This window comes from Homo sapiens, chromosome 1 (genome assembly GCF_000001405.40).
Source record: "Homo sapiens chromosome 1, GRCh38.p14 Primary Assembly".
NCBI lineage: Eukaryota > Metazoa > Chordata > Mammalia > Primates > Hominidae > Homo > Homo sapiens.
Window position 1 is genome coordinate 144,388,049 of NC_000001.11, and position 129,696 is coordinate 144,517,744.

General features: G+C 41.5%; 1 protein-coding gene, 1 long non-coding RNA gene, 2 other non-coding genes and 1 pseudogene across 58 annotated transcripts, besides 13 other annotated features; 3 read left to right on the forward strand and 2 right to left on the reverse strand.

Annotated features, from left to right (window-relative positions):
* Positions 24,427–25,135: an enhancer, noted in NCBI's record as "NANOG-H3K27ac hESC enhancer chr1:148766495-148767201 (GRCh37/hg19 assembly coordinates)". NCBI's record gives its function as "activates a minimal SCP1, AML or CMV promoter by ChIP-STARR-seq in primed H9 embryonic stem cells {active_cell/tissue: H9 hESC(primed)}" and the evidence as "EXISTENCE:reporter gene assay evidence [ECO:0000049][PMID:30033119]".
* Positions 24,427–25,689: a biological region, named in NCBI's record as "hESC enhancers GRCh37_chr1:148603911-148604598 and GRCh37_chr1:148766495-148767201".
* Positions 24,453–24,802: a silencer, noted in NCBI's record as "silent region_1256". NCBI's record gives its function as "represses an Ori minimal core promoter by ATAC-STARR-seq in GM12878 lymphoblastoid cells {active_cell/tissue: GM12878}" and the evidence as "EXISTENCE:reporter gene assay evidence [ECO:0000049][PMID:35858748]".
* Positions 24,528–24,692, forward strand: RNVU1-15 (RNA, variant U1 small nuclear 15). The gene has a single exon (NR_104076.1). It is a non-coding gene; the product is annotated as an RNA, variant U1 small nuclear 15 (small nuclear RNA).
* Positions 24,627–24,921: a silencer, noted in NCBI's record as "tiled region #7263; K562 Repressive non-DNase unmatched - State 24:Quies". NCBI's record gives its function as "represses a minimal TATA promoter and a strong SV40 promoter by Sharpr-MPRA in K562 cells {active_cell/tissue: K562}" and the evidence as "EXISTENCE:reporter gene assay evidence [ECO:0000049][PMID:27701403]".
* Positions 25,002–25,689: an enhancer, noted in NCBI's record as "NANOG-H3K27ac-H3K4me1 hESC enhancer chr1:148603911-148604598 (GRCh37/hg19 assembly coordinates)". NCBI's record gives its function as "activates a minimal SCP1, AML or CMV promoter by ChIP-STARR-seq in naive H9 embryonic stem cells {active_cell/tissue: H9 hESC(naive)}" and the evidence as "EXISTENCE:reporter gene assay evidence [ECO:0000049][PMID:30033119]".
* Positions 25,690–26,379: an enhancer, noted in NCBI's record as "H3K4me1 hESC enhancer chr1:148603221-148603910 (GRCh37/hg19 assembly coordinates)". NCBI's record gives its function as "activates a minimal SCP1, AML or CMV promoter by ChIP-STARR-seq in naive H9 embryonic stem cells {active_cell/tissue: H9 hESC(naive)}" and the evidence as "EXISTENCE:reporter gene assay evidence [ECO:0000049][PMID:30033119]".
* Positions 30,458–30,959: an enhancer, noted in NCBI's record as "H3K27ac hESC enhancer chr1:148760689-148761190 (GRCh37/hg19 assembly coordinates)". NCBI's record gives its function as "activates a minimal SCP1, AML or CMV promoter by ChIP-STARR-seq in naive H9 embryonic stem cells {active_cell/tissue: H9 hESC(naive)}" and the evidence as "EXISTENCE:reporter gene assay evidence [ECO:0000049][PMID:30033119]".
* TRN-GTT3-1 (tRNA-Asn (anticodon GTT) 3-1) lies at positions 31,219–31,292 on the forward strand. Its single transcript has one exon. It is a non-coding gene; the product is annotated as a tRNA-Asn (tRNA).
* Positions 31,268–31,327: a silencer, noted in NCBI's record as "silent region_1257". NCBI's record gives its function as "represses an Ori minimal core promoter by ATAC-STARR-seq in GM12878 lymphoblastoid cells {active_cell/tissue: GM12878}" and the evidence as "EXISTENCE:reporter gene assay evidence [ECO:0000049][PMID:35858748]".
* On the reverse strand, positions 33,342–73,621 carry NBPF15 (NBPF member 15). Of its 55 annotated transcripts, none has more exons than NM_001170755.3 (24): positions 73,333–73,621; positions 72,795–72,913; positions 71,318–71,435; positions 68,489–68,757; positions 62,724–62,754; positions 60,727–60,868; positions 54,622–54,872; positions 52,354–52,533; positions 52,093–52,247; positions 51,781–51,990; positions 49,897–49,999; positions 48,847–49,061; positions 47,733–47,805; positions 47,063–47,268; positions 45,725–45,776; positions 41,652–41,815; positions 40,558–40,609; positions 39,770–39,942; positions 38,999–39,050; positions 38,230–38,402; positions 37,469–37,520; positions 36,642–36,814; positions 35,822–35,927; positions 33,342–35,208 (listed from the first exon to the last, which is right to left on the reverse strand). In NM_001170755.3, exons 10-24 carry the CDS (start codon positions 51,953–51,955, stop codon positions 34,965–34,967), a joined length of 2,013 nt encoding a protein of 670 aa, NP_001164226.1. In that variant the 5' UTR covers positions 51,956–51,990; positions 52,093–52,247; positions 52,354–52,533; positions 54,622–54,872; positions 60,727–60,868; positions 62,724–62,754; positions 68,489–68,757; positions 71,318–71,435; positions 72,795–72,913; positions 73,333–73,621; the 3' UTR covers positions 33,342–34,964. The 55 variants fall into 55 exon arrangements, with proteins under 55 accessions (NP_001164226.1, NP_001372355.1, NP_001372350.1 ...); NM_001385426.1 differs by lacking the exon at positions 52,354–52,533 and adding an exon at positions 70,799–70,988 and having other exon boundaries at positions 54,769–54,872; positions 71,318–71,440; NM_001385421.1 differs by lacking the exons at positions 52,354–52,533; positions 72,795–72,913 and adding an exon at positions 63,911–64,101 and having other exon boundaries at positions 54,769–54,872; positions 62,724–62,822; positions 71,318–71,416.
* On the forward strand, positions 54,421–55,202 carry PFN1P6 (profilin 1 pseudogene 6; annotated as a pseudogene).
* Positions 63,440–63,940: an enhancer, noted in NCBI's record as "OCT4-NANOG-H3K27ac hESC enhancer chr1:148565664-148566164 (GRCh37/hg19 assembly coordinates)". NCBI's record gives its function as "activates a minimal SCP1, AML or CMV promoter by ChIP-STARR-seq in primed H9 embryonic stem cells {active_cell/tissue: H9 hESC(primed)}" and the evidence as "EXISTENCE:reporter gene assay evidence [ECO:0000049][PMID:30033119]".
* Positions 72,915–73,648: an enhancer, noted in NCBI's record as "H3K27ac-H3K4me1 hESC enhancer chr1:148555957-148556690 (GRCh37/hg19 assembly coordinates)". NCBI's record gives its function as "activates a minimal SCP1, AML or CMV promoter by ChIP-STARR-seq in primed H9 embryonic stem cells {active_cell/tissue: H9 hESC(primed)}" and the evidence as "EXISTENCE:reporter gene assay evidence [ECO:0000049][PMID:30033119]".
* Positions 73,649–74,382: an enhancer, noted in NCBI's record as "H3K27ac-H3K4me1 hESC enhancer chr1:148555223-148555956 (GRCh37/hg19 assembly coordinates)". NCBI's record gives its function as "activates a minimal SCP1, AML or CMV promoter by ChIP-STARR-seq in primed H9 embryonic stem cells {active_cell/tissue: H9 hESC(primed)}" and the evidence as "EXISTENCE:reporter gene assay evidence [ECO:0000049][PMID:30033119]".
* Positions 77,002–77,237: a silencer, noted in NCBI's record as "fragment chr1:148552383-148552618 (GRCh37/hg19 assembly coordinates)". NCBI's record gives its function as "represses an EF-1alpha promoter that drives an FKBP-Casp9 reporter gene in an ReSE screen in HepG2 liver carcinoma cells {active_cell/tissue: HepG2}" and the evidence as "EXISTENCE:reporter gene assay evidence [ECO:0000049][PMID:32094911]".
* Positions 80,309–81,033: an enhancer, noted in NCBI's record as "OCT4-NANOG hESC enhancer chr1:148548587-148549311 (GRCh37/hg19 assembly coordinates)". NCBI's record gives its function as "activates a minimal SCP1, AML or CMV promoter by ChIP-STARR-seq in naive and primed H9 embryonic stem cells {active_cell/tissue: H9 hESC(naive and primed)}" and the evidence as "EXISTENCE:reporter gene assay evidence [ECO:0000049][PMID:30033119]".
* Positions 84,155–97,731, reverse strand: LOC105371211 (uncharacterized). Its single transcript, XR_007066572.1, has 6 exons — positions 97,654–97,731; positions 95,120–95,229; positions 94,815–94,975; positions 93,936–93,992; positions 86,499–86,735; positions 84,155–84,537 (listed from the first exon to the last, which is right to left on the reverse strand). It is a non-coding gene; the product is annotated as an uncharacterized LOC105371211 (long non-coding RNA).
* Positions 97,732–129,696: the final 31,965 nt, after the last annotated feature.

Genomic DNA, 129,696 nt, shown 5'->3' on the forward strand with positions numbered 1-129,696 from the left:
TAATTCCAATAGAAAAATACTGTACTCGAGCCACTTTCCAGGGTTTTCTTATTCTTAGTGCTGGTATAAGGTACCAGTGATATTATATTTTCAGATATGTTTGGCTTTTCTGCCTTATGGTTGAAGATGAGCTTAGGAAGTATTGCTGCCTAATTTTCAGGCTTTTGAGCCAATGCTTGGTGCACAAAAAGCACCACATCAACTTTAAACAGAATATTCTGCTTCTTTAGACTGTATTTCCTACTTTTTATAGTATTTATTAGCGCCAGAACTCTGTGACTGTTTCCCAAAGAACAAGAGAGAAGGATCAAGGAAAGTGAGAAGCAATGAAACTAGATTTAATTAATACTCTGGCTTGTCAGCAGCTTTCATGAAAGATTTGTTTGTTGAAGAAGTTGAACCTATTAGCTTAAACAGGGATTAACTCTGCCAACTCTGACAGAGCATGGACAATTAAGAGTTTATTGGAAATTAATTGAAAATAATACAGTGTTGTGAGGTGGGATGAAGATGATTTCCTTTAAGGAAATTATGCCAAGTGTTTTGAATCAGCCAAGGATAAACAAATGCAGACTATCATTTGATGGAGGTATTATAAACTGATAACATGATTCGAAGTATAAGAATGGCAAATTGTGAAGAATGAATAAAATTACAGAGATAAATAGCAAAAATGTGAAACTAAAATAAAGAGGAACAGTGAGTAAACGGGGTTAGCTGAGAATATGGTTTAACAGGGCATACTCTATTCATTTATGAAGAAATTTTAATCCTCAAAATGCTACTTGTCTTAGTCTGTGTAGGCTGCTGTAACAAAATACCACAAGCTGAGTAACTTATAAACAACAGAAATTTCTTACAGTTGTGCAGGCTGGGAAGTCCAATATCAAGGCAGATTCAGCATCTGGGGTGAGGTTCACCCTTCTGGCTCATAGATGGCAACTTCCTGCTGTATCCCCATACTTTGGAAGGGGCCAATGAGCTCTCTGGGATCTCTTTTATAAGGGCACAAATTCCATTCATGAGAATCTTGTCCTCATGGCCTAATCACCTCCCCAAGGCTCTATCTCCTAACACGAGTAGCTTGGGGGTTAGGATTTCAATATACAAATTTGGGGGGACATAAACAGTCAGTCTGTGACATTGCCATTTCATCAGTAAGAATTTTCATGAACTCACTATTAAGATTTATGTTTAGGTTTTTTATGCGGATGTTCTCACTTTATAATATTGTTTGTCTGCATAGTTTAAAGAAAAGGACAATGCCCAATTAGAACAGGAGGTGTCTTTTGTTGGCCAGCAAAATATTTTAAGATGCCTTGAGTGTGACCCTACATAGAGATCATCAAGGTAACATCATTTTGTTCTTGTTCTAGATCCACATGTTTCACTCAAGATCCCAGAAAGAAAATGTATGAAAACACATTGGAAGACAATAATCCATCCTTACAATGCTAGCCAATGTTTATTATTGCTTTCTATGTGTGAGGAATTGTGTTAAACACTTAAAAAGATGTTATCCCTCATAATTATCATAACACCTGAAGAAGTAGGTGGGGTGATTTTCTCCAATTTAGATATTATAGGAACTGAAACACTTGCCCACTAAACAGGCAATTGAAAGAGATAGGATTTCTATAGAAAGTTACCAGCTCCACAGCTAGTGTTCCTATTCTCATCATTAGTGTTCCCTTAGTGGTTTTGATATTACACCTAATACTATTTAATACAAAATTAAAGCATCCACCCTATTCTGGGATTTACCATCAAGAATAGAGCACTGAGCCTGATAAACAGTATCCACTTTGGAATGCATGTTTCTATCCAGCTACTTAATATGACATAAGTTCATTGGACATTAAGGCCAGATTTCTTGACATGCTTTACCTTCAAATTAACAAGTTTGGCTTATTCAATTGTGGACCTTTAACCCTTAGGCCAGATAGTATATGAGGCCTAGAGTAGTGGAAAAAGGTAACTGGATTTACAAAATTTGACTCTTCAAATTCTGTAAGAATTCAATATATTGAGGAACGTTTAGGTGCATAGTAAAATTATAATTTCATATTGTTGCACAGACTCAGGCAGATGAAAGAGACTCCAATAGTGGTCAGGTAGTACCCAGACAGTCAGTTGATTGTCTCTGTGCTGAAAGGATTTAAAAATGAAGAAGAGTTTGCTCCAATGTATGTTTCAATATCTCATTGTTTTACAATAATATTTGAAATAATACCTAGGAACCCAACTTACAAGGGATGTGAAGGACCTATTCAAGGAGAACTACAAACCACTGCTCAAGGAAATAAAAGAGGACACAAACAAATGGAAGAACATTCCATGCTCATGGATAGGAAGAATCAATATCGTGAAAATGGCCATACTGCCCAAGGTAATTTATAGATTCAATGCCATCCCCATCAAGCTACCAATGACTTTCTTTACAGAATTGGAAAAAAACTACTTTAAAGTTCACACGGAAACAAAAAAGAGTCCGCATTGCCAAGTCAATCCTAAGCAAAAAGAACAAAGCTGGAGGCATCACGCTACCTGACTTCAAACTAGACTATGAGGCTACAATAACCAAAACAGCATGGTACTTGTACCAAAACAGAGATATAGACCAATGGAACAGAACAGAGCCCTCAGAAATAACACCACACATCTACAACCATCTGATCTTTGACAAACCTGACAAAAGCAAGAAATGGGGAAAGGATTCCCTGTTTAATAAATGGTGCTGGGAAAACTGGCTAGCCATATGTAGAAAGCTGAAACTGGGTCCCTTCCTTACACCTTATACAAAAATTAATTCAAGATGGATTAAAGACTTACATGTTAGACCTAAAACCATAAAAACCCTAGAAGAAAACCTAGGCAATACCATTCAGGACACAGGCATGGCAAGGACTTCATGTCTAAAACACTGAAAGCAATGGCAATAAAAGCCAAAATTGACAAATGGGATCTAATTAAACTAAAGGGCTCCTACACAGCAAAAGAAACTACCATCAGAGTGAACAGGCAGCCTACAGAATGGGAGAACATTTTTGCAATCTACTCATCTGACAAAGGGCTAATATCCAGAATCTACAATGAACTCAAACAAATTTACAAGAAAAAACAAACAACCCCATCAACAAGTGGGCGAAGTATATGAACAGACACTTCTCAAAAGAAGACATTTATGCAGCCAACAGACACATGAAAAAATGCTCATCATCATTGGCCATCAGAGAAATGCAAATCAAAACCACAATGAGATACCATCTCACACCAGTTAGAATGGCGATCATTAAAAAGTCAGGAAACAACAGGTGCTGGAGAGGATGTGGAGAAATAGGAACACTTTCACACTGTTGGTGGGACTGTAAACTGGTTAAATCATTGTGGAAGACAGTGTGGTGATTCCTCAAGGAACTAGAACTAGAAATACCATTTGACCCAGCCATCCCATTACTGGGTATATACCCAAAGGATTATAAATCATGCTGCTATAAAGACACACGCACACGTATGTTTATTGCGGCACTATTCACAATAGCAAAGACTTGGAACCAACCCAAATGTCCAACAATGATAGACTGTATTAAGAAAATGTGGCACATATACACCATGGAATACTATGCAGCCATAAAAAAGGATGAGTTCATGTCCTTTGTAGGGACATGGATGAAGCTGGAAACCATCATTCTCAGCAAACTATCACAAGGACAAAAAACCAAACACCGCATGTTCTCACTCACAGGTGGGAATTGAACAATGAGAACACATGGATACAGGAAAGGGAACATCACACACTGGGGCCTGCTCTGTGGTGGGGGGCTGGGGGAGGGATAGCATTAGGAGATATACCTAATGTAAAAGATGAGTTAATGGGTGCAGCACACCAACATGGCACATGTATACATATGTAACAAACCTGCACGTTGTTCACATGTACCCTAGAACTTAAAGTATAATAAAAAAAAATTAAAATATTCTGCAGTCACAGTGACTGTCTTGGCTTCTCTTAATTTATGAGGACCTTTGTCTTATAGACTCTTTTCTTTAAAAAAAGATGGGGTCTTGCTATGTTGTCCATGCTGGAGTGCAGTGGCTATTCACAGGCTTGATCATTGCATACTACAGTCTGGAACTCCTGGACTCAAGTCTCCCAGTGGCTGGGAATACAGGTGAGTGCCTACCACACCTAGCCTGATTTACAGATTTTTGACATCTATTATAGTTAAATGTATTTTCAGCATTTGCATATTAAAGGAATAATATTGATGCTTAACTTCATTAGTGATCAGGGAATTCCAAATTTTAAAAAAATTTTTTCATCTCTTATAGTATATTTAAAAATTCATTGCTGATAAGGATTCAGGGATGCCAACATTGTACATTGGTAGTGAAAATGTAAATTGGAAACTTTCTGTAATCTGACAGTAATTATTTTTTTAAAAATCCTTTTGAACTTGCAGTTCTACTTTTGGGATTTGAATTTATGGAAAGTAAAGTGCCAGTGAGAAAGAATATTGTTGCCCCTTGAACAATATAGGGTTAGGGGAGCTGGCCTCCCACACAGTGAAAAATCTGCATACAAATTTTGATTCCCCCCAAACTACTAATAACCTATTGTTGACCAGAAGGCTTACTGATAACATGCGTTACATTTAAGACATATTTTGCATGCTATGTGTATTATATACTGTATTCTTACAATAAACTAAGCTACAGAAAAGAAATTATAGTCAAGAAAATTGTAAGGAAGAGAAAATATATGACCCATTCATTAAGTGGAAGTGGATCATCCTAAAGGTCTTCATCATTGTTGTGTTCATGTTGAGTAGGCAGAGGAGGAGGAGGAGGAGCTGGTCTTTGTGTCTTAGGGTAGCAGAGGTGGAAGAGGGTGAAGGGATGGAAGGGGAAGCAAAAGAGGCAAGCACACTTGGTGAGACTTTACAAAAATACATCATTATTTCTGTCTATTTTGCTTTTTCATTTCTCTAAAAACATTTCAGTGTAGTACCTATCCGTCTTCCACCATTTGCTTTAGTTTCAGTTCCTGTATCATGGAACGGTCTATGTCATAAAAGAAGTCAAAAGTAGTCTTGAATAATCAAAGTTCTTTTGCCAGATTGTTGAATGCCAATTTGTTTTCTGGCACTGCTTTTCCTATGTCTTCTTCCTCATTATCTGGCACTGGTTAGGAAGCACTCATCTCCATGAAGTCATCTTTTGTTAATTCCTCTGGTGTGGTGTGTATTAGCTCTTAAATTCCTCCAAGATCCATATCTTACAACCCTTCACTCCACACCTTTTTTTCCCTTCATATCCATACTTCTTTCCATGGTTTTCTCTAAATTGGGTTTGTCGTAATTCTGTAGCTATGCACAACATCTGGACACAAATTGTACTTTTGTCCAGCAGGAATTTATTGTTTTGAGTTTCATGGTTTTCTATATCAACTGATGACATCTTGAAAGGTGTAAGCCTCCCAGACTTCCATGATGTTCTCTCTATTGGGTTTCTCTTTTGGAATGTTGACAAATCTTTCCATAGAGTGCCATATGTAGAGCCTTAAAGGTCCTTATGACTCCCTTATCTAGAAGCTGAAGTAGAGATGTGTTTGGGGGAAAAGGAGAACACTTCAGTGCCTTTGGTGTTGAACTCATGGGGTTCTGGGTGGCCAGGGGGCATTTTCCAATTAAACAACAACAACAACAAAAAACTTTAAAAAGCAGTCCCTTATTGGCAAGGTACTTCTGACTTCAGGGACAAAGCATTGATGGAACTAATCCAGAAAAAGCATTCTCATAGTCCAGGCCTTCTTGTTGTACAACCAAAAGACTGGCAACTAGTGTTTCTCTTTTCCCTTTCAAGACTCAGGGGTTAGCAGCTTTATAGTTAAGGGCAGCCCTGATCATAAACCCGACTACATTTGCACAAAGCAGTAGAGTTAGCCTATCCCTTCCTGCCTTAAATCTTGGTGCTTGCTTCTCTTCCTTACTAATAAATGACCTTTGTGGCTTTTATTTTTCCCCCTGGAATAGGGCACTTTCAGCTGCATTAATACCTATTCAGGCAGATATCCTTTCTCCTCAATGTTTTTCTTAACGGCATTTGAGAATTCACTTGCTGGTTCTTGGTTGGCAGAAGTTGCTACTCCCATTATCCTGACATTTTTAAAACCAAACCACTTTCTAAAATTATCAAATCATCCTTTGCTGCCATTAAATTCTCCAGCTTTAGATCTTTCACCTTGCTTTTACTTTAAGTTGTCAAATAATGACTTCGCTATTTCTTGAATCAAATAAGAGTCTATAGGTATGTCTTTCTTATAGCAATTCTGTACCCCACATAAAAGCTGCATTTTGAATATGAGATAAGAAAGGACAAGGTTTTCATGCCTGTTGGCACAAAATGAGGCCTTATGAATTTCTCTTTTTTTTTTTAAGGGATCTTACACTGGATTCATTTATTTTGAAATGGCAGGCAGCTGAAAAACTCAATCTATAGGAAGCAATCTAACTTTTTCTCATAATGTCACAACTTTTCTCTGCTTCTTGGGAGCACTCCCAGCATCACTTGTGGCACTTTGTATTGGTCTCATGGTGTTATTCAAGATTTATAGTATTACACTAAGCACAATGAAAAGAGAACTGTGAGAGAACACACTATTTACGTAGATACAGAATTTACTGAAGAGACCAAGTGCTCATGGCAGATACTGGCAACATGAGCTCACCACAGTAGCAACAGGGGGTGGCTACAAAATTATTATAATAGTACATACACTGGAAAGTAGACGCTGGAGAATATTCCAAAAGATGCCAGGGTTGGAGGGGAGTGAGGGTTGAAAAATTATTATTGGGTACAATGTTCACTATTGGGGTGATGAGTACAGTAAAAGCTCAGACTTCACCACTAGCAATATATCCAAATAACAAAACAATCATATAATAAAAGTATGCTTGTACCTAGCACATTTATAAAAATAAAATAAAAGTAATTATTTGGGTAGTACAGTATGTGCTATTGTTAATTGTATGCAGTTGTGGTTTAATACAGCATCTTTATGTTTGTTTATGTTTCTCTTGACTGCAAATAGTGACTTGTACGGTTTGTGTGCATACATTTTGATAAGTTTTAACTTTTTATAATAGATTTGTGTATATTTTATGGTAGTAAATGATAAAATAGATTAATATATACATATACTTTATGCATTCAGGATGTACATAGCTTTTTCTTAATTTTTTTTTTTTATATTCTAGGCTATGCAGTTAGTCTGCTAGTTTTTTCAATTGCAATTCTCCAAAACTTTTTCTGATATATTTTTTTTTTAAAAAAATACCAGTGTAGGCGGACCTGCACAGTTGAAACCCATGTTGTTCCAAGGTCAACTAAAAAATCTGAAATCTGAAATGCTTCAAAATTGGAAACATTTTGAGCACTGATATGATGCCACAGGTGAAAAATTTCACATATGACATTATATGACTGGTCACAGCCAAAAGACAGTCAAAATTTTGTTTCTTGCACAAAATTTTACAAATACATAAAATTACCTTCAGGCTACATGTATACTATATGTAGGGAATGTAAATAAATTTAGATTGGGTCTCATTCCTAACATATCATGTTATGATATGAAAATATTTCAAAATTTGAAAAAATCCAAAATCTACAATATTTTTGGTCCCAAGCATTTCATATAAGGGATACCATACTCCAGAATGTTAGAATGTTTATGGCTACTTTGTTTGTAGTACAGGGGGAAAAAAACCATGATGAGTCTCCATCAGTAAAAAGATAGTTTAAAAACTTGTAGAATTTAGTCATATACATATATTTACACATGCATATATGCACACATATTATTTTTCTCTATATAGAGAAACTGTGCATTCATTTAAAGTGATATTTCCTCTTTTTGTTAATTGACTTGGAGAAATGTTCATACTGTATTGATAAGTTGGAAAATCAGTTTGTTTACATGAGGTGAAGTGGAAAAGTTAAACTACATTATAAAGTACATTATAGGCTTTTCAAAGGGCAAAGAAGTGTCACCTGAGATGAGGCAATGAAGTGCTCATGGCCATTCATCCCTGTTTTACACCAATAGAAAGAAAAGTTTGGAAAATGATGGATTTCTCAATAAAATTTCAAGGAAGTAGAAATAAATATGTTACTGTACTAATGTATTCATGTCTTCTTAAGAGAAATGGAACTCCAAATTTTTAGAATTTTTGAATAGGAATGATAGAGGAAAGAAAACAGAACACTAGTGACTCCGGCATTGTCTGAAGCTGAGGACTGGGCTGTGGGTAACCCACAGGTGATATTACTTTATCCTGAATAATCCAGATGTTATGATGTTTTGGCCTCTGTGTCCAAGACTCTTGTAGATTTCTTGTCAGGCCACAATTCTTTGAGTGAGAGTAATATTTTTTCAGTAGGCAAAAATCCCTTGAAAGATCAATCCAGGGACATTTGTAATAAGATAGGATTAGAAGGTAGACTTTAGGCTAGGGTTAGGGTTGGAAAAATCAAAACACGTTGTTCTCTTTAGAGTGAGAAATTGGTTTATCCCAGACTTTGAAGGATAATATAATCTATAACCCTCTGGTTACGGGAAAGAAGAGACCTACATGTGGCCATCTTGGGAGCAAGGCAGAGAGCAGGCTGGAAGACCTTCTAGGATGGATATGGACTTGTGAAATGCAGTAGTTAAACCAAGTTTTCTCAGAGTTACATTTGCCTTCCATCATTCCTGAACACTCATGTCATCATGAAATTAGAAGAGCTGATCCAATAGTATTGATAAGGAAAGAGACCTCCTTTCCCCAAAGCGAGAGATAGCAGCAATAATCAGATAATGGCCCAGAAGATGGATGATCATACACACGGCTTGTGTGAGGTTTATGGAAGATAAAACAACCACAATATTTCAGAAATGTTTATATGTTGTTTACAGTTCTACCACTACAAAGCCTTCTAGAATGTGAGACAGAATGGTGTGATGATTATTCTCAGTATAACCAGATTAAGTAAGATTTCACAGGTGGAGTTAAGAATTAAGAATTTTTGATTCAAGAGTCTCATTCACCCTCTTCCTTCTTTGTTAATAGTTCTGTTAGGATCTGCCTTTAATTTGTCTTTTCCTTTAGGGCGCTCAAAACAACACAAGGATTAAATGCCTTTCTATTGTCAAAGTTCTCTCCTTATTTGCCAGTTCTTTTTTTCATGTCCCAATCATAATCTTAATGGTATCGTTGATCACTCAAGCAACTAACCCTGAAGACTGCCCAGTCGCAGGAGCCAATACATCTTTTTATGTTTAAACTCAATCACTTCAAATGTTGATCTTACCTTGTATAATAGAAATTAGTCGTAGAGACTGTGGTGGGATGAGATAGCATTGCGGGTAATCTGGCTCAGCTATGGCTGAGTGGAAGAAACTTGCATCAATTATTTATGGTTAATACAGAGTATCCTAGATCGTAGTTGTGGACTGAATACAGACATTCAGCTCCCTCCCCCACTGAGCTCTCATAACAATGCAGGGACTGGAAAGAATGTCAGCATATGGGATGGGAGAATGAGAAGACGGGAGCTTCTTGGGCAGATATTACGTAGTGAGGAAGCAGTGGGTGAGAACATTCAGTGAGAGACCACAATGTAAGGAGAGAGTCTATCTGACCAGTGGAAGCAGAGACTCCAGACTCAGAACCTTTGGTACAAAGAGTAACTACAGCAAACGGGCAAAGAATAGATTGTGAATTTGGAGGTTATGTGCTTCCTTCTGGCACATGAAAAAACTCCTAAAGCTTTTTGTGGGTGCAAAATGAAATAAAAATCTTTCCCCATTGGTATGAAAATAAGTTAATTAGCCTTTACAATGGTTTGTTTTTGTGTTACTAGTTTCCAGTTGTGGCTGTTTCTCTCAGTTTCTCTCTGTTTTGGTTTGTTTGTTTGTTTGTTGTTGTTGTTTTCCTTCTCTTAGGAAACTTTGGCAGATAATTGGGCACAGAAATTGGTCATTTTTTAAACACTCTAGGTTAGTGATTCTCATAGTCCCTAGACATCGGTATCAGTATTACCCGACAACTTGTTAGATATGCAAATTCTCAAATCTTACCTACTGAGTCATATACTGCCAAGTGAGCCAAGGAATCCGTTTAATTAGGCTTTGCAGGTGGTTCTGATGCACACTCAAGCTGAACCACTGCTGAAGCCATAACTATTGGAGACAATCTTGCATAGCTTGAAAAATGGAGAGCTCTAACTGTTGATAGGGCTTTGCTTTATTTGTCTTAAGAAAGCATTAATGAGAATAGCTTTGTGTTTCTTTGAAGTTCTGGGTGCTTCTGAAAACTCTAAAGGTTTTCAAGCATTTAAATTTCTCTAGCCCTTTTCTCAAACAAACAAAAAACCCCAAACAAGGAAAATCTCATAGAAATATAAAAATGAGTTAAAATAAGTTGTGAGGAATATTCTATACATCAACAGTAAAGTATTACTCAACCTCAAAAATTACGTCTCTACCATAATCTATAATCTGACTGGATAAGGACTATAAATAAATAGCATATGAAAGTCTACAATAAAGCAGGGAGAAAATCATCACTGGCTCCGAATTTGATAATGACTTCTTGTTGTATGTATGTAAATATCTTCTGAACAAATTATTGTACATTTTCCTATCTCTGGAGAAAATTAATGAATTAGGTTAAACAATTTCTTAAGTTTAATGGAGCTTCTGTTTTCCTTGGCTTATGTATACTAGCACAGGTAACTTGCTGAACTGCAGCTCAGAAGAAAAAATCTATAGAGAGGTTTAGTTCTGAGGTGAATTAATGGACTTTGTTGCTATGTCAGAAGGCGAGAAGCAAGGGAAGGCAGGCGGGTAAGAGAATCGCATAACGCAAAGGACTTCAGTGCTTCAGAACAAAATTGAAGCGTTTTAAAAATTTGACTGAAGTAAAGTTCAGTAATATTTTTAATCATGGGAAATCCTTGGATAAATGTATATGGTTTGATAATTTTGGTTTAAATTAATTATGTTTTTTCTCTGATTTTATCACAATCTTAGAATTAATGTTAGCATATTTTTCTGGTTTATAAAATATTTTAACTTACCAGAGCTTTCTAGATGTCCCCTACTGGATTTATGGCTCAGCTGAATTGAATTATTAAACTAGTATTTTTTAAAACATTTGTTCCTGTAACTTGAGATGGGGCTACAAATAATTATACTGTATAGGTAAAACCACACATACCCTACATGGTAAAAAATTCAAATTTCATATGTAACACAATTTTCATGTAAATTTTTATATTTTAGTATAAATTCTCTGCAGTGTGTCAGTTTAAAATGAATTTTAACATACTAGTTAGCTTTATGAGCTTGGCTAATATTTCATTGAGATAATTAGTGAAAAATCTTTGGATGAGTCTCATAAAATTTTTAACATATCCTTGCTGCATATTTTTACACATTATAGAGTGGCTATCAAGTAGGAGAATGAACAGTATGTAAAAGTACCCTTAGTTCTGATTAATGCACATGTTCTTTTATACTACTTTAAGAAATTAAGTCAGTTTGAGTATTTAGAAAAGTGCATGCAATATAATTAATGTGTTTTTGCTTATCAAGGCAAAGAGAGTAATTTTGTCTAAAAGGCAAATTGTAGAGTTTTGCTAGAATATAAAACTGAATTTTAAAATACAAATTTAAGGGCATACAATAATTGTAGAATATCTGAGGGAAGTAAACTTCATTTGCTATAGCTTATAATAGCTGCAAATAATGAGTTTAAATGAGCAATAAAACGTTTATAATTTTTGGACTAACTTTACTCAATGTTAATTAGTTTGGGCATAAAACATAAAAGAACTTTTGAGTCTTTTAGTCCAATTTGTTAAATGGATGGTCTCAAAAAAGTCATATTAGTATTTGGGTTACCTTTTTGATAAAATGATAAATCAATCTCCATATATTAGCCTTTTTTTTTTTTTTGAGACAAAGTCTTGCTCTTGTCCCTCAGGCTGGAGTGCAATGGTGCCATCTTGGCTCACTGCAGCCTCTGCCTCCTGGGTTCCAGTGATTCTCCTGCCTCAGCCTCCTGAGTAGCTGGGATTACAGGTGCCTGCCACCATGCCTGGCTAATTTTTGTATTTTTAGTAGAAATGGGATTTCACCATGTTGGCCAGGCTGGTCTCGAACCCCTGACCTCAGGTGATCCACCCTCCTCGGCCTCCCGAAGTGTTGGGATTACAGGCGTGAGCCACCACTCCCGGCCATATATTAGTTTTTTAGCAAAAATTTAACACTTGTATTCTCCACAGTGTCCTACCGGATTAGATATAGCTCTCCTGGACTAAATTGTTTCTCACCCACAACAATATTGCCATCCGGGAGAAAAGAGATTTATAGTAGTTTACTTTGTACTCCTAGAAATCCTTTCAAGAAGTATAAAAGTGAATACATACATATTTAAATGATAAACATTTATCTTTGTGATAAAATAGTTAAGTTTCCATGTGAGTCAGGTTTACCACATGAGTGATGAACCAGCTTTAATTAACAATATAACCATTCTCCTCTGTCACTGTAGGCTGTTCTAAAAAAAGAAAAAAGTTTACAAAAGCCTTAATTACCTTATGCTATTTGGGGAGAATTAAGCAATGAATGGAGTGTTGCATTTAACAGGTTATAGAAAATTTTTCTGTGTCCAGCATATAATCAACTACTAATTTTCAGACTGGTTTGGCACAATACAGATTTTCTGCCACTGAATAGAAACTAAAAAATTTGAAAGTCAGAAAATTATTTCCCAGGTTCTGAAAGATATCAACAAAGATATTTTTAATTGACTATGTATGATTATTGATTTGAGATTTAATATACCATGTCTATGAGAATTCTTTGTAATACTTCTGCAGTGTAATTTGCTACATAATGAAAATTCATTTTTCATAATAAATAGTTTCCAGAAGTCATGTTGTCTTTCTTGTTCCCAGCAAGTAGCTCTATTTCTTGGCCACATTGAGGAATCAAAATCTAATGTAATTCTTCTAAATAGAATAGAGAACACCTAGAGTCGCTGCTCCTATGACAAATCTTTGGATAACAACTCTCATGTGCGTAAGACATTTTCTGATCTCTTCTGTACTTCAACTTGTAAAGAACTTTGGACATTACAGTCAGAAAGTCTGCTATTCCTACAAAGACAAAAGGGGAAGCCTCTAAATTCCCTGAGTAGTGGGGATAATTAGCTTTCATACTCATCTGCTGACCCCTGATTATCAGAAGACATTTTTATCTCTTTGGCATGCCCCATCACCTGCTGTCTGTCTCCAAAAGACCTGTAGATCAGAGCAGGCATTGTAAGGCAGGGACAGTTCCTGAAATTTCCAATTAACTGATGATGGGAAAGCTCAGAAACACAAACTCTGGGGAGTGGCTGCCTGGTACTGCTAATACTCCTGCTGGAAACAGGGGCACCTGGGCTACAAACAAACGTAAGACTTTGGAAGAAGGTGCATTAACTTAATTCTGCCTTTCACATGTGAGCTCCCAATTTCCCTTGTGGCTATGAGCCACAAGGGCCCAAATTCAATGGGAGGGTGGTTCGGGTCTACCATGACAAGCCAGGATGGAGGAGACAGAGGTCAGTTATTGGGAGCCCAGATTCTTGCCCTTTAGAAACATGTGCTGTAGCAGAGAGGAACCCACTACAGCTGGGATCCTGGACTGACACAGGGAGTGGGTAGTCCATCCAGGGTCACCTGATTGATAGCAGGCCCTTCACATCTGCAGCCCCCACCTGTGACACTGTTTTTGATACCATATTCCCCAAATTTAACCCTCAAATCCAAAATAGTAAAACTACTGAGATGTTACTTATGAATACAGTATCTCTGGGTTTCTCAGATGGCTGCTGGGAAACTCCAGAGATCCTCCTCCTAGCTCTTAACATGAAGATATATTAGAAATAAAGGTAATGTTTTGCATTCTCCAGATGTTTAATTTGCTCAAAACTATGCTCAATATAGTGGAAGCTGCTGTGTTTTTCAAGGCCATATTCTGAGAAAATAGCAATAAAATCATCTTAAATTAATTAAATGCAATAATTATGTATGATTACTGTGGCTATGTTATAATAATTGTGCACTTCTCAGGTTGGATTCAGGCATATTTATGTTCATGTACAAAGACTGGTGCAATAAATGTCAACCAACTGATTAAAAAAAGTAAACTTATCAGTTGGTGACAAATAATAATATCTACTTTGTGGGGAAAATTAAAGGCCCTGGAGAGGTATCGGGATGCACTAATTGTTCTTCATGTGTTCTGTCTTTTACGGTAATCACTGATTAAAATTTCATTAGATGAGTATGTATTACACCTCAACAGAGAATGCCACTGTCCCCCATTGTGATGTTGTTTGCTATGGCAAAAAATTAACCAAACTTTACAGTTTTATTATTAGCAACATCTCCTCCCCCTATCCCCGCTGCTTTTTTTTTTTTTTTTTAGATGGAATCTCGCTCTGTTGCCCAGGCTGGAGTGCAGTGGTATGACCTCAGCTCACTGCAAACTCTACCTCTCAGGTTCAAGCTGTCCTCCTACCTCAGCCTCCCGAGTAGCTATATTCAGGTGCCCGCCACCATGCATGGCTAATTTTTCTATTTTCAGTAGACACAGGGTTTCACCATGTTGGCCAGGCTGGTCTCAAACTCCGGACCTCAAGTGATCTGCCTGCCTCAGCCTCCTAAAGTGTTGGGATTACAGACATGAGCCACTGTGCCCAGCCCTCCTTTCCCTTTAAGCATACCTAAAAGCCTCTCTACAAAGCGCCAATCAGAATTTGAGTCATCTGGAAGAAGTATCAAAAGAGCTCCAGTAATAACGGTAGCAGACACTGTTGATACTATTGATACCACAGGAAATTGACTCATGGATATAGGCCTCCAAGAATAGGCTGACCTTGTCCCCACAGACAATATTCCAACTATACGAAGTAAATGAGTCAGGAGTTCCAAGACACTCACAGTGTAGAAGCCGATGAATTCATGAAAGTAGACTGCTTAACTCAAGACCAGCACGACAAGAGGTTGTTATTTAGGATTAAAGGGCCTCAGTAAGGCAATTTAATTGAGGCTAGTTTAATTTTCTACTTTAATGAACATGAGAGAAACCCATTTTCTTTCTTCTTAATCTACCTTTAATCTCCAATTAAATGTACAAATTATTAAATTTGTAAAAACTAAATAAAACACTCTGAATTCTTAGTGTTGAGGAAAAAAATACCTTGCAGAAATTCTTAATATAAAAACAAAGCTAATAAGTTGCCAAGAAAAACATACAAATAATTATTTTGTAAAGAATTGTGACATACAATATTTGGTTTTGTCTATTAACATACACTTAATTAGCAATATTGCTTAAATCTTGCACAAAGTTTCTTTAATAAAAACATTTACTTTATGTGACTATGTAGTTATTTGTATTGGTTCAATAAGAATTTGTCCTCCCTTCTACCTGAATATATTACTGATTAGAAATTTTTTTTTTTTTTTTTTTTTTTTGAGATGGAGTCTTGCTCTGTTGCCCAGGCTGGAGTGCAATGGCGTGATCTCAACTCACTGCAACCTCTCAATCTTGGGCTCAAACACTTCTCCCACCTCAGCCTCCCAGGTAGCTGGGATTACAGGCACCCACCATCATGCTAGGCTACTATTTGTGTTTTTATAGAGACGGGGTTTCACCATGTTGGCCTGGCTGGTCTTAAACTCCTGACCTCAGGTGATCTGCCGGCCTCAGCCTTTCAAAATGCTGGGATTACAGGCATCAGCCACCTTGCCCAGCCAGGAAGAATCAATTTTTTAATAAAAAATTTATAGCTGTGCTACAAATTCAATTTAATTAGACAAGACAAATCCAGTAATAAGAATAATTTCTATGTTTTTCATGCAGAAGCGATGCCTATAACATCCTTCTAGGAAACCAATCTGGTGCTTGCTCTATGGACTATGCAATCTCAGGCTTGGAGGTAAGAAAGAATGTCCTTTCTTGGCAGAGCAGGGACACCGAGACATTGGATAACTTTTATTAAAAAGGATACATTTGCATTATAAATACTGCAGATGAAATCAGGTAGAGGTGAACGGACTGGTTTGGTCTGCTCTAAACTGAGCTGTTAAACATGTAAAAGTAAATTTAAAGCACAAGGGCTTTATAAATCTATAGATAGACGTAAACTTGTGAGCCTTAGTTTATTGTTTCATCAAAAAAATACTAGGAGGTCATTAAATATTAATCAACACTTCTTAGATCTGTGCAAATAAAATGGATCAAATTAAAATGTAAAATCAATAGTACTGATTAGGAACATTGTTCAGCAAATGGAGGTAGACAAACATGTCCTGTAGAGAAGGAAACATGACCGCAAGATGAAGTGTAAAAACCAAAGTGACATCGGGGCCTGACACCATTGTCGGCCCGTTCATCATGTCCCACTGCTGAAGAAACAGAGAAAAAAAAACTCTGCACTCTGACATAAAGAAACAATAAAAGGGTCTCTCTGTCTACCTGCAGTCCTCCAAATGAATAAAACCTTGAGCATTTCCTGAGAGTTGCTAACTCCTTAATGAAAATCACTTTATCCTTGACTTTACAATGCTGTTTATTGTCTGAAGATATGTCATGAACTTTCTGAATACAATAACCATGATAAAATTGCAGTTTTCTGCCATGAAGAGATTAATATAAGCCCTATTGTCTTCATAATATTGTTTGTCTTAAAAAGTTCTATTTTTTTAATTTTTTGGGCAGTTCTTTTGAAGAATGACTTCCTCACATTTCTTTGCAAGTAAATGTCTCCTTCTGCTTATTTTTCCAACATGCTTTTGTTTCTGAGCCTTTCTTTCATGCTCTATACACACAAATCAGCAGGAGATAGTACCTGCAGCTGTATTTGGAGTTTACTGCCTCAATGTTCACTTTCAATGAAAGAGCGTATTTCTTAACAGAAGACCAGAAATTCATGCTGAACCAATAAATTGTCCTCTATAGTTTTCATCTGCAAGGAGGATTTAAATATTTCTAGCTCAGTAGTTCAGCCCTGAAGATTATTTCACCCCCACTGCTAATCCCGACCTAATCTGTTTTTGTGTTGTTAATGCTCCTATATACTAGCCAGGTCCGTAATTCTGTAACAGGCATAATTTCTTAATATTTTAGGCCATGTGTTAATTTTACTATTTCTTAGCCATTTTTCCTCAATAGTTTTAAATTGCATCCCTGCTTACTCTCCCTTTTACTGGACGGGCTTCCTCTGTTTACTAATACAATTCCCCAAATTGATTCATCCACTTGTTGAAATACCTAATTTTAGGCCCTGCACTGACAGCTTGCCTAGGCTTATACTTGTTGTGTTTGGTGTTGCAGTCTTCAGATTCTAAAAACACCATCTAGACCTTACATTACCTCCAGCCAGGGCTATTCCCCCAGGGCCTGCCTTAAGAAGCAGATTTCTTTTCATGTTTCATCTTCTTCCCATTTATTTCATTTCATGACAGTTAGAGAAGCTGTATACTAACGTGACAAATGCTAAGTTAGCAGAGAAAAACGTTATTTCAGGATAAGTTCAGGGAAAGCTTTTTGGAGGAAAGTCAGCTCACATTAGTCCTGATGATGGATAGTGTATAGAGACTACAGATGATGGAACGATGAAGTGGAAACTCGAGTGGCTACATACGGACATTCCACATAGAAGCAGTGTGAGCAAAACCACCAAGACAGGAAATGAGATGGAATTGATAAGGCAATGCAAATAATTCAGGTTATTTAGATCATCAGTGTTGGGGGAAGCTGGGTTTATGGGAATCAATCGTTAATCAGAATGTGAGCACCATTGGTTTGGTAATTCATGGAAGAGGTTATCATTCAACAGGGGGAGTGGCTTCTCGATTATAAACATGTCTGAAGGTCACTGAACATCAAGGCTAGCCTTCAGTTAAAATCTTATTAAAATTATACTGACCTCTGATGACCTTCAGAGAGCTCCAGCTAGATGGATTGATGATAAGAGAAATTTGAGAAGGCAATGGGGCAAATCTTTGTGCAAATCTCTGTTATGTCATATATCTAAGGCTTCTGCTGGATCCAGTGATTTGTTTGTTCTGACTGTAGTACAAATCTATTAGAACAATATATCTAGTTATAATAAATGACAGAGGGCATTGAAGCAGATGCAAGAAGCAAAATATACAGGTGTAAAGACAAACTATATTAGGCCTCCCATCAAGCTTCTCTAATATTTTCACAGCACAGCCCTGCCTGACTTCTCTCTATCTGGGTAGGCCCCTTCTGTTTGCTAAACCAGTTCTCTGATGTTGACTACCTGATTCTCTAGTCCTCAAGTTGACTCATCCTGTTTATTGAGAGTGACATTTTTAGACTACTAATAATATTTATATGTAAGAAAGAAACTGGGTTTTTATATAAATATATAATCTTTTCAAATAAAAGATTATAATCAAGGAACTGTAAATAATAGAAAAATTACATAACGTTTCCCTATTTGGGGATTGGTTAAATGCAATATTATAGAAGTCTGAAAAAATAATGACTGTATTACAAAAGAATATAAAAATAATTGAAGACTAGGAATTATGTCTACCAACTAATTCAGTCATTTGGCTGTTTATTCTCATTTGAACAGTAGTGGATTAAGAAAAAAACAAAAAGACTTTCGACTTCCATCACAGGGAGAAAAGGATCAAGTACACATTAGAGAAAGCTGATGGCAATGATTTCTAGTTTCCGTTTCTATTTTCTGTCAATTAACCATCATTTTGGTAAACAGCCTTTTTAAATGTCTTTTCTTTTAATTTTTAAATTTTTACTTTAAAGACAGGGTCTCACTATGTTGCGAAGGCATTGGCCTCAAACTCATGGACTCAAGTGATCTTCCTGCCATAGCCTCCCTAGGTGCACATCACCATACCCAGCTATTAATGTCTTTATAAAAGCATTTTTAACCCTACTGGTCTAGCTATTGCATCAAATAAATAGCTAATTCCATTGACGAAGGATTAGGGACTCACGAGTGAAAATAAATGTTTTATTTGGATAATGGCTACAAAATCTCAACAGTCAAAATAAATAAGAGATTAAAGCCATGATGATGACTTAAAAGATAAAGTTAGGTAGAAATGTGAACTAAGGGAAATGACTCAACACATTCAGCAACACAAAACTGTGGCCTAAATTCACTCTGACAGTTGTTATGCTATCTCCTGCTGCCCGAGTAAAGTAAGTTATGAACAAGACACATGAAGGAGATCAGGCAGACATATGGTCAAATGCTTTCTGTGCAATATGTCTGTCTCCATATTATCTTCTCTGTCTCATTGCACTTTGGACATTTTTATTCTTCCTGCAGATCTATTTTTATGAAGCAATGTGATTTAAATGAAAAAAGCACTGAATTCTCAGTCAGATATTTGAGTTCTAGTTGAAGATTTATCACCTAGTGGTTATGAGATTTGGGGCAAATTGCTTAATCTCTCTCTTTCTTTACCACTTCGTTTGTAAGTTTTCTTGCCTCCCTACAGGACTGTATAGGGGATCAATCAATGTTGAGTTGAAGGCAACATGGTTTAAGTTGGCTTAATGGAGAAGTGGTAAATCACTTAAACGGGTAGAACAACACAGTGTAGAGGATGTTGGGCTGCATGAGGAAGTGTGGAAAAAAAGCATGCCATGAAAATATCATCACAATCTCACATTTCTTCGTTTATTTGCACACTCTGAACACCTGCATGTGATAAGGACTGTGCAAGGTTCTCAGGATACCCAGGTAAAAATCACCACTTCTGCCAGTCTTGACTTTGCAAGCTTGAGGAGCAGACCTGGAGGAATTTGGCTATTACCACACCAAAGTTGTTACTCACATTCCCTTTGACATATGGTCTCAGGAAAAAATGAAAAGAGTAAAAAAAAAAAAAAGTCCTTCATTTTTGAAAGGAAAAGTCATAATTAATTTCTAGAAGGAGAAAGAAAAAAAGAGATAACAGTGTGTGAAAATGCTTAGAAAATGCTAGAGCACTACAGAAAGACAACGTGAGATTATGTCTAAGAGTAGCTTGGTTATTTTGCTTTTGTTGACAAAGTATACCTCCTTCATTTTCATAGTTGTCATAATTCTTTCCATGATTTTCTTAGTGGGTTTGTTTAGGAGAAACTGTATTCTTTCTTTATTCATCTAACTCTCCTTAACTCCAAAAGATGCTTCTTAGGATAACATTTTAAAAGGATATACATTACGCACATTTTTAATGCTTCTATACAGGACTGAAGGCCAATATTACCATGATAATAAGGCATGTAACAAAAATTTGTTCTGCAAAGAGTGAGAAAGCGTGAGGGAAAACACAGTGCAGGATTCTATGCTGTTGCCCAAGAACCCAGACAGGCAAGTGAAATAATAGAGCAGACATTTCCTGAGGCTGTGGTCGATATGATTAGGAAATAGTGGGTAAAAATGGCCTCTAAACTATATACACATGAGAAGATAGATGTGAAAGCCCATTGCAAAGGCAATAAAATTATGCAAATATAAAATATCACTATTAAAATGTATGATGAATTGACGTGCCATGAAAACAGTTCCAGTGCTGGGCCAGAAATCAGGAAACGTGGGCTTTTGGTTTCTCACCATTAAAATGAAGAAGTTGGATTTATACCCAAGGGCACCTTGTGGGCTGTATGGCTTCTAAGTAACTGGTCATAACAAAAGGGACACAATCAGGTCAGTTTCAAACCAAGAATAAAATGGGAAATTAAAGAACTGAATTGGCTACTTTCTGCTCAAATGATTGTTAAAAATAAAGTTTAAAAAAAGCCCCAAGGACTATGCAGTGCAGTGAGCAGAGGCTCCCGATATTAAAAAGAAAACAAGGAAAATGGATTCCTGGTGATAGAAGTGGTGTGGGGGAAGACAAATAGTGTGGCTGCAAATGGAACAATATGCAAAAGAAAAGTAGCTAAATATAGCTCTTTTTTGGGAAAGAGATTGTGTCTAAGTCCATCAGTGGAAAGGCAACTTAATTGTTGTATAAGTCTGTTCAGGTTGCCATAACAAGATACCATACACCAAGTGGCTTAAACTATAGAAATGTATTTCTCACACTTCTGGAAGTTGGGAAGTCCAAGATAAAGGTGGTAGCAAAGCGGATTTCTTTCTAAGGTCTCTTCCTATGGCCTGTAAGTGGCTGTAGATTCACTGTGTGCCCATGTGACCATTTCTTCGTGCACCAGGGGGAAGGCGGACAAGCAAGCTTTCTAGTGTCTGTCTTCTTGTAATGGCATTAATCTCAGCATGAGGACACCACTCTCATAACCTCTTTTAATCCTGATTACCTCTCAAAGGCCCCAGCTGCATAAATCATCACAGTAGGTGTTAGGGCTTCAACGTTTAAGTGCGGGAGTTGGTGTTCACATTTCAGTCAATTGAGGTGGCAATTGAAATGAGAAAGGAAAACCATAGTTACTAGAGAGAACGGTTGTCTTGGGGAGGATCACTGGACAGAACTACGGTCCTGTCCAGGTTGTTATGGCAACCTGAACAGACTTATACAACAATCCAGTCCTAGAGGCAATACAACTTCTCTGCTGATTCCAGATTCTGAGCGCCTCTCAGTCCTTGGTTGGGTTGTTTTGATCCTGTCCATATTATATTTATAAATATTCTCTTCATAAAACTCTCTTTAGGCCGGGCGCGGTGGCTCACGCCTGTAATCCCAGCACTTTGGGAGGTCAAGAGATCGAGACCATCCTGGCCAACGTGGTGAAACCCGCTCTCTACTAAAAATACAAAAAATTAGCCGGGTGTGGTAGCGGGCGCCTGTAGTCCCAGCTACTCGGGAGGCTGAGGCAGGAGAATGGCGTGAACCCGGGAGGCGGAGCTTGCAGTGAGCCGAGATGGCACCACTGCACTCCATCCTGGGCGGCAGAGCGAGACTCCGTCTCAAAAAAAAAAAAAAAAAAAAAACACAACTCTCTTTAAATCACACATCCGAGTGTGCCCCTTGTTTCCCACCAGAGCCAAGACTGAATGAGATGATTTCTTAAGGTCAGGTTGATGTCCTAATCCAGTTGTGCTGCTATAACAAAATACCACAGAGTGAGTAACTTATAAACAACAAAAATTTATTGCTCACAGTTATGGAGGATGGTCAGTCCAAGATCAAGTTGCCAGCAGGTTCAGTGTCTAGTGAAGGTCCATTCCTCTGTCATCCAGGCTGAAGTGCAGTGTTGCAAGCTTGGGTCACTGCAACCTTCACCTCCCAGGCTCAAGTAACCCTCCCACCTCAGCCTCCTGAGTAGCTGGGACCACAGGTGCTCACCACCATGCCTGGCTAATTTTTTTTTTTTTTTTTTTTTTTTGTAGAGATGGGGTTTCACCATGTTTCCCAGGCTGGTCTCAAACTCCTGGACTCAGGCAATCTGCCAGCCTCCTGAGGGAGTGCTGGGATTACAGGCATGAGCCACTGTGTCCACCCCCAAAATTCTACTCATATATATGCATAATTACATAGTTACCAGCCGTTATTTTCTGATACTTTGACTGGCAATTGGTTGAAAGAGTTTATCTAAAGACCTGGAATCCATAGAAGGCAGTCTCTGTGTTAAGGGGTTGTTCTTATTATGCAGATGAAGCCTCCAGGTAGCAGGCTTCAGAGAGAATTGATTGTAAATGTTTCTTATCAGACTTAAAAAGGTGCCTAGATTAGGGAAAAGGCCTGGAAAGGGATTCCCTATAGCATGTAGACTTTCCCCACAAGAGACAACTTTGTAGGGACATTTCAAAATATGATAAAAAATGTATTTTAGGGTAAAATATTTTCATTTCTTTCAGGGCCTGCTATCTGTCATGTAATGCTACACTAGAGTCAGCCTGGAGTTTGGTGTCTTATTGCTACAAAAAGTCTTGAGATCGCTGTTGTAATGTCAGTTGGGCCTGGTCGGATGTGCTGGTCAGTTGTGCCTGAATTCCAAAGGAAGGAGGGTATAATGAGGCATATCTGACCCCTACTTCCCATCATGGTCTGAACCAGTTTTTCAGGTTAACTTTGGAATGACCCTGGCTGAGAGGAGGGGTGCATTCAAATAGTTGAGGGGCTTGGAATTTTATTTGTGGTTTACACTATAGAAAGTATTTTTCCAGTATTACCTGGACAATGTGTCTCCCTGTCAGTATCCAGGAATGGCACCTGGATCAAGCATTTAGTGTTCAGTTGCTACACTCTCACCTAATCCCTCATTTTCAATATTTTGCCATGTTTTCCAGTGACCCAACTGGCCACCATGTCACAGACTTTATGGTCTCCAAGGGAGACCCCTCCATTTCATGTTTTGTGATTTGAGCAACAGACTGGAATCTACTTGAAATTTGCAAATGGTCTTTGACTTGGGCTTTCCAATTTTGCTCTACTTCACAGTGTTTTCTGGGTTATATACAAGGGAGATGATCCAGTCATTTGTTAAGCGCCTCAAATAAGACATGCCCTAGATGTTTTTTTGTTTGTTTTGTCAAATTGGGATTATTTTTGTGTCTTTGGAGAATATAAAATACTAACATGAGGTAAGCACTAAGGTTCTGAGATGGCCGTGGAAGAGATGACAAACTCCATCACCATGCCTGAGAGTGTCCAATCGTCTCTGCGGGGGCCACATATTTTTGTATTACACTGTATTTGAAATAACAACAACAACAAAAAACCCTTCAAGATTCATAAAATTGGACAACTGTCTTTGTAACACTTCTAGTGGTAAAACCAGTAAGGATGGCTAGTTTGCAACCCATCTGAGCAGCCTCTCTGGTTTCATAGATATGTTTTCTCTCTGACATTGAATGGCTTTCAACTTGAAACGGAATGCTACATCACAAAGATAAACAGGTTTGAAAGGAACCGGTTTTCCTTGTAATCCTAAACGTTCAAGTCTGCGCATTAAAAGACATTATCTGAAGAAGGGTGCACAAGCTTCCTGTTGGCCGCCAGAAGGGTTCTCTGCAGGACACAGATCAAGTACCACAGTCTTAGGGGGAGACCAGACGTGGGATCTCTGCGCACCTCCCCAAAGGACAATGGCAGGAGGAAAAGGAGAAAGAGACAGACGTCACTTCCTCCGCCAGCTCCGGCAGCGGGTTGATCGGCTGAGTCGGCGGAGGGTGGGGCGGAAGAGCAGACGGTGTCTGGGAAAGGCGCTGTCGGTGACATCACGGATAGGGCGATTTCTATGTAGATGAGGCAGCGCAGGGGCTGCTGCTTCGCCACTAAGGAGTTCCCGTGCCGTGGGAGCGGGTTCAGGACCGCTGGTCGGACCTGAGAGTCCCAGCTATGTGTCAGGGCTAGGAGGGCTGGGGGCGGGGGGGGTGGGGGGGGGGGGCGTGCGCGGGGCAAGTGACCGTGCGTGTAAAGGGTGAAGCGTGTGAGGCTGTGGCGGGGCGGAGGTGCAAAAGCTCATACTTACTTGGCGGGGGAGATACCATGATCACGAAGGTGGTTTTCTCAGGGCGAGGCTTATCCGTTATGTTCCGGGTGTACTGACCCCTGCCATTTTCCCCCAATGTGAGGAACTCGACTGCATAACTTGTGATAGTAGGGGACTGCGTTCGCGCTTTCCCCTGGTGCTTCTGTGGTGCGAATAGTAGGTGAGCCGTAAGTGTTTTTGTAACTCAGGGTGCGGGCTCGTGTTTTGTGGCTGTGTTCTGTCCGGTCAGTTGTTTCCGTTCGCAACGGTTAGTTTTCCTTTGTGAGGCCATGTTTGGGGACAGCTTAGAACTATCCACTTACTCTCTTGGGAGGCGAATTTCAGTCTCTGTTGGTTGGGGTGTTCTCCCAGGTTAGCTGCCGCGGTACTTGCTAGGTGGAGCTCAGGGATCAAGGGTCGGGAGCTTTCTGGTTTGTTCAGTGCTCCCAGGGCTTCTAACATCTCTTAAAAACTCTGGTGTTTTCTGTCATCCTCGGAGTTACCTCTTAGCCTCTGTTTTTTTTGTTGTTTTTTCCCCCCCTCCCTAAGACAAGTCTCGCTGTACCGTCCAGGCTGGAGAACTGGCGCGATCTTCCCATCTCAGGCTCCCGAGTAGGACAACCGCACGCCACCACACCCGGCTAGTTTTTTCTCTTTTTTTTTTTATTTTCTTTTCTTTCTCTTTCCTTTCTTTTTCTTTTTTCGTAGCAGTTTCACCATTCTGCTCAGGCTGGGCTCCACCTCCTGGGCTCAAGTGGTCCGCCCAGCCTTCTGAAGTGCTGGGATTGCAGGTGCGATCCATCTTGCCCTGGCAGCTCCTGCTTTTCACCACAGCATTCACGGGAGTTTGTAGGATTTCTGTGCTGGGGAAACGTGTACTCAGTTAATAGAGCCAGGTGGAAGTTGTACTCAGAACTGGTGGTTTTCTTTGGAATGAAAACCGTGCATGTTGGGGGCTCTTAGTGTCCCCGTTCGGTTGTAGGCATAACACCCTTGCTTTGTGTAGGGGGAGGGCTTTGCCCGTGCCCTGGTGCCCCGGCGCAGGGCATCGAGGCCTGCAGATCAGAACCGCAGTCTAACCTATGTCTTGGCGGAATACCCTGCTAAGTCTCCCTGGAATGTAAGATGGGAGGTCTTGTGAGGAGGTTTCTACAAGTAAGAAAACAAATTTCCATTCGGTTTTTATTGACAAAATTGAAAATTATAATAACTGAGTCCAGCCTCTCAGATGACAAATGTCTTTTGCACTGAGAGCTGGGAACCGCCGCTTGCCTCAGCTCCTGCGTGCAGGTGCAGCCCTCGCTTCCCTCCACACTTTCTCCAGCGGGTGTCAGTTCCTCCACAAGAGACAGACAGCGTTCTGCAGAACCACAGCGCTCAAGGCCTTCGAGAGCCAAAAATCTCGGAGCGAGCTGCCCTGTCCTGGCTGTACCTCACGACTGACCTAGAAATGGCCTTTGCTGGGAGCAAAGGGTAGGGGGGAGATGGTCGTCGGAGCTGGGGCCTGTGCACTGGACCAGGTTGACCCACGGGAGGGGAGGTACCCAGAGTTAGAAGGGGGCCAAGCACTGAGACCTCACCATCCTCAATCTCCAAAAGGACTCAGAGAGATGCAGAGACTGAGACAAGCTTCCTTTTTTAAGGAAAGAGAAAACTACTGAGGAAGGCCCCAGGGACTCTGAACCAAAATCCAGACTTTTTTTTTTCCACCTGCAGCTTTTTGTTTTTATTTTTGCTTGAGAAGGTGTCTCGGTCTGTTGCCCGGGCTGGAGGGCAGTGGCGCAATTTCGGCTCATTAAAACCTCCATCTCCCGGGTTCAAGCAATTCTCCTGCCTCGGCCTCCCTAGTAGCTGGGACTGCAGGTGCCCGCCATGACGCCCGGCTAATTTTTGTATTTTTATTAGAGACGAGGTTTCACCATGTTGGTCAGGCTGGTCTCAAACTCCTGATCTCAAGTGATCCACCCACCTCAGCCTCCCAGAGTGCTGGGATTACAGGTGTGAGCTACCGCGCCCAGCCCGCACCTGCAGCTTAATCCCATTTCGCTGGTGCAACTTCATCCTTCCGTATGCTCAGGCCAATAAACAGTACTGTAGGCTGGTCGTTCTTTGACCCCCATACATCCTATTGGTCGGAAAATTATGTTTTCTCTTTGGTTAACCGCAGACTTTGATATGCACACTCTTTCTTGGTCTGAAACCCACCCAATAGTCCCATACGTAGATTTTTGGATAAACATAGAAATGGACCCTTCTGATCTGAAAGTTTGAAACTCGATATTTGTTTTATTTGAGTTCCTTCCTTCAGGCCTCTCAAAAAAGATATCAAAGAACTGAAAGTCACCCAGACAATGAGACGCCGGACCCCTCATTCATCCTGATTGCTTCCTTGCCCCTCCCTAGTTCCTGTTTTCTTTCTTTTCTTTCTTTTTTTTTTTTTCTTTTTGAGACAGAGTCTCCCTCTGCCTCCCAGGCTGGAGTGCAGTGGCGCTATCTTGGCTCACTGCAAGCTCCGCCTCCCGGGTTCACGCCATTCTCCTGCCTCATCCTCCCGAGTAGCTGGGACTACAGGCGCCCGCCACCACGCCCGGCTAATTTCTTTTCGTATTTCTAGTAGAGACGGGGTTTCACCGTGTTAGCCAGGATGGTCTCGATCTCCTGACCTCGTGATCCGCCCGCCTCGGCCTCCCAAAGTGCTGGGATTACAGGCGTGAGCCACCGCGCCTGGTCTAGTTCCTGTTTTCTTACACATTGTCACATTCTTTCCCTGCCATCTAAGCCTCTAATTTTGGTTGGTCAGGGAGATGGATTTGAGACTGAGTTCTCATCTCCTCCGCTGCAGCACCCTATTAAAGCCTCTTCCTTGGCAATAACCGTCTCAGTGATCGGTTTTCTGTGTGGCAAGCAGCGGGAACCCCAGTTCTCTGAACTTTGGCAAAGGAATCTCCTGATAAAGGCGGGATCGATTTTACTGACCAAGCTGAAAACGATCAGACGTTTGAAAGCCTTAATCTCGGAGCCTGTCGGAGTTTGGTCTGCCCTTGAGGCTTTTCTTTGGGCCTACCAGTCAAAATCAGCCTGGCCAAACCTGTCTTCAAGGACCAGGGGCAGGGCCGGCTTCTCCCGCCGGGTCGGCAGCCACCTTCCCCTTCCCTGTGACTTGAAGAGAAGCTTCAGGGGGCGTTTATTCAATTTGCGAGGAGCCCGCGAGGCGCAGGTGCGCGGTGACTCTGTGGTTCCCACCACACCCGCTGCCCTCTTTGGTCCTCTTTGGTCCTCTCGCTGTCACCGGCGGGCAGTAACGTTCCGGGTGAGCTAGGGCTCCGAAGACACCAGGCAGGGAGGGACCAGTGGGTAAGGGCACCGCCCGTTTAGGTCCTGCGCAGGAGGGATCCGAAAAAGGTCTTGAAGAAATAGAAAGGGAGGGCCAGATGCGGTGGCTCACGCCTGTAATCCCAGCACTTTGGGAGGCCGAGGTGGGTGGATCACGAGGTCACGAGTTCGAGACCAGCCTGTCCAAGATGGTGAAACCCTGTCTCTACTAAAAATACAACAAGTAGCCGGGCGCGGTGACAGGCGCCTGTAATCCCAGCTACTCAGGAGGCTGAGGCAGGAGAATCTCTAGAACCCAGGAGGCGGAGGTTGCAGTGAGCTGAGACTGCCCCGTTGCACTCTAGCCTGGGCAACACAGCAAGACTCTGTCTCAAATAAATAAATAAATAAATAAATAAATAAATAAATAAATAAATAAATAGAAAGGGAGAGTTGGAAGTAGATCAAAGAGAAGAAAAGAAATCCTAGATTTCCTATCTGAAGGCACCATGAAGATGAAGGCCACCTCTTCTGGGCCAGGTCCTCCCGTTGCAGGTGAACCGAGTTCTGGCCTCCATTGGAGACCAAAGGAGATGACTTTGGCCTGACTCCTAGTGAGGAAGCCATGCCTAGTCCTGTTCTGTTTGGGCTTGATCCTGTAGCACTTGATTGTCTCTCCTGGACTTTCCATGGATTCCAGGGATGCAACTGAGAAGTTTGTTTTTAATGCACTTACTTGAAGTAAGAGTTATTTTAAAACATTTTAGCAAAGGAAATGAATTCTGACAGGTTTTGCACTGAAGACATTCACATGTGAGGAAAACAGGAAAACCACTATGCTAGAAAAAGCAAATGCTGTTGAGATTGTCTCACAAACACAAATTGCGTGCCAGCAGGTAGGTTTGAGCCTCAGGTTGGGCACATTTTACTTTAAGTGCACTGTTGGTGGAACTTAAGGTGACTGTAGGACTTATATATACATACATACATATAATATATATACATATTTATGTGTATATACACACACACACACACACACACACACACAGGGTCTTGCTATCTTGCCCAGGGTGGTCTCCAACTCTGGGTCTCAAGCGATCCTCTGCCTCCCCTTCCCAAAGTGCTGGGATTACAGGTGTGAGCCACCTCGCCCAGGCCATTTTAATTTTAATTTAATACTTTTAATTTGAATACACAATCCAAAAATCATATAACAAGTACAGGAAACCCACTTTATGCCAAGTTTACAAAAACAGGAAAGATATGTCAATGACAAAGCGTCAAAGTGGCAACATCCTAAAGTACTGAGAGAAAAAAAGTTATTCTAGAATTCTATGCCAAATTGAAATATCTTTCAAAAATGTGACTGAAATCAGGACATTTAAAGACATACAAAAAAATGACAGAATTCACCGAACCACACTACAAGAAATATTAAAGGAGTCCTCCAGGCCTAAGGATAAGGATACCAAACAGAAATCTGAACCTACACAAAGAAATGGAGACGACTGAAAATCGCTATGTACGTACTTGGATGTTGGGGTTTATAACATGTCCAAAATCAAATTCCCTGACAACACTAACATAAAGGCCAGAAGGGGAGGTATAATGTCACTTGATGGCAGACGGATAAAGATGTATTCTAGGGACCCTAAAGCCATCACTGACATAACAAAAGAAAGAGTTACAGCTAATAAGCCAAATAAGGAAAGAAAATAGAATGATATATAAAAAAAAAACATGTAATCGCTGGGTGCGGTGGCTCATGCCTGTAATCCCAGCACTTTGAGAGGCCAAGGCAGGCAGATCACTTGAGGTCAGGAGTTTGAGACCGGCCTGGCCAAAACGATGAAACCCCGTCTCTACTAAAAATACAAAAATTAGCCCGATGTGGTGGCTCGCGCGGACCTGTAATCTCAGCTACTTGGGAGGCTGAAGCAGGAGATTCGCTTGAACCCGGGAGGCGGAGGTTGCAGTGAGAGCTGAGATGGCGCCACTGCACTCCAGCCTGGGTGACAGAGCGAGACTCTGTCTCAAAAATAAATAAATAAATAAATAAACAAACAAACAAACAAACAAAAACTGTGTAATCCCTATGCTGGAGCAACTGCTCTCCAGGCCTCTACCCTATAGAAATACACAAATGGCCAATGAGAAGTGTACAAGAATGATCACTGCCGAATTATTTGCAATCATAAAATAGTAGCGCCAAAGTAATTTCAAAGATACATGAAAATCGTTTTATTTATTTAACAAACACAAACAATTGAACAAACAATGGAAGCAAGTCCTTTTGCCTAAAGGAACACAGAGGGTCATGCGGATGTTGCTCCTCCAAGGATTTCGGTGTTCCCCAACGGCTAGTTTTGGGTCTAGTTCTTCTGGAAGATCTTATTCTTGGGGAGCTACAGGTTCTGGCGTTTGGGGCTCTTTCAGGTTCTATCTCCATTTTCCCCTCAATTCCTCCCCATTCTGCTATAATAAAAAAAAATTCTCACCTCCGGAAGATCCCGCCTGTGCCTCCCCGCCAGCCTTTCAGGAGGTCTGGACGTCTGGTCCACCGCTCCCCGGCTTCTTTCCCCGCTTTTGCTTTTCCCCTCCCCTGCTCCCGCCCTCCGGCCTCAGGACCCGACCACCGCCCAGCTGAGCCCCCGCGGCTCCACGGCGCAGAAGGGGCACTGGAGGCCCTGCCCGTTGCCGCCCCGCGGGGTGCCAAGAAGTCCACGTAAATAAATGCTTTGTAAAAGGAACTTCCCCATGGAAAAATCTCTCATGATTTCCATTCTCAAGGCTCTTCAAAGGACTAAAAGCTAAAAGGATGGATTCATTCGACAAGTCCTAGTCCTGCGCCCTGGTGAGTGCCAGACCCTGCTCCCCGCGAGGGGGACCCACGAGCCACCCTCACCACGATCCCTGCCCTGGTGGAGCCCCCGTGCGGAACACAGGATCCGAAGATGGCAGCGGAAGCTCCGCAGCGGCCCCAAAAGCGACTGGGCAGGGAGGGCACAGGCTCCCTCACTGGGTGAAGGCGGCGCGAAGAACGGGAAGAGCCATCCCGGGAGCCACCGGGCGTTCAGCCTCCCTAGGGCCCCCAGGCGGCTCGGGCCGGGGTCTCAACCGGGACGTTTCCGGGGGGTTTCTGAAGCAGGCGAGGGGCAGGGCGGGCGAAGGCCATTCGGCTATCCTTCTGGCTCCAGAATCTCCCAACGCGCAGGTGTCCAACGTGACCAGCGCGACTTACCGCTCCAATCTCTCCGGTTTTCCAAGGCCTTGCTCAGTCGTCCTGCCGGGCGGGCCCTGAGGTTGCAAGGGACGGAGGAAGTTTCGTGCGTGCGCCCTTCCTATAGCGCCCAGTAGAACTGACAGTACCTGTCTCTGTGGCGCAATCGGTTAGCGCATTCGGCTGTTAACCGAAAGGTTGGTGGTTCGAGCCCACCCAGGGACGCTTGTTTGAGCTTTTAAAGTATTCATGCATTGTCAATCACTAGATAAATGGGGAAGATTTTATCTTCCTGGAGTCCTAAGCCACTAATTTGTGACTTATCCATGTCAAGGGCCAGACCACCTCCCCGACCGGATTCTTAACCGGGTATCTCCTGAAATCCTGGGTTTATATGTGTGTAACTCAGGAATCCTGAAACAGAGACCTAGGAACCCACTTCTGGTGTGATAAAATTCTAATTCAGTCCGTTATACGCTTAAACGAGTAATTTACATGCCTCCATTTTTTCATATGTTAATAATAGGAGGTCAGTAATATCCCGAGGATGTGCCTGGATTTACTGATTGCTCTATCAATAATGTGACCAGTGGAATCATTCATCATCATAGTGATCCTCTCCATCATTTTTGAAGAGTATTTTTCCTCAGTTTGTGCATGATTTATTTAACCCTTTTCAAAATGTTTTTGTTAGCCAGGCATGGTGGCATGTGCCTGTAATCCCAGGTACTTGGGATTCTGAGGCAGGAGAATCATTTGAACCTGGGAGGTGGAGGCTGCAGTGGAGGCTGCACCAGTGGAGGCTGCACCACTACACTCCCGCCTGGGCAACAGAGCGAGACTCCATCTCAAAAAAAAAATAAAAATAAAAAAATAAAGTTTTTGAGATGAGGTAGGTTTCATTGTTTTAGGATTACAAAGAATGCTGCAGCCACCTTTGTTGTACACATATCTGGTCATTGTGGAAATGTCTACACCGCAGATATTTCTATAGTGTAGGGAAGTTGATGCACTATCGCTACATTATAGGCTTTACATGATGCTTCTAATTTGAGTACATTCTGCAAATGTATCTTTCACGGGAGCCGTACCAAATAATATTCCAATAGCAATATTTATAGGAGGAAAAATGTGCAGAAGTGCAATTGAGCTTCGTGCCTCTCCATGGGGTCCATGTTCATAAAATGGTGGCATTAGCAATCATCTGAGAGTGGAGTTTGTGGCCCTCTGACATCAAAAGCTGAAGCAGAGGACATGAAAACCCTCACTGTGCATCCTCTCTAGTCTGGCCAGAATCATTCCTAGGTCGGTGGTCTCTTATCAGGAGGGAATGCTGCTTGCTTGTTTTGTCAAAATCACAAAACTGAGGGAAAGCATCAGGCCGTTGGTTGGTAACAGTGGTGAAGCAAGTCTTTCCAAAGGGCTGGTTTGTTGTTAACCCTTAGGGAAAAAAAAAGCCTTTTTTTTTTTTTTTTGAGACGGAGTCTCTCTCTGTCCCCCAGGCTGGAGTGCAGTGGCGCGATCTCGGCTCACTGCAAGCTCCGCCTCCCGGGTTCAGGCCATTCTCCTGCCTCAGCCTCCCGAGTAGCTGGGACTACAGGCGCCCGCCACCACGCCCGGCTAATTTTTTTTATTTTTAGTAGAGATGGGGTTTTACCGTGTTAGCCAGGATGGTCTCGATTTCCTGACCTCGTGATCCGCCCGCCTTGGCCTCGCAAAGTGCTGGGATTACAGGCATAAGCCACCGCGCCCGGCCAAAAAAGCCTAATTCTTACCAGCTGGTGCCGTGCAGTACCAGGCTCTTGGTGTCCCAAACAAAGACACCAAGAGCCTGGAACTGCACCAAAAACCAAAACCAAGGTAGGGGCAAGATGATAATCACAGAATGTCAACGGTATATGTTTAGGTTCAAATACTATTATGAGAAGGGGCAGGTAAAGGAGGTAGGAAAAAGAAAACACATCATGTAATTGACTGTTGTATGGAAATATTTGATGCTGAAAGTTATAATTTAAAACTATAAACCAAATATTAGAAGTGTGTCTAGTTCAAAGGGAGGAAAACCATCAAAAACATTTTTAGTGCAATATTTAACATGAGCTATACAACCCTTCCTAAATGCCAAAGGCACACACAGACACACACGCAGACACACAGACACACACACACTCACACTCACGAAGAATACAAATGACTAGAACCAAGAAATGTAAATACATTCTGCTACGTATGGTAAACATAGCCTACAATGTGGAAGAGATTAGAAAATAAACATGGAAATGAAATGTTTTTATTAATTCGCATCAGTACCCACCAAAACCAATCAGCATAATCAAATATTATAACACTGAATGTAAAAAACAATCCAGAAGTCCAGAGTGATAGGCAAAAGGTTTTAATTGTATAGATTAAAATTAACTTTGGACAAAAATTAAAACTCAGGCAGAGAATGTTTTCTTCTTTTTGCAACAGCAGACACTAGTAAAAACAAAGGCACAGTAAAAATTGAGACCCAAAATTTGCAGTGTAGAGATATGAATATAATAATAGACACAGGCAGGGAGGATTAATAAATGATAAAATGTTTAGAGGATGATCATTAGAATACAGGATATTTATACTCTTGAAAACCGCTTTCCCAAGTACTTCATTATAAGTAAGGTGTCTCTAAAAGGGACAGATCTCCTAGACCCCTCCTTAACCAAGTAACCAGTCCTGATATCATAATGGTGATGGACAAACTAGACCTTCTCTGCCCGCAGATGGGCTGAGGTTGGAAACTCACAGCATTGTCTCTGCAGTGTTCCCGGCAAAATGTTTAGGCTGAATTTAATCATGAAGACATTTTCAGACAACTTCAGAATGTAGATCATTGAGCCAGACAGCTGACCTGTCCTCTATAAACAAGTCCATGTCACCACCATCCATGACAACAACAAAAAGATGAGGAAATATTTGGGGTTCAAAATAACTAAAGAAATGCAGCTACATTATCTTTTTACTTTTTTTGAACCCAAAATATCTCTTCTCCTTTTTGTTGTGTGATTTGTGGTGATATGGACTATGTGAAGGAGACAGGTCAGTTGTCCTGCTCAGTGTTCTACATTCTGCAGTTGTCTGGTGATTACCTCCTATGAAACTCAGGCTAAGTGTTTTCTGCAAGAACATGGCATTGTTCATATTCTGCACCGGCAGAGTCCTGGGTGACATGCTGTCTCCTGCCAGCGGCTCCTGACTCCTGTTCTCTACAGGATGGAATTGAGAGGAGCAGGGCTAAGGCCTCCCAATGCTGTTTGTCCATCTAGCTGTGGTCTTCCTAAGTACTGACACCAATTGGAGGCTGAAGGACTGTGGCTTCTCTAACCAAAGGAGCCTAGCGGGTTAACAATTGTCAAGAGCAGTTGGTGGTTCTGAAATACAATCCTCAGCCAAGGATCCCTCCTGTGTTACAGATGGATCAGCTAAAACAAGCCAACACTGAAGACACAAAGAATGAGGTTAGGTTCATTGAAACCAGGGTAACACCTTTGGATGAGCTAAACACAAAGATGACAATGACCTTGAGCAGGTATAGAAGCTCAGAGACATGCCTGCAAAATGAAATCCCTGAGGAATTTTGTAGCTACCCAGAGATACGTGGTTCAAATTAAAATGTCTGACTGATCACTCCCGGCATGTTCTGCACAGTTATGTGAACGTGTCACACCTAACATGGGTCCATTGTCTTCAGATTGAGCACAGGTTGCCAATGGCATGGTTTGAGAATAGGAATAGAGCCATGCTCACTGACCCATCCTATGTCTGGGCTTCCAAATGGAACTGTACTTTCATTCAAATCTTCTCGTGCCTATAGGTCCTGCCTGCAGGAATGACATCTCTCGGCTTAGTAAGAGCTGCTTATTGTGGGAATATGACTCCCATCTGGAACACCAGGTGGAGACTTGTCACCGTCAAAGTAAAAAACCTATTGTCCACGTAAAGGGCGAAGCTGATATGCTCTTCCTCAAATGAGTAAAACACACTTCTGTAGTGCTGGAATGAGTCAGGTTGTTCAAAGTACATTGACGGAGTCGAATAACATCTATCCAGTGAGTCCTGTAAGACTTCAGGCTCTTCCACTTCCATCAGCACGCCGTAGAGCCTGGAAAAGGAGACAAAACTAAAGAAGCAGCCAGGGAAAATCAGACACCACAGAGCCCCACTAGATTTCAGAAGTAATATAAGGAAGTGGTTAGAAAAGAAAAAGGATAGATTCATTAATGAGGTAAAAAAAAAAAATTTATTGCCTTTATGTTGGGATAGAACAGGGCCAGGTAGAAAACAATGAAAGAGAAAGACAGAGAGAGAGAGACAGAGACAGAGACAGAGAGAAAGTGAGCTAGTGAATTGCCCAGGTGACATACTGGTAAGGGAGTAAAAGGACACTCTGAGTTAGTGCCCTCATGACACACAGCAAACTGTGATCACAAAAAGAGTGAGCTCAATAGTTTTCCATAAAATATGCTCAAAATTTGATGCAGTGGCCATCAGAGTACAGCTTTTGAAGTATGGTCAACCTATGGTACGTTAGTAAATGATAAGGGGAGGAAGAAATGGAAACCTAAACATCTACTGCAATGAAAACCAACAGCAATGACAGTAGGAGTAATTCAGCCTTCGTTGAAAACATGACATCAAACACACTCTGGTTTCCCTGAATCTGTTGCCTCCAGGTGTTAACACAGAATTAAGCATCCACAATTGCTGAAAGTTACCTGGGGCATGGTGGGTTGTCATCTTCCCCTTCTTTTCTTCCCCTTCTTCTTTTCTTCTTTGATCTTCTTCCCCTTCTTTTCTTCCCCTTCCCCTTCTTTTCAATTTCTGCAATAAATTCAGACATGGACAGACACATTAAGCTGATTCCCCTACACATATAACAATCCACTGTCTAATCCTCACACAGGGACCTCAGGCTCCTCAGCATAAGAATACGACACCATGAGAGATATATTTCAGGAGGTCTGAAGGCTGGTCATGATATAAATTCCTCAGTTTTTCTCCCAGAAACTGTGGGTAAAGTGTCCCTATTCTAGTAGATCGTTATCCCAATAACATTTGTCCCAAGTTTGTGCAAACAGTTATGCCATATTTTTCCAATCAATTTAAAGCAAATACCCTCAAATGATTTCTAGGAGAAAAACTGCAATATTTAGCCCTGTCTCATCAAATACTCAGATTGTTCATGGTTGTGAGGACTTTAGACACTGAAATTAGAGTGAAAAAGGAAATCTACAAACCCTTGAGTCAAAATCATAGTTCTCTGAATTTGTCACATCTGCCCAGGTCCAATGTCATGAGAGTAGAATCAGAGTGCCACAGGCATGGCCTGAGACTAGGAAGAGAGTCTTGCTCACTGACCCATCCCTTGTCTGGGCTTCCAGGTAGAACTAGAGTTTCATTCAACCTACATGTGCCTATAGGTCCTCACTGCGGCAATGACATCTCTCAGCTCAGTAATGGCCAATTGGAGCAGGAATATGATCTTTATATGGAAGACTCAGTGGATCCTTATCACCTTCATAGAAAGGTACTCACCTCCCACGTCAAGAGAAAAGCCAACATGTTTTTCCTCCAATGCATAAAAGGAACTTCCATAGGGCTGGCAGGAGTCAGGCTGTTCAAGACAACTGGAAGGAGTTGAATAACATCTATCCAGTGAGTCCTGCAAGACTTCAGGCTCTACTACCTCCAGCAGCTCCCTGCTGAGCCTGGAAAAGGAGGAAAAAGTAAAGAATAAGCCAGGGGAAATCAGACACAACAGAGCCCCAACTAGGTTTCATGGGTAGCATAGGGAAGTGGTTAAAAAACTAAAAGGATAGATCCATTAATGAGGTAACAAATTATTGCCTTCATGTTGGGACAGAACAGGGCCAAATGGAAAAGAATGAAAGAGAAAGACAGATAGACACACACACACACACACACACACACACACACACACACACACACAGACACACACACACAGAGAGAGAGAACGAGCTCAGTGAATTGTCCAGGTGACACACTGATGAGGGAGTAACAGGACACTCTGAGTTAGTGCCCTCAGGACACACAGCATACAGTGATCATGAAAAGACTGTGCTCAATAATTTTCCATAAAATGTGCTCAAGTTTCCATGCAGTCGCCATGAGAATACAGTTTTTGAAGTCTGGTCCACCTACAGTAGGTTAGTAAATGATAAGGGGAGGAAGAAATGGAAACCTAAATATCTACTGCAATGAAAACCAACAGCAATGTTAGTAGGAATAATTCAGGCTTGCTGGAAAAGATGTAATCGATAATGTCAGCCCGCTCTGTTTTCCCTGAACCAGGAGTCTCCAGATGTCAACACAGAAGTAGCTGTTCACAATTGCTCAGTTACCTGGGGCATGGTGGGCCTTGGTCTTCTTCCTCTTCTTGGTCCTTTTTAATTCCTGCAATACATTCAGACAGGGACAGACAAAATAAGCCAATTCACCTACACCCATAACAGTCCACTGTCTAATCCCCACACAGGGATCTCAGGCTTCTCAGCATGAGAACAGGACAATGTGAGAGAGATACTTCAGGAGGCCTGAAAGCTGGTCATGATATTCTTTGGTTTGCATCTCAGAACCAAGGGTGAAATATCCCCATTCTGGTAGATCGTTATCCCAAAATCATTTATCCCAAGTTTGTGCAAACAGTTATGCCTTATTGTTCCCATCAGTTCAAAGAAAATGCCCCAGATGATTTCTAGGAGGAAAACTGCAGTATTCAGCCCTGTCTCATCAAATGCCCAGCTCGTTCATGGATGCAAGAATTTTAGACACTGAAATTAGAATGAAGGAGGAAATCTACAAACCCTTCAGTCCAAATCATACTTCTGTGAATTTTTTACATCTGCCTGGGTCCAATGTGCTGAGAGCGGGCTCAGCTTGCCACAGGCATGGCTGGAGACTAGGAATAGAGCCTTGCTCACTGACCCATTTCATGTCTAGGCTTCCAACTGAGACTACAGTTTCATTACAACCTTTATGCGCCCATAGGTCCTGCCTGCGGCAATGACATCTCTCGGGTCAGTAAGGGCCACTTGGAACAGGAATATCACCCCTATCTGGAAGACCAGGTGGAGGCTTATCACCTTCACAGTAAGGTACTCACTGTCCACGTCAAGAGCCAAGCCAAGGTACTGTTCCTCCAATGAGTAAACAGCACTGCTGTAGGGCTGGCCTAAGTCAGGCAGTTCAAGATAATCTGAAGGAGTCGAATAACATCTATCCAGTGAGTCCTGCAAGACTTCAGGCTCTTTCTCATCCAGCAGCTCCCTGCTGAGCCTGGAAAAGTAGGAAAAAGTAAAGAATAAGCCAGGGAGAATCAGAAACCACACAGCCCCAGCTAGATTTCATGGCTAACATAAGGAACTGTTTAAAAAGAAAAAGGACGGATCCATTAATGAGGTAATGAATTATTGCCTTTATGTTGGGATAGACCAGGGCCAGGTAGAAAAGAATGAAAGAGAAAGACAGGGAGAGGGAGAGAGAGAGAGAGGAGAAAGTGAGCTCAGCGAATTGGCCGGGTGACACACTGATGAAGGGGTCAAAGGACACTCTGAGTTAGTGCGCTCGGGACACACAACGAACAGTGGTCATGAAAAGAGTGGGCTCAATAATTTTCCATAAACTTGCTCAAGATTCCATGCAGTTGCCATACAGCCTTTGAGGTATGGTCAACCTATAGTAAGTTAGTAAATGATAAGGGGAGGAAGAAATGGAAACCTAAACATCTACTGCAATGAAAACCAACAGCAATGTCAGGAGGAGTAATTCAACCTTCGTTGAAAACATGAAATTGAACACACTCTTGTTTTCCCTGGACCTGGCATCTCCAGGTGTCAACACACAATTAAGCATCCATAATTGCTCAAAGTTACCTGGGGCATGATGGGTCTTGGTCTTCTTCCACTTCTTGGTACTTTTCAATTTCTGCAATAAGTTCAGACATGGACAGACATATTAAGCTGGTTCTCCTACACACATAACAATCCACTGTCTAATCCTCACACAGGGACTTCAGGCTCCTCAGCATGAGAATAGGACACTGTGAGAGATATTCTTCAAGAGGCCTGAAGGCTGATCACCATAGAGATTCCTTGGTTTTTGTCCCAGAAACTGTGGGTAAAATTCCCTATTCTGGTAGATCGTTATCCCAATATCATTTGTCCCAAGTTTGTGCAAATGGTTATGCCATATTTTTCCAATCGATTTAAAGCAAATGCCCCCAAATGGTTGCTAGGAGAAAAACTGCACTATTCAGCCCTGTCTCATCAAATACTCAGATTGTTCATGGTAGCAAGGATTTTAGACGCTGAAATTAGAGTGAAGGATGAAATCTACAAGATCTACAAAATTGAGACAAAATCAGAGTTGTGTGAATTTGTCACATCTGCCCAGGTCCAACGTCATGAGAGTAGGATTAGGGCGCCACAGGCATGGCCTGAGACTAGGAAGAGAGCCTTGCTCACTGATCCATCCCTTGTCTGGGCTTCCAAGTGGAACTAGAGTTTCATTCAACCTACATGTGCCTATAGGTCCTCCCTGTGGCAATGACATCTCTCAGCTCAGTAAGGGCCACTTGCAGTAGGAATATGACCCTAACCAGAAGACTCAGTGGATCCTTATCACCTTCATAGAAAGGTACTCACCATCCATGTCAATAGCCAAGCCAACACGCTGTTGCTCCAATACGTAAAAGGCACTTCTGTAGGGCTGGCATGAGTCAGTCAGTTCAAGACAACCTGAAGGAGTTGAATAACATCTATCCAGTGAGTCCTGCAAGACTTCAGGCTCTTTCTCATCCAGCAGCTCCCTGCTGAGCCTGGAAAAGTGGGAAAAAGTAAAGAATAAGCCAGGGGGAATCAGAAACCACACAGTCCCAGCTAGATTTCATGGCTAACATAAGGAAGAGTTTGAAAAGAAAAAGGACAGATCCATTAATGAGGTAACAAATTATTGCCTTTATGTTGGGATAGACTAGGGCCAGGTAGAAAAGGATGAAAGAGAAAGACACACACACACACACACACACACACACACACACAGAGCGAGCTCAGTGAATTGGTCAGGTGACACACTGATGAGGGAATCAAAGGACACTCTGTATTTGTGCTCTCAGGACACACAGTGAACAGTGATCATGAAAAGCATGTCCTCAATAATTTTGCATAAAATGTGCTCAAGTTTCCCTGCAGTTACCATGAGAATACAGCTTTTGAGGTATGGTCAACCTTCACTAGGTTAGTAAATGATAAGTGTAGGAAGAAATGGAAACCTAAACATTTACTCTAATGAGAACCAAAAAGCAATGTAGTAGGCATAATTCAGACTTGTCTGACAAGACAAAATCATTATTTTCAGCATGTACTGTTTTCCCTGGACTTGGCATCTCCAGGTGTCAACATCAAATTAACTGTCCACAATTTCTCAGACTCACCTGGGACCTGTTGCCTCTTGGTCCTCCTTTTTCACTTGATCCCACCGATGTCCTGCAAATAAATTCAGATGGGCCCTCTTACATTAAGCAGTTCTTCCTTGCACACAGAAACATTCCTCTGTCCAATCCTAACACAGGGACATCAGTCTTGTCAGTGTGAGAACAGGAGACTTTGAGAGAAATATTCCAGTAGGCCTGAGGTCAAGTCTTGAGAAAACTGGCTTGGGTTCTTTCATGAGCCTTGGGCAAAATTCCCCTGTTTTGGAATGTTATCTTCCCTATGTGCTCTGTCCTAGGTTTATGTACACAAATGAGCAATTTTTTCCCCAATAAATTGTAGGCAAATAGTTCTAACACCTCATAGGAGAGATACTTCAATATTAAGCTTTCTCTCATTAAATACCCAGAATTTGATAGTTTATGAGATTGTGGACACAGAGATTTGATGAAGGGGTGCAATGTACCAGCTCTTGAGTCAAAATGAAACTTGGTTCTACACAGAAGCATCAGCTATTATGGCTTTTGTGGGTGAAAAGTCAGCCGTTTATCTAGAAAACGTACCAGGAACATGATGGACAGATGAGCTAAAACAAGCGCACTTAGAAGACACAGAAAATGGGAATAAATTCAGTGAAACCTGGGTCACATCTTTCACTGAGAAGTAGACAAGGGTGACACTGGCCTTGGGCAGGTAAAGAACCACACAGACATGCTTTGGGAACAAAACTCATAAGGAATTTTGTAGCTGGCAAGAGACATTTAATTCAGATGAGCTGAGCTGACAGACAGCTCCTGGGCATGTGCTGCATAGTTTGGTGTGAGTTTGCCACACCTGCCTTGAGTTCAATGTCGTGACAGTCAGTCCAGGTTGGCACGGGCATGGCCTGAGACTAGGAAGAGAGCAAAGCTCACTGACCCACCCCATGCCTGTGCTTCAGACTCGACTCCAGAGTGATTGAAATCTACATTGATATATAGATTCAGCCCACGGTGATGGCAAATCTCAGCCCAACAAGGGGCACAAGGCCCAAAGATTATGGGGTCTACCTGGGCCATGAACTGGAGCTTTATCACCTTCACAATGGAGTACTCACTGCCTATGTCAACAGCCATGCAGACTTGCTGTTCCTCTAATGAGTGAAATGTGCTGCTGTAAGACTGGTACGAGGCCAACATTTCAGGAGGAATTGAGAGAGTCGAATAACCTTCATCCCAGGACTCCTGGGGGACTTCCTCCTCTTCAGACTCCTGCAGATTCCTGATGAGCCAGGCAGGACAGGGATGATAGAAGATTTAACCAACAGACATTAGACAACAAAACCTCCCAGATGATCTGATGGGAGACAGAATGGAGTGGTCACAGAAACCAAAGGCATTTTTCCTTCAAGAGAAATAAAACTATCCTTCTAAATACAGGGTGGAGGGTGACTGCTCTGGGGACACAGCAAAAATGGGCAGCATGTGCTCAGTACATTTGCCACAGATGAGCCAACTCAGGGCACCCAGACTCTCCCTGTAAACTACCATCATGACTTGCAGCACAGAGAACTGACACAGGGCTTCAACTACTTTGCATAAATTGGGTTGAATTTTACATGCAGCATTCAAGTGAAGAGAGTTCTTGACGCAGTGCAGACACAGATCTTGTGTATTAAGGGCCCCATTTTCCCAATATTTTGATATAATATATTTACTTTTTCAATTTCTTTTCTTGCAAAAATACTAGCCAACATACTACCAACAAATAGGAAGAAAGCATGTATACACCTCTCCCTGGATTTAAACACATGGGAGAGAATAGGCAACACCAAGAAATCCCTGTTTGAGGGTCTGGAGTGGACTTCCAGCAAACTCCAACAGACCTGAAGCTGAGGGACCTGACTGTTAGAAGGAAAACTAACACACAGAAAGGAATAGCATCAACATCAACAAAAAAGACATCCACCCCAAAACCCCATCTGTAGGTCACCATCATCAAAGACCAAGGGTAGATAAAACCACAAAGGTGGGGAGAAACCAGAGCACAAAAGCTGAAAATTCCAAAAACCTGACATCCCTTCTCCTCCAAAGGATCGCAGCTCCTCGCCAGCAATGGAACAAAGCAGGATGGAGAATGACTTTGATGAGCTGACAGAAGTAGGCTTCAGAAAGTCGGTAATAACAAACTTCTCTGAGCTAAAGGAGGATGTGCGAACTCATCTCAAGGAAGCTAAAAACCTTGAAAAAAGATTAGACGAATGGCTAACCAGAATGAACAGTGTAGAGAAGACCTTAAATGACCTGATGGAGCTGAAAACCATGGCACGAGAACTACGTGGTGCATGCACAAGCTTCAGTAGCCAATTCGATCAAGTGCAAGAAATGGTATCAGTGATTCAAGATCAAATTAATGAAATGAAGCGAGAAGAGAAGTTTAGAGAAAAAAGAGTAAAAAGAAATGAACAAGCCTCCAATAAATATGGGACTATGTGGAAAGACCAAATCTACGTTTGATTGGTGTACTGAAAGTGACGGGGAGAATGGAACCAAGCTGGGAAACATTCTTCAGGATATTATCCAGGAGGACTTCCCCAACCTAGCAAGGAAGGCCAACATTCAAATTCAGGAAACACAGAGAACACCATAAAGATACTCCTCGAGAAGAGCAACCCCAAAACACTTAATTGTCAGATTCACCAAGGTTGAAATGAAGGAAAAAATGCTAAGGGCAGCCAGAGAGAAAGGTCGGATTACCCACAAAGGGAAGCCCATCAGACTAGTAGCAGATCTCTTGGCACAAACCCTACAAGCCAGAAGAGAGTGGGAGCAATATTCAACATTCTTTTTTTTTCCATATGTATAGTTTTCCTTTATTATTTTTTGTGTGTATGTATATATATATATATACAGATATATATATTTTAATACTTTAAGTCTTAGGGTACATGTGCACAACGTGCAGGTTAGTTACATATGTATACATGTCCACATTGGTGTGCTTCACCCATTAACTCATCATTTAACATTAGGTATATCTCCTAATGCTACCCCTCCTCCCTCCCCCCACCCTACAACAGGCCCCAGTGTGTGATGTTCCCCTTTCTGTGTCCATGTGTTCTCATTGTTCAATTCCCACCTGTGAGTAAGAACATGCGGTATTTGGTTTTTTGTCCTTGCAATAGTTTGCTGAGAATGATGGTTTCCAGCTTCATCCATGCCCCTACAAAGGACATGAACTCATCATTTTTTATAGCTGCATAGTATTCCATGGTGTATATGTGCCACATTTTCTTAATCCAGTCTATCATTGCTGGATATTTGGCTTGGTTCCAAGTCTTTGCTATTGTGAATAGTGCCACAATAAACATATGTGTGCATGTGTCTTTACAGCAGCATGATTTATAATCATTTGGGTACACACCCAGTAATGGGATGGCTGGGTCAAATAGTATTTCTAGTTCTAGATCCCTGAGGAATTGCCACACTGCCTTCCACAATCATTGAACTAGTTTACAGTCCCACCAACAGTGTAAAAGTGTTCCTATTTCTCCACATCCTCTCCAGCATCTTCAACCTTCTTAAAGAAAAGAATTTTCAACCCAGAATTTCATATCCAGCCAAACAAAGCTTCATAAGTGAAGGAGAAATAAATCCTTTACAGAGAAGCAAATGCTGAGAGATTTTGTCACCACCAGGCCTGCCTTACAAGAGCTCCTAAAGTAAGCACTAAACATGGAAAGGAACAACCGGTACCAGCCACTACAAAAACATGCCAAACTGTAAAGACCATTGACGCTAGGAAGAAACTGCATCAACTAACGGGCGAAATAACCAGCTAATATCATAATGACAGGATCAAATTCACACATAACAATATTAACCTTAAATGTAAATGGGCTAAATGCCCCAGTTAAAAAACACAGAATGGCAAATTGGATAAAGAGTCAAGACCCATCAGTGTGCTGTACTCAGGAAACCCATCTCACATGCAGAGACACACATAGGCTCAAAATAAAGGGATGGAGGAAGATCTACCAAGCAAATGGAAAACAAAAAAAGGCAGGGGTTGCAATCCTAGTCTCTGATAAAACAGACTTTAAACCAACAAAGATCAAAAGAGACAAAGAAGGCCACTACATAATGGTAAAGGGATCAATTCAACAAGAGTTAACTATCCTAAATATATATGCACCCTATACAGGAGCACCCAGATTCATAAAGCAAGTCCTGAGAGACCTACAAAGAGATTTAGACTCCACACAATCATAATGGGAGACTTTAACACCCCACTGTCAATATTAGACAGATCAATGAGACAGAAGCTTAACAAGGATATCCAGGACTTGAACTCAGCTCTCCACCAAGCAGACCTAAAAGACATCTACAGAACTCTCCACCCCAAATCAACAGAATATACATTCTTCTCAGCACCACATCACACTTATTCCAAAATTGACCACATAGTTGGAGGTAAAGCACTCGTCAGCAAATGTAAAAGAATGGAAATCACAACAAACTGTCAGACCACAGTGCCATCAAATTAGAACCCAGGATTAAGAAACTCACTCAAAACCGCACAACTACATGGAAACTCAACAACCTGCTCCTGAATGACTACTGGGAAAATAACAAAATGAAGGCAGAAATAAAGATGTTCTTTGAAACCAATGAGAACAAAGACACAACATACCAGAATCTCTGAGACACATTTAAAGCAATGTGTAGAGGGAAAATTATAGCACTAAATGCCCACAAGAGAAAGCAGAAAAGATCTAAAATTGACATCCTAACATCACAATTAAAATAACGAGAGAAGCAAAGCAAACAAATTCAAAAGCTAGCAGAAGACAAGAAGTAACTAAGATCAGAGCAGAACTAAAGGAGATAGAGACACAAAAAACCCTTCAAAAAATCAATGAATCCAGGGCTGGTTTTTTGAAAAGATCAACAAGAAAACCCTGTTTGGCTAGTTCACCTGGCTCATCTGATGGCAAGTTCCTATCTTGAGAGGACTATGAAATTAAAACCAATACAAGTGCCACAAATAACATACAACATTGTAAATCAGCACAATTTGTAGCTGGGTGAATGGAAGAAATAGTTCTATTCATCACTTCCTCATTTTCCCTAAATCTACAATCTCCAGATGTCACTACTGAATTAACAGCCAACAATTCCACAACATTACCTGGGAGACACTGGCCCTTTTTCTTCCTCTTCCTCATCATCACTTTCATTTTCTGTAAATAAATTCAGAGAAGCAGGTCACATTAAGCAATTCATACTTCACATAGGAACAAATCACTGTCCAGTCATAGCACAAGGACATAACTATTCTCAGTGCAAGAATAAGGATTCTGACAGGAATATTCTAGGGTGTCCTAGATTAACTTTGGTGAGAATTAGATGACCCTGCTTTCCAGACCCACAGGCCAAAATCTCCCTCTACGTGTAGACCATAATGACATATTCCCTGCCTGAGTCAAAGTTAAACAAAATTTTTTCCCCAAAAAAATCTCCAAAAATTGGTCAAACAATTTTCTAAGAGTGTTGCTGCAATACGGACTTATATCACCAGGTAACATGGACATTAAATGTTTAGAGGCATCTATACATGAAACACGACTGATAGATAAATTTGAACAACTCTTGCTTTAAAAAGAATCTGTGATTTGGGAGGCCAAGACAGGTGAATCATTTGAGGTCATGAGTTCAGGACTACCCTGGCCAATATGGGGAAACCCTGTCTCTACTAAAAATACAAAAATTAGCCAGATGTGATGTTGTGCACCTGTGGTCCCAGCAACTCAGGAGGCTGAGGCAGGAGAATCACTTGAATCTGGGAGGGAGAGGTTGCACCAAGCCAAGATGGTGCCACTGCACTCCAGCCTGGGTGACAGAGCAAGACTCCATCGCAAAAAAAAAAAAAAAAAAAAATCCACGATGCTACAAAGAAACATTGGATCAGCCATTGCATTGACAGGGTGGAGAACCAGGGTCCAGCCTTGCTTTATGGAAATATATCAGCAAAGTAAAGAAGAAAAGTTTCCGTCCTGATTTCAGGGTGACTGTGCAGCTAAGCAAGCTGACTTAAAGGAGATCCAGATGAAAGCTGAGAGCAGTGAAGCCTGAGGAACGATATTTCCAAATACAAAGGCAAGGCTGCCAGCTTCCTTAAACAGGCATAGAAACTCCATGGGCATTGTTCAGGGACAGATGACTTAATCACAGATGACAAGAGATACTGAATCGAAGCTAGGAGGCCTGACAGATATGGCCTGTGCACCTCCTGCACTCAGGTGACTATGAGATTGTCACACTTGCCTGGGGTTGAGTAACTTGATACTGGGGACTGGCAGACAAAGGCATGACATTAGCTGAGAAGGACAAAAAAACTCCCTGATATCTGTTTAGAAACCCATCACAGTTTTTTATTCAAATGAATTTGTGTTGATAGAGCCTGTCTTCAGAGTTTATCTTCCTCAGCCTAGAGAGAGGTATGAGACACAAGGAAAACAGAGGCTACCTGGAATAATGTGTACAGCATCCTCCCATTCAACATGAGAGGATGAGCCAATGAGAGTTGAGTCGACTTTGTCTTCCTCAAATGTGATTTTGGTTTTCTTATGTGGCTGGTTGGAGTCATAAGGGCCATGGCTATTTGAACAAGTGATGGCACATTCCTCCAGTGAGTCCTCAGGGACTTCCTTTTCTTCAGCCTTCTGCATCTCCCTGATGAGCCAGGTGGGACAGAGATGACAGAAGATTAAACACAGAGGGATTGGACCCCAGGGAGTCCTAGCTGGTTTTGACAGGCGGCATTAAGAGAGTGGTCCCAGAAAGCAAAATGGACGTTCCCATTAAGAGGGAACATGCAATCCTGTTCTCTCTGCAACAGAGCATGGCTGCCATGGGAACCAGAGAGGAAGAGAGCAGCTGCTGTTCATTGCACTGGACAGATAGGAGCTGAGGAGGATGAAGACTCAGCTATCCCTGTACGGTGCAGACATGACACTCGGCACACACAGAGAAACATGACAGCTGCCGCACCCTGTGTCTAAGCTGGGTTATATTTCACATACTGTGGCCAAGCGAATGCGGGTTTTTGGCCCATCATAGATGCCAGAGAGGGTGTGCCTCCTAGATATTCCTCATATGTTACCATCCATTAATTGTTCCTGAGTATTCAGTGTTACCTGGGGGCAGACGATTTCTGCACTTTCTCAGCCACCTCAACTTGAACATCTTCATCGTCATCGTTGTCATTTTCTGTAAATACAGAAGTGTTCGTTCAGATATTTCCCACTTCACAGTCTGCAAGCACAGTCAGCCCAATGTGCAACAGAGACATGAACATCTAGGCATGGGTCACCGTTCAACTGAAAACTCTCATGTTTTATCTTTAACAGAATGCCCTGGCATGGTTTCCTGATCCATCAGGCAATGCATTTCTGATCTGGAGGGCCACCATCAAGATGTGGCCAAATATTGAAAAGACCTTTTGCTTCCCATATCACTGGAGGCTTGTGCAGCCTCTCTCTGGACATTGGCAGCTGTCTCCCCCATCCTGCCAGATCTGATTCCCAGGCACAGGCTTGGTGTCCCGTCACAGTTTGCATTTCAAACCTAATTCTTTCTCTTAGAAGCAGACAAACTTGTCCCACAGTCCTCTATGCATCAGAAGATTTCAAGCCTCCAAGTGGCTTCTGCTGTGTTATTCAGGGACATTCTATCCATGGGGAGTGCTCCAGTCTGAAGCACTTCCTACCACAAAACGCCCCCACATAAAGTGCCTTCTCCAACATCACACGGTGAGGGCCTTCATCTCATTTTGGAAAGCAGTTGTAAGTGTTCCCACATTTGAATGCTTCAGACCCTTGCAAGAGACAATTTGTCTGCCACGGAGAGAGAGAAACTCAGGAAGGACAAGTCATTCACTCTCTGACAGTTACTAAGAACATTGCCGAAAAGACAGCCTGGGAATCTTCATTCTTAGTCCAGAGCTCTTTTCACTCTAACAAGCCTGCTCCCATCGCAGCCTCCTTCCTGTCCTTTAAAACTAGACAGATGCTGCCTCATACTCCAAAGACCACCTTCCATCAAGGGAGGAGGGACACTTGCAATACTGTGACCTCCAACCCCATGGGTTTCCCATCTCCGTTCTTACCCAAGAAGTCCTGGTCATGTCATGGCCACATAAGCTTAGTGGAAAAAAACACCATTGATACAACTGTCATTGTGAAAGTATGGAGGTCTGGAGTCTCTCATAAGCCTGGGATTTTGGGTCATCAGGGCCTATGGCCACCTTACCTGGGCTGAGCTTTTGGACAAGGTGCTGTGTCAGTCTACACCCCTCAGCCAGCTGTTCTTGGAGGTCCTGCCCCTGGGACTTGTCCGGCTCATCCGGAGTGAGGAGGGCCTGGAGATGCTCATTCAATGAGCGGGAGGCATCTCTCCCTTCCCGTAACTTCTCCCTTAACTGGGTCAGCTCTCGTTCCTGAGCGTGAACCAGGACTTTATATTGCCTAAGGTGAGACGGTAGAGAAAATTTAAGAGTGGAAAGGGTTGAGTGATCCGCTCAAATATTGCAACAGAGATTTCTGAGACAATGTCCTCAAGGAGACCTCGAAGCAGAAGGTCAGCACATGTTTAAAGGAATGTCTGTGGCCAAGAGAAAGAATAGAAAATGGTTTACAGGCTTCCTCTGTATCAGAGAGGGCTCCTGCAAGATCCTCGATGATGTTCCATTCATCTTTCTCTTCTGTAAACAAAAGTAGGTGTCTTCCTAATTCCGTTTCAAAAAGACATCCTTTCAGTTCCTCACTCTGGCCATGGACATTTCCATGTGAAAATACACATAGTGCATCTTGCGGCCACTAGATACAAAGCCATGTACAGAAATGAGGCCAGGTGCAGATGGGGTGAATTGAAAAGACGAAAGAAGAAAAGAATGACAGGGTCGAGAAGGCAACATTGATTGAGTGAAAGAATGAGAAGCCGCAGTCAGTCAGGAGGTGATTCTCACTAAGGGTAAGTGGGGTGGTGATGGCACACCATTTTGAGTATACTGAATGCTGCTGTGTGGTTCACACTCCTTTGGTTAATTTTGTGTTATGTAAATTTCACATCAACAATTACTTGTTTGAAAAAGAGAAAACAAGGCTCTGAGAAACAACTGCAACCCATACATTTTTATTATCCTTCTTCTCTGTTTGATAAATATTTGTGTGTAGCGAGCCTGCCATGGCAATTCCTGCCCTTCCCCTGGCCCAGCTTAGCTCTTACATCTCCCCACCGAGCTGCTGTACTTCAGAGATTTACACACCTGCCCCCCTGCCTGCCCCCATGGGGTCCCCTCACCTGAGCTCCTCAGCTTGCTTGAGCTGCTCTGCAAGCTTCTCCTCCTTGAACTGTCGCTCATTCCTCAGCATAAATTTTATGAGATCTTTGCACTCTTCATATTCTGAGAAAAGACAGACACGCCTGCCTCAGTGGAAGGCTGGACATGCTGCTGTGGTCATTGCCTACAGGACAGGAGCCAGGTCCATCCCAAGGACAAAACTCTCCCCAGTACCAGGGTCTAGACAGGGATTTCCACATCTTTACTCTTCAGTCTCCTGACTTTCTGGCATCTGATCCTCCAAAATTTAGAGATGAAGAAAGAGAACCTCAAGGGCACATCAAGGAAGTTGACAAGATGATTCAACCACAACAAAGTGGAGTCAGAATTCACAGTCCCTGAGGTCTGACTCTGAATGCGGGGCCACTTTCCCAAGCCTTGCAGCCTCTCCTCTAAAACACTGCACTGGGGCATGAAGTAGTGATTTCTCGTACAGTCGGGAAGGCCCCTAGGACTATGGGACTGATGGTTTCCCTTTTACTGGGAATTTCAAGGACAAGTATGTGAAAGATTTTTAAAATCTTTGATTTTTAAATCATATCTTCAGTTATGATTTTAAGAATCATATCTGAAGCATAAAGAGTGACACATAACACCATAAGGCCATGAAGGAAATATGCCCAAATGCTAATAAAGTTTGTGTTAATTTAGAAACAGCAGAATGAACAACTAATAGATAGTGTTTACTGTGTGCCAATAAATGTTCTAGGAGATTGACAAGAAATAGCTCATGTAATTCACTGCAGCAATTTACAGAGGTAGGTATTATTGTAGTACCCTCTGAACAGGTGAGGAAACTGAGGGACAGACAAGACAAGCAACTTGGATGGAGCCCAGTAGACAGGCCCACAGTCCCTGCTCTGTACACTGCACTGTTATCTCCACACATTCTCGGATGCGATCTTTCTTCCTCTTTAGCAACAAGACTCTGTGCCCCAGGAAGCAGGACTTCACTCTCACCAAGCTACTCTCTGCTTTTTATTCTTATTTTTATTTATCATTATTATTATTATTTTTTTTTAACAGTCTTGCCCTGTCGCCCAGGCTGGAGTGCAATGGCAAAATCTTGGCTCACTGCAACCTCAGCCTCCTGGGTTCAAAGGATTCTCCTGCCTCAGCCTCCTAGGCAGGGGTGATTACAGTCACCTGCCACCACGCCCATCTACTTTTTGTATTTTTAGTGGAGATGGGGTTTCTCCATGTTGCCCAGGCTGGTCTCAAACTCCTGACCTCATGATCTGCCCGCCTCAGCCTCCCAAAGTGCTGGGATTACAGGAGTGAGCCACCATGCACGGCCCCTACTCCCTGCTCTTGATGCTGTCACTTATAGACAGCACAGGTTCTATTAGGAGTAGACTCCTCTTGAAGCCCCTCAGAGCAGGTACTGGCTACTATCACCAAGTTTCCCTCAGAGTCACTAGAACAGAGCTTTGCCTGTTGGGCCTCCACAGAAACTTGAACTGAAGAAAAGTTCACTAGTCTCAGACATTTAGAACAACAGACTAGATGTTATTTGTCTGCAGGATCTTATATGGTACAGAGAGGATTCTTGAAAACATGATTGAGCCTCTTGGAGAAAACAGGTCATTCTGTGCCTGTGTCAGAAATCAATAAATGGCAGTTTAACTCTAGTCCCACCCCCACCTGATTGCAAACATGGAAAGTTGCTAAATACTTTGGTACCTCTGTCTTCCAACTTTAACAAAATGTTAAAATACCCATTTCTGTTTTCCTAGAAGTACAGGAAGGATGAAATTATTTTTGATGGAGAGAGCATTTAGTGTCTCAGAGAGAAGACAGGACATCATTCATCACTTTCATGACGGTGAGCCTATAGATCTTACTGTATTTCTTCTGTCGGTTGGCCAGGAAGCCGGCCAGTTGAGTTAGAAAACATTTCTCTTTGAGGTTTCTGAACTGCTGTTTCTTCTCTGCCAACTGGGGGCGCAATTTCTCATTGATTTCTAGAATGTTCATCTCTGCCTTCTCGCTGGACAAAGGGCCGGCTGATACCACCATGCTGACGTTTGTGGCAGAAGAGGTGGAGTCAGGGACTGGGGAGAAGAAACCCAAACATATGATGGGTTAAAAACTGGTGAAATCAAATAGGTTTAATCAGGACTGAGGGATGTAAGTAACTGAAATTCTTAACTTACTGTTGTCAAAAATGTGATCACTCCCCACAGCACTTTAGGATCCTTCACCACAAAAACAAGGTTCGAGGTGCCTCAACTCAGAGCTGAAAGCACTGTCAGTAGCGCAGACTCTGATAAGAGTGAGGTAGATTGTGGCCAGCGTGCCAGGTAACCGTCTGCAGTTGCAATAACAGAATTAGAAGGTGGGGGTGTCATGGAATCTTAGGAGCCCTGCATTCCAATTGCCCAGGCTTTGCTGAAACACAGGCACCCTAGTCTCACCTGAGGGTCACCACCAATGGGGATCATTCCTTCAGCATTCACTCTCAGTATTCGTGTACCCTTGTGACAATGCCACAGACCCATGTCTTTCCCAATACATCTAAGCATATTCCTCACTGTTTATCTCTTGTCTGTACAACATCATCAAGGCAGAAACAGTTTCCCAACAGGTTATATTTTCTTAATGGTAGTCATGAAATCATAAATAAAAAAATAGAATCATTTAGTATGTTCTCTTGTTTTGACTTTTTTTTTTTTTTTTTTTGTTTGAGACAGAGTCTCACTCTGTCGCCCAGGCTGGAGTGCAGTGACGCGATCTAGGCTCACTGCAAGCTCTGCCTCCCAGGTTCACGCTATTCTCCTGCCTCAGACTCCCAAGTAGTTGGGAATACAGGCGCCCGCCACCACGCCCGGCTAATTTTTCTTTTTCTTTTTTTTTTTGTATTTTTAGTAGAGACGGGGTTTCACTGTGTTAGCCAGGATGGTCTCGATCTCCTGACCTCGTGATCTGCCGCCTCGGCCTCCCAAAGTGCTGGGATTACAGGCATGAGCCACCGCACCCGGCCGACTTCTCTTTACTCAGGTGGGTATATATGCCACTAATTTGTTTGATTGTGTTTTTCCCTTGTTTCATTTTGTTTTGGCCAAGTAATATCCTATTGATTGTATGATTATCACACAATTTGATATCCATTTTTCTGATGGGAGACAGGTTTACTTGGTAACTACTGTGCATAAGTAACTATGAATATTCTCATACAATTATTTCTGTGAAGATACATACTTATTTTCCTGGGTATCTATAGCTAGGGATGGAGTTGCTTGGTGAATGGGTAGAAAATGTTGGACAGAGTTTTGCAAAGTATTTGTATTGTTTTACATTTCTATGAAAGATGTAGGCCATTTTCAGTTGCTCTACATTCCCACACACTTAATATTTTCAGTCTTTTAAACTACACCAGGTGTGTAGTGATATCCTAAAATTTGGTTTTCTCATGCCTAATGTTCATTTAGATATCTTCTTATGGAAAATATCTTCTCAAATTTTTATATTCATTGATATACTGGGCTGTTTGTCAATTTCTTTGTAATAGGAGTTCTTTATATATTTTGAATGAGTCCATTTATACATACATATTTTTTGCTGTATTATATAGCAAATAATTATTCCTGGTCTAGAGATAGCGTTTAAGTTGTTAAACAACAACATAATAAGGAGAAGCTTTTTAAAAATGAAGTGCAATTCGCTTGATTTCTTATTGTGGTGAGTGCTACAGTATCTAGTCTAAGAAATATTTTCCTGTGTCAAGTTCATGAAACTATTTCCTATTTTTCCTTTACAAGGTTTCTAATTTAACTTTCACATCTTAAGTTAATTTCAATATATGATGGAGAGTGGTTAATATTAACTTTTTAAAACAACAAATATTATTTCACTCAAAATTGTTTTACTTAAAAGTCTTTCATTTCCCCAATGAAGGGCATTGGTGTCTTTGTTTTTAAAACATTTAGAAGCGGCGGTGCGAGCATGTTCTCACTCATGGGTGGGAACTGAACAATGAGAACACTTGGACACAGGGCGGGGAACATCACACACCAGGGCCTGTCATGGGGTGAGGGCTGGGGGAGGGATAGCATTAGGATATATACCTAATGTAAGTGACGAGTTAATGGGTGCAGCAAACAAACATGGCACACGTGTATATATATATATAATATATATACACGTGTATATATATATATATAATATATATACACGTGTATATATATATATATATAATATATATACACGTGTATATATATTATTAATATATATAATATATATATTAATAATATATATTATTAATATAGATGTAGGCCATTATTAATATATATACACGTGTATATATTATATATATATATACACGTGTATATATTATATATATATACACGTGTGCCATGTATATATATATACACATATATACATGTATACATGTATATATATTATACAATATATATAACACGTGTGTATATATATTATATATATATATTTTTTTCTTTTTTAAGTGGCGGAGCGAGGGCTACTGCACAGCTAGCAGAGTCGTGGCGAGGAGGACAGCACCTGCATCGAGCTCTCCGCCTCCCCCACCCGCCAGCCCAGGCGGCCCCAACAGCAGCGACCAGAGGAGCCCCTGCAGCAACGCAACGGCCAGGTGGACACCTCCATCTACAGCCTCGTGGCGGACGGGACCTGTTAGGACACGGCCATTGTTGGCAACAAGGACCCACCTTCCATCTGGGCCGCCATCCCAGGGAAAACCTTCCTCAACATCACGCCAGCTGAGGTTGGTGTCCTGGTTGGCAAAGACTGGTCAAACTTTGTCATGAATGGACTGACACTGGGGGGCCAGAAATATACTGTGGTCCTGGACTCACTGCTGCAGGATGGGGAATTGACCGTGGATCTTCATATGAAGAGCATCGGTGGAGTCCCCACCTTCAACGTCATTGTCACCATGACTGCCAAGACGCTAGGCCTGCTGATGGGCAAAGAAGGTATTCATGGCAATTTCATCAACAAGTAATGTTATGAAATGGCCTCCCACCTTCAGCGTTCCCAGTACTGACCTCCTTTGTTCCTTCCACTCCACCGCTCCCCATAGCTTTGCCCGCCTTTCCTTCACATACACACACCATTTTAATTTCAGGGGTCATTACCCCACACACCTTATTGCTGCCAAAACCACATGGGCTGGGGGCCAGGGATAGATGGACAGACACCTTCCCCCACCCATACCCCTCCTGTGTGTGGCTGGAAAACTTTTTTGTTTTGATGGATTTTTTATGAATAAAAAAGATTCTACTAAAAAAAAATCAATAACTGTACATATGTGGGCATATTGTTTGAATCTGTATTCTTTTACTTTGATATATTTATGAATACTTACACCATTACTACTGTTTTAAAATTACTGTAGCTTTAAAATCAGGTTTGAAATCTAGCAGAGTAAGTCCTCCAACTTATTGCTTCTTCAAGACCGACTTGCTTATTCTAGGTTCTTTGATTTTCAAATACATTTTGAAACTAGCTTTCAAATTTCTCTAAAATCTCCTACTAGAAATATTAATCAGAATTGTGTTGATGTAATATGCTAACAAAATTGAGTCTTCCAATCAATGAACATGATATATATTTATTTAGCCTTCTTTAATTTTTCTCACCAATTGCTTTTAGGGGCCTTGTACCTGCTTCATTGCATGTATTGTTAAGCATGTAATGATTCTGGCTATTAATCTCTATTATGTTTTATTGAATTTCATTTTCTAGCTGCTAATTGCTAGTATGGAGAAATTAAGATGATGAAATCAACTTTATAAAGGCATAATTTCGGTACAACAGACTGCACCACTTTAAAATGTGTAATTCAATGCACGTTTACAAATGGATACACTAACGGAACTACTGCCACAACCAAGATAGAGGAAATTCCCTATGCCCCAAAGTTTCTTGTACCCCTTTGCAGTTCATCAGCCTTTCAACCCTCAGCCCCAAGGAGCCACTGTCACTTCAGGTCCGTTTGCATTTTTAACCATTTTCTATAAATGAAATGATACCTGTGTTCTTTTGTGTTGCCTTCTTTCATGCATCAATGTAATTTTAAAATCCATCTGTAATGTCTTGTAAATACTGAGTAGTATTCCTTCGTGTGGCTATACCATGTATGTTTGTACTTTCACTTGTTATTGGACATTTCTATCATTCCGCGTTTGGGCTATTATGAAGAAACTATCATGAACATCCATACGTGGCAGGCCAGGTCTCACTAACACAGGCCTCCGTAACAACTGTTTCAGTACCGACTGAGTGGTTCAATTAAATATTAAGAGGAAAAAAAAAAAAAGAAGCCAGTGCCCTTATACAAAGGCTGGAATGTAACAAAAGCCCACCAAGAGTTTTGCCTAGGTTTTTCCTGGGCCTTAAAGCATGACGAAATAACGAAGGCATTCTTAACAGGAGCCATTTAGTATTAAATAAGTTTTACTGGGGGTCTGAAGAAACTCCCCAGGCCTCCACAAACAAGTTTATTGGAGATCTGAAGGGACTCTCCAAACCTCTGTGATTTAGCAGGAGACAAGATAAGGGCCCCCAGCACCTAGACCCATTTAGATTAACTGAATTTAACTGAGGTTCCAGAGGAAGGTCTTCAGGACTCAGACTTAGTTATAGATTAAAAGAAGTTAATCACTTATGTATTTAGATGAATGCACACTTCCACATACACATATAGCTTAGAAGGTACATTAGCTCAGGAAAACTTTCCAATTTTGAGTTGGTCTGGTGATAATTTCCAGGCCGTTTCCCTGTAACCAGTTGCAGAAGTCAAAACTCTCTTCCTCCCCAGTTCATCTGTGTCTTGTTACTGAGCCACGAGAAATAGCAGCCCGCCCCTCAGGTTGGTCTGGAAACACACATACAGATCATTGTGCAGACACAGTGTGTAAATTCCTAGGAAGGGAATGACTGTCTATCTGATTTGTGTTATGTTTAACCTTTAAGAAACTGTTAGATTTTCAAAGGAGCCATACCATTTTTCATTCCTACAAGTATAAGACTTCCAAGTGCTTTATATCCTCACCAACAGGTGCTATTTTCAGCCTTTTTAATTTTAGCCATTCTTATGGATATGTACTGGTATCTCATTGTTGCACTGATTGATCTCCCTGATGACTAAACAGTGGAGCATCTTTTCCTATGCTAACTGACCATTCATGTATCTTCTTTTCTGAAGTATCTATTCAAGTCTTTTGAGAAATTGTTTCAATGTGCTGTTTATCTTATCAGACTGCAATATGTATGTGTGTGTGTGTGTTTGTGTGTGTCTGTATATGTATATATATATATATATATATATATATTCCCTATTTGGAGATGATAATCTTCAAAACGGTGAATATATATATATATATATATATACACACACACACACACACACACACACACGTTTGTGTGTGTGTGTGTATACATATATATATGTCCTAAGAATCAATTAGACATACATGTGAGTATCTATTTCTGGATTCTCTCTTCCACTGATATATATTCCATTTTTTTTTTCAACAAAACACATAATCTTGATTTTCATAGCTGTAGAGTAATTCTGGAAATAGGTAGTGAATTCATTCGCCATTATTCTTTTATAATATTGCTATTTTATTATTCTTGATCATTGACATTACCATATAAATGGTAGAATCAGCTTGTAAATTTCTACCAAAATGCCGCTTGGAATTATTATTAGAATTGCATTGGATCTGGAGATCAATTTACGAAGAACTGACTTTTTAAACATAACAACTCTTCTGATCCATGACAAGGTTTATCTCCCCACTAATTTAGTTCTTTCATAATTTCTCAAAGCAATTTTTTGTAGTTTTTGGTGTACTGGCCTTACATAAATTTTGTTGACTTTCCTTTTTTTTTTTTTTTTTTTTTGAAACAGAGTCTTGCTCTGTTACCCAGGCTGGAGTGCAGTGATGCGATCTCGGCTCACTGCAACCTCTGCCTCCCAGGTTCAAGTGATCCTCCTGCCTCAGCCTCCCAAGTAGCTGGACTACAGGCACATGCCACCATGCCTAGCTAATTTTTTGTATTTTTAGTAGAGATGGGGTTTCACTGTTAGGCATGATGGTCTCCATCTCCTGACCTCATGATCTGCCCACCTCGGCCTCCCAAAGTGCTGAGATTACAGGTGTGAGCCACGGTGCCCAGTCTGTTGAATTTATTTATAAGCACAACATGTATTTAGATGTTACTTTAAATGAAATTGTATTCTTATTTCATTTTCCAAATGCTCATTGCTAATATACAGAAATACAAAAGACCACTTATATTGAGAGCTTACATTCTGCAACACTACTAAACTCACTGATTAGTTCTGGTAGATTTTTGTAGATTTCTAGCATTGTTAACAAACACAGTCATTATCTGTGAATAAAGACAGCTTCAATTCTTTCTTTTCAATACTTTATTAATTTTTCTTACTTTATTGCATTGATTTAGAGCTCTAGTATAATGCTGAATTAAAAGAGTAACAACAGGTATTCTACTTTTTTCTCTGATTTAATAGAAAAGCATTCAATCTTATGCCATTTAATATAATGTTACCTGTGGGTTCTTCAAATCTGCCCTTAATGGGGTTGGAAGTGTTGCCTTCTGTTCTCATCATGCTGAGCATTTTCTGGGGTTTGTTTTTATAAATCATGAAAAAAGTTTTCAATTTTGCCAAATGCTTTTACTGTGTATGACAAGGTAATCATACGGTTTTTCTCTTTTGCCCTGATAATATATAAAATGATATTTTTTAAATATAAAAAAGAGGCCGGGCATGGTGGCTCACGCCTGTAATCCCAGCACTTTGGGAGGCTGAGGCGGGCGGATCACACTTGTGGCAGCATTGAAGGCTTCACTCTTCCCCAAGGGATCCAATCTCCCCTCAGTCAAGAAGCTCCAGGTATCTGAACTGGATGCCAGGTCAAAAATTCCCACTATGGTGACTCCAACAGGTCTCTGTCCTCAGAACTAGAGCTTTTCTAATTATTACATAAGTTGACTTCTTAGTAGATTTCCCATCCATTACATCCCAGACACCTCACAATGATTAGTAACCACCACATGTCCCTGCCTCTCAAGGAAATCCCTCCCGCCTTGTCTCTAGACAGCCAAGTCCCACGGCCTGTCCTCTACTCTTCCAGAACCCTGTTGTTCTGACAGCAGGGAGGACAAATCCATGCAGCATCTCCCGCCATGACCTCCAGCCTGCAGAGGAGAGGTGCCACAGGACCTTTACACGCACGCCGCTGTTCCCCTCACCCATGCATTTCTTAATGCCTTGGTGAGGAGAATGCCTCTGGGTCTTCCTTGATGGGAGCTAAAGGAACAAAGGTAAATAATGCTATGGGACCCACTGAGAATTGGGGCTGTGGAAGAGTGGCCACTGAAGTAATAGACAGATGCAGCTATTGCCAGATACTCAGTGCCAGAGCAGGGAGGGAGAGGGAAGAAATACGGACCTCACCTTCCTCTCACTTCCAGGCTCCATCGGGTGCCCCCAATGCTAAACCTAACTACAAGTGTGCACACAGGGGAGCCAGGGATGCATTCTAGAAGGGACAAGCCCCAAGTGGCATAAGACAGGATGGAAATGAGTGGAGAGTGGATCTGTGGGAAGGAGGAGGGGATGTTATGGGGAAACAAAAGGAGAATACTAGCTAATAATGCCAGGTGACACTAATATCCCCAAGTCTGTGCTCATATTCAGAAAAGAAAGCTCAGCGTAAAGCACTCAACCAGGAGTCAAGATATTGTTATTTTCAACTGTTGTTCCAACAGTTGTATTATAAAGGGCTAGTTTATTTCATGCCTTTCTAATTTGAAATAAAGTGCTACATGGCATTGGGGCTGGTACAGCCTCGCTCAATTATGGGTTGAAGAGTACACAGAGACTGCCAGGCTGAGGGAAGGTGCAAGAGAATAGAAGAGATGCTCACAGAGAACCACAGACCGCACGGCTCCAGAGTCAGGGGCAGCATCAGCCACTGTCGGCTGCTCATTTGTCCAGACAGAGCCCACAAGCCTTAGCCATGCTTTGCTTCTGCAAGACGCTTCTTCACCTTTTCAATAAACCTGCCTGAATTAAAGCTGATGGGAGTTTATTTCTCCTTTATCATAAAAGAAATTCTTCACCACAACAATCTCCAATGAATTGTGGGCACAGAAGGCAGACCCATCCCTGCTTCTCTTCCACTATCTCCCCTGTAGGTTGAAAAGGAGGAGGTACTGAATTACCTCCAAATGTTCCTCTGGCTCTGATATTCTGTGACTCTGGTTTCTTTTTGGCTACTTTGTTTTTGGAAGCATGTATCCTAAGGCGTCCAGTTGAAAAACCTTTGTCTACTGTGTCCAGACATTCCTGGTGGTATTTCAGATAAGACACTCTTGGGTTGCTGCACTCACAACCACTGAACCAATTCTATGACTATCTGTTTCATGGCCACCTGTTTGCTCATTTTCTATGTACATAAAGGGAGGGGACAGACAACAAATTTGCATATTATAAACTGTATCATCTTAAAAAGGAAACAAGGCAATATTTTGCAATAAAACCTTAAGATGCATTAAATTTAAGCCTAATGCAATAAAGAATGCCCATAAAATTATTATCTAAAGAATGTTTAGAAAATTGTTGAACAAGGGACATCATCATTTAAAGTGATACGAAGAAAACTCAGCTAAGCATATGGGCTAGATTAGAGAGAAAAATAAAGGACCCATCTCTGCCCTGGAAAAACTACTGGTAGCATCTTTCACAAAGCTCTCTGTGTTTGAGTACGCACCTTGATCCATAGGCTCACATTTGATCCCAACTGGCGGCTGCTTCTTGGCATTAACTTTGGATTCCCAACCAGTAAATCTTACCAAGATCTGAGTTTCTCCAGGTATGATATTATTTTGTTTGACCATCCTTATCTTCAAGGGCTACCAAGAAGAAACAAATCATTTATTTACCTCCCCAGAGGAAAAGGTTTTACCAATGAGACACTTTCTTACCATGACCCCAGGGCCCCCATGCCCTGTTCACTTGAGTGCCCTGTGTGGCCTGAGAGAAGCTCATACTGGTCACAGGATTCTTTATATGATTAACCTCCTTCCTGAATCCCAACTTTATGGTGGTGGTGATGACAGGTATCCCATGCTCATGTCCCTGAAGTCATCAGCCTGTCTCCAGTTAGAAAAAATTACATGTATATAGAGAGGCCTCTTTGGAAGTAGCAAAAGCTTTCTCACCTTCATACATTAATGGTTGGAATGTACAATAGTATAAACACTTTGGGAAAAAATGTCTGGCATATTCTTACAGAACTAAACATCTACCTATTCTATGACTCACTAATTCCTAAGCATTTATCCAAGAGAAATTAAAACATATGTCCAGAAAATGATTTATACAAGAATGTTCATAGCAGTTTTATTCATAATAGGAAAAACTGGAAACATTCAAATATCTATCAATACAAGAATGGATCAATAAACTGTGATACATTCATTCCATGGAATGGCTAAAGGAACAAACTTTTGACACACAAAACAACATGGATGAATCTCAAAAACATTTTGAGTGCAATAGGAGCCATACGCAAAAGAGTGTGAGGAAAATGATAAATAATAATGGTTTCAAGAAATGCAGAGCAGAGAGCCCAGAGGTAAAGACCCACAGGACAGAGGGTCAGTCCCAGGCTGTGGATCCTAACTAAGAAACTCCTGCTGGATTTTGCCCAGCTCCATTTCCAAACTATTTTGGGTTAGTGACTTCTTTATCCCCTCCATGTTCCCTCATTTTGAACTAGAATCACTGTAGTTGTTATTCTATGTCTGTCCCATCATTTCACATTAGGGGCAGATAAGCTGTTTGTTCAGTTTCACAGGTCGACAGAGGTAAGGGAATTATGTCAAGGATCTGCACTTAATGGACACTCTCGGAAGCCTCATTCACACCTGGTGTGGATGTTTTAGATGGGATTTTAAACTTTTGATCTGATGTGGTCTACATGACATTTTTCATGTTGAACTAATGCTTTAATGACATGAAATCTGGAAACCTCAGGGGAGAGGGTAAATGCACTTTGCAGATGGGGGAATGTGAGTGTCCTACTGTGGTAGATGGAATTTCTGAAATGGTCCCCAAACATGCCACACCCTTGTCTCTAAAGCCTCTTAAGGTGATGAGACACCATTCCTGTGACTATGTTGTTATATGCCAGTTATATGACTTTAAGATGGTGAGGTTACCGCATGAACTGGATCTAATCACATCACTCCATACATGACAGAGCTTTGTGTGGCTGGTTGGAGAAGATGAAGTCAGAGAAGGTGGGAGCTTGAGAAGGACTCCATGAGTTGTTATTGGTTGAAAGATGAAACAGACAGGTAAGGAGGAAAGCACGTGGCCTCTGGAGTCAGAGTGTCTCCCCGCTGACAGCCAGCACAGAAAAAGGGCCCTCAGCCCCCCACAAACAAGAATAGGAACTCTTTCATTATCTGTAGTGAACCTGGAAAAATAGCTTGAGCTCTAGGAATAAAACACAGCCAGCCCATTCCCGGATTTTAGCCTCACATGACTCTGATCAGAGAACCCGGCCACTTCATTCCAGACTTCTGTGGTTTCAAACCACTGGTTTGTGGTAATGTGATAATAGGCAGCAAGAGAAAACTAGTACAGGTGCCTGTCTCTCCTCTTGAATTTCAATTTCAGATAAATGTATGCTAACCCTCTAAGAGAAAAAAATCAATCAACCAATCAATGAAAGAACTACAGTAAAAATATTGCCCTCACCTTTATGTGGCTGTTCCAGAGCCCTTGCCACCTGAAGAAGACAATGAGGGGTATTTCAGGCACTTGAGTAGTGTGGCTTTACTGTTATCAATCACATTTCTGAAAGAATAAAAATGGTTCAGTGAAGGGATGGGTTGCCCCTCCACACCTGTGGGCGTTTCTCGTTAGGTGGAAGGAGAGACTTGGAAAAGAAAGAGACACAGAGACAAAGTACAGAGAAAGAAAAATGGGCCCAGGGGACCGGCGTTCAGCATATGGAGGACCCATGCCAGCACTGGCCTCTGAGTTCCCTTAGTATTTATTGATCATTATCGGGCATTTCCGGAGAGGGGGATGTGGCAGGACAATAGGATAATAGTGGAGAGAAGATCAGCAGGTAAACACGTGAACAAATGTCTCTGCATCATAAACAAGGTAAAGAAAAAAGTGCTGTGCTTTTGATGTGCATATACAGAAACATCTCAATGCCTTAAAGAGCAGTATTGCTGCCAGCATGTCCCACCTCCAGTCCTAAGGCAGTTTTCTCCTATCTCAGTAGATGGGATATACAATCGGGCTTTACACCGAGACATTCCATTGCCCAGGGATGAGCAGGAGACAGATGCCTTCCTCTTATCTCAACTGCAAAGAGGCCTTCCTTCCTCTTTTACTAATCCTCCTCAGCACAGACCCTTTACGGGTGTCGGGCTGGGGGACAGTCAGGTCTTTCCCTTCCCACGAGGCTGTATTTCAGACTATCACATGGGGAGAAACCTTGGACAATACCTGGCTTTCCTAGGCAGAGGTCCCTGCAGTCTTCCGCAGTGTAGTGTGTCTCTGGGCACTTGAGATTAGGGAGTGGTGATGACTCTTAACAAGCATGCTGCCTTCAAGCATTTGTTTAACAAAGCACACCCTGAACAGCCCTTAATCCATTTAACCCTGAGTTGACACAGCCCATGTCTTAGGGAGCACAGGGTTGGGGGTAGGGTTACAGATTAACAGCGTCTCAAGGCAAAAGAATTTTTCTTAGTACAGAACAAAATGGAGTCTCTTATGTCTACTTCTTCCTACACAGACACAGTAACAATCTGATATCTCTTTCTTTTCCCCACAGTTCAGGTCAGGCCGTGGCTCATGTCTGTAATCCTAGCACTTTGAGAGGCCAAGGCAGGTGGATCACTTGAGGTCAAGAGTTAGAGACCAACCTGGCCAACATGAAGAATCCCTGTCTCTACCAAAAATACAAACATTAGCCAGGTGTGGTAGCAGGCGCCTGTAATCCCAGCTATTCAGGAGGCTGAGGCAGGAGAATCACTTGAACTCAGGAGGTGGAGGTTGCAGTGAGCTGAGATGGCGCCGTTGCATTCGAGCCCAAGGAAAAGAGAAATAACTCCATCTCCAAAAAAAAAGATAAAATAAAATAAAGACGGTTCACTACTTCAAATATTATTATGTGAAAATGTATCATCTCAATTTTAATAGTAGATTTTTAAAAATTCTTTTTCTTGTGCTCACCAGACAAGGTTTGGTAAAAAATACCAGTCACCAGCACAGATGAACCAATTCAAGGAGAGCCATAAACAGGACTACTATTATGTTCCCCCAAAAACCATCCCTAGAATGCAATCTCTTCTCTACTTGTCACAAAACGAACACAATAGTCCACTATATAAAGTCCCAAACACAGGAAAATATAAATATAATGAAGTCTGCTTTCCAAATATTTATTCTATTCAGACCCAGTCATGGGGACCAGGGATTAGGAAATGACTACAAACAGGTTCAAGGGAATTTGGGAAGTGACAAAATATGCTGAAGTAGAACTCTGCTGATGGCTGCACAATTCGATAAATCAACTTACATCATTGAGTTGTACATTAACAATGGGGGACTTTTATAACAAGTAATTCTTTAAACAAACTTTTGGGTTTCTATTTCAACATGGAAAGAGCTAGGCAGTCATCACTTGTCCTCACAGCTAGAAAAAAGCTGAACAAACTGAAAGTCAACCCTTCTAGGGTGGATCAGAGAATTGAGGTCACAGGGAAAACTGCCACCTTAAAAATGAGAAACACAGGCTAACACACAAGGAGTCACAGCTCACAGGGAAGAGAAGCTACTGGGGACAGCAAGTGGGAGGAGCACTTAAATGGTACTGACAGATTACTAGAAGCTGAGGGTAGCCTGGCTAGAACATTAAAAACTCCTTGAAGACCAGACTAAGGGGGAATCTCACACATTTCCAAGTGTTACTACAATGATCTCAACCAGGTTCTCATGATGAAGTTCAGAAAAACTCCCTGAGGTTTGGCACTACCAACTTCAGGACTTACATTAAGCTACAGTAACCCAAATAGTGTGAAGTTGGTGAAAAGAGAAAACACACACATATAGATGCATGGAAAAGAATACGGAGCCCAGAAGCAGGCCTACATACAGTCCACTGATCTTCCATGGAGGTTTAGAGACAATTTAAAACAGCAAAGATAGCCTTTCCAACTAGTGGTGCTAGAACAGCTGGACAACCACATGCAAAAAAATAAATAAATCCAGGTATGCATGTTATACCCTTTATAAAATAAATCTTACACGTAAATGTAAGGTGCAAAACCATAAGAATCCTAGGAGATAACATAGGAGAAAATCTGAGGGATCCTGGGTTCAATGATGGCTTCTTAGATACAAAACCAAAAGCACAATCTACTAATGAAAAAAAAATTAAGTTGAGCCTCATTAAAATTAAAAACTTCTGTTCTGTGAAAGACACTGTTAAGAGAATGGAAAAAGCAAGTCACAGACTGGTAGAAAATATTTACAAAATAATCTGATGGAAAAACTGCTGTCCAAAATATATGAAGAATTCTGAGAACTAAACAACACAAAGCAAAAAAAAAAAAAAAAAAAAAAAAGTGAAACATCTGAACACCTCATTAATAAGATATACAGATGGCAAATAAGCATATGAGAAAGATGCTCAAAATCATTTGTTGTGAGGGAATTGCACATTAAAACAACGAGATATCACTGTAAACCTATCAGAATGGCTAAAACACAAAACGGTGAACACACCAAATGCTGTCAAAGATGAGGAACAACCAGAACTCTCCATAGCTAGTGGAAATCAAAAGTGTACAGTCACTTTGGACAACTTAAGTTCATTCAAAATCCTGCACATAAGTACTTGCAGCAATTTTATCATAATTGTCAAAACTTGGAAGTACCCAAGACGTCTTTCACCAAGTGAATGAATAAACAAACTGTGTTGTAGCCATACAATGAAATCTGATTCAGTGATTTTACAAAACAAGCTGTCAAGTCATGAAAAGACGTGGAGGAACTTAAAGTACATAATGCTAGAAAGAAGCCAGTCTGGAAACCTACATACTGTAATTCCAACTCTAGGACATTCTTGGAAAGTCAAAAAGATAGAAGTAGTAAAACGATGAGTGGTTGTCAGGGGTGGAGGAGAGGAGGAGGCACGAAATGGTGAAGTACAGGGAATTTTCAGCAGTGAAACTATTTTGCATGATGCTGTATTGGGGATTTAGGACATTACATAATTGCCAAAACCCATAATCTGTGAAACTCAAAGAATGAACTCTAGTGTAAACTATGGACTTTAGTTGATAATGATGTATCAATAGTGGTTCATCAATTGTAACGAATGGACCACACTAATACAACATACTAATAGGGGAAACTGTGTGCTGGAGGACAGGGGAGCCTAGGAGAACTCTCTGTACTATCCACTCCATTTTTCTGTAAACCTAGAACTGTTCTAAAAAATAACATCTATTACTTTTTTTTAATTAGGATGCAGCAGCCCCATACCAAGGTTTTGGTGGCATCCTGTTATTGTGTGGTTAGTACTTGGCATTGAAGTGCACCAACCTGGAGTCAGAGCAGTTGGAGATTTCAATGCCTGTGCCATTTACCTCTAACCCTGGGGTGCCCCCGGAACACAGCTAGCAGATCAGTTAGGCAGAAGCAGCCTCAGTCATCTAGACAGTGCAGGGTTCTGGTAAGGACAGGTGCAAACCATCTAGGTGGGCAGAACTTGGTGATGACTAGGAACCACTGAGACTCAGCAGCTGCCCCAGTGGCACCCACAAATCAGAGGAGGAGGAGGCTGGGAGGACCTAAGGGCTACAGGACGAGCTCCCTGCCTACAAGACAGAAGCAGCTCCAGAGGTTTTGGTAAGTAATGTAGATTTCAGTGCAGTGTGGTCTTTTTTAAAAAGTAGAACAAAAAGGAAAGAAAAAGAGAGAGCATGAGAGACAAAGAAAAAGAAAAGAAGAAAGGAAGAAAGGAAAGAATGGAGGGAGGGAAGGAAGGAGGAAGGAAGGAAGGAAGGAAGGAAGGGAGGGAGGAAGGGAGGGAGGAAGAAAAGGAGGGAGGGAGGAAGGCAGGGAGGGAGAGAGGAAGGGAGGAAGAAAGGAAGGGAGGGAAGGCAGAAGGGAAGGAGGGAGGGAAAGAATAAAGAGAGAGAGAAAAAGAGTGGGAGAGAAGTAGGGAAGGGAGAGAAGTAGGGAAGGAAGGAAGGAAGGAAGGAAATGAACAAATTTACATGAAGATGAGAACATCCAGGGGAACTTACACCACCAGTATTTCCCATTAACAGGAACACGCTAACTAGTTATTGGAGACAGATGCACTACTGTAAAACTATATGCTGTTTCCACGGGGTACAACCCCTTCTTCCTCCTCTGAAACACATTATTCCTCTGGCCCACTGTTGCCAGAGACACTGAGTCTTGTCTTTGGATAAGTTCTGGTGCCCAAAAGAATGAGATGAGACAGTGGATCCCAGAACACCAGGCCGCAACCTTCCCTGCTGCTCCTTGTCCACTCCAGAAGCTTCCCAGCTGCAGGTGGGGGCCTCAGCCCCTGGGTCTGACATCGTCCATTTGTCATTCTCACTGGACTTCCCTCCTTGCACTGGCTCCCACTCCCCCAGGACCTGGTGGACGGCCACGTGAGAAGGATACAAACAGGCCATGCCCCTTTCTTTCTCCCCCTCTCAATGCCTGCAGTGGTGGGTTCCATGGGGTAGTGACCTGAGATTTACTCGTTATGGGGTCTCTAGCCCAGAGCAGGGCATGGTACCTAATAGTCACCCCATGAATGCTCAGTGAAAGAAGGCATCCACCACAAGGTCCTGGGGAACCAAGAATTCCACTGTGGCCCATAAATTCTAAGTCCTACAGGATTCTGGAATGGGAGATGGGAACGGCCTTCAAAAGTGGCCTCTCTTTTAACACATTATACTGGCAACTGAGCCATGTTTCCCCATCCTGGACACATCTAGAGGGCACTGCCTAAAACCACACACATCTCCCCACCCAGGACAGTGCAGGGCCTTAGCCTGGGGGATGCGGGTGGACAGGGAGGGGGTGAGCCATGAAAGCTGAAGAGGAGAAAGCAGGTGAAAGGGGACGGCAGGGTGGAAACAAGAGACGGAAATGGGGGCAGAGAATGGGGGGTAAGAGGGGAAGAGCAAGGAGTGGGATGCAGATCTAGCTACTAAGGAAAAGTCCTGGAGAGAACACTCTCCTCTCCTGAGGTAAAATCACTTCCACCTGACGACGGCACTGCAGGTCGAGGGTGGCACACGCTGTGAATATTTGTTCATTCACCTAACAAATATTAATTCAGTATCTGTTTCATGCCAGGCAAGGCCCTGCGATGTTTAGGGCCCTTGGCATCTTCCCTTCACATCTGAGTCATAATAGAAAAAGGACTCTCTGACTCCATCGAGCTGGCAATGCCTCAGGGTTTTTACCTGTGGGATCTGGCAGCTCTTCATTCAGCCCACACCGTGTGAGGTTGCTCTTGGTGCACCGAATGGGGAAGTTTCTACATCAGTACCTCGGAGAGTCCACTGGAAGCCCTGGACAGTGGGAGTTGGTGGCAGCCCCAGCGTGGAGGCCAAGAACACACAGCACTGAAGCTCCAGGACACCCTCAGGAGGACGGTAAGGGACGGTAAGGTGAGAGCCTGGGTCACCAGGAACCTTCGCCTGCATCTAAACAGGATTTGCTTTCAGATTGCCTATGAGATAAAAGAGAGAAATCATGGTTAATATTGAGATTTGGGGCTTCGGCAACTTGAAGGATGGAGCTGCCGTTTACGGAGACTGGGAAGACCCAGGGAGGAGCAGGTTGAAAGGTGGTGGGGAACTAGAATTGTTTGGGTTCCTGTCATATGTAATCAACAGTCCTCACCAGCCTCGGCAACATAGTAAGACCCCATCTCTGAAAATAAAAAATGAAAAATTGGCCCAGCATGGTGGCACACACTTGTAGTCTCAGCTACTCAGAAGGCTGAGGCAGGAGGATTCCTTGAGCCTTGAATTAGAGGTTAGTGAGCTATGATGGCACCACTGAACTCCAGCCTGGGGGAAAAAAAAATAAAGAGTCCTGACTAAATACTTGAGTAGCCAGGGAAGTTTTCACAAAGTAATACTTGAGGCAGATCTTAGTGAACAAGAATTCGATTCTTTCTGTTAGGGAATTATGAGTGTGTGGGTGTAGTTAATGCTTCTTTGGAATCTCATCTACTGGTCTATCTGGTCTATCTGTACACGTATATTCTACAGGCTGTCTCGCTGAGCTTTCGCTAGGTTATGCTACAGTAACAAAAGCCCCAAAATCTTAGCAGCAACACATACAAAGGTTTATTTTTCATTGACATTTCCTTTTATGTCAGGTTGACTGTGACTCTGCTGTATACAAGCTATTTTATTTGTTAGATGGTGAAAACTGTGACACTTGGAGATTGTTGAATATGGTATTAGTATGTTCCTTCATTCATTCCTTTAACAAATATTTATTCAATATCTGTTTCATGCCAGGCAAGGTCAAGTACTGAGAATACAGTGGTGAATAAGAGACAAAATCTCAAATTTCCAGGAGCTTATGTTGAAAATGAGATTGAACACATACAAAATAATCATAATAACAACAATGAATACTATACTCATAAATAATAGCTGTAAGAGATTTTAGTAAATCTTTTAAATTAGAAAAACATAAAAATTATTAAAACTAAAATGGCCAGCGGTGATGGCTTATGCCTGTAATCCCAACACTTTGAGATGCCAAGGTGGGAGGATCATTTGAGCCCAGGAGTTTGAAACCAGTCTGAGCACTACAGGAAAACCCTGTCTACAAAAAATAGAAAATTAGCCGGGCATAGTGGTGCATGCCTGTAGACCCAGCTACTAAGGAAGCTGAGGTGGGCAGACTGCTTGAGCCTGAGAGGTCAAGGCTGCAGAGACCCATGATCATACCACTCCACTCCAGCCTGGGCAACAGAGCGAGACACTGTCTCAAGAAAAAAAAAAAAAATTGTTCGATGTAGTCCTAAAACTATTATGTAGAATACTATTGTTTACATCACATCACGTCGGCCCTTTAAATGGCTTAACGCTTATTTAGGTACGATCCATAAAGTTTTCCTGGTAATTAAGTATACCTAAGAACAATGAAGTATAAAAGAGTTACTGCCTTGACAGGAAGATTGTAAAAATTGTAAAAAAGATAAATAAATAAAGAGTCAAGACTGTAGCTCTGTGAGGCTCAAATAACATCTAATTCAAGTCACAATGAACATCTAGCAATCACTGTGAACACCACATACTTCCCTTAATACATTTTCCCTGAATGCCCAACACATCTGAATTACCAACACCCGTATGTAGCCAAGAAACTGACAATCATTTATAAATTATCACCTATGACTCCATCTGCTCTATGCACTTATTTTTTAAATTTTACTCATTTATTTATTATTTTTATTTTTTGTAGAGATGGGATCTCACTATATTGCCCAGGTTGGTCCAGAAACAGAAACAGACCCACACTAATTTCATAAATTGGATGACCATGCAGTCATCCGATTTAAGAAAAAAAGTGCCAAACAGTGCAGAAGGAAAAGGATAGTCTTTTCAATAAATGGTGCTGGATCAAGCAGACACATCCATGTAGTAAAAAGTGAATCATAGCCGGGTGGGGTGGCTCATGCCTGTAATCCCCACACTCTGGGAGGTTGAAGTGGGAAGATTACTTGAGCCCAAGAGTTTGAGACCAACCTGGGAAACATGTTGAATCCCAATCTCTACAAAAAATATGAAAATTAAGCCAGGCATGGTGGCACACTCCTATAGTCGCAGCTACTCAGGAGGCTGAGGTGGGAGGATCGCTTGAGCCAGGAGGTGGAGGTTGCAGTGAGCTGAGATCCTGCCACGGCACTCTAGCCTGGGCAATAGAGTGAGGCCCTGTCTGAAAAAAAAAAAGAAATGCAAAAACTAAAATAAAATTGCTATAAGGTTAACACAGAAAAATGTGTTCATACTCCTAGGTTCGGCATTGATTTCTTAAACAGGACACAAAAAGCACTAACCATAAAGGAAAAGATTGATAAAGTATAATTTCATTAAAATTAAGAATCTCAGGCTGGGTGCAGTGGCTCATGCCTGTAATCCCAACACTTTGGGAGGCCGAGGCAGATGTCTCACCTGAGACCAGGAATTCCAGACCAGCCTATGCAATGTGGCAAAACCCCATCTCTACTAAAAATACAGAAAAGAGCTGAGTGTGGTGGTGCTCACCTGTAGGTCCCAGCTACTTGGGGGCTGAGGCAGGAGGATCACCTGAGCCTTGGGAGGTCAAGGTTGCGGTCAGCTGTGATTGTGCCACTGCACTCCAGCCTGGGCAACAGAGTGAGATCTTGTCTCAAAAAGAAAAAAAAAGTTAGAGAATCTCCATTCATGAATAAGCACCATTAAAAGAGCGAAAAGGCAAGCTACAGATTGAAAAAAGGGAAATGCAATACATATATATCGTAGAAAGGACACATAACCAGAAAAAAGTATTACAAATCAACAGAAAAACAAGCATATCAATGAAAACTGGATAAAAAGATTTAACAGGCACTTCACAAAAGAGGACACACAAATGACAATAAAAGATACTCAATCTCAATACCAGGAAAATGCAAAATGAAATCACACTGATACATTACTGCACCCCTACTAGAATGGCAAAATAATTTTTAACTGACAGGCATCAGCAAGGATGTGGGGTAACCAGAGTATCCCTGCTAAATGGTACAACCACTTTGGGAAAACGTTCAACAATATGTAATACTAAGTTTTATCATTCATATACCTCTAAAACCAACAATGCCACTCCTACAAATATACCCCAGTCTAGTAATGTTCTATTTCTTGATCTGTGGTGGTTCACTTGGTAAAAATTCATTACCTGTACTTTTTTTTTTTTTTTTTTTTTTTTTTTTTTTTTGGAGACAGGGTCTCACTCTGCCACCCAGGCGGGAGTGCACTGCCATGATCACGGCTCACTGCAATCTCAACCTCCTGGGCTCTGGTGATCCTCCCACCTCAGCCTACCAGGTAGCTGGGACTACAGGCACACACCACCACACACAGCTAACTTTTGTAATTTTAGTAGAGATAGGGTTTTGGCACGTTGCCCAGGCTGGTCTGGAAATCCTGGGCTCAAGTGATCCGCCCACCTTGGCGTCCCAAAGTGCTGGGATTACAGGTGTGATCTACCGCGCCCGGACCACCTGCACATTTAAAATTGTGAACCTCTCTGTATACTTCAGTAACTTTTCAAAGATTTCTTTGACACAAAGTTCTCAGAAATCTTAAAGCTAGCATTTCACAACAGAAAAAAAGAGCTTCTGGTTCACTGGTGAAATTTTACTAATAAAATTTAAAAACAAAAAGCTACTAACACATATCAGCTCAGAACAAAGACTAAACACTACCAGCAGATCTTTCCTTTAACCTTGTGAAGCACTGGGATTCATTCTTTCGGCAAAGAAAGGATGAACAACACTGTAACCCAAAGAAAAGATACCACTGCAAGAAAAGACTTCTTTTCGAAAGCAGCTCTAGCAGCAAAAGATAGGAGGAAAGCAAGGAAACCATGCCAAACGTCTTGGTTAACTCTTCGGAGAAAGGACGCCAAATGAGAAGATCTAACAAGCCAGAAAGACAGATACAGGGAAATCACAGCAACTCTTTGGAGTGCAAACACCAACCCCACAATCCAACCTACCGGAAATCCTGCGGTGAATTAGAGGCCTGCCCCGCTAGTCATGAGGTGATTCAGTGACTGCTACAAACGCTCCTCATGTGCATCCTGGACTTGGTACACCCGGCTTGCCCATCACCAGCCTGGAGAAACCGCCAGGAGCAGAATCCCGGAGGCCAATAAAGACCCCAACTTTGCAAGTCAGGGGCGCGAGTGGTCTCGCTTCTCAGGTCCCCAGAGGCAACCGATTTCTGGCCTCGAGGGTGGGGTGCGGGGTCAGGGTCCTCCACAGGATACACGAGGACGTGCCCCCGAAGCTGCTCGTCCCTCCACCCCCTGAGATGCCACAGAACACCCGCCAGCGAGTTTCTTCCCCAGCGCCCAAGGAGGGCTGCGGGCGGCAGCGGCAAGCGAGGAATCCAACGCATGGAACTTAAGCCCCGGCGGGGCCGGAACACACGCCCTCCCAACCCCCCACCCCGCCTCGCCCTCCGTCGCTCGCAACAAAACTTGCGACAGCCGCAGCTCGACCCAGCTGTGTACCCGCGGGTCCCGGACTCACCGCCCGCCCGGCCTGGCGCGGCGCCTTCACCTCGGAAACGCTGGGTGGACTTCGCTGTAAACCGTAACTTCCCATCCAGACGGCATCCGTGCGCCACGCCTCGGCCCGCTCCTGGCGCCACAGGTCGCCCGTCCCGCGTTCCCAAAAGCACCGCGTTCACTCAGATGCTCACGCAGCCTCGCGACCCTCACCTACCCCTCCCGATACCGCCGCTGTCTCAACCGCCGCCCAGCCCATAGCCTGCGCCAGCTGGCTCCTCAGGGTCCCGCCCGGCGCGTCAGGAGAGCCCAAGGCGCAGGCGCAGCGGGGCCTTAAAGGTACATGGCCGCCTCTGCGGCACAGCGGGTTCGCGCGGGCCAGGAAAAGGAGTAACCGAGCGGATAGACAGAGTGCAGCAGAGACCGGGAAATCCCTCTCTCCCCTCCGCCTCTCTTTTAAAGCACCAGCCCTTGACCCTACAAATCGCTGATTTCCAGGGCCACTTGAACCGCCCCTGCCAGGTTAAAGGGGCAGAAGACACACCCCCTCGGGGGCCCGGAGCGACCCCGCGCTTAGGACTGCAGGCCTGGTGCTGCAGCACCGCCCCCGAGTCTGACTTCCAGGCCCGGGCATGGGGTGCAGACGCGCAGACGTGGGAAGGCAACCCCCAGCTCCCCCGAGAGGTGGCCTTAGGTCACTCGCAAAAACAATAACCCACATGTCAGTGGGACTTGTAGTGATTTTCTAATTTAAATTAATAACAGATTTTGCAGATGGGCTTCCACTGAAATAAGCCTTTGAGAAAAAGAAAAACTTTTTCAACAAGATTAGGACATACCAAGAAATAGGAAGTAAAGCCATGCCGCCCACCCAGCTAACAACTTTGAAAACTTGAAATTTTATCTAAGGCAAATGCTTGCATAACTTTAGGTCGTGCCATTATTATTATTGTTATTATTATTATTATTATTTGAAACGGAGTCTTGCACTGTCGCATGCAGTGATGCAATCTCGGCTCACTGCAACCTCCGCCTCTTGGGTTCAAGTGATTCTCCTGTCTCAGCCTCCTGAGTAGCTGGGACCACAGGCCCTCGCCACCACGCTCGGCTAATTTTTGTATTTTTAGTAGAGACGGGGCTTCACCATGTTAGCCAGGCTGGTCTCGAACTCGTGACCTCAGGTGATCCACCAGGCTTACCCTCTCAAAGTGCTGGGATTACAAGCATGAGCCACCCACTGGGCAAGGCCTGCCTGGAAATAATCGTGAGAAATAAACTCACCTGTCCAAACCCAAAGAATGGACTCCAAGACCCGGAAAACAGCAGAAGTGCGACTTATTATTAATGACAGTCTTGCAAGATCGGGTGTCTGGTAGGCAGGCACACCCAGTAGGCTTACAACAAGCAATTTATCCCCTAGTGTGGAAGTGCCTCCCCCGGTTCCTCATAGGCTGAGTACTATGGGGTCACAGTATTCCCGGATGTCGCCTATTGGATCTTGGGTTTGGACTTTTAGGTTGTTTTTTTTTTTTTTTTAGGGTTGTCTCCCTGTATTTTGTTGCAGTCCATAATGCATTGCAATCATGGTCAGCTCGGGGGCTTTTCAAGTATTTGACTTATGACCTGGGCAGTCAGGCAAGCTGATAAGAATAGATGTAGTGAACTATTTTGCAGGCTAGTAAATGTCCATTCTAGACTAAACTCTTTGGTTTGGACAAGGCAGCTAAGGTGGGGGAGTGGGGGTGGGCGACAAGCAGGCACCAGCTATTAAAGCAGCGGCCTAGTATATTCTGTTCTTCCATAGTTTGCGGGCCCAAGCCTAACTTCCTACAATAATAATTATATACAAAAGTTTTTAAAAGGGATAAAAGAAAAGAGGGGATGTCTCAAATGAATACACTTAAGCTCCCCCCTCAAGAAACAAGAAAAAAGCAAGTAAAAGAAACCTAAAGCAGGCCAGGCACGGTGGCTCACGCCGGTAATACGAGCACTTTGGGAGGCCAAGGTGGGTGGATCACCTGAGGTGAGGAGTTTGAAACGAGCCTGGCCAACAAGGCAAAACCCCGTCTCTACTAAAAATACAAAAAAATCAGCTGGGCATGGTAGCACCCGCCTGTAATCCCAGCTATTCTGGAGGCTGAGGAAGGAGAATCGCTTGAACCCGGGAGGTGGAGGTTGCAGTGAGCTGAGATCGCACCACTGCACTCCGGCCTGCGCCATGGGAATGAGACTGAATCTACAAAAAAAAAAAAAAAAAAAAAAAAAAACCTAAAGCAAATGGAAGGAAATAATACAGATAATAGCGGAAATCAATGGCATTGAAAACAGAAAAAAACAAAAGGGGAAACTAGTGAAAATAAAGCTGTCTCTTTGAAAAGATCAATAAACTTGACAAAGAAAAAAAGAAGTCAGCTTATGAACATCAGGATGAAAGAGGGACTACACTCATTACAGACTGCAGATATCAAAGGGATAATAATAAGGGAAAAACTATTTAAAATTCTGTACACACATATATTTGACAACCCAGATGAATTGGACAAATTTGTCATAAGTATCAACTACCACAACTTACCTAAAGCAAAACAGGTCATCTGAGTAGCTCTGTAACTATGAAAATAATTGGATTCCTAATTTTAAAATTTCCAGAAAGAAAAGCTCCAGGTCCAGATGGTTTCACTGGAGAATTCTACCAAACGGTTGAAGAAAAATTAACATCAATTCTTTTTTTTTTTTTTTTTTGAGGCAGAGTCTTGCTCTGTCTCCCAGGCTGGAGTGCAGTGGTGCAACCTTGGCTCACTGCAAGCTCCGCCCTCCGGGTTCATGCCATTCCCCTGCCTCAGCCTCCCGAGTAACTGGGACTACAGGTGCCCACCACCACGCCTGGCTGATTTTTTGTATTTTTGGTAGAGACGGGTTTTCACCGTGTTAGTCAGGATGGTCTCGATCCCCTGACTTCGTGATCCGCCCGCCTTGGCCTCCCAAAGTGTTGGGATTACAGGCGTGAGCCACCGCGCCCAGCCGAATTAACATCAATTCTGTACAATCTGTTCCAGAAAATAGAAGATGAAGGAACACCTCTCGACTATTTCTGTAAAGCTATGATTACCCCAACTCCAAAACCAGACCACAAAAATGTTTATCAGTCAATGAAGAAAAATCATTTGACAAATTCAACATCTATTCATGATAGAAATAAAGAAGGGAGGCCAGGCTCTTTGGCTCATGCCTGTAATCCCAGAACTTTGGGAGGCCAAGGTGGGTGGATCACCTGAGGTCAACAGTTCGAGACCAGCCTAGTCAACATGGCAAAACCCCATCTCTACTAAAAATACAAAAATTAGCTGGGCATGGTGGCAGGTGCCTGTTAATCCCAGCTACGAGGAGGCTGAAGCAGAGAATTGCTTGGACCTGGGAGGTGGAATTTGCAGTGAACCGAAATCACGCCACTGCACTCCAACCTGGGTGACAAAGCGAGGCTCCATCTCAAAAAAACAAAACAAACAACAGAAATAAGAAAAAATAGAAAGAAGGGAAGAAAGAGAATGTTTTACAACTATCAGAAACATAGGAACACAGGACTTTGTCAGCTCGATAAAGACAACTTACAAAAAAATTCACAGTTAACTTCTTACCTCATGGTGAAAGACCACATGCTTTCCCTCTAGGACTGGGAACTAAGCAAGGAAGACCACGCTCACCACTGATATTTCACATGACAATCCTACCCAAATCAATAAGGCAAGACAGGGAAATCACAGGCATACACTGGGAAGGTGGAATAGATGAACTTTGCCCTATTCTTCCTGCTCATTACATCTAAAAACCTTGGGCATTGTACATACAACAAACATAGGAAGACTGAAGGGCAAAGAGAAGGTAGGAGGCCATCTGGCTTCCTCAAGACCCACAGAAAGCCAGGAGATGAGTTCCCAGGATTCCTCCATGCCCCCGCATACATCCTAGATGTAGAGCCAAAGGAGATGGCAACCCAGAAATACCAATGGCTACAGATCCAGCAAACCCCAATACAATCTTGCTCTCTCTAGGCAAAGGATCAGCAAAGGGGCAGTCTAGCAAGACAAGACACATATACGATCATCAGTTTCCTCAGGTCAAGCACCGTGGAAGAAAAGCTGTGGCTGCATCAACATAAAAGCTAGCAAAATCCCAGTGAGGGGCTTCGGGTTTCACACTTGCGCAGGTATAATGACATATGCTAAACCCCCACCTTGCCCCGGGGGTTCTTTAGGTTCCAGCATTTTATTTATCATGAGACACACAATGACTAAAATGCTGGAAACTAAAGACAGAGAAAATACCTCAAAAGCAACAGAGAAAGACGACATCTTACCTAGAGGGGAAAAACAATTTCAATGACAGATGTTAGAGGAGGAAGCTGGGGCTGTCATCATCATCCCTGCCAGGTGATAATATGTTTACCTCCCTGTCAATAGAAACTACATTTGGAGCCTAGACTTCATTAGATGGTCATGAGGCACCTCTCCCTCTGTCTGCTAGGCTGGTATCAGAGGAGTCCTGGTGGAGAGTCAGGACTTTCATCCACCCAGCAGTAATAAGGCTGCCCTTGTCCTGTGGTGTCACTGGAGGCCACGTGGAAAGCAGTAATGAAGCACTCCTACCCACCCAGCCAGGGATGTAGCAGTGGAGGAGGAGTGGGCTGCTGGAACTCCCTCTCCTACCTTAGCAGCTCCTCCACTCAGGGTGTCAACAGAGGTCAGTCAGATGAGAAACCTGGATTTTTACACACACCTGGCTACAATGAGATGGCACCACTCTTCTTCCCCTGCAGAAACAGACTCAAAAAAAGGTAGTTAAAACAGAAGGTTTCAATAAAATCGAAACTCTGATAACATAACACCCAAAAGTCCAAGTTTCAATTGAAAATCATTCATCATACCAAGAACTAGGAAAATCTCATACTGAATGAAAATAGACAGCAAATACACGCTGGCAATGAGATGAGAGAGGTGTTGGGATTGTCTGACAAAGAGTTTAAAGCAGGCAAGCCTAATGAAATGATTTAATGAGTACTTATAAGAACACTTGAAACAAATGGACAAGTAGAAAGACTCAGCAAATAAATACAAGACATAAATAAGAACCAAATGGAAGTATTAGAAGTGAAAAATGCAACTAAAATAAAAAGTCCAGCAGATAGGCTCAGCAGCAGAATGGATGGTGTGGAGCAAACAAATTCATATACTGCAGATGAGAAAAACAGAAATTACAGAATCCTAACAGGGAGAAAATAGACTGGGGGGGAAAGTGAACAGAACCTCAGGGACCTGTGAAACTACCTCAAAAGTTCTCACTTTCATGTTGTTATCAGTGTCTGGAAGGGGAAGAGGAAGAAGACAAGGCTGAAAACATACTCAAAGAAGTAAATGGCCGAAAGCTTCCCAGAGTTGGCAAAAGACATAAACCTACAGGCTCAATAAGCTGTGAGAACCCTAAATAGGATAAAACCCAAAGAGGTCTATGGCAAGACACGTGACAAAATAAAATGTTGGAAAAGAAAGACAAGGAAAATATCCGGAAAACAACAGAGAAAGGTGACACCTTACCTAGAAAGGAAAAACAATTCCGGTGATGATGGATTTCTCATCAGAAACCATGGAGGCAGAAAGAAGTTGTGCAGTGCTTTTCAAGCCATGAAAGAAAATAATTGTCAGCCCAGACTCCTCTGTCCAACAGAAACATCTTTCAGGAATTAAGGGGAAGATCAAAACAGTTCCAGATTAAGAAAAGCTAAGGGAATCTTTGACCAGCAGTTCTGCCTTAAAAGAAAGGCTAAAGGGAGTTCTCCAGACAGAAAGGAAATGATTAAAGAAGGAAACTTGGGATGTCAGAAAGAAAATTTTAAAAAACAGTGAGCAAAATAGGCCTTCTTTCTCCTCTTGTGTTTTCTAAACTATGCTTGACGGTTTCAGAAAAAAAATCATAGAACCATTCGATGTGGTTCTAACTCTACATACAGAAAATGTTGGAAACAATTATAAACTGGAAGGGTAAAGAGACCTATATAGAAGGTTGCTCGTCTATCGTTCACTCAACTGGTGAAACAATGACACCAGTATACCATGTGGTCAGATATAGATGCACAGACATATAAATATATATATATATATACCTGGAAAAACCAAGAGGGCTATACAAACGCATATACTAAAAAATACTATGGATAAGGCAAAACACCATTCTCAAAGATGTTCAAGTCACCACAGCAGGTAAGAAAAATAAAGCATATCCAGAAAATGAAACCAGAGAGAACAAACAGAAAAGGAAAAATAAAATGGCAGACTTAAGCCCTACCATATCAATCATCACATTAAATATCAATGGGCTAAGTACACCAATTACAAGACAGAGATTGGCAGAGTAGGTTAATGGACATGACCCAACTACATCCTGGCTACAAAGAGACTACCTTCAAATATGATGATACAGGCAAGTTGAAATCAAAAGGATGGAAAAAGATATATCATGCAAACATTAGCTAAAGGAAAGGAAGACTGGCTATATTAATGCCAGATATAGTATATTTCAGAACAAAGAAACTAATCAGAGAGAGAAAGGGACGTTATAAAATGATGAAAGGACCAATCCACCAAACCCTCCCCTGACAAAAGTCATAAATATCTATGCAACAACAACTTTAAATACTGAACAGATAGCTAGACTAATCCACAAATATAGCTGTACGCTTCCATGTCCCCCCTGTCTCTTGTAGGACATTGAGCCAGACAGCTGACCTGTCCTCTACAAACAAGTCCATGTCCCTACCATCAATGACAACAACAAAAAGATGAGGAGATACTTTGGGTTCAAAATAACTAAAGAAATATAGCTACATTATCTTTTTAGTTTTTTTGAACCCAAAATGTCTTTTCTCCTTTTTATTGTGTGATTCGTGGTGACATGGACTGTCTGAAGGAGACAGGTTATTGTCCTGCTCAGTATTCTGCATTCTGCAGTTGTCTATCTGGTGATTACCTCCTATGAAACTCAAGCTAAGCATTTTTAGCAAGAACATGGCATTGTTCATATTCTGCACTGGCAGAGTCCCAAGTGACATGCTGTCTCCTGCCAGCAGCTCCTGACTCCTGTTCTCTACAGGATGGAAGCTGAGAGGAGTAGGGCTAAAGCCTCTCAATGCTGTTTGTCCATCTGGCTTTGGTCTTCCTAAGTATTGGTATCAAGTGGAGGCTGAAGGACTGTGGCTTCTCTAACCAAAGGAGCCTAGTGGGTTAACAATTGTCAAGAGCAGTCAGTGGTTCTGAAATACAATCCTCAGCCATGGATCCCTCCTGTGTTGTGTTGAGCTTTCAATTGCTTTGCTCTTTTAGTTCTATTCATCAAATGAAAATGCTTTTGTGACATCCGTTCTTTCTTTTCATTGTTCCAGCAGCATTTAGTATCTGTAGGAGAGAGAGAAGGAAAGATCAAATGGGCATCTTTGTCAGGTCCTGCTGATGGCTGAGTCTAGAGGGACTGTTAAGTGGTGATAGCCCAGGGGCAAACTGAGCTCCTGCTAGGAGGATGAGCTGAAGGGTGAGCCTCAGGCTGAGTGAAGAGGCAAGTGCCATCCGCAAGTGAAAAATAAACACCCCTGAACTTCCAGTCAGCTTGAGGTGAAGGATATAGGGACCCTAGCTCTGCCCAACCAGCAGCCCCTTTCCTCCTGATCCCCAGTGTCTGGAGCAGAGTAATGGCTTTTCACACCCCTCAGTGAGGATGTTCTCAGCATCAACCATGAAAGCTCAGAAACAGAGGGCTGCAGAAGGAAAGGACCTTTTGCAGAGAAACCCACTCCCTTACAACTCCATGTCCCCGTCTCTTAGGGAAGGGTGCGCAGGGCCATGGGAAGAACCCTGGAGGTGAGATACAGGAAGGACCTCAGACCGCATCCACATCCAGTTCTGCCTTTTACAACAGAGGAGCAGTGATGCCACAGGGCTGACTTAACTAAAGCCACATGACTTGCAATGGACAACCCTGAAACTAGAACCCACGCACGAAGTCTCTTTCAATAAGTTAGAGAGAAGGGAGAGTCAATTCTCCAATCTGGAGTTCTCGACAGTCACTAGAGGTTGCTGGGTCACCTTGGCTAGGATAGGAATGAGCTTTTACAAAGAAATATGATGTCACTGCTGCTTGTTTTGTTGGTTAAAATAAAAAATGAGAAAAAGACAAAAGAAATATTATGTGTTCTTCCAAAAAGGATCAGAAGAAAAGGAAAGAGTCAAATGGAATTACAAAGGAAGGGTGGTGATTGTAACCATGGCCCAACTTATTATCCCTAATTCCCTGAAGTTGATTCCACACCTGGTTACACCTTAAGGCATTTCTAGAAACATGCTCAATATCTGATCAACAAAACTCTGAAGTAGAAAGTGAAAAGGATTAGTTTGTGTTTTATTACATTCTCCTCTCCCTGTTACATTTTTCCCAGAGTGGTTTGTTGGGAAAGATTTCTTTTTAGAATTTCTTGCCAGCATCAAGGGTAGCATAAAAAAGTATTCATATATCATCTCTTCCTGAGTTTCAGTTTTTTTATTATTATTATTTCTTATTTATTTATTTTTTTTTTGAGATGGAGTCTCACTCTGTCACCCAGGCTGGAGTGTAGTGGTGTGATCTCAGCTCACTGCAACCTCCGTCTTCCGGGTTCAAGTGATTCTCCTGCCTCAGCCTCCCGAGTAGCTGGGATTATAGGCATGTGCCATCATGCATGGCTAATTTTTGTATTTTTAGTAGAGACAGGGTTTTGCCATGTTGGTCAGGCTGGTCTCGAACTCCTGACCTCAGGTGATCCACCCTCCTCAGCCTCCCAAAGTGTTGGAATTAGAAGCATGAGCCACCATGCCCGGCCAAGTTTCAGTTTTTACTTATTATTATATTCTGTCTAGTGGAGTGAGACCTACGAGTTCTCTCTGAGGACTTGGCTGAATGACAAGAATTGAGCAAAGCAGAATTTTTACATTGCAGTGCCGAACCCATTCATGGGCTGTGGAATCAGTGTGTGGAAATGTAAACTGCAGGATTTATTTTAAAATTGAAAAGAAGGCTGGGCATGATGGCTCATGCCTAAATACCAGCTCTTTGGGAGGCAGAGGTGGATGGATCACTTGAGGCCAGAAGTTCGAGACCAGCCTTGCCAACATGGTGAAACCATGCCTCTACTAGAAAATACAAAACTTAGCCAAGTGTGGTGGCAGGCACCTGTAATCCCAGCTACCCAGAAGGCTGAGGCATGAGAATTGTTGAAGCCGCAAGACAGAAGTTGCAGTGAGCCGAGACTGCGCCACTGCATTCCAGCCTGGGTGACAGAGAGAGACTCTGTCTTAAAAATAAAATAAAATAAAATAAAATTTAAAAGAAAATACTAAATCTGAATATGAGTAATATACGAGGTATTGTTTTCTGTATACTGGGTTTCAATACAATGACTATTTCTTATTTTACTTGTACTCAAAATTAAGCAAGTGTGCTTTAAGTAGAGAGACTACAGGTCTAATCCATCTATTTTCTTGTTTTTCTTTTTAATTTTTTTCTACGTTCTACAAATACTACTGTTGAGAGGTGAATACAGATCCCATCAATGTCTGATGGATATTCCGCCTTTTGTGTGGAGTAGCCACACAAGTGGTCATCTCCATGTTGAAAACCTGAGGTCAGAGTAGACCAGTGGTCCTTGTCATCTTCAGTTGTATATTAGAATATCATGGAAGTTTTTTAAAGGTACTGATGCTCACATCACACCCCAGACCATTTAAGTGAGAATCTCAAGATGTCAGTTCAAGGCATTCATCTTTATTGAAATCTCACCAGGTGCTTATTACATGGTAGCAGGATTTAGAGACAATGAATGAACCAACCTGATTTCTCATCATTTTCTTTCCTATCCCCTCATTTCTCTCGTGATTGCCTTCATTCTCTGTGGCTCTGTGGATTTTAGTCTTTCTTCTGACTATTTCAATTAAATCTCTCACTTGGGCTGGTCTGAGGCAAAGTCTGTCCTGTAGATAGGTTCTTGTCTATCATCTTGTGTAGACATAAAGCTGGCCCCTGAACTCACTTTTCTCAAAGTTAATTCATTAAATGCTCTCTTATTTCTCTGTCCTCAAGATTCACCTGAGTTGTGTTTTAGACTCTAACTGAGCTTGTAGAAGTAAATACGTGAATAAAAAGGACAGAGGTGAGAATGCACTTTGTGGTCTACGCAGGTTCAAAGTCCTGCCCTGCCCTCTGCATCTATCTTTGGCTGAGGTCCCTTTGGAATGTCATAAATGTTCTCCAGTTAATGTCAGCTAAGTGACTCCATGAAGAGCAGACACAGTCCCTGGAAACTTCATCCACGCTGGCATAAGGTTGCCCATCTAGAGATGAAGACACACCTGACTCCAGGCTAGTAGGGAACTCTCGTCTGTGACCCAGGTTCTAATTTAGTTTTTGATTTGGAGTTCTTAGTGCTCAGTTTTAACACTTCTCATTCCCATGTACAAGGTGAGGGTTACAGTTTGACTTAGTTGTGTTGCTCAAAAGCTGTCCCAAGAGAAAAATCTGTGTGTAAATGACGTATTAAAGCAATGCTCCTGGCAGAAAGGGGCAATGGAGTTTGGGATGCAGAAAGGAAAGGCAAATTACTCAAGCCGTGCAATTCCAGGCAAAGAACCCTGTGTTTAGCAGCTCACACCATGCACTTGGAGGGGGACAAGGAAGTTGGGCTCTCCTGCGGCCATGAGAGGGACTCTTAGGACAACAGCAGTGGGAACAGAGCAGAGTTCAGAGAGCAGAGTTCAGGGGATGGGGATCAGAAGGACCTGGCAGCATGGCAGCCCATGGGACACAGAGGTAATACCAGACAGAGGTGACAGCAGCTGCTGGAGAGAACAAATACAGAAGAAAAAAGCAGTGGGAGAAGGAGCTGTCATCATAGACAGAGAGGAATAAGGAGTGAGTGCAGCTAAGAGCCATAGATGTGATTATCTTCCTGCTCTAAGCTTGCAGGCCAGGGAATCTGCATGCCAGTCTCCACTTGCTGAACAGCAGTTTTCTTTTGATCATCTTCGGTTTTAGGACACTTGAGGCATGAATGTGGCCAATGACTTGATGCCCATGTATGTTGTCAGCTGAGCCTTCAATAGCATCACCTTCCAGCTGGGGAGGGTTCTTCATTCAAGGGAAGGCTCTAAACCCAGCTCTGAAAATGAAACCACACCCAACAGTGTTCACTGTCATCCATGATCTTACTGTGACTTTCTCTTCCACCCAAGAGGATCATCAGAGAAGGAAAGTGGTCTTGAATGAGAAAGTCCAACGGGTAAAGGGAAGCCAGGAAAGACATTTTGGTATTTTCTGTATTGTTGATTTTTCATGCATCACCCAGTAATGACAAGATTGCCAGGAGGAAAAGGTGATCCCAACTGACAAACATATTCAAAAAATTTAGGATTAATAAACACAAATAGTTTCCAGGTAGATAAGGCAAAGGCAAGGAAGTCAGACTGGATACAGGCTGTGTTTTGGGAGGGAGGAGATTCTAAAACTCAACATTAAATGAACATATGAGAGAAAAGAATTGGATAGACTAAACATGAGATATTGATGAAATGAGCATGCAGATATGTATGTAGCATATATCTACATTTTATTAAAAATACATGCCAAATATGCATAATATATATATCCAATGACATAAATGCATATATTTATATATATAAATCTATTGGAAGAAATTGTTACATAAGGATGTGGAAGATGTTGAATTAGCGTTATAATCACTAACATTATAATCTGGTCCACTGAAACTGGAAAAAATTTTAGAAAAATAAGATGAACGAGAGAGAGAAGACATGGTGAGAAACAAATGCCCTATTAGACAGCAAGGAGAAGTCACCAGGTAAAGGACAATGAAACAAAAGGCATTCACTCTGTCCTCTTGCCTGGAACCTGGTTAGTGATCCGGACTCCTGGGAAAGCCAGCAGGTAAGAGTGTTGGAGCCAGCGGGGTGAGTCCTGACTAGGGGTGCAGGAATCCATGGAGAAGCAAAAGAGACACCAGTGGGAAGAAATCAGTTTAAATACTCAAAGTTATCAGGGCACGTGTCAGGGACTACGCATCCCCCGACACTCACTGAGCGTTTTCCATGTGTCCTCTCCATGGACCCAGATGGTGCTCGTTATCTCACGTGACCCTCCCTCCTCCTGAGGACGTGGGTCTCCTTATTCCTCGGCTGGGGGCATCGATTGACAGATGAGCACCAGGCAGCCCCAGGGGCTCCAGGAGTAGATATTGAGTGGGACGGAGAGTAAGGATGAACACAACCCAGGGTTTTAAGGAAATCTGGGCAGAAGTGGATCCCTGTGAGAAGAAAACTGAGGACATGGCCGTGGGCATGAATGGAGATGATGAACTAAATGGAGTTTCATAAAAGAGACAGATTTATACCCTTTCCATGAGAAGGTTGCCCTTTCATTCTTTTATTTCAAAACGAGGGGAGAAAACAGAGCAAGAAGCTGGGTATGTCAGGAGACTGACTTGTGGGCCCAGGATTTGCACTTTTACTAATGTGCCTAATAGGTTGTTACTGAAGTGCATGACCGGGGGAAATTGACTTAAAAAGGGATGCTGAGGAAGAGAAAGAAAACTGGCAAAAGATACTTTCTAAGTAAACACAGGAAGGGAGTCTCTAGAAAGTAGAGATCCTAACAGTTACTCTTCCTCAGTTGAAACAATGCACGTGAAGTCATTTCCTGAGTGCTAACTTACCAGAAAGATAACAGAATTAGATAACATCTATTCATAGATTTATTAAGCAATTTTTACTGAATTAGCCCTTTGGAAATTATCATAATTAATGTTATCAACAATGATGGAATGTAGATATTATTTTTCAGGTCTCTCAGATGACAGGACTGAGATGTAAATGCCAACACCACAAATAACTTGGCCGAGATGAATAATGAGTAAGGGTTAAGCCCAGGACCTGAGAGCAGATTTGATCCTAAACCCCAGGCTCTTGCTCACCTCACTGGGTTGGAACATTGTGGATTTCTGCTTGACTCTGAGGGAGCACGAAGAGACCCCATTGCCTCCTCCCCTCACAGCACCATGACCAGGACACCCGGATGAGAGCTTCCTGGTCCCCTTTCCTTCCCTACCTTGGAAGGGCCATTGGTTCCCAGGATCACCGTTGGTTGTGAAGCTGCAGGTGGTGGAGGAAACATCCTGCCTGGCTAAGCCATAGCCACAGTCAAACCCTTGATCCAGTTGCAGTCACAGACAATTGGGCACCAGGGTTCTTGGCTCCAGCTGTGCCTGTGAAGTCTCCACCTCTGACAGTTGGTGGCTCAAGTCTCCACTCCAAGGCCCGTGAGGACAGGCCACCTGGGTGGGAGCTGAAAGGAGAAGGGGCTTCAGTAGGAACGCTCTCAGTTTTCCCTTTGTTAATCATGCCCAGAACACCCATCTCTGACATCTCCGCCTCTGAGGTAAGCCACCCAGTGGCCCAGGCCACAAAGACAGACATCATGTAAATGGGGTGATGTCACCTTCCTGTCTGTGCCTGGGGATGCTGAGATGGAAGGTACCCAGGCTGGATGACCCTGAAGTGAAAAACCCCCACTTCAGCCCAGAGGGCTTTGGATTGGCTAACAAGGCCATGCCAAATATTCTGTTATTATTAATCTCCATCCTGCAGCCTAGAAAGAATGTTCTGGAGAACCTTCAGAGCATAGGAAATGCTATTTTTCTCAACACACAGGAGTATAAGAACAGGGGAGGACTTAGAGCCTCCAGGCTTTGGGAAGGAACCATAGAAAAGGGTTTTGGGACACTGTAGACCAGCAGTCTCCAAACTTTTTTGCCTCGGGGACTGGTTTCGTGGAAGACAATTTTTCCTTGGACCAGGGGTGGGGGACGTGAAAAGAGGGAAGGATCATTTCGGAATGAAACTGTTCCACCTCAGATCATCAGGCATTAATTAGATTCTCGTAAGGAGCGCGCAACCTAGATCCCGTTCATGCGCAGTTCACAATAGGGTTTGTGCTTCTATGAGAATCTAATGCCACCGCTGATCTGACAGGAGGCGGGGCTCAGGCTGGAATGCTCGCTTGCGGGCCACTCATATCCTGCTGTGCGGCCTGGTGCCTAACAGGCCCAGGACAGGTAGCTGACCACAGCCCCGGGGGCTTGGGGCCCCCTGCAAGAAACCAAATACTACATGAGGCGAACTTTTAAGAGTTCTGAAACATTTTGAATTTCCGTTGCCTATAATGGTTTTACCACCAACCCACACATATACATCTTGTTGCCACATAGTGGGTTTCCGCAGCCATACGCAATGTTGTAAAGGGACCAGTCCCTTCACGGACACTTAGGGGCCACAGGTATTACAGATCAGTATGTGTGGTTCTGTAGGGAGGCAACACCGAGCACAATCCTCATCTTACCCACTCCTCCAGTGGGGTCCGGGCAGCACCCCCTCATAAAAATTATTGCTGTTTCCACAGGAAGAGGAAATCACATTCTCAGAAAGTGGACAAAATGCATTATGATTTGCAGTGGTTTTCGTTTTCTTTTTTTTCTTTCTTTTTTTTTTTTTCCCCCGAGACAGACTCTCGCTCCGTCTCCCAGGCTGGAGTGCAGTGGCGCCATCTCGGCTCACTGCAAGGCGATTCTCCTGCCTCAGCCTCCCAAGTAGCTGGGATTACACGGACGCACCGCCACCCCCGGTTAATTTTTGTATTTTTTTAGTAGAAACAGGGTTTTACTATGTTGATCAGGGTGGTCTCCAACTCCTGACCTCAGGTAATCTGCCCACCTTGGACTCCCGAAGTGCTGGGATTACAAGCGTGAGCCACCGCGCCCGGTTCTTTTTTGAATGTTTGGAAGAGTTGAGCTGTGTGGCCATTTGGTCCTGAGCTTCTCTTTGTTGGGAGGTTCTTCAGTCCTTTTATTTGTTATTGGTCGTTCAGGCTTTCGGTTTCTTCTTGATTCAATCCTGGTAGGTTGTGTGTTTCTAAGAATTTATCCATTTACTCTAGGTTATCCAATTTGTTGGTATAGAGCTGTTAATAACAGTTTCTTTTTTCTTTTTTTTTTTTTTTTGAGACGGAGTCTCGCTCTGTCGCCCAGGCTGGAGTGCAGTGGCAGGATCTTGGCTCACTGCAAGCTCCGCCTCCCGGGTTCCTGTCATTCTCCTGCCTCAGCCTCCCGAGTAGCTGGGACTACACGCTACTGGGTAGCTAGCTGGGTAGCAGGCACCCGCCACCACGCCCGGCTAATTTTTTTATATTTTTAGTAGAGACGGGGTTTCACCGTGTTAGCCAGGATGGTCTCGATCTCGTGAACTCGTGATCCGCCCGCCTTGGCCTCCCAAAGTGCTGGGATTGCAGGCGTAGGAGCCACCGCGCCCGGCCTAATAATAGTTTCTTATGATCCTTTTTACTTGTGAGGCTTCTGTTGTAATGCCTCCACTTTCATTTCGCATGTTATTTATTTGAGTCTTCTCTATTTTTTTCTTAGTTAGTTTAGCCAAGTGTTTGTTAATTTTACTTTTTCCAGAAAAACAACTCGGGTGCGAGAGGCCTACGTTGCATCACCACTGGAGGCCAGTAGTTCCCAATCAGCCTGGAAAGAATAGTAAGACGTTGTCTCTCCTAAAAAGAGAAAAAGAAAGAGAAAGGAAAAGGAAAACAAAACAAAACAAAACAAAACAAAAAACCAACAACTCACTTTTATTATTTTTCTGTAGTATTTCTGTTCTTCAGTTGATTTACTTCTGCATTGATTTTTGTTTCCTTTTTTCAGTGAACTTTGGATTTATTTTGTTGTTTTTTTCCTGGTTTCTTGAGGTGTAATGTTTATTTGAAGTCTTTCTTCTTTTTTAATGTATGCATTTATGGTTATAAACTTGACTCTTAAGAGCTGTTTTTGCTGTTTCCAAAGATTTTGTTATGTTTGTTTTCACTTTTGTTGGCCTCAATATATTTTCAAATTTCCCTTTTGATTTGTTCTTTGATCAATCAGTTGTTCAAAGGCAAGTTGTTTAATTTCCATGTATTTTTTAATTTTCCAGTTTTCCTTATGTAGTTAATTTTTAGTTTCATACCATTGTGGTCAGAAAAGGTACTCGATGGGATTGGAATCATTGTTAATTTGTCTAAGATGTACTCTTCATTATTTTAATTGATGTATAATTGTTGCACACATTTTGGGGATACACATGATATTTTGATAAACATATACAATTTATAATGATCGAATCAGTGTAAGTAGTATATCTGTCACCTCAAAACTTTATCTTTTCTTTATGTTAGGAATATCCCAATTCCTCTCTTCTAGTTATTTTAAAATATACAAGAAGTTATTTTGAGTTATAGTCTCCCTAATATACTATCAAATACTAGAACTTATTCCTTCTATTTAACTATATTTTATATGCATTAACCAATATCTTTTCTTCCTTCTCCCCTATCTCCTTCCCAGCCTCTTGTAACCACTAATTTTAATATATGATATGACACATGAATTCAGTTTTTTCTACTTGTTTATTTTTATATGGTTACAAATATGTCACATCCATTGCTTAAAAAGAAAATCTTCAATCGTTTGTTGAAATATTATGCATTTTTAAATACATTGCTTTTTCAAGATTGTCAAAAATCTGTTCTCAATATATGTGTTCATTTATATTTGGACTCTATTTTCTTTTGATCCATTTAATTGATCACATACCAAAGCTCTGTTGTGGCCATTACAACTCTGTGATTGTTCTTTAAATCAGGTGGAGCTAGCCCTCCAATTTTGCACTTCGTTATACAGGCATTTTGGTTATGCTAGTTCATGTTAATTTTAGAATCAGCTGCCATTTTCTACCAACGATGCATGCTGAAATTTTGAGTCGGATTGCATTGAATTCATAGATCAAATTAGGGGAAATGAACATCTCAACAATATTCTTACACATGAGCAAACAATATCTTTCCAGTTATTAGGCCTGCACTATGTTCTCTGTGAAATATGCTCTAATTTTCAGTCATATTCACATTTATGGATTTTATACACTTGACATTATTGTAAATGGTATTCCTTTTACATTTAAATTCTGCTGTGCAATTGCATAAACACAATTTATTTTTGCATATTGATCTTATATCCTGCTAGAAACAAATGCTTTTTGGATTCAGGTTTGATTGGCCAGTGGCAATATCTTTGGAAACTTGCGTATTTACCAGGCATGAAGAATCTTTCTCATTTCAATTGGAGCTTTATCACCAGCCCAAGGGAGAGGAATGTCCTAACGCATATCAAGTTCTGAGGTTGGGAAGAGTTTGTCCTTTGTAGACAAATGCATGTGAAATGTTCTGTATGTTCACCAATAAGTTTTCCTTAAGATTACTCATGCAGTTATAAGGCTGCCCATCTGCACTTGTGTTTAGCTGCAATACTATAGTTGTAAAATTTAGAAGCCAATGTTCTCCCTTAGTTTAAAATTTAATATTCAAGAATCTATTCCAACATTATGTAGTGCCAAAAACTTGGGGATGATATGCAATGATATGTCCAGCAAGTATGAGTTTGTACCTGATCCTTATTAGTCTTCCTTCTGATGTGATCTATTATAAAATGAGACCTTTAAGAGCTTTAAAATAATTAATAATGGCATGCTGAGGAGGTTAGTTTGTGGGATATTCAGTAGCCGTAGGAAACAGTAGTTCCTACTCTGTATCTCAAGTGGGAGTCCACTCTTCAGTATGTCAGCTTCAAGACCCTGATCTGCAGTGGAATTTGCAGCCCCCTGCTGTGTCAGCTTCATTACTTCAAGGGAGGGTGAATGCCTTCAGTTCTTTAGGTCACAATTGACACATGTAGCACATTTTGGTACCTCTTCAGTTACTGACCTTTATGCCCACTCATGTCAGGCTTGCTCACCTGAGTGATTCACAAGATCACATTCCCAATGCATCAGATCACAGTGTCACAAAAAAAAAAGCATTTATTTTTCGTTATGAATCTCTCCTGAATTTCAACCTTGATAGGCTAACATGGCTCACAAACAGCTTTAAATTTGGTTTCTCAAATGTCTGTCTAATGGTTTACAAAAGTCCAGTTACTCAAATGTATTTATCTTACAGTCCGGTTTTCTATTGTTCCATGCTGTGCCTCAGTGACATAAACCAAGAGTCAGTATATAAAAAAGATTTATTCCCACTGGTTTATAACCAACCAATAACTAGTATGCCTGTTATATATAGTTCTGTGCATTGGGTTGCCAGTCTCCTTCCTTCTTTTGCCTGATTTTTGTTGGAAGTGGAGATGATGTAATGTTATGGGTCACTTCTATTAGTGTCCCTGGACTACAGTTCTACCATCTATTTTTTAAGCTATTTTACCTCGTTATTATAAGATCTGCATATTTGTGAGCATCATTTATGTTATTAATAGTTAACATCTGGGGGGGTGGGGGAGGGATAGCATTAGGAAATATACCTAATGTTAAATGATGAGTTAATGGGTGCAGCACACCAACATGGCACAGGTATACATATGTAACAAACCTGCACGTTGTGCACATGTACCCTAATACTTAAAGTATAATAATAAAAAAAAAAAGTTAACATCTATGGTAGTCACTTCTTTGGTTATGTCAGAGACTAAAATCTGAAAATCAGAAATTCATTCTTTATTTCAGGTGTGTGCATGCTGTTGTGTTGATCCCTCTCCCCTCCCAGAAAAGTCATTGTAGGCCCAAGTCGATGAAGGGACAGACTGTGAAAGAACAGATGCAGAGCATGGACTAAGTATGCAGTGCCCACTGAATCAAAAACTTTGCTGAAGTTGCTTTTCTGCGATTGTCTAACATTCCTCTGAGTCACCTTATCTGCTGCTTAAAAGCCCCAAAGCATTTCCTTAACTGTCTTGTGGCCATTGTTATAAACTCTGCTCTGCTCTTCCTGTGTCAACTACCACACAGTCTGTTTCATTGCATGGCCCTAAAGGCAGAGCCATTTTTCCAACTTTAAGTGCACTAAGGGTATCCTGTTTCTACAAAACCAGTGGATGTTAGTGGTTCTCTTAGGGATTTTTTTTTCTTTTTTTGTCATATAAGGCCATAATTGGAGTAATGTGAAAAATATTTTTTCCTCCAGAAGTTATTAGATGCTGCTATATCCAATATTTGTTCTATCAGTACACTATAATGTATCCCAGCTATGCATTTTATATTTCCTAAAACTTCACTTCTGAGAAGGCCCTTCATGTGTTTTTAAAAATTCATGGCCCACCCAGCAGCATTACTAAGTCTTTTGGAGTCTAGCCTCATGGTCTTTCTGTTGATTTTCCTGCTGTCAACATGTAATCTGTGAAATGAAACAAAGGGAGGGGATCCAGGCCAAGACTTGGCGACATTCACTTATGACAGTCAGTAGTCAGACACTATGTGCAGAGATCCTCCAGATTCTGTTTGACCAGCATCTTTGGGAGGTTAAGAGCCCAGCCCTGTCAGAACCACTATTCATTATCATCGACCCTTTCACCAGAATGCACCTGTGGGTGTCGGCTACTGATTTTCTCACCTGCAGGCAACTCAGGCTGAGCTGAGAGCAGAAATCTTAAGCTCTTGTCACTAAGGACTCTTCTGTGCTTCCTCTGTATCACCCGCCATAACTAGCATAATGCTTTACCCACAGGGGCTCAAGAGATGCATTTGTTGAGCTCAACAAATTGAGAATCCAAGTTGTCTTGATAAGCAGAGATGTTATGGTGTAGAGAATTGGATAGGGTAAGCAGAGGAACAAAACAGGTTGTCATTTTGTTGTTGTTGTTGTTGTTTCTAAGAGTACAAAAATTGTGACTGGCAACTGCTGGGGAATCCTAAGGCAGGACTTTAGTCCCTAACCCCCCTACATTCTCACTACATTCATGGAAGCTGCTTTACTCCTTTCCACCTTAGGTATTTCATCTATAATTAGAGGATAAAACACACAACTTCTAAATGCTAGTACTATGACTGATATAGAATTTATTTTGGACATGGGTGAATCTTGGAGTCTCCAAAGCATTTAAATTACCAGACAGAGGCTGGGAGTGGTGGCTCACGCCTGTAATCCCAGCACTTTGGGAGGCCGAGGTGGGTGGATCACCTGAAGTCAGGAGTTCGAAACCAGCCTGGCCGACGTGGTGAAAACCCGTCTCTACTAAAAATATAGGAAATTAGCCGGGCGTGGTGGCACACACCTGTAATCCCAGCTACTCAGGAGGCTGAGGCAGGAGAATCACTTGAACCCAGAGGCAGAGGTTGCAGTGAGCCGAGATCATGCCATTGAACTCCAGCCTGGGTAAAAAGAGCGAAACTCCGTCACAAAAAAACAAAACAACAACAACAAAAACAAAAACATATATATATATATATATATTACCAGACAGAAGATAGATAATCTGTGATTACTATGTCAAGGACAATTTTAGAATACTTGTTAAATTCACCCCTTTCTTTTCACAGCTGGCCAGGACATAGTCAGTAGCTACTGATACCTTGAATACCTTGGGTGTGTTAACTGTTTTGACCCATCATGGAGCCAAGATGTTGGTTGTACCTTGAGATGCTGATCTGGCTGAAGTCCAGGGTCACGGGCCCAGGATAGGTCATTCAGCTATTTGAAAAAAACAGAAGAGAGACCAGGCCATCCACTGAGGTCATCTCCATGCAGCATGGGCCACTGGTTCCAGTGAACCCACCATCACCATACTTCTCAGGAATCGCTGGTCACTAGACTGAGAGTTCTGTCAAAGCTGAGATCATATCTTGCTAATCTCTGTGTTCATGGTTCCCAGCTCAGGGTCTAGCACTAAGGGAGTTCTCAGGAGAGTGTTCATCAATTATTGAATAAAAGCGATTGCAAACCTCCTCTCACCTGCATTCCTGTCCCAAATATCCTGTCAGGGAGGCTGAGATTTCTCCCAGGATGCAGCAAATCCCTTTCCTTAGACTGGCCCTTGCCTTACACCATTCATGCCCCAGGATCCCTCTCTGTGGGACATTGGAGGAAAATGAGTCTGTTCTGAAGAAGTCCTCTTATGATTCCCCCTGTCATTAGGAGCAATGTCTTCACTTAAACTCCCACTCTATGGGTTGCCACAGCACCCCAATGTGGGGGAACTTTCATATTTTCTTAAAAAGCTATATTTCTGTTCTTTCTCTCATGGGCTTGAGTTCCTTTGGGGAGACATTAATATCTGAATCCCAAGTGTTTAACACAGCGTAAAGAAAATTAAACACCAATAAATATTTATGAGATATCATTTGGAAACCTCCTTCAACTGTAAGTACAGAAGAATATTATAAGTATCACTGCTTTGTATACTAGCAAGGGACACTTACTCTAGCACCTGACCTAGGGCAGAGCTTTTTAACATAAGAATGGATGTCTCCAACCCTTCTCCCAGCATGGTTATTCCCTCTAACCCACACTGACCTGAAGAGCATCCACTGCTACGGCAGCCCCAAGGTCAAGCCTCCTGGGTCTGGGGCGGGGCTCATGGTCACATCTTCCCCCTCTTGGAGTTGCTGCTGCCCCTCACTATAAACCAGATGTCATCCAGCCTGTGGCTCTCCCTGGCCAGGGGCAGGAGACTCCTGTGGAGTAAATTTCTCTCTCAGTCCCCACTGCTCAGCTCGCGCTGCTCCTTGAGAGTTTGGATGATGACAGGCATTGCCCATTTCCCCTGAGGCTTCTATCCCAACTTGTCCTTATTCCCCCCTTCTTTGGTTTTCATTTACCAATGGCTTGTCCTTTGTGAGTTGTTCTCATCCCCTAAACCTGCTGACTTTCTTTCTTTCATCTGTTCCCTCAGTTCTGGGCTTCCAGTGTGTGGACTCAGCTCAGGCTCCTGCAGGAGACACACAGAGTCAGGTCTCAGCTGCAGGTCCTGGGTGGCATTAAAAACCATCTCAGCAGAGTTTCACCATGTCTGCCAGGCTTGGCCGGTTGTGGTGGTTCACGCCTGTGATCCCTGCACTTTGGGAGGCCGATGCAGGTGGATCGCCTGAGATGGGGAGTTCGAGACCAGCCTGGCCAACATGGTGAGACCCCATCTCAACTGAAAATGCAAAGGATTGGCTGGGCGTGGTGGCGTGCACCTGTAGTCCCAGCTACTCGGGAGGCTGAGATAGGAGAGTTGCTTGAACCCGGGAGGTGGAGGTTGCGGTGGGCCGGGATTGTGCCACTGCACTCCAGCCTGGGCAATGAGAACAAAACTCTGTCTCCACCAAGGTGACATTTTCCACCCTGTGTCCTGTTCCCCAATAAAAACAAATTCACAAATTCACAAAAAACTAAACTAAACTAAAACTGTCTCAAAAAAAAAAAAAACCCCACCATGTTGGCCAGGCTGGCCTCCAACTCCTGTCCTCAAGGGATCCTGTAATCTCCCCATTTTGGGAGGCCGAGGCGGGCAGATCACTTGGGGCCAGAGGTTTGAGACCAGATTGGGCGACATGGCAAAGCCCCATCTCTACAAAACATATAAGAATCAGCCAGGCGTGGTGGCATGCACTGCCTGTGGTCCTGGCTACTTGGGAGGCTGAGGCTGGAGGATAGCTTGGGCCGGGAAGCTTGAGGTTGCAGTGAGCAGAGATCATACCATTGTACTCCAGCCTGGGTGACAGAGCGAGACTTTTTCTTTAAAAAAAAAAATAGAGGCTGGGCACAGTGGCTGACGCCTGTAATCCCAGCACTTTGGGAGGCCGAGGCGGGCGGATCACGAGGTCATGAGATCGAGACCATCCTGGCTAACATGGTGAAACCCCGTCTCCAATAAAAAATACAAAAAATTAGCCGGGCGAGGTGGCGGGCGCCTGTAGTCCCAGCTGCTCGGGAGGCTGAGGCAGGAGAATGGCGTGAACCCGGAAAGCGGAGCTTGCAGTGAGCTAAGATCGCGCCACTGCACTCCAGCCTGGGCGATGGAGTGAGACTCTGTCTCAAAAAAAAAAAAAAAAAAAAGAAAAAAGAAAAAAAAAAAAAGAATTGACTTGAAGGAGTCAGGCCGGAAGGCCAAATAGGAGATGAATGGGGATAGCGGCTGGAATAAGGGCAGTGGCAAGGAAAATGGGCTAGGGGTTAGGGAAGGGGGCCGACTGGCTGTGCACCCAAATGCTAAAAAGGGTCCAGAAAGGAATGTGTTCAGCTATTTTTCAAGGACTTCTAAATTAAACTCTCTTAAATGATGTTTATATTAAGGCTGGTGGTGGAGTCTTTCAGAGGCAGTGTTGGTGCTAGAAGAGCTCTTGAGGATCATACAGCCTCCCCCCTCAATTTCACAGTGAAAGAAAACCTCAGAGAAGCAAAGCAACTTGCTCAAGGTCACACAGCATTTCAGCGGTAGAACATGACTCGTGGTTCTTAGATAGCATTACCCAGCCTCCACTGAGGCTAATGGCTGTAGGCGCTATGCCAACATGACTAGATCTAAGGCGACCCAAGCAATATTTTAAGGGACTGAACGCAGATTCCCTCTCTTCCCCTTCGCCACCCCTTCCTCCACGCGCGACTCCAGTGATCAATGAATAATTGTGGAAACAGTTCCTTTGTGCAGAACACTTCGTTAAAAGAGGTGCAGAGATACACGTCTGCGGTAGGATTCCTTATCCTGAGATCTGAGAGCACCTCGATGCTTCCCCAACCTGCTAGGTGAGGGTGGAAAGGGCATTCCTGAGGCAGCCGGTGCCCCTCCTCTGCCCCCCAACTCCCACGTGGTTTCTCCAGCCAAGTTCTCACGGAGTGGCCCCTCCCTCAGCGGCTCCACTGTTGCCATAGCAATTGGGTGGGTGGACAGCCCGTCCTATCTAGAGGCCACCCAGCCCTCGCGTGGGGAGTTACCATAACAACCCCCTAGTAATAGAGGGGGTTGGGTACCGCCCCCTTCCCCAGCAAATGGAAAGGTGGGTGGCTTGATTGGCAGCTGGGCACACGAAAGAAGGAGGGAAAGGGAAGGAAAAAAATAAATAAATAAAAACCATCTCAGTTCCTCAGAGACTCAGAGAAAACACAGTAGGAAGCGACCTCAGAGAGGAACAATAAGCCCCTACCTCACTGAGGAGGAAAGTGAAGCCAAGAAAGACTAAGACTCTCCCAGGCTCCCTCACCACATGGTGGCAGCAGATCGACCACACAAGCCTTGGCCTCAGCCTCCAGGTCCAAAGCACCTAACTCACCCACCAGGAACTCACTGCTGCGTTTCAGAAAACTTTGGATCAAAAACAGCAATTTCCACTGTGAAAACAAATAAAGTAAAAGGGCTTTTCCTTGGACAAACCTTTTATCACGGTTCTGTAGTCCTAGTATTTATACTCAGTCAGTTGTCATTCGCTGGCTGGTAGATTCAGGCAGGGAGCAATTAAAGATTAAGTAATGCTTAACACAAGCCTGCTCTCCCAGCCTGGGATCTCAGCTCCTCCCTTCTTCAGGGAGTTTCCTCTGCTCTAACTGCTGGAGAGTCTCAGCCCTCATGTGGGTCATTTCTCCATGGTGATACCTATTATTTTCTTCCTCTCTTGGAGATAAGAGAGGGCAGAGATTGGTTCTGGGTCTCCACAATTCTAGGTTTTCTCCTAAACCAGCCAGGTCAGCTGAAAGCAATCATGACAGAGAGGTCAGGTCAGTGAAGAGGGTCCCAGGGGAGCAGGGGGTCACAAGGACAGCCCCTCATGGAGATGGTCAGGACCGTGACGTGGGCAACATTTGACCAATTCTGCTGGGGATGATGTGCCAAGGATTAAGGGGAGGATGCTGCCATAAGGAGAAAGGGGAAGAACCAAGGGAGTAGGAGAGGAAGGAAAATAAAATGATTGCCATAAAGATAGAAAGAAATGCAGACTCCAGAGGCAAAGCCCCATGTCACAGAAGGTTAGTTCCAGGTTGTGGATCCTAACCACGCAATTCCTGCTGGACTTTGCTCAGCCCCATTTCAAAAAGGTTTTGGATCAGTGACTTCTTTGTTACTTCCACTTTCCCCGTTTGTGAACAAGAATCACTAGAATTGTTTTTCTAGGAGGGGGGAGGGATAGCATTAGGAGATATACCTAATGCTAAATGATGAGTTAATGGGTGCAGCACACCAGCATGGCACATGTATACATATGTAGCTAACCTGCACATTGTGCACATGTACCCTAAAACTTAAAGTATAATAAAAAAATTTTTAAAAAAAAGAATCGTTTTTCTATGTCTGTCCCACCATTGCACACTGAGGGCAGATAAGCTGTTTGTTCAGTTTCACAGGTTGATAGAGGGAAGGGAATTATGTCAAGGACACCCTCAGAAGCCTCATTCATACTTGGTGTGGATGATTAAGATAAGATTTTAAATTTTTGATCTGGTGTGGTCTACATACCATTTTTCACTTTGAACTAACGCTTTAATGACATGAAATTTGGAAACCTTAGGGGAGAGGGTGAATGTATTTTGCAGATGGGGGAATGTGAGTGTCCAACTGCGGTAGATGGAATTTCTGAAATGGTCCCCAAACATGCCACACCCTTGTCTCTAAAGCCTGTTAAGGTGCTGAGACATCATTCTGGTGATTATGTTGTTATAAGCCAGTTATACGACTTTAAGATGGTGAGGTTACCTGTGTAAACTGGATCTAATCACATCACTGCATACATGCCAGTGGTTTCTCTAGCTGTCAGAAGAAGGTAACGTCAGGAAGAATGGGAGCTTGAGAAGGACTCCATGAGCTGTTATTGGGACAGCCAGCACAGAAAAAGAAAAACCAGTCTTTCAACTCCCACAAAATGAATTCCTCCTATACCTGAAGTGAAATTGGAGAAGTAGCCTGAGCTCCACGTAACTACATAGCCAGACACACCTGGATTCAGCTTCCTAAAACCCTTATCAGAGAACTCAGCCTCTGTTCCAGACTTCTGTGGTTTCAATCCACTAGTTTGTTGCATGTGTTAATAGGCAGCAATAGAAAACTGGTACAGATGCCTATCTCTACTCTTGATTTATTATTTCAGATACATGGAAGCTAATCCCTCTAAGAGAAAAAAATTAAAGAGCAAAGAACTACAGCAAAAATCTTGCACTCACGTTCACCTTTATGTCACTATTCTGGAGCCCTTGCAACCTGAAGAAGATAATGAGAGGCATTCCAAGCATGTGAGGAGTATCTCTAATGTTACCAACCAAATTTCTGAAAGAATAAAGATGGTACAATACTAACTCCACATAATCTTATGTGCAAATTCATCATCTATCTCTATTTCTTATAGCAGATTTTTTTCTTTTTTAGCTCATTCATTTAGGCTTGCCAGACCAGGTTTGGTAGCAACTATCAGTTATCGGTAAAAATGAAACAATTCACGAAGAGCAATGAACAGGACTATTAAGTTCATCAAAAAAGTCCCTAAAATGCAATATTTCCTCAAATGTCACAAAAGTAAGACAATGATTCACTACAAAAAATCCCAATCTAAGAAAATTTGAAATTTAATGATGTCGGATTTCCAAATTTTTATTTTGTTGGGGCCCAGTCATGGGCACCAGAGATTAGGAAATGACTGTGCAGAGGCTTTAGGGTATTTGGGGAAATGACAAAAATATTCTAAAACGTGACTCTGCTGATGGCTGCACAATTCTACAAACCTCCTTAAATGGTTACATCGTAGATTTAAAATTGGTGAGTTTTATTACAAGTAACTTTTTTTTTTTTTTGAGACAGAGTTTCACTCTGCATTTTCCTCTCACCTGCCCCACACCTCTTCCAAATCTGTTCTTTCACTTCCAGGTCGTTGAGTTTTTCCATTTAAAAATATAAAAGATACAGAAAGAAGAAGATAACCAGTCATCCATATTCCCATCACCTGGAATTAAGTACTATTCACATATGTACATATTTTTTCTTCCAAATCATTTTGAAGTTACTCTCTTTTTTTTTAATTATACACGCTTAGCATAGACCATACCACCAATACAGAAAAAGTACAGATAGGTAAAATTTCTGATCACCTTAAGTTCAAAATAACTTTTGTTAACATTAGGGCAACACTGATCGAGTCATGTTCTTCTGGTATATCTACAGAGAGAAGAATGTATATTTTAGCTAGACTGTCCCCCCCGCACCCCCGCAAAAGAAAAAACAAACAATAAATAAAGCTCTCTCTATATATACACACACATATATATGGGAGCTGTATATTATATATATGCTTTTGTAAAATTGAACTTAGACTCTATTTTTATTTTACAAATATTCCATTTAATAGTGCATGAATTTAACTGAAGACAAAGAGACAGAAACAGAAATGAAGGAATTCCTGAACTCTCAATCACATTTAGCGAGACGCTTTTCTAAAGGAATCCTCTAAAGCTAAACATACATTAAATTAAGTAGAATGCATTATGATTTGCTGTGTTTTTTTTTTTTTTATTTTTTTTGAGACGGAGGTTTTTTTTTTTTTTTTTTTTTTTTTGGCTCTGTTGCCCAGGCTGAAGTGCAGTGGCTCGATCTCGTCTCACTGCGACCTCCGCCTCCCATCCGCCTGCCTCAGCCTCCCAAAGTGCTAGGATTACAGGCGTGAGCCACCGCGTCCAGCCTGCAGTGGTTTTCTTACTACTTTTTACAATCAAATTGATTAAGGCATTGGTTGAATATGGTACACTGCATCCATTTCAAGTTTGATGACATGTCTACTACTCCAGAAGGTCCTCTTGTGCCCTTTGCAGTCAGTCCCCTCGACTCCCTGACCCCAGCAATTAATGATGTATTTTCTGCCACTATACAGGTTAGTTTCACATGTTCTAGAAATTCATCTTGATGGCACCACATAGAATGCACTCTTTTCATCACTCAGCATGAGGTTTTTGAGATTGGCCCATGCTATCTCATGTTTCCATAATTTGTCCCATCTTATTGAGGGTAGTACTCCGTTGGATGAATATATCACAATAGGTCCATTCACCTCTTGATGCATATGAACCTTTTCCAGTTTGGGGACTATTGTAAACAAAGCTGCTAAGAACAAGTTCTTTTTGTGAATATATGTTTTGTAAATTCCACTTGTCATTCTTTATTATTAACTGATTTTGTAAAATGATGTCACCTTCACAAGTGCAAAATTCATTCAAATGTTACAGAGGCCTGAAGCATAAGTCTACACAATTTCCTTTGTTATATTTCATAATTAAGGGGAAAAAACTTTATCTGGGATGTTGTTTCCTATCAGCAAATCCTTAATGTAAGCCATACAGGATGCTAGCTGTACTATTAGACTATCTTCTGTAATCTGTGCAATAACTCTAAGAAGTACTTCGTATTATTATTTTCCTGTAACACTTTCCAACTTGAAGCCTAGCAAATTGAAGGACCTGGTCCCAGGTCAAACAGAAGGCAAGCGGCAGCGCCAGGACTGGAAGAAGGCCTTCCCAAAGGCAGACAGAAGCTCACGTCTTTGTCAGAACCTCAGTATTTCTGATGCGCCTGGAAGCCAATATCCAAGCCGTTCTCAGCCACTGGATTGGTGGGCTGCTTTGCTCAGAAGCTCCTCGATCAGGAATCCCAAGCATACGTTAGTGATGACGGTCCCAAAACAAGGGACATTTCTTAACCATTCTAAAAACCCGTTTGCTCATCAGTAACGCAATAAGAGTTGCTTTCGGTCTTGGTTCATATATTTTATATTTGAGCAAGGCAATGTCCGCTGCTGGGGTTAGAAGTAAATGGCTCGTCTTCAGCAAACTAGATCAGTCCGTGGGACGTACGGCTTCCACTCGCAGTGTCCTGAACACTGGCTGGGCTTCCTGTGCGTTCTAGCCGGTTTTCTTTGGAGCCGCGGGTTTCTGCACGGCTCCGGGGTCGGGATGGCAGAGGCTTCTCGGAACACGCGGATCTATGAGTGCAGTCCCCGGGGTAGCCACCAGGGAACGCCATAGGCTTTCCCGCTGTGTTCCTCCTTGCCTTTTCCGTTTGGGCCAAGTAGTTTCTATTGACCATGACATTACAGATCAGAAGTGGGTGGGGTCAGAAAACACACCCTGGGAGAAGCTGGCAAAATGCCCAGAACCGCCATCACTAGGCCTGGGGTTTTCTTCTGTAGTGGAATTCTCGTGCTTATGTAGTACAGGGAGGAGCGCAGCGCATTTCCGCCAAGACAGGTGAGTCTGCAGTTCTGACCTGCGGGTCTCGATGAATTGCGTTAGGGCCCCTGGGCGCCGGCAGAGCCGATCTCCTACACAAAGCAAGCGTGTTATGTCTACAACCGAACGGGGACACTAAGAAAGAGCCCCAAAGGCCCTGCTTTCATCCCAAAGAACAGCGCCTGTCTGCGTAGTTTCTACCTTGCTCTATAAGGTGAGAACACCTTCACCGCTGGCACAGAAATCCTACAAACTCCTGTGGGGACCGCGGTTACAAGCAGACGCTGTGTGAAAGGTGACTCTGGGGGCTAGGGAAAAACACGAAGATTTTCACAGAGCGTGAGACCCCAAGAGACTGGAGACCATGGACCAAATTTCTGCGAACAGTAGCCTTATGTAGAAAGAGCTATGCAATCTTCGTGCTAGTTAGCTTGTGATACACATGCTCACAAAGGCTGGCGCTTCCTTCTCCAGTGAAAAGCAAGGCGATATATCACTTCCCGATTCAAAGCATCCAACTGTAAGAATAACAGTGTAGGGAGAAAGGTCTATAGTCATGGCAATATTGCCTAATGATATTTTTTTCTGTGATGGTCATTTTATAATATTATTTAAAAGTTTTTTTTAATTAAACAAGCGATGGAACTTTGAACAGAAAAATATGAAATTAAAACAATAAAAATTACCCATAATCACACTAGACTGTGATAACTAAACTGTGAATATTTTGGTTTCATAAGCTTTTAATCTTTTTCCTTAGGTATATAAAAATATTTAAGAACCAAAGAAAATTATATCACAATGGGTATATCAACTTAGTATCAGTTTTACTCATTTAATATGCCAAAGGTAACCTACTTATCCTTTGACTACAAGAGCTTTCTAAATGTCTGTATAATATTACATCAGATGAATGCAATATAATTTATTTTAAATATTTCTTATTGCATATTTAGATTGTTTCTAATTTTTGAGTATGATCAACAACTCTTTGGCCAGTATTCCTATAGCTAAGTGCTTATGTTGTAGGTCTGATTATTTCCTTAGTACAAATTTCTAACAGTGGAGTGTCAGTCAAAGGGTATGTACAATGTAAACATGTAGATGTGTATTGTCAAATTATCCCCCACCAAGTTCCTAAAATATGCATCTTTACTGTCATGGTGTAACTACCAAAGTCCTGTACCCTTGAAAACATAGATTCTTATTTCAGAACATCTTTATCAGTTTAAAAGATAAACTATGCCATCCTCTTGTTGTTAGTAAAGTGCATTTCTTTGATTACTCCCCTTTCACAGAAGAGTAAATGAAGATTCAGTAAGTTTGTGTGAGTTATGCATGGGTGCATAGGTAACGCGTGCAGAAAGCAATCACTTCAGTTTTCCATATTTGAGGTCCTCTCTGGGCCAGTACAGTTCGAGACACTAGAAATTCAAAACCACAGATAATGCCCTCCTGGGCCTGTAGGATGTACTTGTTAGGTGGCAGGGGCGAGGCCCAACCAGTGCCCACAACAATGTCATAGCCCCAGGTGAGTGTGGGAGGGGAAGTTGTAGAAATATTTTCCAGCCAAAGAAATCAGTGAAGTAAAGATAGGCAGGAGGCAGGCAAAAAGGAGGCAGGACTGGCAGGTTGTGGGGGCAGGAGTGGCCACGGATGAGGAGCCAGGCTTGGCAACACCGGTGCAGGTGGCACGTGTCATAGGCACAGGCGTGGAGATCTGAGGGCGTAGAGGGGAGAAGACCGTGCACCGCCAATGTCAACTGTGTGGAAGCAAACCTGGGCTACATCTAAGAGTCCTGAGAGCAGGGCAGGAGAAGGGAGGAAGAGACAACAGAAGTCCTGGGTGGGAAGCAGAAATATTTCCTGAGTCAATGAAAGAGCCCCAAGCCTCCAGACCTGCCAGGGCTCAAGCAGGCAGCTCCAGATGCCAAGACCTATAATCCAGCAGTTCAGGTTGATTTTGCCAGAGTAGTGTGAAGAGGCCCTGATTTTCCCCTTTAATGTATACCCATACAAAAGGCAGAAGAGTTGTTTGAAAAGCAGGAGATTCACAGTTACAAGCACATAGGAAGCACAAGAAAAACTGGTAGAAGGGATCTGGGCCCTTCAATGTTGACAGCCTTCTCTAGGAGCCCTGGCTACAACAGAATGAGAAGGATCCTTGGGGGGTATAAAAAGGTGGGAAGGAGAACAAGCCAAACAAAACACCACCCTCAGGACTACAGAGAAGTTATTTCAGGCGATGCATTGATTCCATGTTTTTGTTTCCATAGGTTGCTGTTTTGTAACTTTTTTTTTCTTAGGTGAAGGAATTAAGTGTCCTCCCCCACTGTCTGAAGAAAGATATGCCTGTCATGAAGCGTGCCCTTACTTACTTTGAAGGGGACAAGCCTTTTCTAGCTTCAATATTTATTTCCTATTTTGATGGGGAAACCTTTAGGGAAGTAGAAAGAGAGCTTAAAGCCTTGGGGGAGACATTTTACGTGCTTGCTAAAAAAATGCATTAAAATATTTAGTACATGTCCTGAATGTAACCCAGCCCTCCAGAGCTATTTTTTTTCTCACTGTATTAGTCCATTTTCATACTGTAATAAAGAACTGCCTGAGACTGGGTAATTTATAAAAGAAAGAGATTTAATTGACTCACAGTTCAGCACGGCTGGGGAGGCCTCAGGAAACTTACAATCATGGTGGAAGGTGAAGGGGAAGCAAGGCACCTTCTACACAAGGTGGCAGAAAGGAGAAGTGCTAAGCAAAGGGGAAGAAGCCCCTTATAAAACCATCCGATCTTGGGAGAACTCACTCACTATCATGAGAACAGCATGGGGGAAACCATCCCCATGATTCAATTACCTCCACCTGGTCTCTCCTTTGACAAATAGGGATTATGGGGATTATGGGGATTACAATTCAAGATGAGATCTGGGTGGGGACGTGAAGCCTAACCATATCAGGGGAGGGGGCTCACAACTGAATATTTCAGATAATTTTAATATGTGCTGGTATCCACAAACAAGAGCCAATGTGGACTCAGCAGGCAATGTCATGGGCCTTCTGTTTCAAAAATGATTCAGATAGACTTTTATGCTTTTACATGTGCCATATGGGAGTGGGGCATTCTCATCTTGTTCCTTGTTTTACCCTCAGCATCTACCTTTCATAGCAGTAACTGATGATCATGAAATGTTTGTTGATTGAATGGCTGAAGTATAGACAGATGCAGCTTCTGTCCATGAAAGGCATCCTGCTTGCTCCTTGCACTGTGTCCAGTGAAAACTCTTGTTTCTCTGCGCAGCTGCAACACTTTTCACATCACAAGGAGCACAAGGCACTGGCTTCCATTTCCACCCTGAAGCTCAGCAGCCCCATTTGCGTCCCATCAGCTGCCTGCTCCGGAATAGAGGAGGGAAGGGCTGGGCTTCAGAGTTTGCTTTTTTTTCTTGGTTCTGTGAATGGAAAAGGATCCTGTGAAGGGATCCAGATTGATACCTTGGGGTCTGGTGTACGTAGGTCTGTTTGTGTTAACTCACCATTTAAAGACAGAAAAAAGGAAAACATACATATTTATAGCCTCCTAGAGAGAGCCTTGGTGCTAGTTTTGATGGCTTGCTGGGAACACAAGTGAAGTCAAGGGGGGTATTGTGGTTGGGAGCATTGATTTTGGGAGGAAAGTGGTGCTGGTATCATTTAGGGAGGGACAACAAGATGCTCCTGTGGACCACCACTGATTCTCTCACGCTGATGACATCTGGCAGTAGTGATAATGTGATGGGAGCCCAAAGAGGGGAGGGTCTTGTAGAAATTTCACGTGGTTGCATCAGCTTCAGCTTTTGGTAACTGGTGGATAGCCAAGCAGCAGGAGTAGGGCAGAATACCATGAGTCCGTGAACCAGGCAGAGAGTTGAATGACATGAACTTGAGTCAGGGAGGAGAAAACTAGGGGCCGGGTACATCTTTGATTAGTGAGTAACCAACAATGTGGACCCCCAGAAGGCTTAAGGCCCTTCGCTGGAGAACTAGATGGTTATCCCTGGGTCCTGTTATTGAGGCTAGCTTCTCTCAAGTTTCAACGCTAGTCAGACCACCATATCTAAATCATGGAAAGTGTACCACTGGTTATGTTAAGAGGTGATGTTTGAATATTTAGATGGAGATAATCAAAGTATTACAAAAATGACAAAGGATTCAATGCAGTAAACAAGTTAATTTACACACCAGAGTCAAAATTTCACAAATATTATTGCATAGAGTGAAGATAATTTTTTAAAATTTAAATTAATTTAACAAAATAAACATAGTACTTAAATATGGCTTTTTTGGTATAGATTATTTTCTTATTCAAGATTTTTCCTTTCCTAGTTTATAAGTATTTTGTTGCTATTCTTTCACTCTCTGAAAATTGCAAAATGCATACTTAACTTTTCAAATACAAGTTTTTCCAAAAATTGTATACATCTCCTGAAAACGAGTGCCTTTGAAGATGGCAACTCCATTTCTGCTCCCTCTAATTCACGAGTTATTCTTGACTTGTTTTGTGGAATTAATTAGTTTCATCTTTTTCTTAATGGCAAAAACTACTTGTCATGATTTTTGCATGTTTCCTACCTTCTTGATCCTCATCTTTTTCTCTGATTTAATTACATCCTTTTCTGAGGATATACTGCAGATAAACTCTCTTTTTTTGTTTGCCCAAGAATGTCTGCATTTCATCCTACTCTTAAAAAGTGGGTCCTAGAAATTCTAGGTTGGCAATTATTTTTTATTAGCACTTTGGTGATCTCATTCTTCTGGCATCCGTCTTTCATCATTTCTGTTGAGTAGTTAGTGGTCAATGCCATTCTGCTGCCTTGAAAGTAAGCTATTTTATTCACTACCTTGTGGATTTATGCATGTGTGTGGTTGTTCTTTGGTTTTACTATTGTTTTTGGTTCGTCCAACTCGCCATGACATGTTCAAGTGTAGTTTTATGTTTGTGTACCCTCTATAGATTTAGGAACTTCCCGTTGGCTTTCTTTTGATGTAGGGTATCAGTCATTATCTTAAAATATTACTTACAAACGTTTTCTCTGTTCTATGTTCTTTCTCCTCTTTGTTTAGGAATCCAAGTAAAAATATGGTAAAATGTCTCACTGCCTCTGTTTTGCTGTGATGCATTCTGCATAATTTCTTCTGACTGATCTTTGGATTCACTAGTACCTACTTTAGCTACTACAAAATAGTGAACAGCCATTGCATTTAAAAATTTATTTTTTGCATCTTTCTATTTTAGAAATGTTCTTTGTTTCCTTTTTCACACATTCCAGTCATTTAAAAAATATTTATTTTATTTTAGATTCAAGGGGTCCATGTGAATGTTTGTTAAATGGGTATATTGCATACTGGTGGGGATTGGGCTTCTAGTTCACCCATTACCCAAATAATGAATATTGTACCTAATAGGTAGTTTTTCAACACTCACATCCTCTCCCCTTTGGGAAACCTCAGTGTCTATTATTTCCATCTTTATGCCCATGTGTACCAATTGTTTAGCTTCCACTTGTATGTGAGAATATGCAGTATTTTATTTTCTGTTTCTGAGTTAATTCACTTAGAATAATGGTCTACACCTCCATCCATGTTGCTTCAAAGGACATGATTTCATTCTTTTTTATGGTGGTGTAGTATTACATGATGTGTATATATATCACATTTTCTTTATCCAATCAATTATTGATGGACCCATAGGTTAGACTTAGGTTGGTTCCGTGACTTTGCTATTGTCATGGTATTGTCCTATAATGATTTGTTTTCCTTTGGGTAGGTGTCCAGTTATGAATATTTCTGGGTCAAAGGGTAGTTCTGTTTTCAGTTCTTTGAGATATCTTCATACTGTTTTCCATAGAGCTTGAACTAATTTATATTCCCACCAATAGTGTATAAGCATTCTCTCTTTGCTCTGCATCCAAGTCAACCTCTGTTTTTTTCTTTTTTCAACTTTTTAATAACAGCCATTCTGACTAAGATGATATCTCATTGTGGTTTTAATGAGCATTTCTTTAATGATTAGTGATTCTGAGCATTTTTTCCTGTGTTTGTTGGCTGCTTGCATTTTTTTTTTGAAAAATGTCTGTTCATGTCCTTTGCCCAGTTTTTAATGGGGTTGTTTCTTTTTCTCTTCTTGAATTCTTTGAGGTCCTTGTAGATTCTTGATATTAGTCCTTTGTCAGAGACATATTTTGCAATTCTGTTTTTTTTTTTTTTCAAGCATGGCGAGAAAGATTTTATTCAGGACCAGAGCAATAGTTACAGGGACCACTGAAATGTTGTCTGACAGTGGGGAAGAGAGATTCTATGCTGGTCATTTTTAACAGCTTTCTTTTATTATTATTGTTATTATTATTATTATTATACTTTAAGTTCTAGGGTACATGTGCACAACGTGCAGATTTGTTACATATGTATACATGTGCCATGTTGTCGTGCTGCACCCATTAACTTGTCATTTACATTAGGTATATCTCCTAATGGTATCCCTCCCCCCTCCCCCTACCCAACGACAGCTCCTGGTGTGTGATGTTCCCCTTTCTGTGTCCAAGTGTTCTCATTGTTCAGTACCCACCTATGAGTAAGAACATGCCGTGTTTGGTTTTCTGTCCTTGCGATAGTTTGCTGAGAATGATGGTTTCCAGCTTCATCTATGTCCCTACAAAGGACATGAACTCATCCTTTTTTATGGCTGCATATTTGACAGCTTTCTTTTGCTGAGATTGTTTCAAGTGTGTTCTAGCTTTGGACGTTATGAGAAGAGCTGTTTTACAACATTTTTCTCTGATTATTTTTAAATCTAGGGTCTTTGTAGAACTGTTTCTTTCTCCACTATTTCTTCTAGTTCTCTGTAATGGTTATATGTATATATATATATGATACATATGTACTTATCTATCAGCTATATACATCATATAGGTGATACATACATACGCTGTGAGTGCATTATTTTCCTTGGAATATTATTGTGGAGATTCTTTCAGGATGAGGAGGAACTGCACATTTGTTTCTATTAGGTATTGTGAACTGTTTTAAACTAAATTTATAGCTTGAGTTTTTGAGATTGTAATTTATGCAACAGCAGCATTTTCCCCATGCTTTGTTTAGCACCAACGAACACTTCCTTGCCGACACATGGAAGCAGGAGTGAGGTAGTGTGGGTTTACTTTTGGTTTATGCTTATTGTGAAATTATAGCTCTTTGGAGGTCTTGTTTCATAGGGGGAAAGTCTTCTATTATCACATGCGTGTTGCTGGGGACTTGAGATTTTTTCCTTCTTCCATATCACTCCACAGAGACTGAAAAACTGAAGCTCAAATTCACTGCTTTCATGAATTCTCCAAGGGCCAAAGGGAATTCAACATTTAGCTTTCTTTTCTGAGATCAAGACATCACTTAGATTTTGGTCTTGTAATTCCTTACCATCTTGTATGCTCTTTGTTGCTCCAAAATCTTCTTTTTCTTCTATCTTATGCAGAATTTCTAGTTGTTTTTATCAAGAATGTGGGTTTGAACAACTGAGCATATTATTTTATTGGAAAAGTGCAATTGCTTTTTACTACCGATTCCTAATTATCCAGAGGATCTAGAAAAAATGGATTTAACTCTTTGGCCAATTAAAACACAAATTCCAAAAATGGATTATCTGTTCTTATAAAGCTATAGTATATTAAAAGATATTTAATACATAAATAACAGTAAACAAAGTATCCTCTACTATGGTTTGAAAATTATTTAGAATCTTGCGATTTTCCTGGGTCTCTCTAAATGCTAATGATCACCAATGAGTTTGACAAATAGAGATGTTACAAGTGATTGGTTTAAATCTTTGATGCACCTTAAATGTATTTTAAAATGTGCCCCTAACTCTTTATTTTACCTGACTGTATTTCAGTGCATCAGTTTAAGGGAAGACATGAGATCATGGGTTTAAGTGAGGCTTCATCATACTAAGACAACGTGATCAGGTAAGTACTTGCCCCTCTACATGTCAGCATTCTTACCTGTAACATAGTACAAACAAGACTTTGTCTGAGTCCCTTGCAACATTTTGTGGAGCATCAAATACAATAAAGACCGTGGATATGCTTTGTAAACCTTGAGTTTCTACACATATGCAAATATAAGTTCTGGTAAGATATAGAATGAACAAGGGAAATAGAATCCTATTTTTATGTTTCAATTTTATGGATTGCTGGAAAATTGAAGTGTATAGGAGTCTTCCTGTGTTGCTCACTAGAATGCCTTTGGCTGGGTTTACTGGTATTGCACGAAAACAGCTGTTAGCAAAGACAAGACTTAGGCACCCAACAAGACCTTTTATTTTCACATGACTGAGCCTCTGACTTCAATATCCTTTCCGTGTTTTTCCCAGAAGTTCTTTTGTGTTATGTACAATTACTCTGCTGAACAGATTGTATTTGTTTTTTTCTTTGTTGTTTTGTTTGTTTGTTTTGTTTTGTTTTGTTTTACTGTGAGGCAGTGATGCCAATGCTTGTGTATTTAGGATGGGGGTCGCAGACTCTGTACTTCCAGGAGAAGCCCCCGGAAGGTCTTAGCTGGCTCCTGAGGGGGCACATTTGCTGTGCTCATTGCACTTTACCTGGTGTCATGAAGCATAAAGAGCACAAACGTGGACACCAAGAGTCTACCTTAAAGTCCCACTCCTTTATGTTTGTAAATATGGGATATTGGGAAGTTGCTGCACCTTTTTTTGCTCATTTTCTTCACTGAACAGCAGAAATAGAAAAATTTCTTCTTAATAGGGCTTAAGGGAGACTCAAATACAACACTGTATATGATGTTCTTTTGCAAATTGTAAAGCAAAGTACAAAGTTTCAAATATATTCATTATACGTATATATCTAGCTTTTTATTCCATTTGGTTCAAAAAATTTATGTGTTCCAAAAAATTATGGAGGTGATACATATCTAAGTAGAGGATTTGTCAAATATAAATATCATGATGTACTAACAAGGCTGGACAGCTTTTATTAACACATTGTCTGCAGCACAAAAAAACAATGCCTGGGCCTGAATAGGAACCATATGAAAATATTTCTTAAATCAGTGAAAGATTATTTAATAATTAAGAAAAACTGGCCAGGTGTGGTGGCTCATGCCTGTAGTTCCAGCACTTTGGGAGGCCGAGGCGGGCAGATCACGAGGTCAGCAGATTGAGACCATCCTGGCTAACACGGTGAAACCCCATCTCTACTAAAAATATAAATATTAAAAAAAAAAAAACTAGTCAGGCGTGGTGGCGGGCGCCTGTAGTCCCAGCTACTCGGGACGCTCAGGCAGGAGAATGGGGTGAACCCGGGAGGCGGAGCTTGCAGTGAGCCGAGATAGCGCCACTGCACTCCAGCCTGGGCGATAGAGTGAGACTCCGTCTCAAAAAAAAAAAAAAAAAGGCGAAGACAAGGGTGAGTTTAGAAGGTGAAATCTGTGCTGTATATACTGAGAAATTGCTTGGGATGACTCATTTGATTCTGAATATCTGCATTAGCCAGTGCAGGCTGGCGTAACTAAATGCCACAGACTGGATGGCATAAGCAGCAGAATTTCATTCTCTTACAGTTTTGGGGGCAGTGAAGTCCAAGATCATGAAGCTGGAAGGGTTTGGCGTCTGTTGGGGCCTCTTACCGGCTTGGGCTGCTTTTTCCTTATGTGGCCTTTATACATGTGAGGTCGAGGGGAGAGACATCTGTCTCTTTCTTTCAGTATAAAGCCACCAGTCCTAGTAGACTGAGGTCCCACCCGTATGACCTAATTTGACCTTAAGTGCCTACTAAAGGCCCTGCCTGTCTTCAAAAACAGTCACATCAGGGATCAGAACTTTTATACATAAGATTTTTGCAGGGACACGATTCAATCCAAAGCAATATCTTATCAAGATAACGATATGTTTGGCTACGTCTCCACCCAAATCTCATCTTGAGCTGTAGTTCCCATAATCCCCACCTGACATGGGAGGGACCTGGTGGAAGGTGATTTTATCATGGGAGCAGTTACCTCCATGCTGTTCTCCTGATAGTAAGTGAGTTTTCATGAGATCTGATGGTTTTATAAGGGGCTTTTCCCTCCTTTTTCCCACCTCTCTTTGCTGCCGCCATGTGAAAAAGGACATATTTGCTTCCCCTTCTACCATGATTGTAAGTTTCCTGAGGCCTCCACAGCCATGCCGAACTGTGAGTCAATTAAACCTTTTTCCTTTATAAATGTCCCAGTCTTGGGTATGTCTTTATTAACAGCTTGAGAAGAGACAAATACGGATAATATGATTGGTTAGACAATTTGAGAATCTTTATAATATTTTTCAAAAGAAACATAAATATTGTAATTTTTGTCAATAACTGTTTGGTGAGCAAGGAAGTTAATTTCTTTGAATGTGTTTTTGTACTTGTGAAATAGGGATTATAATTCGTGCATTGACTTAATGTTATTATAACACTCAAAGAATGTATTGTGCACTAGTCCTTGCAAACCCAAGCAAAGCCCTTGGGTTACACATGTGAGTTGTCATCATTCAGTATTCCCCTTGCCATGGGAGGGGAAAGAAGCATGTATGATCTGCACTGCGATGCACACATGGGCCCCCTGGAGATGTGGAGCAGGTGATGGATCTTCAGTCTCCATTAGAACCTTATTATTGGACATTTAGAAAAAGGCAGAAAAAGTTAGCAGCTCCAGAACTGCTGGATCGTGATTGTGCTTCTGTTTTGTAAATATCTCCATTGACTTCAAGTTACTGCCCACTCGGACCTACGATTCCAATCCCCCTCCCCATTCACCTACAGAATAATGAGACTGTGATTTAAACTAGAAAGCCAGTAGCTTTTCTTCTTTATTTTCTTTGAGTGATAGCCACAAAGGGGAGAGTTTAAGAAATAAGTCGTTGCTTGCATAAAGACTGCAGAGAAAAACCTTCATTTGTTTATTTTTTTCCTTTCTTCTATTTTCTATTCTAAAGCTGCATGTGGTCTCCTCCTAAAAGGAGTTTACTGGTAGCATGTTAAACATGTCTAAGACATTTCTGAATATTTGAATATAAATTATTTACATAACTTGTTAATTTATTTGCTTATGTAAAAGATATGGTGGGTCAATTGGGTAAATAGCTAGCCCACTGCAGACTACCTTGGCCTTTTTTTCTACCTGAATGCCTTGTGGCAATGAAAGAGTTGTGAAAAGGAGCAAAGAAGAAAAAGCAATTTATAGTCAAATTTTGAGAATTTTTAAAAGAGGAGGAAGAGGAAAACAATTTGACAGAGAGAGGAGGAAGGGAGGAAAGTAAGAAGAAAATAAAGGATCATATGTTAAAATCAGAAAGAAATATACAAAAACCTAAAGATGACATTGGAATCAATGAAAGCAAATATACTAGGGTCAGATTTTTGCCTCTCATCTCTAATCTAACACAGTCTATGTCAAATAGTTACAGCATCATAACTTCTGTCCCCTTTATTCAGAATTAGCAAAGTCTGAACTGACTTACCTGAACAGGAAGAACTAGTTGAGTAATTTCTTTTAGTAGCATGGTAGTGGAAAATTTTAGAATCATATAAACTTAGGTTGAAAATTCTGCTCCTTTACTCTCCCGCCCTGTGACTTCAGGTAAGCTTGTTGATCTTTCCAACTTCAGTTTCTTCTTCTGTAAAATAGAGATAGTAGGACCTGCCTTATATATTAAATATACATATAAACCATAGAGATGCCTCTGAAATTAGCATAAGCTCCTTTGGAAATTGAAAATGGCAATGTTTGGGATAACTTTCACCGTTTATGTGTTTGCTGAAGGTAAAAATATCAGTTAAAAATATCTTTCACTGAAACAAGAGGAAATTTACTCTTAAATAAGAATACTTTACGCATCGAGCAGAGATAAAGAGAATTTACATGTGTCTCTAGGTTCCTTGGCTTCCAATAGTATCTTTATTTGTGCAAGTTTTGTGTTTTGTAAAAGCTAGAAGGTCAATAATCAAAATGGCATTTGATTGCTTATTCATTATTTGGTGGTGCAAACATGTAGAACATTTTCTGTTTCTATTTCTGGCAAACGGAAGGGATGGTAAAACTAGACGCAATATTGGACGAACATTAGCTGCCCAGGACTGGCCTCAGTCATTGAAACTTTGATTAAGAACTCTGGGTATGATGGATAATTTTTGTGTCAAATTCACTTAGACATGAGGTGCCCAGACTAAACATGGGTCCTGGTTATGCCTGTGAAGCTGTTTCTGTATGAGATTAGCGTTTGAATCAGCAGACTGAGTAAAGCAGGTGGCCCTCCACCGTGTGAGTGGGCATTATCCGATTCATTGAGACCCGAATAGAACAGAAAGCACAGGAAGGGTGACTTCACCCTCTGCCTAACTGCTTGAGCTGACACATCAGCCCCCTGTGCTGTTCTTGACTGGGTCTTATACCATCGATACTTTGGTTCTCTCAACTACATCACTGTCTTTCCTGGGTCTCCAGCTGCAGATGGCAGATTGTGAGACTTTCAGCCCCCATAATCACATGAGCCAATTTCTTATAATAAACTCCCTCTCTCTCCTTCTTTCCCTCTCTCTCTGTCTATATATATATATACACACACACACACGTATTAAATATATATGTGTATATATATACACACACACACACACATGCGTGCACATGCACACATATACTCTTGATTCTGTTTCTATAAAGAACACTGATTAATACAAAGGGCAATTTCAAGGATTTGATTATATATATAAAATATTAAATCACTTATACATATAACATCGTGTGTGTGTGTGTGTGTCTCCTTTTACTGAGTTACCTCCTGATTTTTATGACTTTAGGATGAGAACCAGGGCTATTTTTCTAATAACACAGATACCTTTCCTGAGAAAAATCATCCTAGCCATCCACAATGGCAAAGATCACATATGTGTATGCATGTTCATGTGGTCACATATGTGTGCATGCATGTATACATGTCTGCATGACCACATGTGTGTATGCATGTGTATTAGTCAGGGTTCTCTAGAGGGACAGAACTGATAGAATAGATGTACATATAAAAGGGGGTTTATTAAAGAGAATCAACTCACATGATTACAAGATAAATTCCCATGATAGGCCATCTGCACGTTGAGGAGCAAGGAAGCCAGTGGTGCATCAGTCTGAGTCCCGAAACCTCGAAAGTTGGGAAGTAAACAATGCAGTCTTCAGTCTGTGGCCAAAGGCCCGAGAGCCCCTGAAAAATCACTGGTGTAAGTCCAAGAGTCTAAAAGCTGAAGAACTTGGAGTCTGATGTTCGAGACCAGGATACTTCCAGCACAGGAGAAAGATGAAAGCCAGAAGACTCAGCAAGTCTGTTCTTCCATCTTCTTCTGCCTGCTTTATTCTAGCTGTGCTGACAGCTGATTAGATGGTGCCCACCCAGATAGAAGGAGGGTCTGCCTCTCCCAATCCACTGACTTAAATGTTAATCTCCTTTGGCAACACCCTCACAGACATGCCCAGGAACAATATTTTGCATCCTTCAATCCAATCAGGTTGACACTCAACATCAGCTATCACAGCATATATGTATATATGTTTGTTTAAAAACACAGCAAGATATCGGAATAAGCTTTGTACACTAGGACTATTTGCAAAGTTATTGTGTGAATATAAAGAACTAATATATATCTTAAAATTTTCTGTAGAGGTAGTTGTATACACAGGCTGTAAAAGTCAGCATTTTTCCTCATGTTATTCCAGAACACATAAAAAAGCAACAAGGAAAATGGAGAAAAAAAGAACCAAATATATCCTTAGTGAAACTAGAAAAAGTTAGAATCCAAAGATTTCAAAACTTATGTAGGGATGACTAAATCTAGTTGGAATCAGGCACAAGCCACATGGGAGTAAATGAAGTATGGAGGTAGTGAGGCCAATGGCTGATAATCTCAGAAAACACCAACAAAATGTACTCCCTGAAAATTTGGGAGTTCATTTCCATGTTCAAAACTTATACCCCTTTTTTTTAACCACAGGAGTGGGAACCAGGGTACACAGTCTACCAGAAAAAGTCCCCTCCTGGACCCAGTTTTGTTCAAGGGAGGAACAAGGGAGATTCAACCACACAGAGAATCACCAGAGGAGCCATACTTGCAGGAAGCAGTCTGTCTCTGTGACAGCCCAGTAGGAAAGAGCCATTCTGGTGTGAGGCCCAGAAGGTTGTCTTAATTCTCTCTCTGAACCTCTGTAGTTATCTAGGAAAACCCAAACCATTTAGTAGTATATTACAAAAATAAAAGGAAATAGATACCCATTTATACAAAAATTATCTAAGCAAACATCTGAAAAGCAAAACTCAAGTATTACAGAGAAAATGAGAACTATGGAAGACCGACAAATGGATTGAACACATACATTACTGGAACATCCAAAGAAGAAACCAAAAGAGACAGAACAAATACTTCAAAATTATAATTCAAGAACACTTCCATGCAATGCATGAAGACTTGAATCTACCTTTCAAAAGGGCATATCAGAAGCAAGGTATATCCATTCATGACAGGCAAAAAGTGAACCACATCTTAATGAAGGTATTGGACTTAAAAAAAATAAGGTATCTATTGGGCAGCCAGAAAAAAAGAATAAGTCACTCACAGGAGAAATGAAGAAGGCTGTCCTGGCTCCCCTAGCTGTACTGAAGCTGGATGGTCATGAGGGAAGACCAACAAGATTCTCAATGCCAACCAAGGATTTTTATGTGCAGCCAAGCTAGTCTTACTATGCAGACATGATATATTACAATTTGTTGCGGTTTTTATCAAGCAAGAATTCAGGAAAAAATATTTTCATTAATGTTTTTGAGAGAACAAAAACATGGGTATGTGGAGAAAAAGGGCAATACATTTGGTTACAGAAGGAAGGAAAACAATAACAACCAATTAAAGGAAGATGCTTTGGTAAAATACAGCAAAAAAAAAAAGTTGTAAGTATTGAATGTATTTTACTGTAGACTGAAACCAAATGTGGATTAGGGTTACAGAATAGGCTGGAAATGTCATATGCCCCAATAACATAGAAATAATAAACTTTACCATGTCAAAGGTGAAGAAAGATAGTGAAGGTAAGGAAGCCTCATTAATTACCTCACTTGTTATGACTACGATGCGAAGGATAAATTTTAAAGGTGGCAAATACAGCAAAATAAAAGCCTACTTAGCAGTGCAATGGTAGAGTAAGGAGGATAACATTTACTATCCTCCTTACTTACAAAGGGCACCTGCCACTGTATGGTGGTGGGCTGGTATCAACTCACTCATACCCCTACCTGGAACCTAGGTTGTAATGTTAGTTCCACCAGTACTCTTCAGATCAGGCAGCATGATAAAGGGAAGGAAGGCATTAATCAGCACAAGTAAACAATAGCTGATATAGGTTCTGCCTCTGCTGTTGGTCTATGTTCTATGTTGATAGTCAGCTCCTCTTTTTCATTTTTTCAAATCACCTATCAATGCTCCCTTTACCTTCTACCAACACCTTTCCCTATCAGAAATTTTAAACTAGTAGTATGACCAAAATTTTCATTCCAATAGACTGCAAATCCTTTACAGCTACAGTTTCCCACTAACCATTATCTTTGGACACTAGTGAATTAAGGAGCTCCAGTAAATTGCCCATGTTCTAGATGTAATCTTCTTTGCTCCCATTGTATACAAACACTCCAACATCCTTTCGGCACTGTAAAATGCCAGTTCAAAATAGGAATTCTCTATCTCGTAACATGAAAAGCCCAACATGATTATAGAACAGTCTCAGGTTCTCATTGAACGAAACCAGGACTATGTTTCTTGATGCAAAATTATTCCCTTGGCCCTAGGACTTCACAACACACTGAGTATAAGGAATTAAGAATGAAAAATACAGATCCCATCAGTGTAAGACTGAGGGAGGTCATACCGAATTTCACCCTTTTGTTTTCTGACCGTGTGTTCTAGTATTCTGGCTTTGTGGAAAAGGTGGAGTGAACTTACAATTCAGTTATCTAAGTCAGGTCACTTTTGACGGTGAAAGGGGTTGTTGTTAATAATTATGTTAGAAATTATTATTATTATGTCCTGGGAAAACTGGAGCACATGGTCACACAAGAGACAGAGTCATACATTGGTCATTGCTCCACAGTCATTCTGCATGCTGGAGAGGAGTGCTCCAGGCCTGCAGCACGCCATCTCTCAGCTCGCACTGTGTGAGAACCTCCAGGAAGCCACCTCCCCTTCAGTAAAGCCACTGGGTATCTGCAAGACAGGCTACCAGCAGCAAAGGTGGGCAAAGAGGGCACTGGTCAATGCCCGAACTGTGGGATGTCTTAATCTGTTTGTTCTGCATTAACAGAACATGGACATGGAGGCTATGTAGTCTATTGAGAAAAACATATTTCTCACAGTTGTGGGTCCAAGATCAAGGTGCCAGCAGATCTGGGGGCTGGAGAGGGTTGCTTTCTGCTTCCAAGATGGCGACTCTTGCTGTGTCCTCACATTGCAGAAGGAATATAAAAGCAAACAGGATCTAGCTAGTCCCCTAGAGTGCTGTTATAAGGGTATATGATCACCTCCTCAAGGCCTCACATCTTAATCTTGTCACACTGAAGATGAAGTTTCAACATGAATTTTGGAGGGACACAAATATTGAAACCATAGCAGGAGGCAGGGAGTGTTTTCATGGAGAGAATACTGTTGCCATCACTGCAGTTCCCACTGCAGAAAAGGAGTGGGAGAAAATTACCCCCAACTCTCTGTCTTCTGAGCATCCCATCACCTTACATTGATCTCCGTCAGCCAAATCCACATGGAAGTTCAAGCCCAGGAAAGCCAGAGTCATGCTATTTATAGAGATATTGGCAGTTTTGGGGTGCATAAAGAGGGGTAGAGAATAAAGAGGGGTTGAAAGACAAGTGAAGATAAGCCATCACTGATATCTGTCAGATACTGTGCAGCAGGGGTTTGGGGGTAACTGGCTGGTTTTCGTCAATGCTGTCTGTGAACACAGCCTTGGGAATGGAGAGACAGGGCTTGCTGGCTGGATTACAAGTGGGGAGCATCAGGGCAGGTAATTTGCTCCATGTGTAGCTGGCAGACTACCATGTGGTTTTAGAATTTGGAAACTTTAGTAACTTTGCAAAAACTGCGACACAAAATTCGAAAACTATCCTCCATCATATTTTAAAATTAAAGAACACTATCATTTTAAACGTGTTCTAGGAACACATCTCCTTCCTCATGGTACTGGCCTTTTCTATAAATATCTCAAGCTCCGTTAAGCTTTTCTTAATAAAAGTATGGATGCACAAAAGAGGAATATTTTCTGCTTGTTCCAATATCTCTTGAGGTTATTAACATGTTTGACTTCTTAGTCATGATAAAATGGCTTTCAGTTATGACCCCTCCTCTCCTTTTTTTTTTTTTGAACTTTCCCAAGACCACCATCCAAACTCAAGCCTTCATTGCAACTGATCAAATCCAGTGCAAAAGCTTTATGGTCTTATACGTAGCATCTGCCTTCAATCTGCTTGCTTCAGTGCCTCTTCCACATTGTTACCCAAGTATCTTCCTAAAACATCACATTAAGTTGGGTGATTTTTCTGCTCAAAAAGCGATCATGGATCCTCTTTGCATATATAATAGAACACAGTTCTTAGCCTAGCATTAAACATGTTCCGTAATCTGAGCCTAGTATGTTTTTTCTGGCTCTACTTCATTCTTAAGCTATCTATGCAATACAGATACGAATTTGAACATGCCCAACCTCTCTTGCCTCAGTTATTTCATTTGTCCAATTCCTTTCATCTAGCATGCAGTCACCAGGATTTGCCTGTGCTGTAAACCCCACTGTAGCTCAAGGCTCCATTCAGATTCACCCTCCTCCATCAAGCCTACTCTTGACGGTTACATTTAATCCTTCTTGATAGATTAAGTCCTTATCTTCATGGTGGACCTTCTGTTCTGGGTGCTGTTATTCACCTTGTGGTTTCTGGGCTGTCTTGGCCAAGTCTTCCCCCATAATGTTAGCCATCTCCCAGACTTAAAGTTTACAAAGCGTACATTGTCCTTTTTTTTTTGTTTTTTTTTTTTGTTGTTGTTGTTTTGGTTTCTTTTTTTGAGATGAAGTGACGCTCTGTCGCCAGGCTGGAGTGCAGTGGCGTGATCTTGGCTCACTGCAACCTCCGCCTCCCAGGTTCAAGTGAGTCTCCTGCGTCAGCCTCCCAAGTAGCTGGGACTATAGGCACCCGCCACCACACCCAGCTAATTTTTGTACTTTCAGTAGAGACAGGGTTTCACCATGTTGGCCAGAATGGTCACAATCTCTTGGCCTCACGATCTACCTGCCTCGGCCTCCCAAAGTGCTGGGATTAGAGGCGTGAGCCACCATGCCCAGCCAAAGCATTCATTTTCTCATTTATCTTTACTTGTGATGTGCTACAATCATAGATATTAACATGTTTCCAATTTAGCAAGACTAGGAAACTGAAGCCCGTAGATTTTACTCACAAAGCTAAGTAGTATACACCTCGGAAAGGAATTAATTCCCAGATACAAGGATGTATCCTGCACCACCACTGTCTCTGTTCTACAGCTGCCAAAGTGTAGAAGTAAAGTGGGTGCACATGCTTCATTCTTCAGCAGTCCACCAAGGATCCCCTGAATCCTTCTGCTCACATAGGTGATGGTAGTCAAGAGACCTGAAATGGGTCCGTCTGGAAAAGCAACTGATGAATTTAACTTTCTACATAGTTAGAAAACAAAAATCAACTCACTTGACAAGTACCTGGAAGAATTTGTATATGATTTAGCATCTTTGTGCTTTATGGACAAAATGAATACTACAGAAAAGCATTTATAAATGATAAATCTATCAATCCAAATAAAATACCATCTACTTTGTGATGTATTTCTTTTTCTTTTTCTTTTTCTTTTTTTTATCTGAGATGGAGTCTTGCTCTGTTGCCCAGGCTGGAGTGCAGAGGCATGATCTCAATTCACTGCAAGCTCCGCCTCCTGGGTTCACGCCATTCTCCTGCCTCAGCCTCCAGAGTAGCTGGGGCTACAGGTGCCCACCACCATGCCTAGCTAATTTTTTGTATTTTTTAGTAGAGACTGGGTTTCACCATGTTAGCCAGGAAGGTCTCCATCTGCTGACCTCATGATCTGCCCGCCTCAGCCTTCCAAAGTGCTGGGATTACAGGTGTGAGCCACTATGCCCGGCCTTTTTGATGTATTTCATAAATAACTAGAGTGGCATTACTTTAATCAGTTAAAAGCTTGTTATATGCAAAAATTTTAAAAGTTTGCTGCATGTAAAAGGCAGGCTTTCTAAGTTTGTGACCAATCACAAGGATCCAAACTATTTTATATTTGTTTCAGATAACTGTAAATACATAGAAATTCATGTTAAAATAAGTAACACACCATATTTTTGCATGTTTTATTTATTAAGCTTGTTATTATATGTTTTCATATATTTTTTCTTCTGTTTTGATCAAAATGATGGGAAAATAAGCTTGCATATTATAAGGAACACATTTCCCCCAATAGTAAGTGGCTTTTGTCTTTTGCTCTTTGATAAGATCTTTCAGAGAGACTTTTAATTTTCATCATTAAGTTTAATTAAATTTTGTAAAGTGGCTGGTTCAATAACACATGGCTTTGAGCATGAGTAATCAAATCGTACGTGTTTCCTGAATACTATCATCAACTTCAAATCTTGAGTTAGAATATGCACTTAGAGTGAGTTGACATTGATGACAATGGATATAACCTATGTTTCAAAATGCTTTCCTGATGATAATGTAGAATTTTTGGCTGACTCCTTGCCATTGTTTTCAACTTTGCTATGTGGTTGACAAGAGTATATACAACTAATTGAAGAAATGTAGCTCTGATATTTTATTGTTCTTGAATTATCATATTATCTAAATTTGGTATTTCTTTGTAGGAAATTTTTTAACCCACTTAACCTTTTGTGAAGTTAGTTTAGTCAAAAGTAGACAATTTAATCCTTGAATTCACTTGCCGTGGTTAAGATGACTGTGCCATTTAACAATAGCTGCAAGAGATCCTGTGAGTGGGGCTGTGGGAACTCCTCTGCCCTCTGCAGGGCCCACATTTCTCAGGAAACCAGTGACTTCACTTGCTATGCAAATCTCTGACATGCAGCCTGAGTGGGGAGTCCAGAATCAGTCTACATGTTCAATATTAGTAACACTTAGATATGTGCCTACTTTTTAAGATAATAGAAATAGATACACAAATTCTCACAATTTATTTCCAGAACCAAATTGACTATTTTTTAAAGCCAATTTTGAATACTTTTCATCTTGTAGATCAGATAAGTCCATATTGCTTCTTGGTCCATACTGAGGGTTTGATTCTCTTGGATTCCTGAGGAAAATAGGCTCCCTGGCCCAGTAACTGCTGTGACCTCAAACTCTTTCCATCATTGGAGTGCGGTCAACATCAGCAGTTGATGAAACTGAAAGTCAACATTTCACTTTAGCTTGTCCTGGAACTAAACTGAGAAGACGTCTTTGGAACTGGTCACACAGGGAGAAGTATCCCGGTGTGAGGTCAGATGCATGCACATTTCTCAGTGATGTGACTACACACTGTGAACTCTGCGACTGACGCTTTCTCCATAGTGAGGAAAAAGACCTTGTTGAAAAATGCCAGAGTACTATCTTGGAACCTCAGAGTATTCGCATGACTCAAATATCAAGGGCTGTTTTTTTTTTCTCCCCAAAATGGCTTAGAAAACAAAATGTATGGATCTGATTGTCTCTTATACAAAGACATGTTAGAGTTTGTAACCTGTGTAAATGCTGTAATTAAACCCTTGTTTTTACATGGATTCATTATGTTAAATTCTTCAGTAATTACTGACATTTTCTTTAATGTGTACATGTGGCGAACATAAGAATATGATTAGCTCGAGTTAAAAGTGTAAGCAGTAATGAGCATATTATGGGTCTCCCTTTGTCTTTGGTCACTCTAAGCTTCTTGACAATAAAGCTTGACTTTTTATAGATTTGCTGCACTATGCAATTTTCTGTAAGCAAATAAATGCATGTAAAGTAAAAATGACAACTTTCATATACATAGGTTGAATGGTACAGCTTCTCTTTACATTAGCTTCCCGAGTTACAACCTCTACCCTTGTGTAGGTACAAGTCGGTGATTAAAGTGCAGAACAACTTCCCCAATACAGGAATCCAGCTTCGGAAAATATCTGTGCTGGAAAACTTGCAATGGAGGAATGGAAGACTTGAGAAAGGGAGGGCTGGGAAACAAGAGCTGTGACTCACCCTGAAGACATTCGTAAATATCTATTTTAATATCTATTACAATACAGCAATAAAGGCAAACTAAAAAAGGCTATACAAGGCATTTTGCACATCTTCATGTACTGGGTTCTCTGAAGCCCATTTCCTGTTAATATCTTTTGCTGGAAGAATCTTCTCAGGATCTCCCCTTCTGTCTGTTCCAACCAGACTCCCGTACATTCATTTTCGTTCCTCGTGGGTAATACACCCACTGAGAGACATGTTCCTTTGCTTTTTTTTTTCTTCTTAGGGGGTTTCTCCACAAGATTCCTGGTTGAGTTGATGGAGTGAAAGTCTGTCTGTCCCCCAATTTTTTTTTTTTTTTTTTTTGGAGACAGAGTCTCACTCTATTCCGCAGGCTGGAGTGCAGTGGCACTATCTCAGCTTACTGCAACTTCCGGCTCTTGGGTTCAAGCAATTCTCATACCTCAGCCTCCCGAGTAGCTGGGATTACAGACGTGCACCACCATGCCTGGCTAATTTTTGTATTTTTAGTAGAGACATGGTTTCACCATGTTGGCCAGGGTGGTCTCGAACTCCTGACCTCAGGTGATCCGCCTGCCTTGGGCTCCCAAAGTGCTGGGATTACAGGCGTGAGCCACTGTGCCTGGCCTGTCTGCCACCTTTGATGGACAGTGTGACTACAGGGACAGAGGAAGATTCCCCAAAGACCTGCACTCACCCCCTCTAATGCATGTCCAGACATCGTCTGGCTCTCAGCACTCCCCTCCATTGCCCAAAGCCCTTTTGCAGGACCTCTGCCTGTTCTGCCTGCTTTGTGCTTTGTTTTGTTGCATTTTATTTCCTTTTCTTTCCTGTTTCTAACCCAGTCATCTCTTTTTCTAGTTATTCCCAACCTATATAACTCACATGCACTGGAGGAAATATCTTCATGGAATTAAAACCACATGGAGTAACATTTCACGTAAGCAGAATTCAGGAAGGATTTCAGTAATTCCATCCCAAACACACACAGGCAAAGGGAGTGAAGATTTCTTCAGCAACATGGTGGCAGAAAGATCATGAAAAGATCTAGGCCAGGCAAGTATGCAAACAAGACTGACTCTTCCTTTCCACTGGAGCTTTGGGTAATTGCTCTGACAATTCTATGATTTGCTGAAGCCACAGAAAATCAGTTTTAAAACAGGATTTCTACCCCTGGCTCACTACATGACAAATAATTTTATCCTGTAATCTTCTGATGTTAAACAAAGATGGCCCTCAATGTAATTGTTACAGTGCCTCCTCCCCACTTCTGTTAGCTGTTGCTTCTCTGCCTCCCATGAGTTTAGTGTAATCCCAGAACTTTGGGAGACCAAGGAGGGCAGATCACTTGAGGTCAGGAGTCAGAGACCAGCCTGGCCAACACGGCGAAACCCCATCTCTACTGAAAATACAAAAATTAGCCAGGCATGGTGGCTTGCGTCTGTAATCCCAGCTACTTGAGAGGCTGAGACACAAGAATCACTTGAATCCAGGAGGCAGAGGTTGCAGTGAGCTGAGATAGTGCCACTACACTCCAGCCTGGGAGACAGAGCGAGACCCTGTCTCAAAACAACAAAAAACAAAAACCGAACAAACAAAAACTGTAATTGCTGAAACGCTCTTTTTCATCAATCATATATATTGAACCAGGGTCACGAAAACATGGGAAAAGTGTAATTTCTGCCTCTGAGGAACTCACAGTCTAGTGGGAGACACCATTTATTCATCCATTCTTTCATGAAATACACATTGAGAATATAACACACCCTGGGCAAAGGAGAGGTCATTTGACTATGACACAAGACAATAGTCATAGTCTTTGCCCTCATGGAATTCACAGCCTAGCCATGGAGATTAAAAATAAAAAGATCTAATAGAATAAAGAGTAGTAGATTTAAAAACACTGGAAACCCAGTGTGCAGTAAAACTAAAAAAGAGGGCTACCTAACCTAGTGTGAGAGGTGAGGTAGAGGTTAGGGTGAGAAAGGATGGTATAGGAAGGCTTTCTGGAAAATTTCAAGATAAATCTTGAGGATAAGTCAGAATTATACAGGTGAAAAGTAGAATAGTGCTTGCTACCTTGCAATTGTTCAGCAAACATCTGCAATGATTACTAACTGTCTGTCAGTTTTTGGCTCTTCTTCAATCCTCACAGTCCAAGCTCACTGCAGTTAAATCTTCAGTCTCCAGCACTGCACTTGGGAAAGCGTCAAGGAGTTGACTGTATATGTAATTGGAGTGCCAGAAGAAGAGAACCGAGAGAGAGGGGCAGAACAGCTCATGAGGGGAAAACCCACTACATACAATCAAGAATACTGCAGACTCCTCATCGGAATCTATGTAAGTAAGAAAAAAATGGCCAGGAACTATAGAGCTGTTCTTTAAAGTACTTAAAAACATTTTTGCCAACCTAGAAGTCTTTAACCAGCAAAAATGTCTTCCAAAAAGAAAAAGACTTTTCAGAACAAATACTGAGCTGATTCATTATTAGCACATTTGCACTACATAAGTGTTAAAGAAAATTTCTTTAGTAAAAGAAATATAATACCAGAAGGAAAATTTGATCTATAAAAAAAGAAATTAAGAGTCCCAGAAATATATAAAAATTATGTAAAAATTTTTTGTTTTTTCTCCTTAAAAGATAATTGATTATTTAAAGCAAAAACAATAAAGTGTTATAGGATTTGTGGCACATGTTAAATGTATGCATTTGAAGTAAAATGTATGGTAACGGTAGTGCAAAGACAGAAGAGAAAAACTGACTTCTCCTGCTGTACATTCTTTATACTCTACATAGAGCTGTGATAAGTTAAAGATGTGTATTGTAAACTCTAGATGAAATAAAAATTTAAAAAATAAAAATAAAATTAAGAAGCAAGATGGAACAAGTAGAAAACAAATAGAAAGATGGTGGATTTGATTTTAGTTTTATCAATAATTATATAAATTCAAATAATCTAAACCCCCAGAATTTTTAAAAATGGGAGATAAAAAAACAATAAATATTATGTATTATTTGTTATCATCATTATTTTATAAAGGGACAGGGCATAGATTTGGACAGAAATAGTAAGTTTTACAATAAGAAATGTTACCAGAATTGCATAACATTTCATGACGTTAGAAGGGTCAATTCAACAAGAAGACACAACAATACCAAATATTGCCCAACAATAGAGCTTTAAAATATACAAAGAAGAAATATACAACAGAAAAAAGAAATGGATATATCCCGTTATTGTTGGAGATTGTAGATTCTAACCCATTTTTTCCAGTAACTAATAGAATGAGATAAGAAACCAGCAAAAGGATAGAAGAAAAACAATACTCTTAATCAGATTTACCTGATTGACTTTTCTAAAACAGTCCACTAAACAGCAATATAAACGACATTGTTAGCAACTGCACATTTAAAACATTCACTAAAATTGATGATAATCTGGGCTATATAAACATGTCTCAGTACATTAAAAAGAATAGAAATCATACACAGTATGATCTCTAAGCACAACTAAATGAAACTAGAAATAAATAATTTCCAAATGTTCTGAAATGAAACAACACACTTCTAAAAATTCCTGAGTCAAGGAGGAAGTCACAGATGAACTTAGAAAGTATTTCAAAGAGAACGAAGATGAAAACAAAAACAGAATATATCACAATTTGTAGGATGCACTTAAAGTAGCCATTTGGGGAAATGTGATAGTATTACATGCTTATATTACAATGGGAAAAATTCTGAAACTTGTAAATTTCAAATCATTCATGATATGTCAAGTCTTCTCAACTTGTTTTTCTTAAGGACTGTTTTGGCCTTTATTGTGTAGTTTATAAGTTCCACAAAATATATTGGGAATTTATTGGAATTTTGTCAAACATATATAATTTTGTCAAACTCAAGCATAATATAAATATGTTTGAGAATTAACATTATTATAAAAGTGAGACATTTAGCCTATGAACGTAGTACATATCACCCCTCATTTTGATGTTATTATTGTACAAAAGTTTTATATTATTGTATATAAAGACTTCGTACACTATTTTTAAATTTATTCTTAAATTTTACACTTTTCATGAAATATGAAGTTAATCTTATAAATTATTATTTTTAACATTATTGCTGGTGTAAAGAAATACAATTCCTTTGGACAATGAATTTTGTATCTAGTAAACTCATTGAATTTGTTTATTAATTTAATTCATGTACAAATTTTTGGATTTTCTATTTAAATAATCATATTGAATGAAACTACTGCATTTTAATAGTTTCTCATTATTACATTTACATATTTACTCATCTTATTCCTAAACTCAAAGATAATATAGTTCACTCTTTAGTATAAGTACATTATACATTTAGTGTAGTACAGGTACATTATGAATTGTAATGTTTACTAAAGCTTTTCTGTAAAATCTTTCTCAGGCTAAGAACATTTTTTGTTTTTACTAGAATATAATATTAACAAAACATATTCTAGAAAAGCGTAAAATTTACCAAATATTTAGATTTTTAATTTAAGCATCATGGAGAGAAATGACGCTCTCATGGTTAAAATGCAGAGGCTGGAAGCACAGATGTTCTTAGAGCTGCTATATTGTTTGAATCAACAGTGACGTATATAAGCAAAATTCCACAAAACCACAGATTTAACTGCCATTATTATTCAGAAGTATCTGGTGTTACTTCTGGTGTAACAAATGGACTATTGTTAGGATAAAGAATATCCATATGAAAAAGTGCTTTACATAAAGTAGAAACTTAAATAGTAACATAATCTGGGTACAATACAACAATAATAATTAGTGCTTTGCTTTCCTGGAATACTATGTGCTAACCCTATTCTAAGGGATTTAGATAGAGATTTCACTGATTTCAAGAGAAACGTTTGTCTACTTGTTCAAATTTTAGTATCTGAAACTGCAATGTATCTTACATTAGATAAGCATAACTTAATTTCAGCATTATTTAATATTAGTGCATTAAAAAGTGTATGTCATTACCAATGGCATTTTAGATTTAGTGACATTTTGTATAATTTCATGAAACACTAGACACTATGGAATCAACTATAGTGTAAGGTCTACAAAAGCAGGAAATTCTATTTTAGTTACTCTTATAGGAGTCACTTGATAAATATATGTTGAATGAGTTGTCCAATGAAATAAATAAAGGCATAGCATTCTAGCATCATTCGGGGGGCAGTAGTTCATCCTGTGGCCTCATAACACTTGAGCAATGATGTGGTCATCACTTGGAAATGCTCAATTTAATCAGGTATGTTCATAATGAGGGCTTCTCATTTTTCTGTGAAAATACGAAAATATACTGTCTTTAGGGAGGAAGCAAACAATGTAATAAAATATAGAAAAATAGTTAAGTATGATTCATATTAAAAGCCCTGGAATTTATAAAAATAAGCTTTATTTGTTAGGGAAAAAATTACATTGTGTAACACTCTATTCCCCATGATTCCTAGTAAATAAGACAATAAACCCTTTAAGAAGAACTTTGTCAGAAACAAAGGATCACTATTTCCCGAAGAGCTGCAAAATACCGTAGGCCAGAATTAATACAGGTGATAACTGAGGTCATAAAAGCCATTTAGACAAGTTGAGTTGACAATGATCTAAGAAGGGCCAGGCCACTCTCCTGTGCCCCCTCCCTAAGCAGCTGCGCATTGCTTTGCTTTGACAACCTCCTTCCCATGCACCCCATCCCACACCCACAGCCCTGCTTGGAACTCTCCTAAGTTCCAGACTCACGTACTCAGCTGCCTCCTAGAGCCCTCTACCTGGAGACGTCCAGAACACTTTGAGTTCAGTACGCTCACAAGTGAAGTCATAAAGAGCCAAGAGTGC

Coding starts and splice junctions, on each gene's coding strand:
- NBPF15 (NM_001385448.1), bottom strand. CDS start 51,955: ATGGTGGTATCAGCCGGCCCTTTGTCCAGCGAGAAGGCAGAGATGAAC. Junction 47,269..47,732: donor CAGAAATCGTCTGCCCCCAG/GTAACACTGAAT, acceptor CTGGCTCATCAG/GGAGATGCAGAAGGCTGAAG. Junction 45,777..47,062: donor TGCTGTACACATTATTCCAG/GTAGCCTCTGTT, acceptor ATTTATTTACAG/AAAATGAAAGTGATGATGAG.